Below are 144,179 nucleotides of genomic sequence, written 5' to 3'. Positions count from 1 at the left end.
GGAAGCATTTAAAAGCTAGCAGCGGATAACATAAAAAGGAAAAACGACGGAGGTGCTGAAATATGCAAGCAGCATAGCAAGTACTCCAAAAGAAGTTTGTAAGAGTTTTTGTAGACGTCTAAATGGTGCAGGAGAGGCAAAATAGGACATTGCATCGCTGTACAATGAGTCTGGAGAAGTAGTAAAGGGGAAAAAAAGAACTGGCAGAGGTAACTTTTCATTAGTTTTCACAATGGGGGATTCCAACAACATACCAGAACTTCAAGCAAGCCATGGGGCAGAGAGGAGTGTTAAGGCCATCAGGAAGGAGAAGGTGTTGGGGAAGCTGAAAGATCTGAAGGTGCATAGTTCACCCAGACTGGATGGGCTACACCCCAGAGTTCTGAAGGAGATAGCTGAAGAGATTGTGGCGGTACTGATAGTGATTTTTGAGAAATCACTAGAGTCAGGGAGGGTCCCAGACTGCTGGAAAATGGGTAATTTAACCCACCTGTTTAAGAAGAGAGGGAGGAAGAAGACAAAAACCATAGGCCTGTTAACCTGACCTCAGTCGTTGGTAAGATTTTAGAGGCCATTAGAAATAATGAGATTGAAAAGTACTTAAAAGTGCATGGTAAAATAGTGCAGAGTCAGCACAGCTTCACCAAGTGGAGGTCGTGCCTGATAAATCTGCTAGAATTCTTTAAGGAGGCAGCAAGTAGGTTAGACAAAGGAGAGGCAGTGGATGTAATCCATTTGTTTTGCTAGAGGCTTTTGAGAAGTTGCTGAACAAGAGGCTGTTAAATAGGATAGGAGCCCATGAAGCTAGGGGCAAGGTACTGGCATTGGTAGAGGATTGGCTGATTCACAAAAGACAGACGGAAGGATAAATGAATCATTTTCAGGATAGCAGTGATGAGTGGAGTTCTGTGGGGTTTCCGTGTGAGGACCACAACTATTCACGCTAGACATTAATGATTTCGACGGAGGAACCAAGAGCATTGTTGCTAAATTTGCTGATGAAACAAAGATAGGTGGAGGGGCAGGTAGCGCGAGGAAGGGGGAGGCTGCAAAAGAACGCAGATACGCTCGCCAAGTGGGCAAAGAAGTGACAGATGGAGGGAATTGTGGAAAGTGTGAGCTGTCAGGCAAGTGTCAGGAAAAGTGAATGATTAAATAATTTTCTAAAAGTAAGGAATTCAAGCGCAAAGGAACTTGGGAATTTTACTTCAGGATTCTTTTCAGGTTAACATGCAGCTTCACTTGGCTGTTGGAAGGTAAATGCAATGCTGGAACTCATTTCAAGAGGGCTAGAAAAGAAAGAAGCGAGCTATACTACTGAGGTTCTATAAGGCTCCTGTCAGATCACATTTGAAATACTGTCTGCACATCTGGGCCCTGTATCAATGGAAAGATGAGCTGGAGGTAGGCTTGTAGGGTAGAAATGATGAACAGCAATGATCTCAGTGATGAGGGCCTTATCAAATGAGAAGCGTTTGAGGCTTCCAGGTCTTTACTCAGAGTGTATAAGGATGAGGGAGATCTAATTGAATCATACAGATTCATATGAGGCCTGGAAAAAGAAGACATGGAGAAGATGCTTCCACTCACAGAGGAGGCTGCTAATCCAGGACACAGCCTCAGAGTAACTGAATGAACTTTATAACTAAGATGAGAATGAATTTCTTCAGACAGAGGATAGTGAATCTGTGGAAGTCATCACTGCAGAGGAGTGTGGAGGACAAGTCATTGAGTTTATTTATGACAGAAATAAAAAGGTTCTGGATTGGTAAGGGAATCAAGGTTTATGTGGAGAAGGCAGAAGAATGAAATTGAGAAACACGACAGCCATTAACGAATAGTGGAACAGATTCAATGGGCTCAATGGCATAATTCTGTTCAAAAATCTTGTGGGCTTACAGACAATTCATAATGGTGAATGCGTTGTTGAAATTGAGAAATGTGGATTCATTACAAACGTCTTTAATGTAAGTACTGTCAATGGCAAGGTATAAATGATGGTGATAGTTAAAGCAAATTGGTCAGATTTGTTTAAAAAGCAAGTTTTTAAGAAGCAGTGGCAGGGTTTTTTTATAACACTTTGAGATTCTCTGGCCAGCATTTGCTACTTCTCTCCAGTTGTCCTTGTAAAAGGGGTGTCAACTGCCTTCAAAAATTCATCTAGTCCATTTGCTGTATTTAGACCCAGAATGATTTTGGGCATAAATTCTGAAATTTTACCAAGCAGCAATAGAGGAATTGTTATGTTTCATTGAGTATATTATCTCTCCTCACTTGTGTGATTTTTTTTAAAATTCATTTTTTGGGATGTGGGTGTCACTGGCTGGCCAGCATGTATTGCCCATCTCCAGTTGACTCTGAGAAAGTCATAGTAAGCTGCTTTCTTGAACTGCTGCAGCCCACCAGCTGTGGGTTGACCCCAATGCCATGAGGGAGGGAATTTCAGGAGTTTTGCTCAGTGACAGTTCAGGGACTGCCATATGTTTCCAAGTCAGGATGGTGAGCGGCTTGGAGGAGAGGTTAATGGTGGTGGTGTCCATATATCTACTGGCTCTTCTCTTTATGGGTGGAAGTGGTCATGGGCTTGAAATGTGCTGTGTATGGATCTTTGGTGAAATTTTGCATCGTATCTTATAGATAGTAGACATTGCAGCTACTCAGCATCGGTGGTTGAGGGAGTGAATGCTTGAGAATGCAGTGTCAATTAAGCAGGTTATTTTGTACTGGATGGTGTCAAGCTTCTTGAGTGTTGCTGGAGATGCACTCACCCAGGCAACTGGGGAGCATTCTGTATTCCATTACATTGTGGATGTGTGCCTTGCAGATGGTGTTCAGGTTTTGAAGAGTCGGGAGGTGGGTTACTCACTGCAGCCTCTGACCTGCTCTTGTAGCCACCGTGCTTATGAGGTGCATCCAGTTGAGTTTCTGATCAACGACAACTCCAAAGATGTAGATAGTGAGGGATTCAGTGATGGTAACACCATTGAAAGTTAAGAAATGATGACGAGATTGCCTCTTATTGGTCATGGTCATAGCTTGGCATTTATGTAGCATAATGTTACTTGCTACTTGTTAGCCCAAGCCTGGATATTGTTCAGAGATCATTCCATTTGAACAGGGACTACTTCAGGATCTGAGAAGTTGTGAATATTGTGCAATCATCAGTGAACATCCCCACTTCTGACCTTATGATTGAGGAAAGGTCATTGATGAAGCCGCTGAAGGTGGTTTGCCCTAGGACCCTACTCTCAGGAACTCATGCAGAGATGTCGTGGAGCTGAGATGATTGACCCCTAACAACCATGAACTGCAATCTATGTGTCAGGTAATGACCGGAGAGTGGGCTCTTTGTTACCAACTGTTTCCAGTTTTCATTGGACTCCTTGATGCCACACTTGGTCGAATGTAGCGTTGATATCAATATCAGCCACTCTCACCTCATCTCTGGAGTTCAGGGCTATTATCATGTCTGAACCAAAACTGGGCATCACTAAGCAGGTTATTGCTGAGAGGTGATGCTCAATAGTACTGTTGATGACACCTTTCACCACTTCACTGATAATCGACAGTAGACTGATGGGTTAACAATTGACTGGGTTGGGTTTGTCCTTTTTTATGTACAGGACATACGTGAGCAATTGTCTACATTCTTAGGTAGATGCCGGTGTTACAACAGTGCTGGAACAACATGCTTAGGGAGCAGTAAGTTCTGGAGCACATGTCTTCAGTATTTCCAGAGAGCTGTCAGGGCCTGTAGGCTTTGCAATGTCCAGTCCTTCCAACTGTTTCTTGATATCACCTGAAGCAAATCGAATCAGTTGAAGAATGGTATCAGTAATGTTGGGGGCCACTGGAGGAGGCTGAGATAAATTATCCACGCAGCACTTCTAGCTGAAGGTTGCTGCAAAACCTTCAGCCTTATCTTTTCACAGATGTGCTGGGCTCTTCTATCATTAAGAATGGGGATATTTGTGGAGCCTCCTCCTTCAGTCAGTTGTTGAACCGTCCACCACCATTCACAACTGGATGTAGTAGGCATGCAGAGCTTAGAGCAGATACATTGGTTGTGGGATCACTTTGCTCAATCACTTGTTGCTTATGCTATTTGTTGTGCAAATAGCCCTGTCTGGTAGCTTCATCAGTTTGATACCTGAATTTCAGGCATGCCTGGTGCTTCTCCTGTTTCTCTCCATTGAAACGGAATTGATTACCTGGCTTGGTTGGGGTTAAATGAGGGATATGTCAGACTATGAAGTTGCAGGACGTGCTGGAGTACAATCCTGCTCCTGTTGATGGCCTACAGCTCTTCAAGAATTGAAAGTGTGGTGCTAGAAAAGCACAGCAGGTCAGGGAGCATCCAAGAAGCAAGAGAATTGACGTTTCCGGCACATGCCCTTCAATAGGAATGAGGCTTTATGCCCAAAATGTCAATTCTCCTGCTCCTTAGATGCTGCCTGACCTGCTGTGTTTTTCCAGCACCACACTCTCGACCCTGATCCCCAGCATCTGCAGTCCTCACTTTCTCCTAGCTCTTCAAGGATGTCCAGCCTTGATTTGCTAGATCTGTTTGAAGTATGAGTTGAAGAGTTTGATACTAGAAAAGCATAGACAGAGCCGGAAAATCAACATTTCAGGTGCAAGCTCATTATTAGGAATATGATGTTCTATTTAGCACGGTGATAACACAATGGAAGTTACTGTCATTGTGAAGACGGGACTTTGTCTCCACAAATACTGTGCATTGGTTTCTCTCTTACCATATCATCAGGGACAGGTGCATCAGCAGCTGATAGATTGATTAGGATGAGGTCATGTATGTTTTTCTGTCTTGCTGGTTACCTCACCATCTGTCACACACCCAGTTTAGGAGTTATGTTCTTTCGGACCCCACCAGCTCGATCAGTGGTACTGCTGCTGATCCACCTCAGGAATGAGCATTGAAGTGCCCCACCCAGAGTATATTTTGTGCCCTTACCATCTTCAGTGCTTCTTCTAAATATTGTTCAGCATGGAGGAATATCAATTTTTCTTCTTTTTGTTCATTCACTTGTGAGATAAAAGCATCACTGGCAGGGCCAATATATATTGCCCATTTATACTTGTCCATCGATAAGTTCGTACTGAGATGCATTTTTGAACCAGTGCTGTCCATGAGCTGCAGGTAGACCACAATGCCATTTGGGAGGGAATTTCAGGAATTTGACCCAACAACAATAAAAGAATAATGCAACATTACCAAATCATAATGATGAGCGGCTTGGAGTGACTGTTAGATGTTGCTGTGCCCATGTATTTGCTGCCCTTCTGGATTGAAGTGTTATTTGGTTGGGACTATACAATCTAAGCACCTTTGGCGAATTTCTGTTCATTGCTGCTACTGGAGTATCTGAACTTTTGTAGATGTAGTCCAGTCAGTGAGCTAATTTCTCATTGATGGTGTCAAGCTTCTTCAATGTTGCTGGAGCTGCACATATTCAGGCAAATGGGGATTATTCCATCACACTTTTAATCTCTGCCTTGTCGATGTTAGGCAGAATCTGGGGAGTTAGGAGATAAGTTACTCGTTGCAGCATTCCATCCATTTACACTGTTCTCTTAACCACTGAATTTATATGTCACATCTAGTTCCTAGCCAATGGTAACTCCCTGAATGTTCATGATGAGGAATCGGTGATGGTATTGCCATCGAATGTCAAGGGGTGATGGTTAGCTTGACCCTTGTGTCACAAGTATTACTGGTAATGAAAGGCATCTGGGAAACTACGTGTTCCCTTCTTCCTGGCCCTCCCTGAGTTTCCACCTGTTGCAACAGTTGATCTCACAACTTTATCAAACAACATCTGAGCCCTAGATCCAACCCTTAGTCATGACAAACACTGTTGCTGCACTCTCACCCTGTCAACGACAGGATGATGGAAACCAATAATTGCAACACCTCCTCCCTTCATTAACCAGCACACAATAGTGATGATTGGATAACACATATTCTCTCCAACCCCCAATAACCTCCTTGTTTACAGATAATATATCCAGCTCTGCCTCAATAACATCCAATGAATCTGCATTCAAAACCTTTTTAGACAGAGAATTTCAATAACTCGGTGTTAAATGAACAAACCTTTTGTTTAAACACGTTGGCATTTTTTTTCCATACCAAAATACATTTACCCAGTCAAGCTAGCAAGGGACTTTATCTCTTTCAATAAAGTTGTCTCTTACTCTTCTAAATTGCAAAGGACAAAACCTTGGTTTGTCCAAGCTTTCCTTGTAAGACAACCTGGCCCGTCCATGTACCATGCTGAATAGGCTGGGGCTGTTTTCCTTGTAGCATCGGAGGCTAAGGGGTGAACTTCTAGAGGATTATAAAATCTTGAATACGCAAATAGACAAGGACACTTCCCTGGGGTGGGGTAGTCCAGAACTAGAGGGTATAGGTTTAGAATGAGAGGGGAAAGATTTAAAAGGGACCTTCGGTGCAATTTTATAATATATGCAGAGGTTGGTGCTTCTATGAAATTGAGCATCTAGAGGAAGTTACGGAGGCTGGTACAATTACAACATTTAAAAGGCATTTTGATGGGTTTATGAATAGGAAAGGTTTAGAAGGATATGGGTCAAATGCAGGAAAAAGGGAAGAGATTAATTTAGAATATCTGGTCGGCATGGACAAGTTGGACCAAAGGATCTGTTTTCACGCTGGACATCTCTATGACCCTTTGCTGATAAACTATATATCAACTGCATCAAGTGAACTAAGTTATTCTTAAAGAATATGACCAACACTTCATACCATGCACCACATGATGTGTCAACATTGCCCTTTATAACATCAGCAGAAACCTACACAAAACTCCCAATTTTTTATTCAATTCCTCTTATGATACCCAGTAGCATTCTAATGGATTTCCAAATTGATTTTGACATCTGCACACTACTCTTTTGGGATTATGAATGAACACACTCATACTTGTCTCATAAGAATTTATTTTACTGTTGCACCTGTCATAATAGGTCTTGTGAGGGATTAGCAATCTGTGAGTCCACTCGCAGTAGCTATGTGGTAGGACAGTGAATATATCAGAAGATAAGGATTTCCAGCTCCTCATAGTTAATAATTGGCTCTCGATGGCAATAGGCATTCACTGATGTCATCTCCCGATGTGTTCCTAAAGTGTCAGTTATCAATTATCTCATTTCCTTCAAGAAGTTTTGCTATTCTTAGTTTCCAAAGATAACAGATAATTTGAAATGTTGTTAACATCATTGTTAATGTAAAAGAATGGCATTTGTAATTTGGACTCAAAAATTGATATCCTGGAGCTGATGTCCCAATCTTCACTCCAGTTGTCCAAACTCCCATGAAATCAAGCAGCTGTCTCAGTACAGTATTTCTTTTGCTTTTGGTTCTGCTGTGTTTGAATATTGGAAAACACTTTCAAGTTACACTTTATAATTTAAAGGCAAATGTTTTGCGGAAGATCAAAAAAACTAACTTCAAGAAACTGTTATACAAGGTATGCTAAGTCTAAAGGATTATACAATTGCAAAATAAAGCATTTTGTAACTAAGTTAAACTTAACACAACTGTTGAACTTACTTAAAAAAAGAAAACAAGCTGGTACAAGGATACAGCTGTGATTACGATTTCTTGATGAGGACGAAAAGCTGGGAATCGACTCATTCTGTCTTATCGAAAATTGGAAGCCTGAATCTATGTTACATATAAGCTAAAACTTCACCAGTAACTGTGATTCAATAATATCAGATTAATGTCTTCTTGTTGTTCATAAAGCCATGGTGCATTTCAAAGAAAGCTAAGAACAGTCACATCATCTGATAGTATCAAGATCTGCATTAGTTATAATTAAACCCAAGAATATCAACTTAGCTTGTTCAATGAACATAATTCACGTCTTATAACTAAGCTACATCAATCGTGAAATGCAAGTTTCTCTCATCCACTTGCATGTCAGAGGATTGGGACTGTTTAAGAACTAACAAAAGATGATCAAAGCATAATAAACATAGGTAATACCAACTTTCCAAGTAAACCTGAAATGAATATTAAGAACTAACAAAAGATTATTACAGAAAAATAAATAGGGACAATATAACCTTTTAGAGTAAATCTTAAAGGAATATTAACATGGACAACAAAAGCTTTTTCAACATAAAACAATCAAGAAAGAGGCCAATGTGAACATTGGTCTGTTAGAGTTTTGGGCAGAGGAAAATTACATGAGAAACCAGAAAGTGGCTGGGGAGTTAAATCAATTTTAATTGTTGAAAGTACAGATAACATCCCAAAGTAGCAAAGAATCAAGGGGGAAAAGGTGGAGATTAAACACATGCAATAATTGGTGCAGGAGAATAAATACTATGGAAACTAATGTAGTTAAAAGCTAATCTGTCACACGGACCTGGTAGGATGTATCCCAAAATCGTAAAGAATTAAAGTACAGAGATATTGGATGCAATAGTAGCAATCTTCCAAGACTCCAAATTTTGGAAAAGTACCAGAAGGTTGGAAAACATATTGCCTTTATTCATAAGGGAAGGACACAAAAATAAGTTAACTATATGGTGGGGAAAAAGTTTGAGTGCAATTTAAATATCATCAGAGCACTGAGAAACGCACAGATTAAGCACATTTGGGATGTTTTCATATACAGAAATCATGCCTAACAAATGTATTCTACTTCTTTTAAGCAGTTAATTTAATATCTTTCCGCTTCCAGAGGATATTTGATATTTTTACACACTCCCATGACCAGATTTACTTTCCTCCTGCCGAATTCAATTGTACGTTCCCAATGTTCAACCAGCAATTTCAAACCCTTCCAAAAAGAAGGAGTAAATACTGCAGTGAATATCTTCGACCATACTCTGATAGGAAGTAATCAGCTTTCTTTGTACAAGTCCCTTATAATCGGAAATGTTCTTTCCCAATAGACCTGCAGAAAATAATAAGAAATGTGTGTATGTAACTTTGTCCGTAAGAGTTGCCAGCTGCATGGATCAGGGTCATACACACCCAGGTACTGCCACTTGTGAGAAACTTTGTAAGGGGGGAAAAAAAACGGGTTGTTCAGATTTATCCTCAAGATACAGCTGCAAGGGGTAAAACGCTTGCTTTACCCCTAGTTTCCTTTTCAATATTTGACAGTGGTAGTGACAGGTGATGTCAATGGGCAAGATGAGAATTTCTTTTCCTTCCATGATTAATCGTGAGGTGCTGTGAGCTGTGTGGTGAGTTCTCTCTGAAAGTAGTGTGGAACATGGTTACTTTAGGATTTATCAGCATAGCAAACAAATATTAGAAATATTCTGCAAATGCTTATTCCTACTTTCAATAGACATGGGAGTGTGACTTACTATTACTGTTTTCCTAGCATTCCTTCACTTATATACCACACCTCTGAGTATTTTTAATTGCTTTATTTATTAAGGAATTTGATAAATAACATAACTGGATGTTTCATCATGCTCTTGAATTGTTCTCTGAACTTGGATTGAGTCACCCCATAAATAAATGCGTTTGTGCAGCAATTCAAACTGACCAGCATAATTGCAAATTCAGCTAACATATATAAAGAATCATTGTAATATTCTGGGATAATTCCAATGATGTTGTAAAAGCAGAAGTCTACAATATACACAAGCCACAAAAGAATGAAGCTGCCAGATATGGCAAAGAGTAAAATCATAGACTTCCTTCTGCTCACCAACTCTGGATCATTCTCCCCTTCACAATGAACCCTCAGTCCCTTACGGACCTGGCTGATGACTAAAATATATCTAACCGTCAGAGCATTGAATAACAAAATTAAAATATACGGAAGCAATGGAGTTAATAATTTATCAAACCTGTCAAATGCCATCCAGCCAGGATCAGTGTAGTAGCTTTCTTTCTCATTACAAAACCAGGGAACATTGTTAATTACCTCCCCAGCTTCAAAAGTAAAGTAAAATGGAATGTCCTTTAAACAGATCAAAATGCAAGTTGTTGTTAAAATCACACTTGCGTTTTTCCCAGTACAATATTTTGTTCTCAGCTTCTGACAACAAATGGACACAAATCGATCAAAGGAGAAAGTGACGGTGAACCAGACTGAACATTCTGTGGCTGCATAAAACAGGACAATGATTACACTACAGACAGGAGTGATGTTCAGGAAAGATACTGAGAAATAATAAGAATTAATCCTCCACAATATGATCCCATTGACGATAACCATTAGATCTGCCATTGCCATGGACACCAGATAGCGAATAGTGCAGGTAGAGAGGCCACATCTTCCACTTGAGATGATTACAATTGCCGTTAAGTTAACTGTAAAATACAACGCAAGAGAGCGAGGCGAAAGAGGTATCTTGACGATCAGAAGAAAACTCTCATAAATCAATGCAATAAATGCATCAAAAAAACCTTCACAAATTAACATCTGAAACATGGCAATTGGTGTTGCAACTTAGGAGGACTAAAGATGTGCATATTTACATATAATTTAAATTCTCAAAGTAATTCAGTAACATCATAAAACAATAAACAATACATGGAGAATTATTTGTATAGTAGATGAAATAAACTAAAAATCAGCAATTACAGAAAACTCTTAAAAATCAAACAACACCAGATTTTGTCCAAGAGCTTTATTTGGAAGCACTAGCTTTCAGAACATCCCACCTACATCAGGTGGTGATGAAGGAGTGGTGCTCTGAAAGCTAGTGCTTCCAAATAAACCTGTCAGAGTATAACCTGGTATTGTGTGATTTTTTTTTAACTTTGTCCATCCCAGTCCAAAACCAACCTCTCAAAATCAATAAAGCTCTTTGGAATATAATTAATGAAATTTGCACAATTGTGATCTCCATGTTGATAAATGAGATGTCGAACAACAGAAATGTTGCAACTTTTTTTGCGGGAAAAGGCATAGTTTGAGGCAGATGCAATAAAAGCCTGAAAAAAATCTGAATTGTTTGCTAGGGTGGTCACACATATTTTATTTCCAGTTTTGAAACCTCTACTTGAAGCAGTTATCATCACAATGATGTTAAATAAACATGGTTTACATGAAGGACGAATATCTTTAAGCAGATAATGGTTAACATGTGAAAGACACTTTAACTTGATGCAGTTGTGGTGAATAGCACAGAATTCAATCAGGGAAAAATTGGAAAGGACATGAATTAATTTACAACAGAATATCCTCAACATTTGGCAAAGTAAAGAGGGGTGAGAGAAATCTCATTTGGAATACTAGCACCTACAGCAATTAAGTTACGTGTTCTAATGCTGACTGTTTTATGTCATTCTTAGTAATTTGAATATTAATGCAACATTTTCAGTATCATTTTATCATTTCATTGATCAGATTTTTATTTATTGAATCAATGCACTATTCATTTCATTACTAATGATTTCACAACATTAATATTTGTAGTTCTCAGACTGATTGCTGTGTGTATCAATGGCTGACATATCAATATAATTCAATTGCATGCATCTTGTCATAATGAGAGATAATCAGAAAGCCTGCTATGTGTTCAGCCTCTGAAACAAAAGATAATTACTGGTCCATCAAATATCAGTTAGAGAAGTGGACAATTTAACAATCACAATGGAATGTTCAGTTCTATAATGGGTAGATCATGAATTAGAACAGCAATCACGATACAATAATTCGAGGACTGTTCGAAGAAACTGATCATTTACAACCAAAACAACGAAAGTGTTTGCAGTAACTACTTTCAGGCTAAGAACAAGTCACTGCACAGATGATTTGAATGAAATTAGTCATGCTATGCTGTTATTGCCCTGTTAATAAATAGATACCATCTGTTCCTTTTCGTACAGATCAAGTGAAGGTAAATCAATATTGATCAACTTCACACAACGCGATAATTTCTCTTGGCTATGTATTTCATTGGCCATGTTTTTCCCTTGGCTATCTTTATAAATTCATGAGACCACTCCATGGATTTCAGGAATCTGTCACTGAATGAATCATACGAAAATTGAAGTAACTTGGTCCACTGCAATTAGTAATGCATACTGAGCATTATTCAAAAATGATAGACACACGGTCACTAACGTTGAATCCACAATTCTGGCCACAGACTCAGAATTCTGCACTAAGTTCTTCTCACAATACCATTTTTCTGCACAGTGTTACAAGTCTTGTTCTGCTGTGTACAAACTTTCATTGAAGGTAACACAGTGTTTTAGCTTTTATTAATAGAGGGATCGAGTTCTGGAACCATGAGGTTATGCTACAGCTGTACAAAACTCTGGTGCGGCCACACTTGGAGTATTGGATACAGTTCTGGTCACCGCATTATAAGAAGGATGTGGAAGCTTTGGAAAGGGTGCAGAGGAGATTTACTAGGATATTGCCTGGTATGGAGTGAAGGTCTTATGAGGAAAGGCTGAGGGACTTGAGGCTGTTTTCGTTGGAGAGAAGAAGGTTGAAAGGTGACTTAATAGATACATATAAGATAATCAGAGGGTTAGATAGGGTGGACAGGGAGAGCCTTTTTCCAAGTATGGTGATGGCGAGCAATTGAGCTTTAAATTGAGGTGTGATAGATATAGGACAGATGTCAGAGGTATTTTCTTTACTCTGAGAGTAGTAAGGGTATGGAATGCTTTGCCTGAAAAGGCAGTAGATTCGCCAACTTTAAGTACATTTTAGTCGTCATTGGACAAGCATATGGACGTACATGGAATAGTGTAGGTTAGATTGGCTTCAGGTTGGTATGACAGATCGGTGCAACATTGAGGGCCGAAGGGCCTGTACTGCGCTGTAATGTTCTATGTTCTATGTTATAATGTTACAATCGAGAGATTCATGAGTTACAAACAAGCTTGTTGTTTGTCTCAACAATGGATTGAAAATGCAGATGCAATTCAGAATGCTTCAATGACAATGTGATATCACTGATCAAGTGTCTCCATAATGTATACTACCAAATCATGCAACATTATTAGTCATAGTAAACCAGAATCGAGGCAGATGTTTTTACCAGATTTAAACAATGTCAATGGTCATAATCACTTACCAGGGACACCAATGATAGCAAGAATCGTGTAGTATATTTTCATTATGCTGTGAAATGTTTTCATATTTTTCCAATCCTCACTTGTGAAGTGATTTCACAGGAATCTCTACGAATGAAGTTCTGAGGTAATGCATGCACAGAGCCTTTAATTTATATCCAGTGATATCTCCTTGATGGATTCGAACATCATTAAACTTTGATGCGCATTGAGAAACAGTTGGCAAATATGTTATAACACTTGAGTAAACTCCCTGTTGTAATGGAATACACCTAGTACTGATATTGAATTGTTAAGATATAAGCAGTAATTAATTTTGATCGCCTCAATTCACAAGTGGAAATTGGGATTTTTAGTCTTTCAGTATTGGTTTTGATTATTCGAACAAAACCAAGTCATTCTCTGCATTTCAAACTGTTCCATGGATCACAAAATTCTGTTGTTTTTTTTCAGTCAAATTTTAGAGTGTCCTCCAAGGACTGTTGCACTTCAATCCTGAATGCAATTGTCTTTTTCAATTGTGGTTATTCATTTAATAGATCAAATTTGTAATGTGTATCCTCAAGCGGCTACAGTTCCTCAACCTGATCCTATAATAAGATATCACCATCCATCTAAGGATTCCCCATACTGATGTCTGCTTCAGCTTTGAACAATATTCCAAAATATAATTAGGCCAGTCAGGGAGCCCTCATCCCCACTTATTTTAACATGTCAAACATAAGCAGCTTGGTAATTAATGCAGGACTTGAACCATGAGCAGGGAGGGCAACTCAACATTTCAAGTTACAGGCTTTGTAGGCGAGATATCAAAGATGTTGACATTTGCCCTGCTGGTTAACTAAGCTTTCATAACTGTGAGGTGGGACACGCTTATATAAGGATAATCAAACATGAACATAACTTTGGAAGTAATGACATTAATAGGAGTCCAACTGACACTGTGTTACAGAACCATCTCGAAGCTGGAATGAGAGCGGAGTAGGAAGGTAAGTCTCAAATAAATGCAAAAAAAAAGTCAGGCAACTTGAAATTCCATTAGCCCAAATATTAACTGGGCTAGAAACGATGTTTAAGGAAAAGAATGGGATGAAATCTTGAAACGGACAGAGTAAGATGCCTTTAAGCTATTTCTTTCTAACCCAATAAGAAAGGAGAAAATAAAGGGGTTGTGAATAATTTGGACAGTTTAAAGATCTATAGATGAATCAACTCTTTTTCAAAGTGTTCAAAATTCAAGTAGATGTGGTCTAATTATAGAAAATGACAACTATTTACAATGTGTATAATCTTTTGACGGGGTCAGTTGAGCTGACATTTAATTTAGCTGAAGTGATCTGGAGGAGCGACTTAAAGATTAGATTTGGAAGATCAGATGGCAGCATTGAAAATGTAATGAACTTCTACGTGTATATCTTTTAATGAATGTAGAAATAACAAACTTACAGCCATGTGACAGGCTAGTCACAAGTTAAAACACATGAAAAACACAGGAAAATGGCAAGTTGAATCTTACATTACAGGGTGACGGGAAGTAAAATGCTTGCAAAAGTTAATAAGTGTTCGTTTATAGCGGGAAAGCTATTCGTGAAGAAGTTCTCCAGATTTCGGTACTGAATTCCTTACTCACTAAACAAAATAACTGAATGAACGGGAAATCAGAAACAAAATCATAAATTGCTGGCAAAATTCAGCATGGCTGGCAGAATCTGTGGAGAGAAAGGAGATTTGAGGTTCTGGGTCCATTGACCCTTCTTCGGATATGTATTCGTTCAGGCTGCAGAAGACCTTGGACTCAAGAGGGGAAATGTCCAGTTGTTGTGGTCCACCTGGTGAGGAAAGGTATAGGTGGAAAGAGGAAAGTGGTCCTGCTAAGGGAATATGAGCAACTAGGAGATAAATTTAAAAGCAAAATGGAATACTACCTGAGCCAGGTTTTCATTGGCAAACGCTCAACAAGATTAAAGAGGGAAAGGCTCAGCTCAATGATTGCTTAGGAGAAACGGGCTTGAGTTAATGAGACATTAGCACCAGTAACCTTGAAATACTGAACTGTTCCAGGTATATGGGCTCTGTCAAAATCATTTTCAGTCCAGAGTCCAGATGAATGGCACAATTAGAGATCTTGATAGGGTTTCAACTAAATAGTGGGGATGCAGTGTGGGGGTGTCAGTTTCTGCCTCTTGAAAAACTTGGAAAATTTGAAAGGCAGGCAGGGCTCAACACAGGTTAAAGTCTTCAGAACAAGTGGTAATTCAGAGAGTCTAAAAGAGTCAGAAATCTAAACTTAAGCAGGGCAGATGAGGGAACAACTACAAGAAAGAGGGCAGTCAATGCAGGACTAAGGGTGTTGTACATAAACACAGGCAGTATATGAAGCAAGATAAATGAGCTTGTAATGCAGTTTGAAGTTGGATGGTACAATATTATGGGTATGATAGAGATGTACCTGAAAGGGAAGTGGAAGCTAAGAACTATACAAAGTTACATGTCCTGTTGTAAGGGTAGGTAGATTTCCAGAGGGAGCAGGGATACCTTTTTTGTAAGAAACAAACTTACATTAATAACAAGAAATAGAGTCAGAAGACATAGATTCTTTGTGGGTAGAGTTGAGGAACTGTAAAGGGAAACAGTCCCTGATGGCAAGTTTCTACAAGCCTCCTAGCAGAAGTCAGTATATTCAGAAGAAAATAGATCCAGAGACAAAAAAGGGTGTAAGAAAGGCACTGTTACAATCATCATGTGAGATTCCAATATACAGATGGACAGGGAAAATAGTTTCATAGCCAAGCTCAAGGAAAGAAATTTGTGGAATGTCTACATTTTTTTTCTACATGTGGTAGAACCCATTCAAAGATAGGCAGTTATGGATTTAAAGATGTGTAATGAATCAGACATAATTAGGGAAGTAGGGAGGTGACAGCGAAGGATCTCTTGGGGGCAGTGACCATAAAATGAAAGCATTCACCCTGCAGTTTAAGAGGAAGAAGCCTCATGGAAGATGTAGTGGTGTTACAAGTGACTAAAAATAACTGCAAAGACACGAGCAAGAAGCTGGTCAGAGTTGATTGGAAGGAAAGCCTGGCAGGGAAAATGGTGGAGCAGCAATAGCAGGGGTTTCTAGGGGTAATTCGCAATGTACAGCAAAGATTCATCCCAAGGAAGAAGAAACATATTATTGGGAGGATGAGGCAATCATGGCTGACAGCAGACATCAGGGACAACATTGAAGCAAGATGAAAAGTAGAAGATTAGTTGGAAGCCAGTGGAGTGGAACATTCTTAAAAACCAGCAGAAAATAACTGAAAGAGTAATAAGGAGAGACGAGATGAAACATGCGAGCAAGATAGCAAGTTATATGAAAGATTGTATGAGTCTTTTTTTTTTCAGTTTTCTTATGATTGGTTTTAAGGATGAATTCCATGATTTTAACCAAGCTGTAATAAAGGAATAGTGAAATTTACAGCTCAGGTTGGTGTTTCCATGTGCCTACTGCCCTTGTCCTTCCAGATGGTACTAAACCTGGGATTGAAAGAAGACACTCTAGGAATTTTGGTGAATGTGTTCAGTATATCTTGCAGACTGCTCTGTCTTGGAATGGTGTTAAGTTATTGATTGTTATTTGAGCTGCTTCATGCGAGACAATGAACACTGTACAACCTTCATCAATCCTTCTTGCTACATCTTCAAATTTCAATTAAGCTCATAATGAAGCCATCCAAACTATCCTTGATTGATTTGTGTCTAGTTAATTAACCATTATTCTTATCTCTCAGTATAGATTCCAGTATCTTGGCCACCACGGAGGTCAGACCATCTAACCTTATAATGATACTGCTCCTTTAACAAGGTGATGTTGTCCTTGGCTTTTGTTTTCCAGAGAGATTGTAAAAGACACTCCAAAATGTCGAAGTGTGAAGAGTAAGAGGGCCAATTTGATTATAGCTAACATACTGCCTCATGCAAAAAGATTTCAAGTCTTTTAAAAAAAGACACTTACACAATGAAAGGGGAGTGGTTCAGCTTTTCCCTGGCTTGACCGGTTTGGCACTCTTGCTATTTATTGAAAGCAGTCAGGCAGCTTGAGACTGCTAGTCCAAGAAATAGCTATATGGAAGAGGATGTTCCATGCTGTCATCTCTCTCTCTCTATCTCTCTCTCTCTCTCTCTCTCTCTCTCTCTCTCTCTCTCTATCTCTCTCTCTCTCCTGTAAGACTTTGTGTTTGGTTTTACCTTTTGTGCCAAGGGGTGTTCATGGAGATTGTTGCAAGTATTTGAAACACCATCTTTAATTTGGGATAATCTTTTGGACTTTGGATAGGTTAAGTTATTTGGTATTCTGTCCTCTTTGGTAATCTTGTCATTAAATTCTGTTTTGCTTAGAACTAAGTGCTTGACCAGCTGCATCCCTCCTGGAATATCTGCATTTCACCTTCTTAAAACAATGAGCAAAGTTAGGGTCTAGGCTACTTTATTGAAATGTTTTGCGGGATTCTGGCCTGGTCCAGAACAATCATGGCCTATTTGGCCTATTCATTGCTTTTCCCTGTTTGTTAATGGTAGCAGACTCCAATTCTCCATTATCTTGCCTGTACTTAATGAGAGTTGGAAAATTCCTCAGACCATTGCTGTCAAGTTTCCTCTAACACACTATCTTAAAGTGTATCTGGCCCTAGTGATTTAACCAGCTTCAAGAATTGAAGACCCTCCCTGTCATAATGCCTATTTTGTTTAATACTGCATACTCGTGCTTTTCATTTTGAATATCTGCATTACTCCTCTCCTTTTTGAGGGGGCAGAATACTCATTTAGACTTCTGTCTACATCTTCAGAAAACAGGCACAACTTAGTACATGCATTCCTAATATACTCATCACTATTATTGTTCAGCCACTGATAAAACATTGTTTCATTTTGTTTAATTTTACCTCCCAATGTTTTTTTTAACTTGTTTGTTTTCATAATTTTCTTGTTCACTTCGCCCCCTCCTACTTTCCATACTTCTAAAAGCTTCTAAATACATCATATTTTTGGGATTGTCGTCAACTCTAATTTTCTGCACTCTGCTTCTGGATAACCAGCAAACTCCAGACTTGGCGATACCATGTATTTTATTTTGTAAGGGGGGGTCGGGGTTAAGCCTGCATGACCCTTAGTCTCGAATACTCCCTATAGATTTGCGTTAGCCTTTCCCTTCAGTGATTGTACTTTGTCTACTTTTGCCAGATCATATCTAATCTTCATGAAGTTTGTATTGTCCCAGTTTAAATTTTTACTTTTGTTATATTTTTGTTCTTTTCTGTAATAATGTTAAACCTAATTGAATAATGGTCTTATTTCCAAAATGCTGTCCCACTCTTACTTGATCCCCATTCCCAGCTTCATTTCCTGTGACTAAATCTAGAATTGCAGCCTCTCTTATTGCATTTTATGTGCTGCTAAAAATGTTGTCCTGAATGCAGTACAAGAACTTTGTGTATTCTGCGCCTTTCAAGTTGCTTGTACCTCAGCATTTGGTCAGTTTATACCTTACTATTACCACTCTATTGGTTCTGCATTCAGCTGCTGCCTATATGTTTGCCCGTCTAACACACTTCCGTTATTTGTGGTCCATAGTGGAAAAAAAAATTTCTGAGCTTAACCTGAACGGCATCATTTGATGTTTTATTTTGTATACCACCCAACCTCACTGCTGTGAATGACATTTCTTATAATTTTCAATTCATTGCTGGCTGGGACATCCCTAGTTGCCCTTGAGAAGGTGGTGGTTGTGAAACCACTGCAGTCATTGTGCTGTAGGTTGACCCACAATGCCATTAGGGAAGTAAATACAGAAAGTTAACTCAATGGCAATGAAGAAATGCTGATACATTTGCGCATCAGGATAATGAAAAGCTTGGAGTGACTCAAATGCGTTGTTGTTCCAATGGATTTATGATCCTTGTCTTTCTCAGTTGAATTGGTCATGGGTTCTAGAAATGTGCAACCTAACTATCTCTGGTGACTTTCTGCAATCTCCTGTAACTGGAGTGGCTGACATTTTTTTGTGTGGGTGCAATCAGCAGGCTGCTTTGTTCTGGATGGCGTCAAACTTCTTGAGTATTGTTGGAGCTGCACCCATCCTGGCAAATGGGGTGTATTCCATCACACTGCTAACTTGTGCCTTGCAGCTGATGGACAGGCTTTGGGATGTAGGTAAAAACAATGACTGCAGATGCTGGAAACCAGATTCTGGATTAGTGATGCTGGAAGAGCACAGCAGTTCAGGCAGCATCCAAGGAGATTTGGGATGTCAGGAGGCAAGTTATTTGTTGCAGAATTACTGGTCTCTGACTCGATCTGTTGGCAACCATATGTATGTGACTAATCCTTCTTTCTAGTCAATGGTAACTCCCTGAACGTTAGTAAGTGCCAATGAATGTCAAGAAGCAGTGGTTAAATTGTCTCTCTGGATGATCATCAGTGTCTAGCACTCCTGTGGTGGGAATGATTCTTGTCAGCCCAAACCTGGATATTATCAAAGTTTATTTATTGAAACCTGGAGTGTTTCAGTATCTGAGGAAGAAGTGCAATCATCGGCAAATATCCCCACTTCTGACCTTATGATGGAGGGGATGTCAAATGATGGAGGGGATGTCATTGATGAAGTAGCTGAAGGTGTTTGGCCCAGGAAATTAGCCTGAAGAATTGCAGCAGTGATGTCCCGGAGCTGAGCTTACTGATTACCACCGAATGCAACCATTTTCCTTTTCATCAGGTATGACTCCAACCAGTTATATCACATACAAATACATTTTTTTAAAAAAGTCACTTTTATTTGGCAACAACAAAACTGAAGAGCAAAATACATGAAGAAAATCTCCAGAAAATGGACTTGAAGCATTAACTCTGTTTTTACACCGATGCTGCAAGATCAGCTGAGTTCTTCGAGCAATCTTTGTTTTATTTTTCAAGAAAAGGTCCATTTGCTTCTGAGGACAAACAGGGAACTTTGCCTTAGAGCAGCCACCTTTATACTCAATGAGGGATCATTGCAGCTTCATCATTTCTGGTGGAACTGGATGTCAACTGAACCATGCCTGGCTCATTCTACTTCTGTTCAACGATCCCAACTTTCTCTGCAGAGTATTGCTGCCACTTCCCATTTCTACCGACTGCATCACATCACTGTTTTCTCTGCATCATCTATGCAGAGCAAAGCACAATCTTCAGTGTACAGCAATAGGCCGTCACACATATGCAAATATTATAGATTAATCTTCAACATGCCTATGATCTGCTCCACAATACTTGACTGAAGAAAGCCCTGCTTTGTATCTGTACTCACACTCCATCGGGGTAGCATTATAGAATCATTAGCCATGGCTGCAGAGGATAAACCATGTATCCTCGTATTCATCTTAGAAGCAATCTAGTCATTCTTAGCTTAGTATACTCCTCCATACAGTGAAGTGTAGCGTGCTCTGCCAAGGAAACGTATTGCAATGAATTCATGTAGTACAAATGCCGTTACAGACAGTAAATATGGCATGATTTGAGCCACATGCCTCAGCATCTACATCCTCTGAAAAGCAGGATCAGACAGAGGAGTATCCTCAGGAAAGTGGCCCCAACCTGCAGTATTTGTGGAGTCCATGAGATTGTGGGTTCTCTTTGTGAAATGTCATCTGCAGGTGACAATTTTCAGCTCATCTGCTCTCGCTTCTGCTGCCAAGAGATGACCAACTTCAATGTTTAATGCCCAATGTCGTGATCAAGAATGCTTGTGAAAAGGACATATGCCCCACAGAATGGGATGCCATACATTTTATATTGCAGTTTATGATGAATACAGATTCCTTCAATCTATACAGCATGTAATGTAAAATAAAGCTTCATACATATTTATCTCACTGATTCCAAACTTTTGATACTGAAAGGGTGGGAAAAGAGTTTTGATCAGTGTGTATGAGGGGTTTGTAATTAATGTCAGTTTCTCTCAAGCCATGATATTCACACAAGGAAGTATGACAGGGAGCTCCTTGAGTAATAATGAGTTTTGTTTTCATTGTAAATGTTTTACAATCGAAAAGAATAACCATTCAACTGAAAAAATTGATTTTCTTTTTGTTTGCTTCGGGAAATCCCAATGACTGGAGGGCTTTTTATTTCAATTTGAAGAAAACTTGGTTGGGTTTTGTTACACGAGCAATTTCTCCAGAAGAAATGAGTTTCTTCAGAACAGCTAGAGAATAACTTAAATAAAACAAAAAAATGTGGACACTGGAGATCTGAAAGCAAAACCGAATTTGTTGGCAAATGTGAACAGGTCAAGCAGCGTCGATTTGCCAGATGTGTTCTGATGAAGAATCATTCGCCTCAAAGTGCTATCTCTGATTTCATCCCTTAGATGCAGCTTGATTAATGACTTTCACCAACAACTTCCGTTTCGGTGTAGGAAATAACTCAGTGCAGTGTAAAGGTTTTACTTTGAAAACTCCAGGCCACATTTGTCTCATTGGAACATTGAAGATGGTTTAGGCAGAATTTTCTAAATAGTCAAGGAAAAGACACTTTATCTCTCAAGTCCAAGAAGTGAAAGAAACAGTTAAGTCAAACCTATTGAATGTGATAAGATAGGGAATTCTCTCCAGTATTTGAGTTATCATAAAGTGTTGGTTTCAGGATTAGACAAGATTGTATTTTGCCATATGTTTTGCAACTCCTTAAAAATTATGATTGTATGTCAATAATGTGGTCAGAACAATGTGAGTGTGTCTGAATAATGGAATTGCTACTTGGAAGGCTAAAAATATTCACAAGTAGAACCTGCATAATGAGACAGGAGTAAAGTATTTGACCTTCCCAGTCCAAGAATGGTTACAATTATTTTCCACTTTTGTTGCAAAGTTGCCATTCGTAAAACTTAGATGTTCCATTCTTCCTGACACACCCTAGAGGTCTTTCCTATCAATACTGAGCTTTCAACTGTTCCCATGCATCTATTTCACCTCAGAATGTCATCAAACAAACTAACCATTAAGCCTTAGCCCAATTCTTAGTCATGCAAACTACTATTACTTCACACTCTCCCTGTCAAAGCCAGGGTGGTGGTGAACATCAATAAAAACTGCACACCCTTCCCATCACTAACCTATGGCAACCAGTGATGACCTGAACATGCTATATTCTCTGCTACACCCAATAAACTTTTAACTCTTTGTTTCCAAAGAATAAATCTAGCTCAGCCTTAATAATGTTCAATGAATCTGCATCCAAGAACTTTTGAGACAGAGGGAGATTTTAATTTTCCCAACATTGACTGGGATTCACTTAGTATTAGAGGTTTAGATGGAGCAGAATTTGTCAGGACCATCCAGACGGTCTCATAGAGCATCATGTAATTCGTGCAACTTGTTAGGGGCCATACTGGACCTGGTGCTGGGGGTTGAAGTTTCAGTCGGGGGATTACATTGAGAATAGTGATTACAATTCCGTAAGTTTTAGATTCATGGAAACACAAGAGTGGTCCTAAAGGAAGACTGCTAAATTGGGGAAGGCCAACTATAGCAAATTTTGGCAGGAGCTGGAGAATGTGGATTAGGAGCAGCTGTTTGAGGGTAAATCCACTTTTGATACTGCTTTTAAAGAAAGGTTGCAGGACAGATATGTCCCTGTAAAAATGAGGGATAGAAATGGCAAGATTAGGGACCATGAATGACAGATGAAATTGCGAGACTAGCTAAGAGGAAAAAGTAAAGTCTAGAAGACTGCAAACAGATGATTCTTTGGAAGAATATTGGGAAAGTAGAACCAATATGAAATGAAGAATGAAGAGGGCTGAAAAGGGTCATGAAATATCTTTAGCCAACAGGATTAAAGAAAATCCCAAAGCCTTTTATTCATATATAAGGAGCAAGAGGGTAACGAGAGAAAGAGTTTGTCAACTCAAGGACAGAGGAGGGAAGTTATGTATGGAGACAGAGAAAATAGTGAGACTCTTAATGAGTACTTTATCTTGGTATTCACAGAGGTTATACACATGAACTTCAGTAAGGTGTTTGAAAAGCTTCCCCATGGTAGGCTGATGAAGAAGGTGAAGTCGTAGGGGTTCCCAGCTGTACTAGCTAGATGGATAAAGAGATGGCTGGGCAACAGGAGACAGAGAGTAGTAATAGAAGGGAGTTGCTCAAAATAGAGACCTGTGACCAGTGGTGTTCCACAGGGAACCATGCTGGAACCACTATTGTTTTTGATATACATAAGTGACTTGGAGGAAGGTATAGATGGTCTGAGTGGCAAGTTTCCAGGTGACACTAAGATTGGTGAAATAGCAGATCGTGAAAGGGACTGTCAGAGCACACAGCAAAATATAGATAGATTGGCGAGCTGGCTAGAGAAAAGGCAGATGGAGTTCAATCCAGGCAAATGTGAGGTGATGCATCTTGGAAAATCCAATTCAAGAGCAAACTATACAGTAAATGAAAAAGTCCTGAGGAAAAATTCCGGGGAAAATTAATGTACAGGAAGATCTGGGTGTTCACGTCCATTGTTCCCTGAAGGTAGAAATGCAGGTCAATAGAGTGGTCAAGAAGGCATATGGCATGCTTTCCTTCATCGAAAGGATATTGAGTACAAAAGTCAGCAGGTCATGTTACGGTTGTATAAGACTTTGGTTCAGCCACATTTGGAATACTGCGTACAGTTCTGGTCACCATATTACCAAAAGGATGTGGATGCTTTGGACAGAGTGCAGAGGAGTTTCACCAGGATATTGTCAGGTACAGAGAACGCTAGCAATGAACACAGGTTGAGTAGATTAAGATTATTCTCAGGAGAAGGACAGAGGTTCAAAGGGGACCTGATTGATGTCTACAAAATCATGAGAGGTATCGACAGGGTGGATAGCAAGAAGCTTTTTCATAGCATGAGGGCCTCAATTACTAGGGGTCACGAATTCAAAGTGAAAGGGGAAAAGTTTAGGGGAGATATGCTTGAAATGCTTCCTACGCAGAGTGTGGTGGGTGCCTGGAACACATTGGCAGCGGAGGTAGTAGAGGCGAGCACGATAGCATTATTCAAGATGTACCCAGACAAATATATCAATAGGCATGGAGTAAAGAGATACACACCCTGAAACAATAGATGACAGGTTTAGATAGAGGATTTGGATCAGTGCAGGCTTGGAGAGTCGAAGAACCTGTTTCTGTGCTGTAATTTTCTTTGTTCTTTGGTTGAGGAGAGGGACATCATGGATGCTGAGGTGAGGGGTAAATGTTTGACTACTCTAGGTAAAGTCAGCATACGAAGGGAGGAAGTGTTGAGTATTCTAAAAGGCATTAAAGTGAACAAGTCCCCAAAGGTGGATGTGATCTATCCCAGGTTCCAAGGAAAGCGAGAGAGGAAATAGCTGGAGCCTTAACAGATATCTTTGCGGTATCCTTGAGCACAGGTGATGTCCTGGAGGACTGGAGAATTGATAATATTCTCCCCCTGTTTAAGAAAGGATACTCCAGTTAATTATAGATCAGTGAATTTGATGTCAGTGGTTGGGAATCAGCTGGAGAAGATAAAGAGGGATAGGATTTATTTACGTTTGGAAGAAAATGGTCTTATCACTGGTAGGCAGCATGGATTTGTGCAGAGAAGGTCATATCTTACCAATTTAATTGAATTCTTTCAGGAAGTGACAAAGTTGATTGATGAGTGAAGGGCTGTAGTTTCATATACAATGACTTCAATAAAGCAATAGATCAGGTTCCCTATGATAGGTGAAGGAGAAAGCAACATTGCATGGGATCCAGGGTGTACTAGTTAGATGGCTAGACAACTGACTGGGCAGCAGGAGACAGAGAGCAGTCGTGGAAAGGAGTTTCTCAAAATGGACAACTGTGACCAGTGGTGTTCCACAGGTATCTGTGTTGCGACCAGTGTTGTTTTCATATACATAAGTGATCTAAAGGAAAGTTTAACTGGTCTGATTAGCAAGTTTGCAGATGACACTAAGATTGGTGGACTGGCAGATAGTGAAAGGAACTGTCAAAGAATACAGCAGAATATAGATAGATTAGAGAGTTGGGCAAAGAAATGGCAGATGGAGTTCAAGTGACGCATTTTGGAAGTGACGCAATTCAGGAGCGAACTATATGGTAAATGGAAAGGTCCTAGGGAAAATTAAATGTACACAGAGATCTGAGTGTTCAGGTCAATTGTACCCTGAAGGTGGCAACACAGGTCAAGAAAGCAGACAGTACACTTTCCCTCATCCAATGGGGTCATGAGTACAAGCATAGGCAGATCATGTTCCAATTGGTTTAGCCACATTTGGAATACTATGGACAGTTCTGGTCACCACATTACCAAAAGAATGTGGATGCTTTGGACAGGGTGCAGAGGAGGTTCACCAAGAGGTTGCCTGGTACGGAGGGCACTAGTTTTGAAGAGCGGTTGAGTAGATTCGGATTATTTTCATTGGAAAGACAGAGGTTGAGGGAGAATGTGATTGAGGTCTACAAAATCATGAGAGGTATAGACAGGGTGGATAGCAAGAAGCTTTCTCCCCCAGAGTGTAGGACTCAATTACTTGGGGTCACAAGTTCAAGTAGAGTGGGGAAATGGTTCAGAGAGATATGCATGGAAAGTTCTTTACACAGAGGGTGGAGGGTGCCTGGAACGCATTTTCAACAGAGGTTTTAGAGGCAAGGTCAATAGCATCATTTGAGATGTATCTAGATGGATACATGAAAGGGCAGGGAGCAGAGGGGATACAAATCCTGAGCAAATAGATGACAGGTTTAGATAAAAGATCTGGATAGGCAAAAGCTTGGAGGTCAAAAGGGCCTGTTCCTATGCTTTAGTTTTTTTTTTGTTCTTTGTAAACAAAAGCCCCTCACCCTTGTAGCTATAAATCCATGTATATTAGATTATTGTCATCACTCTGTTCATAAACCCTAGGCGCGTTTCAAATAAAGTTAAACAAAGTCACATGATGTGAAAACACCAAGAAACAATTTGGCTATAATTAAACTAAATAATATAAACTTAGTTTGGTAAATGAATATAAGTCAATCATGAAATGCCAGTTTCTTGACTCCACCAACAAATCTAAGGATTAGGCCTGATTAAGAACTAATAGAGGATTATGAATAAAAATAAACAGTGAATACATAAACTTTCAGAGTAAACTTGAAAGTAATGTCCAGGTGGACGGCAAGAGCTTCTTTCAATCTACAAAAAATTAAGAGAGAGGCTAATGTGAACATAGGCCAGTTAGAGAATTGGGATGGGAAATGAAAATGGGAAACCATGAAGTGGCTGTGGAGATAAATAATACTGTATGTCACTTCATTGCAGGAATTACTAACTACACTCAAAAAATTAAAGACTCACGAGCAAAAGGAAAAGATTAAATACATGTAAAACTTAGCGCTGAAGCATGGGAAATGTGGCCAAAAGCTGATATGTTATATGGTCCTGATAGGAGGAATTCCAGAATGTTAAAGAAATAGTAAAGCGCAGAGGTAGTGCATTCACTGGTAGCAACACACCAAGACTGCAATTTCTGGAAAAGTATCAGAACTTTGCAAAACTAACAATGTATTGCCTTTATTCATTCGAGAAGGATACATGAAGCAGGTTATTACAAGTCACTTAGACTGTGGGGAAATCTTCAGAATCCATTATAAATGATGTAACAGCTCTTCCTAATACATTATAAGATCCAGCAGATTTAGCATATTTTCATAGAGAAAATCATGCCTGACAAATATATTAAATCCTTTGAAGCAATTTGTGTCATTTTTCTATATTTTGAGAAGAGGTTTCATAAGGAATCACTTATTCAACTAATGTTCAATCCCACCTCCCCCACACACACCCCTACCTTTTTGCAGGACCAGTTTTATTTTTCTCCTGTCTGATTTCCCATCCCAGGTTCTCAATGCTCTACCAACTTTCTTAACTGCATTCCCCACACAAAAAAATACAAATAGTAAATGTTGCCGTGCATATCTTTGATGCGACCCTGAGAAGCTGCAAGCAGCTCTCTTGGTACAAGCCCCCACAATCTGAATCCTTCTTTCCTATCTGTTCTTTGGAAAATAATATGCAAATTTAACCTTGTCCCTATGAATTGACAGTAGCATGGGTGCAGCTCATACTACCCCAGGTACAGCTGCTTGTGAGGTGAAAATGAAGATTTAATTTAAGAGAAGAAACATCATATATTCATCAGATTTGACCTCAGGATAATGTTGCAAAGGGTGAAGCTGTTGCTTAGCACCTAGTTTCCTCTTGAGAAGGGGTGGCAGATCTTTTCTGATGTCAATGTCAAGATGGGAATTTATTTTCCTTCCATCACTACCCTCGAGCCGTTGTGTGCCGTGTAGTCATACATCTCCAAAGTTAGTGCCCAGGTGTGGATCATACAAGAAGCAACAGCATTCCAAACAAATGATATAAAAATAATTATTTACTTATTCAAATCTTTAACAGACATGGGAGTGAGAGTTACTATGACTGACTGCACCACTCCACCACCTTTATATCTGACCAGAGTATTTTCAATTGCTTTGTTTATGAATTAATTTGATAAATAACGTAACTGGATGTTTCATCATGCTCTTGAATTGTTCTCTGAACTTGGATTGAGTCACCCCATAAATAAATGCATTTGTGCAGCAATTTAAATTGAGCAGCATGATTGCAAGTTCAGCTAACATGTGTAAAGAATCATTGTAATATTCGGGGATAATTCCAATAATGTTGTAAAAGCAGAAGTGTATAACATACACAAGCCACAAAAGAATGAAGCTACCAGATATGGTGAAAAGTAAAATAATAGAGTTTCTTCTGCTCTCCATCTCCCTGTCATGGTGATTCTCCCCCCTGCTATGACCTCTCAGTCCTTTACGAACTCGGCTGATGACTAAAATGTATCTAACAGTCAGAGCATTGAACAGCAAAATTAAAATATATGGGAGTAATGGGGTTAATACCTTATCAAACCAGTCAAATGCAATCCAGCCAGGATCAGTGTAGTAGCTTTCCTTTTCAGTACAAAACCAGGGAACATTGTTTATTACCTCCCCAGCTTCAAACATGAAGTAGAAGGGAATGTCCTTTAAACAGATCAAAATACAAGTTATTGTTAGAATTACACTTGCATTTTTTCCAGTACAATACTTCATTCTCAGTTTCTGACAACAAATGGACACAAATCGATCAAAGGAGAAAGTGACGGTGAACCAGACTGAACATTCTGTGGCTGCATAAAATAAGACATTGATAACACTACAGACAGGGGTGATGTTCAGGAAAGATACTGAGAAATAATAAGAATTAATTTCCCACAGTATGATGCCATTAATGATAACCATTAGATCTGCCATTGCCATGGACACCAGATAGTAAACAGTGCAGGTAGAGAGGCCACAGCTTCCACAGGACAGGATCACAATTGCCACTATATTAACTGTAAGAGACAATGCGGAAAATTCAAAATTGGAGAGTAAAGTGGAGAGTGATATCTGTGAGGATCAGAACTAAACTCTCAGAAAATAATGCAATTAATGTATCAAAGAGTCTTCACAAATATAAGTATTAAACAGATGATAGTTGGTGTTGCAATTAAGGAAGGGTTACAGGTGTGCAGAGTTACATATTATTTAATGCCCCAAAGTAATTCATCTATATCATTTTTAAAAATCAAGAAAAGCATGGAGATTTATTTGGAGTGGAAATAAAAACAAAATCAGCAATTTCAGTAAACTATCAAGCAATTAATAAAATTTGCACAATTCTGATCTGTGTTGGTAAACACGGTTTTGAACAACAGAAAATATTGCAAAATTCTTTCCACCGAATGATGAAAGTTGAGGATAGACATAATAGAAGTCTGAACAAGTACTGAATGGTTTGTTAGGGTGGTCACAGATAAGATACTTTCACCTGTTGGAACTCTAAACGAAGAGATTGTCATCACAAAACTGTTGTTAAATAAATCTGGTTTACCTAAAGAACAGATCTTTTTAAGAGAATGGTTAGAATGTGAATGTCACTTTCACTTTAAGAGCTTGTGGGGAATAGCACTGAATGAGTAAAGGTAAAATTGGGTAAAGACATAAAGCAGAATGCAATAGAATACTCTCATCAATTGGCTAAGTAAAGAGGGGTGAGAGAAATCTCTTACATAGAATATTAGCACTTATTACATTAGCACAGATTTCATTTCCTCTTTGAATGCTGTGAAATCAATGCCGTTCTTGGTAACTTGAACATTAATGAAACACAGTCATCAGTTCTCTTTTATCATTGCTGCCATTTACATTTTTACTTATTGAAGTAATGCATTTCTCATTTCAGTATGAATGGTGTTAATATTTACAAAGTTGAGACTGACTTCTGACTAAATTAATGACTGGTCTGTATCAATGTAATTCAATAACATGCATCTTGTCTTCATGGGAGATATTACAAAGCTTGCTACAGCTTACATGTGTTCAGCCTCTGAACCATTAGGTAATTACTGCTCCCTCAAATATTAATCAGCTAGAGAAGTCCACAATTCAGCAAACACGGCTGAATGTTCAGTCTCTATAAGGAACAGATCACAAATTAGAACAGTGATCATGATACAATAATTTGAGGACTGTGTTAAAGGAAAATGATCATTTAGAACCACAACATTGAAAGTGTTTGCAGTAACTATACTCAGACTAAGAAAATGTCACTGCTCAGATGATTTGAAATAAATTAGTCATGCTGTGCTGCTATTTCCCTGTTAGTAAACAGTTGCCATCTGTTCCTTTTCATGTAAATCAAATGAAAGTAAGTCAATGTTGATCAATTTCACATGACATGATAATTGTTAACTTGGACATGCATTTCCCTTGGCCATGTTTTATATTTATGAAGTCATGAGATCACTCCATAGATTTCAGGAATCTGTCACTGAATGAATCATATAGAAATGGAAGCAACCTGCTCCACTGCTCATACTGAGCATTATCCAGCAATAGTCACTGTTGTTGAAGGCACAATTCTGGATAGAGACCCAAAGTTCTACACTGAGTTGTTCCCACAATATCTTTTTCTGTGCAGTGTTGTAAGGTCTGTTTTGTTGTAGACAAAATTTCATTCGAGGCAATAAGGTGACAATACAGAGATTCATGAGTTACAACCAAATTTGTTGTGTATCTCAGCAGTAGATTGAAAATGCAGATGCAATTCAGAAGGTTTGAATGACAATGTGAAATCACTGAACAAGTATCTCCATAATAGTTACCTCTAGATCGTGCAACATTACCAGTCACAGTAAAACCAGAAAACGGGCAGATTTAAATAATATCAATGGTCAGAACCACTTACCAGGGACACCAGTGACAGCAAGAATTGTGTAGTATATTTTCTCTATGCTGTGAAATGTTTCCATACTTTTCAAATCCTCACTTGTGAAGTGATGTGTTCTGTAATGCCACAAGCAATCTCTCAGAGCTACGTCCTGAAATGATTCATGCACAGAGCCTTTAATTTATACCCAGTGGTATCTCCTTGAGGAATTATGATTACAGCATTATTCAACTTTGCTTCACATTCAAGAACAAACAGCAAATATGCTGTAACACCTGAGTTAACTCTCCATGTTACAGAATACAGCTGGTATTGAGTTTGGTTGTTAAACTGTAAGCAGTGATTAGTTTTGATCACTAATGGAAATTGGAAATGTTATTATCCCAAATTCAAAGTCAGGTCCATCTCTGTGTCTCACACTGTTTGTTCAGATCACTTTGTTCTGCTGTGTTCATTCAGTGAATGAAGTCAAATTTTGGAGTGTCCTCTGAGGACTGTTCTACTGCAATCCTGAATGTGTTTTTCCATTTCAACTGTGGTTATTTTGTTTAATAATTCCAGTGTTTAATGTGTGTCCTCAAGCTACTACAGTTCCTCCAATTAATTCTATAATGAGATATAGTCCCATTAATACCATCCATCTCAAGATTCCCGTTTTCATGTCTAATTCAGTGTTACACAATATTGACAATATAACGTGTTCATTGGGGTTACCCTGATCTCCAGTTATTTCACATTTTAAGTTTAAGTAGATTCCCTAACTAATGCAGCACTTGCAGGATAATCAGGGGTGGCAATTCAACATTTCAGGTTACAGGATTTGCAGCCAAGATATAAGAGGTGCTGACATTAGCATGCTGATTAACTAAGCACTCATAACTGTGAGATGGGATGCACTAATTTAATGGTAATCAAAGGAGACTATATGGCTGCACCTCAGGACATAAATTCAAAAACTACCTGATCAATAGTGTATTGCAACCAATTAGAAACAGCTAGGAGAGTCAAGTCGGTACGTAAGTTTCCAATAAGTGCAAAAACAATTAGACAGTCTGGGATTTCAATTATCTGAGTATTAACTGGGATAGATATAGTGTGAAAGGTGAAGAAAGAACTGAAAAAAAATGAAAGAACTGGAAATCAGAAATAAAAATAGAAATTGCTGGAAAAAATCAGCACGCGTGACAGCATCTGTATAGAGAAAGCAGAGCTAAGGTTTTGAGTTTAGTGTCCCTTCTTCAGAATTGTTCTCTTCCAGGCTGCAGAGGAGCCTGGTGGGGGACGAAAAAGGTCGAGTTGTTGTGGAGCACGTAGCTGTCCAAACTATAGATAGAAAGAGGAAAGTGATTCTGCGAAGAGAAATTGAGCAGCTTGGGGCTAAGTTAAAAATCAGAACCAAAACGGATTGCTCCCTGAGCCAGGATCAAATTGACAAACAGTCAACATGATGAAAGAAGTAAATGCATGGCTTAAAGATTTGTGCAGGAGAAATAGGATGAATTCATGGGACAATGACACCAGGATTGGGAAAGGAGTGGGCTGTTCAGATGAAATGGGCTATATCTAAATCCTACTGGGCCCAGACTCCTGGTGAATGACATAACTATGTCGGATGATAGGGCTTTAAACTAAATAGTAGACATGGCAGGCATTAGTCACATGGAATATTGTGGAAAATGTTTAAGGGTTGGCCCAGCGAAGGGTAAATTTTCCAAATCAAATAGTAGGACAGGGAGTATGGAAAGAGTCAGGAATCTAACTACAAGCACAGTGGATGAGGGGACAACTATGAGAGAGAAGGGATTCAATGCAGGACTGAGGGTGTTGTACGTAAATACACACAATATACAAAACAAGATACTTGTAGCATAGATTGAAATTGGCGGGTACAATATTGTGGGTATCATAGAGACATGGATGCAAGGGAATCAGTGCTGGAAACTACCCAAAGGTACATATCCTACTGAAAGGACAGACAGAAGCACAGAGTGGGGTGTGCGTATCTTGTTAGTAGGAAATGAAAAGTCAATAACAAGATTAGAGTTGGAAGGCCGAGAATCTATGTGTGTAGAGTTGAGGAACTGCAAAGGAAAACAGACCCTGATGGGAATTGTGCACAGACTGCCTAGTAGTAGTCAGAACGTGGGGAAGAAAATAAATCAGGATATAGAAAAGTCAATGTAAGAAAGACACTGTTCCAATAACCATGTGGGACTTCAATATGCAGGTGGACTGGGAAAGTTAGGCAATGGATCTCAAGAAAAGAAACCTTTGGAATGTCTACAAGTTTTTGGGGGGGAACAATTTGTGATAGAGCCCATTGGGGAACAGGCAGTTATGGATTTACTGATGTGTATTGAGGCAAACTTGATTATGGGGCTTAAGGTAAAGGAACCCCTCTGGGGTACTGACCATTATATGTGAGCATTCACCCTGCAGTTTGAGGAGAAGCTGGAATCAGTTGTAACAGTATTACAACTGAGTAAACCACAAAGACATGATGGATGTGATGACCAGAGTTGACTGGAATGGGAGCCTAGCAGGGAATATCGTGGAATAACAAAGTAATGAGTTTCTAGGGGTACATTGGGAAATACAACTGAAATTCATCCCAAGGAAGAAGAAATATATTATGGAGAGAATGAGGCAAATGTAGCTGACAGGGGATTTCAACGACATTGCTCAAGCAAAAGCAAAAGCACTTGGTCTGGTGAAGATTACTGGAATGTCAAAAGTTTGGAAGCCTTTAAAAACCAGAAGATGATAACTAAGAAAGCAATAAGTGGGGAGAAGATGAAATATGAGAGTAAGAGAACAAGTAATATAAAAGAAAATAGCAAGAGTAGATTTTTTTTCAGACATCTCAAAGGTAAGAGACAGGCAATAGTGGACATTGCACCACTGTAGAATGAGGCTGGCGAAGTGGTAATGGTGAACAGAGAAATGTCAGCACGTACTTAGCATCAGTTTTCATTTTGGAAGACACCAGCATCATACCAAAACTTCAAGATTGTCAGCGGCAGAGATGAATGTAGTGGGAGTCACTAAGGAGAAGTTGCCAGGGAAGCTGAAAGGTCTGCAGATAAATGAATCATCCGGACTGGATTGGCTCCACCTCACAGTTCTGAAAGAGATAGCTGAAGAGATTGTGGGCCATTGGTGGTGATTTTTCAGAAATAACTGGAGACAGGGAAGGTGGCAGAGAATTGCAAAGTAGCTGATATAACCCCCATGTTTAAAAATGTGGAAGGCGGGAGGCAGAGGATAGAAAACTAAAGGCCAGTTAGCTTGATCTTGGTTGTTAATAAAATATTAGAATTCATTATTAAGCATGAGACTGCAAATATTTAAAAGTGCATGGTAAAATAAGATGGAGTTGGCACAGCTTTGTCAAGGGGGGGGGGGTGAATACCCAACAAATCTGTTAGAATTCTTTGAGCAGGTAATGAATAGGGGAGACAAAAGAGTGGATCCATTTGGATTTCCAGAAGGCATTTGATAAGTTGCCGCACAGGAGGCTGCTAAACAAGAAAAGAGTCCATGGTGTTAGGGGCAAGGTACCGGCACGGATAGAGGATTGGCTGACTGTCAGAAAGCAAAGAGGGGGGATAATGTGATCTTTTTCAGAATGGCATTCGGTGACCAATGGGGATCAGTGTGTGGACCACAACTATTCATGTTGTACATTCATGATCTGGATGAAGGAACTGAGGGCATTATTTCCAAGTTTGAAGATGATAAAAAGATAGATGGAGGGACAGGTAATGCTGACAGAGCAGGGAGACAGCAGAAGCACTTGGACATAATAAGCAAGTGAACAAAGAAGTGGCAGATAGAATCTTTGACCCTATAAGTCCACACCGACTCTCCGAAGTATAACCCACTTCAGACCCATTCCCCTACTCTAAGTTTACCCCTGACCAATGCACCTTCCCTACACATCCCTGAACACTGGGCAATTTCGCACGGTCAACTCACCTAACCTGCACATCTTTGGAAAAAACTGAGAAGAAACCGGAGGACCTGAAGGAACCCCACACAGACACGGGGAGAATGTGCAAACTCCACACAGGCAGTCACCCGAGGTTGGAATCAAATCTGGGTCTCTGGCACTGTGAGACAACATGCTAACCACTGAGCTATAATGCCATCCCATTATGGGGTACAATGTGAGAAAGTGTGAAGTTATGCACTTCTGTGGGAAGAATAAAGGTATGGGGAAAAGCTTCGGAAATCTGAAGTGCAAAGGGGCGTGGATGTTCTGGATTCTCTTAAGATTAGCATGCATGTTCAGTTGGCAGTTAGGAAAAAAGACAATATTACCATTCATTTCAAGAGAGCTGAAAAATTAATGCAGAGATGTCCTGCTGAGATCATATAAGGCTCTGGTCAGATCGCATTTTGGAATATTGTGAGCAGTTTTGGGCCTCATTGCGAAGAAAAGATGTGCTGGAGTTGTGGGGGAGGTGTTTGGAATAGAGAACGTTTACTAGAATGAAACTGGGAATGAACGGTTTCTCATATGAGGAGTGTTTGAGGACTCTGAATCTGTACTCAGAGTTTATAAGGATGAGGGGGAATCTGATTAAAACTTACAGAATACTGAGAGGCTGGGACACAGGAGACATGGAGAAGACATTTCTACCTTTAGGAGAGATTAGGATCACGGAGCACAGCATCAGAGTGAAGGGACAACCAATTACAAATAAGATGAGGAGGAAGTTCTTCAGCCAGAGGGTGATGAATCTGTGGAACTCATTTTTGCAGAGGACTGTGGAGGCCAAGTCATTGACATATGTTTAAGATAGAGATGGATAAGTTCTTGATTAGTAAGGAGATTATAGGTTATGTGATATCAGCAGGAGAATGAGGTTGAGAAATGTATCAGCTATGATCGAATAGCAGAGAAGATTTGATGGGCTGAATGGACCACTTGTGTTCCTATATCTTATGGTCTTATAGACATTCATATGGTGAACTTCATGTTGAAATTGAGAAATGTGGATTCATTATTATTCTCTTCAATTTCAGTTATGGCAATTACAAGGGTATAATGACAATGTTGGTTAAGTAATCTGATTAAATATGTTAATAAGGAGTTGATTGAGAAGCAATCACAGGCATTTTTAAAATTGGTTTGCAGATTCTCTAGCTGGGCCTGAATTTACCACTTTCCACAGATGCCCTTGAAAAGATGATGTTGAACTGTTTTCTATAATTGCTTGAGTCAATTTGCTGCATTTAGCTGCACAATGATTTTAAGGATGAATTCCATGATTTTAAGCTGGCAGCAATCCAGGCATGGTGCAGTTTACAAATCAGGTTGGTGTTTCTCATATGCCCACTGCCCTTGTCCTTCCAGATGGTACAAAATGTGGGATTGAAAACTGATGCTTAAGGAGCCTTGGTGATTGTGTGCACTATATTTTGCAGCTGCATGTCTTGGATGATGTCAAATGTCTTGAGAATTGTTTGAGCTATATTCATCTTGCTTGACAATGATTACTGCACTACCATCATCAATCCTCCTTCTTACTTCCGCAGTTATGTGAGTAATATATGACCATTCCTTAATGAAGCAATGCTAACTATTCCTACTTAATGTGTGACTATTTATTTCTGTTTCTCAATATACATTCCAGTATCTGGGCCACCACTGAGGTTTGATTAACCAAATATTTGGCCTATCTCTTGCTTCACCCCATTTGGATAATGGTAGCAGGCCTCAACCCTCTGGTACCTTGCCTGTATCTAATGAGAATCGGAAAATATTCCATACACCCTTCCTCCTTGGTTTCCTTTAATTCACCATGACACAAAATATCTGATCCTGGTGATTTATCCAGCTTCAAGGATTTCGATCCCTCCAGTACTTCCTTTCTCAAAATACATATTTTATTTAATACTGCAAACTCGCCCTTTTTAATTTCAATGTCTGCATTACCTCTCTCTCTCTCAATGAGGCAAAATACTCGTTTAGAACTCTATCCACATCTTCCACAATCAAGCGCAAATTAGCATGTGCATTAATAATCAACCACTGAAAATACATCTTTGATTTTTGCTTAATTTTACCTGTTTTTTTTCATATCATCTGTTTGCTTTCAGAATTTTCCTCTTCACTGCATCTGCCTGTACATTCCATTCTTCTCTAAGCTCCCAAATGGATCACATTTTAAGATTGCAATTGACTCAATTTTTCAGCTTTATGCTTCTGGATAACCAGGGAACTCCACATTTAGTTGTAAGACCCATTTTCTTTTTATTTTGTCGAGAGGGTGTTATTTGTACACTGTACCTGGAGAATTTCATTGTTAAATGCCTCGTTCAGATTTGCCATTGTCTTTCCCTTCAGTCGCCGTCCCTAGTCTACTATTGCCAGATTATATCTCAGCTTCATAAAATTTCTCTTCCCCCAATGTTACTTCTGCTATTTCCTTGTTCCTTTCATGTTGATGTTAAATCTAGCTGAGTCATGATCATCTTTTCCAAAATGGTCACCACTGCTAATTTATCACCATTCTCAGAATCATTTCCTGTGACTCAATCTAAAATTGCAGCCTTTCTTACTGGGTTTTTATGCACTGGCTTAAAATGTTGTCCTGAACACTGTTCAAAAACCTTACACCCTCTGTGTCTCTCAAGCTGTTTGTATCTCAGTATTTGGGCAGTTTATCCTTATCTATTACTGCCCTACTGGTTTAGGACTCAGAAGGTTGCCTATATGTTCTGACCACCTCCCATTATTTGAGATATATAGTGAAAAAAACATCTGGTTTTTGAGTGTAATCTGAAGAGAATCTTTTGATGTTTCATTTAGTATATCATTCCTCCTCACTGTTTTAATTGACATTTCCGTTTTTTTTAATTCACTCATAAGATATAAGCATTGCTGGCTGGGAAAGAATTTATGGACTGCCTCTAGTTGCCCCTCAAGAATATTGTGGGGAGCTGCCTACTTGAACCACTGCAGTCCACAGGTAGCTGTATTCACAATGCTGTTTGGCCAGGGAAGTGACCCAACAGTGGTGAAGGAATGGTGAGATATATGAAAGTCAGGATGATGAGTGGCTTGAAGTGACGTATCGGTGCTGCTGTTCTCATGTATCTGCTATCCTTGTCCATCTTGATTGAAGTGGCCAAGGGTTTTGGAAAATGCAGTCTAAGTATCTTTGGTGAATTTTTGCACTCCACTGCTGTGACTGGAGTGGCTGAAATTTTTATGGATGCTGTGCAATTGGTGGGCTGTTTTGACATGAATGGTGTCAAATTTCTTGAGTATTGTTGGAGCTGTACCCATTCAGGCAAGTGGGGAGTATTCCATCACACTCATGACCTGTGCCTTGTGGACAGGTAAGTCATGAAGTAAGTTCTAGATGCAGAGTTCCTAGACTTTGGCATGTTCTTTTAGACACTATATTTACATGGCGAGTCCAAATGCTAGTCAATGGTAACTCCCTGGATGTTGATAGTGAGGAATCACTAATGGTAATGCCATTGAATGTCGAAGGGCATTGTTTAAATTGTCTCTATTGAAGATAGTCATTGCCTAGCATTTGTATGGTGCACATGTTACTTGTCACTTTTCACCCCAAATCTAGCTATTGTCTAAGTCTGTGCACTTGAACATGAACTATTTCAGTACCTGAGGAGTGAGGAATGGTGCTGAACTTTGTGCAATCAGTGGTTCGCACTGCTGCCTCACAGCGCCAGAGACGCGGGTTCAATTCCCACCTCAGGTGACTGACTGTGTGGAGTTTACACGTTCTCCCCGTGTCTGCGTGGGTTTCCTCCGGGTGCTTCGGTTTCCTCCCACAGTCCAAAGATGTGCAGGACAGGTGAATTGGCCATGCTAAATTGTCCGTAGTGTTAGGTAAGGAGTAAATGTAGGGGTATGGGTGGGTTGTGCTTCGGCGGGTCGGTGTGGACTTGTTGGGCCGAAGGGCCTGTTTCCACACTGTAATGTAATCTAATCTAATCTAATTGGTGAGCATCCCCACTTCTAACTTTCTGATGGACAGACAGTCGTTCTTTTCTTGTCTAATCTAAGAGGTGATTGGTCAGGCAGTAATTGTAAGGGATAGATTTTGAAGTTGAGTTCATAAAAGTTAAAACAAAAACAGAAACTGCTTGAGAAACTCAGCAGGTCTGGCAGCATTTGTGGAGAGAAAAAGCAGAATTAATGATTCAGGTCAAATGACTTTTCTTCAGAAAGTGTAAAAGTTGTTGAAATGGTCTGAATTTTTAACAAATCTACATCTATATCAGGGATTGTTATTCATTTTAAGGCAAATTGGTTAATTATTGCTTTAAAAGGTGTTTTGTATTTACAGAAGTCATAGAGTCATAGAGTCATAGAGATGTACAGCATGGAAACAGACCCTTCGGTCCAACCTGTTCATGCCGGCCAGATATCCCAACCCAATCTAGTCCCACCTGCCAGCACCCAGCCCATATCCCTTCAAACCTTTCCTATTCATATACCCATCCAAATGCCTCTGGCAGTTCATTCCATACCCATACCACCCTCTTTGTGAAAAAGTTGCCCCTTAGGTCTCTTTTATATCTTTCCTGTGGAAGCCTGGTTCACAGTAATTTTTAATGCATGATGGCAAGTTGACACTTGAAAGTAGAGCTCAGCAATTAGTTTAGGTTATCTACAGTGTGGAAACAGGCCATTCAACCAAACAAGTCCACATCAACACTCCAAAGAGTAACCCACCCAAACACATTTCCCTCTGACTAATGCACTTAACACTACGGGCAATTTATCATGGCCAATTCACCTGCACATCTTTGGATAGTTGGGGAAAACCAGAGCACCCAAAGGACACCTGCACAGACATGGAGAGAATGTGCTAACTTCATACGGACAGTCACTCAAGGTGGGCATTGAATACAGGTCCCTAGTGCTGTGAGGCAGCAGTGCTAACCACTGAGCCACATTGCCACCAGTTACTTCAAACAAAATTTGAAAAACGTTTTGGAGAAGGGTCATTGGGCTCAAAACTTCTATTCGATTTTCTCTCCACACATGCAAACAGATCTGTTGAGATTCAGCAATAGTTTTTGGTTTTGTTTCAGATTTCCAAAACGTGAAGTTCTTTGTTTTATTTTGTCAGAAAGTGCGGAAATATATTGGAAGCATTTAGTAAATGGTTTGCTGGCCAACTAAGATTGAGCTGGAAGCTGAAGCTATGTTTCACTTTGAACAGTTTTTAATGGAATCCTTTAAGTATGGGAACAGTTACCCTGAGACTGGTTTGCAGCAATTTTCCTCAGCTTTCAAACTTCAATGATTGTTGTCACATTGTGTTTATTTATGACATGTGGCAGATTCAATGATCATCAAAGGACGATCTGATAGATTGCATGCACGGAAGGTCAATTATGCACCTCAAAGTATGCATGGACAGAAGGTTTACAAAATGATATCTGAGGGGCTGGATATGAGGGGATTGTGCTGCAACAAAGATTGGAACAGATGCCACTGTGAGACGTTGAATAAATGCCTGGCACTGAACCCAAAATGTCGCTCTGCCTTATCAGTGTACATGAAAGTCACTACACTGCTGAATAATTTTGCAAGTGGGTCATTTCAACCTAGAACTGGTTGCATGTGCAACATTTCGCAGTTCCCTACAAGGTCGCACGTTCACCAGTTAATTGAGGCAATTTCTGGTGAGGGCTTGGAATTCATTGACATGTCTCCAGTGAGACTGAAGGAGATGGCTTGTACTATCACAGGTTTGCTGGTTTCCTGAAGATTTGTGGCGCTATTGATGGAAGACATTTCTCTGTGAAGGCACTGCAACTCTTCAGTTTATCAACACCAAGTGTTTGGATGCCGTCATGGTGTATGGCACATTTCTGTGATTACAGATAACCAGGAAAATATAGAAAATAGGAGCCATGCGGGCCTTCAGGTGTGCTCTGCCCTTCATTATGATCATAGCTGACCATCCAACTGAATGTCCTGTTCCTGATTGCTTTGCTATCCTTTGGTTCCCTTAGCTGCATCCAATGCCTTCTTGAAATCATACAATATTTTAGCTTTGACTGGTTTCTGTAGCAGAGAATACCACAAAGTGAAAAAAGGTACTTTCTAGGTGAAAAAAAAGAGTATCCTCATCTCAGTCCTCAGGAAGTGCACATAATTAATTTGTACTGGCAAATGCAACCTTACAGCAGGCCATAATTGTTACACTGGGAGTTGAAGGATGTTTGGAAGAATTAAAGTTTGTTGGAGGAGTGAAATAAAAACCTCACTAAATCATCTAAATGCCACCCATTTGGAATAAGTATAATAGCTGTGCTTGAAGTTACAGAACCAGGGAACATTGTCAATAATCTCTCCATATAAAATAGAAGGGAACAGAATAGAACATTACTCTTTTAGCAGAATGTTGTCTGTAACAAGAATCATTGCCATTGATTTCTCATTGTAATTTTTGATTTCAGTTTTGCCCACACATGACTACAAATTGACCAAAGCTGAAACAGAATATGATATATATTCTTTAATAATGTTGATTAAATATTATGGGGGAAAAGGTTGTAATATGGTCACAGACAAACCATGAAATGAATGACTAAGAAGAACAAGCTCAAAAGGCTGTATGACCTCCTTGTGTTCCTCTGTTCACTGTTCCTGGAGTCCTATGTTAGGAGAACTCTGAGAAATAGGCACCACATCTTAGGAAGTATATATTGGCCTTGGAGGGAGTACAACTTGATTTGATACCTGGACTTCAGCAGTTAGGTTATGAAGAGAGGTTATATAAATGAGGCCTTTTTAATTCTACTGATCAAAGTCTTCATATTAACAGGAAAAGACAGTGAAGATAAATATGAACTATTTCCACTATTTGGGGATTCTAGAATTCCAAAGATGTGCAGGTCAGGTGAATTGGCCAGTGTTAGGTGTATTAGTCAGAGGGAAATGGGTCTGGGTGGGTTACACTTCAGAGGGTCAGTGTGGACTTGTTGGGCTGAAGGGCCTGTTTCCACACTGTAGGGAATCTAATCTAATCTAATCTAATCTAATCTAGAACTGGGCACTATGGGCTGAGAATCAGGGCCAGACCATTTAGGAGAAATGTTAGAGAAAAACTTCTACACATAAGCGGCAGTAGACATTTGGAACTTTCTTCCACAAGTGGCAGTGGATGCTTGATCAGATGTTAATTTTAAATTTGAAATAGATACTTTTTAGTTCAGCAAAGGTACTATGGAATATAGGCCAATGGTCACAGATCAGCTATGATCTCATTGAATGGCAGAGCAAGCTGAATGATCTACTCCTGTTCCTGTATCCTGTGGCCATGTGCCACAATGTCCTTGAAAATTACTCTGCTCACTGCCCCATATTGCATTCTTCCACTAGGCAGCTCTTCTGCTTTCAAATGTGAAATATATTAATGCAAGTTTATTCATCCAGTCATGTAAAATGTGCCCATTTCAATCAAGTGATTAACAGATTTATATACTTCATAACACATGCCCTAGCTGTTTGGAAATAATAGTGGAAGATTATTTGAAAGTGGATGCATCACTGCACTTCCACAACATCACAAATATGAAGCCTGTTGGGGAAGAAAGTTTTAAAGTATTGGAGACGTGATTACTGAAATGTCTAAACAGGACTGAGAAATAATTCAAAGAGAGAATTAGACCCATACGCGGGCTTTAGTTTATCATTGGCCTACTAGGGAAAAAAATAATCAGTCCCTGAGTCACTTCAATTGGGCACGTCCTGCAAGGATGTGATTGCTTCATTTAGAATATTGTTCAATGTGCTTCAGCAAGATCGCAGAGTGGGCTGGTTTAATTTAGATTTGCTATGGGCCATTGAATTTGAATTTCATCAAACCAAGAGACCATGTACATTGAAATGAAATGTCACTTGCCCTGTTCTGAGTGCCTTTAAATTAACTGAAAACATTTAGGGACTAAGTTCTGATATTTGGGGAGATCATTCCATTATCACTAAAACAGTCTTTCAGTCTCATTGAGTGGAAAGGGACATTTCATTGCAGAGGACGACTCTTATCCAAACTTATTCTGGGGCCAGAAAGGTTCTTGCTGTGTATCATACAAGTTCAACATAACCTTCTTGCTCTTATGCTTAAACCTGGTTTACCAGCTTCAATAATTTTTGCACCTACACAGCCACACCACTCTCCTCCTGCATACAATTTAAAGCAGTGTCCTTCATTTCATATTGTCATGTCACTTTCTTGTTTCAAACTAATCACTAAAAGGGTGGAGTAATGTGTACTATTGACAAGCTGCATTACATTAACTCTCAGACTCCTCTGACAGGAACTTGCAAACATAAGGCCTCTATCAACTACATAGACAAGGGCAACAAATGCATGGGAACACCACCGTCTGCATATACCTTTGTAAGCCACACCCCCTCCCTGTTGGAGCTATATGCCTTCACAGGTTCTAGTTCATTCACCATTGCTTGGTTAAAATCCTAGAATTTCCTTCCCAGAAGCATACCTAACACCCCAAGAATTCATGAAGGCAGCTCACTGTCACCATCTCCAGAGTATTTAGAGTTGGGCAAGCAATAATATTCACATACACTGAAAAAATGAAGTGGAAACACACGTTGGACTGGAACCGTATCTGATGGCGATGACACATAAATCAAATGGGGAGGGAAGAGGAGAGGGGAGAGGTTAGATCTTGAAGGACAGACCAAGCTGCTTAACTTAAACCATCCATCGGGAAGAATCCACTCGTTTTGAATTTGCAGGGAAGTAGCAACTGCTTATTTATTACTGTCTTATTTTAATACAGAACATTTGAAAGTAGGTTCAATAAATTAGTGTTGTTGATAAAGTCACTGCGAAAATAATATCAGAAAGCTAAAGAGGGTGTCAGGCAGCCAAGGTGAAAATAAAAACAATGAACTTGGGTTGATATAGCACAGATGTGAACTTAGACCATTGTTGTTTAACTGCCTGTCGACAAAGTAGTGTCACTATTGTATAAATAGATGTGAAGCAGCCAATTTGTTCATAGAGAATTCCCATAAACAGCAAAGACGGAGAGAAACGAGTTTTAAATGATGGTGGAAGGAAAATATTGTACTCAAGACAGAGGTTGCCACCCCAATTGCCCACTCTCACTAATGCACTGGCTCTTCCTCAAAATTGTAGGCGTGGGATGCAGAGAACTCCACTCATCCAGTTTAACAACACATCCCAAAGTCAGCATCTGCAGCTGTACGGCACTCCCTCAGCGCTTTCTCAGTAGACGCTTCGGCCAAACCTCTGCAATACAGTGTGCGAGCAGCGGGTTTTAATCCCACAACCTCTGACTCTCAGGCAGGAGTGTTACCCACTGGTCCAGAATAGACAGCCAAGTATCAAATCCAATGTTTGAGAAGGGTCAAAGCCAACAAGGCAAACAAATTAAAGGTTATGTAAAGTAGGTGTGAATGTGAATTTTGAAACGCAAAGGTCAACCACGATCATAGGGAATGGCAGAGACAGGTTGAGGGGTAGAATGGTCTAACTCTGCTCCTAATTTGTATGAACAAGCAAAGCAGATCCTTTTAATGTTTACTTTGGTATTCACCTCCCTGTGGGAAATAAAGTCAAAACTGATAATAAAAGAAGAGATAGTCAGGGTAGTGTTGGCAATTTATGATCTATTGAAAAATTCGCTCCACTCAGAGACAGTACAGTACAGCTGATGACCTACCACATAACGCCTATAGTTAATCTCTCAGACCAAAAGAAATGTGATGAAAGCAACAACAAAAAAAGCGTCAGAGTGAAAGCGCAGTAAGCTTTGTGCCCTGCTGAAACTGGGAGCTGTAACTGTGGAGAGGAGGTGGGGGTGTTGGCTGCTGTGGCAAAGGGTATAAAAATGCAAGGTGGGGAAAAAAGCGAGAGAGAGAGAGAGAGAGAGAGAGAGAGAGAGAGGGAGAGAGAGCGGAAGGGAAAAGGTGGCATTGGGACAAAGGGAGAGCATGGGTTAGTGAGCATGTTTGGAAGAGTATAGCATGGGATGAGAGAGAGGGTGAAAAGTGGAATTTTTTTTTAAAACCACACGTCAGACACCTTCAGGGGTTTCTATACAGAAAATTAACACAACAAGCAGCAATTTATAGATATATTTTACATTAGAAATAAAAAATACTTACAAACATATAACACTCTGAGCACCTTTTCTTTTTTAAAAAAGGAGAGTAAATACAATTTTGGAGCACCATATTTACTAGTAAAGCTTCACAGACTTAAATTCATCATTTCTTTACTGTTTGGTTCAATTTATGGAAGATTTGCGAATTTAAATAATATTGTCTCTCTCTCTCTCTGTTGTGGTTTTCTTTTATATTACAATCTATGGAGAACACATTTTTTAATTAAAAAAAACAGAAGAAACACATTTCTCATCTCGCCGGTCTTCTTTGATAAAATAATCCCGCCTCATACCAGTGCACTACCACCAAAGGGATATTGGTCTTAAAGGGCCAGTACAGTGGAGGGAAATGGGAGACAATTTAACGTATATGTTTCTATATTCTTGTTGACACACACATAACTGTTCTCTGAAGATCTTCAGCCAGGAGAACACGATCATCGGGGGCAAATCGCAGGCTGCAATTTTCTCTTTTCTCCCCAAGGTGGTATTGTTCGCAGGACTGTTTGACATAGGGCTGGACGAGGAAGGGTCAGTGGTGGTGATAGTGACACTAGTCGTGGTGGGGTGGGATGTGTGTGTGTTTTTTTTTTATTCTAATCATCGTTTTATCCCTGGAAGCAGACGGGTCCCACGTCAAATCCAAACTTCTGGTTGGGTTCGGTGAAATCCGTGAACAGCACATCGACGAAAGGCATCTGCTCAACCTGTGGAGTATGGATCTCTAGGACTGTCTTGCCATTCCCTTTCCTCAGCTGGGATAGGACATGAAAGAGAAAGTGTTAGCAGGAGTTCATCCCAACTGGAGCAAATCTCATCCCACATCAACCCCATTCAAAACCTTGTATAGACTGTCTCCATCTAGTAGCTTTTACCTGTGGTTTTGCCCTCCCATTTACTCTCCCAGGATGGATCTTTAACTTTTGACCAGCTTTTCTCTCTTTCCCAGGTGAAGTCTTTCGTTTCACCCAATCCCTTTCCTCCTGTCTGGGTATAATCTCTTGTTTTCCCCCAATTTTACGTAGATTGTATCCAGAATAAACTCTCTCTACACCTGTCCCACTTCCAGGACAGGTACAGCATATGGGGATAAATAGAAAATAAAGCTTCCTGTGTTCTCTTCAATTGAAAGTAAAGCTCTCTTCAAACTGTCCCCATCAAACACTGCCAGTATAGAGACAGCACAGGGTTAGATGAGAGTAAAGCTTCTTCAACTCTTAAATTGAAAACAGACTGAAGGTAAACTTCTCTTGACACTATCCAATCAAAGACTCCCAGTAGAAGGACAGCACGGGATTAGATACACAGTAAAGCTCTCTCTACACTGTTCCTATCATTATCCAATTCCTTTCACTTTAGTAACTTGACCTCCCAGGGAAATGGAGAACACATGTCAGGTTGTAACAGCTGAGACTGACCGCACAGCCATCCACGATGGCTTTGATGTAGGGGCTGTTATCGAATGACATCTCCTCATCATTGGATCCCAGAAAACGCATGGCTTTGTCGTAATTATCGGTTGCCAGGTGGTGCCAGGCTACCGAGCGATGGCAGTGATAGGTGAAGTTCTGGCGAGCTGACACACTCAGCAATCTTAGGAATGTCATCTGGACGACACCAACTGGGTTACTGTCGGAGTCCACATAGGAAAGCTGTCGGGGAGGTTAATGAAGAAAGCAATTATCACACTTCTTTAATATTCAGAATGCCCAGAGCTCTTCACAGAGAAAGAATTATTAGCTCACTGCTGTAGGTAACACAACATTCAAGTGTGCACAGAAAGATTCCGCAAAAAGCACCGTGATAAATGCTCAATTCAACTGTTTGATGATACTGATTTTAGGAATATAACATTGTCCCAGAAGCAGTGACAATCTCTTCTTCGAAACAGTGACTGAAGGATACTTTACAATGACCTCTAAAGGCTGACAGTTCCTCTGTTTAACAGCTCACATGAAACATGCATCCTCTATCTCTCCAACAGTACAGCACTCCCTCAGTACTGGCCCTTCAAGAGTGCAGCACTCCTCGGTACCAACCCGCTGACAAAGACAGAGATACAAGCACAGACGTGGAGACAGATAGACACAGGAAGAGAGACAGGTAGGCACACATGCAGATACAACACAACCATTGTGTGCCATGACAACCACACATCAGCAAATACTGACCACAAACGGTGATATGGTGCCCAGAACTGCATAGATGGGCGCACGTATGCCTGAGTGTAGAGGCGTGTGTGTGTGTGTATGAGAGAGAGAGAGAGAGAGAGAGAGAGAGAGAGAGAGAGAGAGAGAGACATTTTCAAATATTTGTTCAAGGTCTCCTGTTTCCTCTGATAAAAATCAGCAGTTACATAACAGTAACAAACTCCCTCCGTCCCCATCCCCGCTGTCACTAATCCAGTAGACACTGCCGTGTTTACCACAGCTGAAGTCTGGTACTGTAGAGGTGAGAAGAACAAAGTCTGTCACAGATAGACAGTGCGCAGTTGAGCACAAACTTTTCCTATGTGGGTCTGTGTTCTGGCTCCTCCTCTCCCCCACACCCTCCACCTTCTTGCACAGAGCTCATGGTTCTTACCTGGGCTCCCCGTTTGAACTCACTGAACCAGGCTCCTGGATACTCATTGTTCCAAGACGACATCTTCACCTGAAGGACAACAACAGGACACAGTCTGTACCAGCTTGTATAGTATTCACTATAGTCAGAACCAATAAAGGCATGAAGAAATCCTTAGCCTATCTTCCCTGCTCCAGAAAATAATCCTCAATTCTCCAGCTAAAATTCCCCACCCTATGGCCAATATTTCACAAACCCAAAGAAAATCTTTACCTTTTGACCAAATTACCCAAAACTCTGGTCAATAGTCACCATCATTCCAGTCAACATTCCCCATCACTCCAGTCTATAATTCCCCACTCTCCAGTTAACAACCCCTAGACCACACACTCTGGTTAACAGCAAACCCAAAACCTCCTGTCTTTCATCCCCACTCCCCGGTTAATAGCCTCTAAACCTCCAGTCTGTAATTCCCACTCTCTAGTTAATCACCCCCAAACTTCCAGTCTATAATCCCCATTCTCCAGTTAATTGTTCCCAAACCTATAATCCCTACTCTCCAGTTAATCACCCCCAAACCTCCAGTCTAGAATCCTCATCCTCTAGTTGAAAATTCAGTTATAGGAAAGAAGAGCGAGGGCAAAGGGAGGGATAGGGTTAGAGGGGTAAAGAGGAGAAAGATAAGAAGCAGGAGAAAAAGAGTGAGAAGTGGTAAGAGTGAGGGGGAGAGAGGAGTGAGGGAAAAAGTGAAATAGTGGAAGAGGGTTTTAAGAGAGGAATAGGAGTGTGTGGAGGGGTAAGAAAGATTGTGGAGAGAGAGGAAAGGGGATAAGAGGAATAGGAGAGACAGGAGTTTAAAGGGCAAAAGGGGAAAAAAGTGGTAAGAGAGATGAGTGAGTGGGAGAAGAGAGAGTGGAAGAGAGGTATAATGGGGAAAGGAAATAGAGGGAAAGCAGGTTGGAGGAGAAAAGGACAAGATTGGGAGAGGGAAGAGGGAGTGTAGGAAAAAGGAGTAAGGAAGGAAGTAAAATTGAGGGAAAGGTAAGTACAGGAGAAAATCGAGAGAGAGCGAGAGCGAGAGACAGAGAGAGCGCAACAACGACAGACAGAGTTGGGAAGAGGAAGCGAGGATGAAGAAAAGGAGGAAAGGAAAATGGAGAAAAGGAGGAAAGGAAAATGGAGAAAAAGAGGTGAAGATTGAGGGGAAAAGAGGGAGAGAGTGGTGGTGGGGAAAGAAAGTCTCAGCGGGAGAGGTAAGGAGGAAAAGGAATTAGAGGAAAGGAGGGTTAGTGGGAACAGTGGGAGAGCATGGGAGGAGAAGGAAAGAGTTGGGGAAATGGGTAAAGAGTGAGAGAGAGGAAGAGACAGAAGGGGTGGGATAGAGACAATCGGTGTGTACACGAGGGTAATGTGAGAAATCAAGTTAGGGCTGAGAGGGAAGTCTTGAAGTTTGCTCCAACAATTGTAAAGTCTCCACTCACCCCTTCAGATTTCTTATCTGGGAAAATACAGGTCTCTCCGCCTGCAGTGAAGTTACAGTACACCTTGAAGGAATCCGCTGCACAGCCCTGATTTGGATCAATCCAGTATTCACCTGAGGGCATACAGGGTAAAGTATGTAGACAGATTAGAAAGCAAAAAACCACTCACAAAAGGTTAGACAAACAATCAACAAGTCCTTGGGAATGGAAATCCAGTTGCAGTGGACAGGCCTGGATACAGTTTCATACATAGCAAGACCCCAAGTGATCAACAGGAGGAATCAATAATCAGTTAATGAATTAAAGGTGCTCTGCGGGTTGAGGGGGGAATGCTGGCCAGGATGCATTCTTGTTCTCCAGGCCTCTGCAATCAGGATCCTTCTATGCGAGAATTTAAATCTCACTGCATCAGCTGTCGTTGATTAATGGCTTTTCCTGAAAACATCCAGCTTGCTGAGGTCTGAGGAAGATCAGCTGTTTGGGGAGTAGCAAGAGGCACAGAGGGTCAGGGAGTAGGTGAGTTTGGAGGAGCATTCTGGGACAGGCAGTCAGGATTAGAATGCCAGCTTGAAGTCTCCCTATCAAACCCTGACAGAAGCGTGGTCCAGGGAGGATGAGGCAACTAGGGAAGTCAGGGATAGTGTTTTGTAAAAACAAAAGAGAAAGCATACAATGTGGAAAAGGGCAGTGAGAAACGAGAAGATTAGGAAACTTACAAAGACCAACAGAGAGCAACAAGAAAAGAAATAAGGAGGGAGAAGATTAAATAGGACGATAAGCTAGCCAATAATATAAAGGAGGAGTTTCTTTAGTTATATAAAGGGCAAAAGAGAGGCAAACATGGAAATTAGGCCACTGGAAAATGACGCTGGATAGAGAATAATGGGGAACAAAGAAATGGCTGAGGAACTGAATAATTACTTCACATTAGTCTTCACAGTGGAAGACACAAGTAATATACCAAAAATTCAAGACAGCGAGGGGGCAGAGCCTAGTATGGTGGCCATCACCAAGGAGAAGGTGTTAGAAAAACTGAATGGCCTGAACATGGATAGATCACCTAAGCCAGATGAACTACACCCCATAGTTCGAAGGGAGATAGCTCAAGAGAAAGTGGAGGCATTAGTGATGAATTTTCGGGAATCGCTAGAATCGCGCAGGTCCCAGAGGGAGTAAGGCAAAAGACGGAAATTACAGCCCAATTAGCCTAACCTTGGTTGTGGGTAAGATTCTGGAATCCATTGTGAAGGATGACATTTATGAATAATTGGAACTGTATGGTAAAATAGGGCAAAGTCAGCATGGTTTCATCAAGGGAAGGTCATGCCTGACAAATCTGCTCAAAATCTTTGAGGAATTAACAAGCAGGTTAGACCAAGAAGAGCCAATGGGTATTATCTACCTGAACTTCAAGAAGGCCTTTGACAAGATGACACACAGGAGGCTACTGAGTAAGATAAGGGCCCATGGTATTACAGGCAATGTGTTAGCATGGCTGTTTGGCAGAAAGTAGAGAGTGAGGATAAAAAGATCCTTCTCAGGATGGTAATTGGTGACAAATGGTGTTCCGCAAGGCTCAGTGTTGGGACCACAACTTTTATACATTAACGATCTAGATGAAAGAACTGAGGGCATTCTGGTTAATTTTGCAGGTGATACAAAAATAGATAGAGGGACAGGCAGCATTGAGGAGGTGGGGAGGGTGAAGCAGGATTTGGACAGGTTAGAAGATGAGGCAAAGAAATGGCATATGGAATATAACGTGGGAAAGTTTGAGGTCATGTATTTTGGTAGGAAGAATAGAGGCAAGGTCTATTTTCTAAATGGGGAGAAACTTCAGAAGTCCGAAGTACAAATGGACTTGAGATCTCTAGTCCAGGATTCTCTCAAGGTAAATTTGCAGTTTGAGTCAATAGTCAGGAAGGAAATGTAATGACGGAATTTATTTTGACAGGACTTGAATACAAAAGTGGGGATGTAATTCTGCAGCTCTATAAGGCTTTGGTCAGGCCACATTTGGAATATTGTGTAGAGTTTTGGGCTTCATTTCTCAGGAAGGATGTACTGGCCCTGGAGCAGGTTCAGAGAAGGTTCACAAGAATGGTCCCAGGAATGAAAATCTTAACAAAAGAACAAAGAAAATTTACAGCCCTGGAACAGGCCCTTTGGTCCTCCAAGCCTGAGCCGATCCAAATCTACTGTCTAAACCTGTCACCTAATTCCTAAGCATCTGTATCCCTCTGCTCCCCACCTACCCATGCATCTGTCCAGACGCATCTTAAATGAATCTACCGTGCCTGTCTCTACCACCTCTGCTGGCAATGTTCCAGACACTTACCACCCTCTGTGTAAAGTACTTGCCGCGTGTATCCCCCCTTTCACCTCTCACCTTGAAAGCATGACTCTTGTTATTGAATACTTCACCCTTGGAAAAAGCTTATCTCTATCTACCCTGTCTATGCCCTTCATGATGTTGTAAACCTCAATCAAGTCCCTTCTCAATCTCCTTTTCTCTAATAAAAACAAACCTAACTTACTCAACCTCTCATCATAGCTAGCACCTTCCATACCAGGCAACATCCTCGTAAACCCTCTCTGCACCCTCTCCAAAGCATCCACATCTTTTTGGTAATGTGGCAACCAGAACTGTACACAGTATTCTAAATACAGTCGAACCAATGTCCTGTACAATGTTAACATGACCCGCCAGCTCTTATACTCAATACCCCGTCCAATGAAGGCAAGCATACCATATGCCTTGTTGACCACTCTATCCACCTTCAGGGTGCAATGGATCTGCACTCCCAGATCTCTCTGCCCATCAACTTTTCCCAAGGCTCTTCCATTCATTGTATAATTTGCTCTTGAATTAGTCTTGCCTAAATGCATCACCTCACATTTATCTGGATTGAACTTCATCTGCTACTTCTCCACCCAACTCTCCAGTCTATCTATATCCTCCTGTATTCTCTGACAGTCCCTTATGCTTTCTGCTACTCCACCAGTCTTCATGTCATCTGCAAACTTGCTGATCATACCAACAGTGTCCTCTTCCAGATCATTTATGTATATTACAAACAACAATGGCCTCAACACTGACCCCTGTGGAACACCACTGGTCATCTTTCTCCATTTTGAGAAACTCCCTTCAACTACTAGTCTCTGTCTCCTGTTGCTCAATCAGTCCTTTATCCACCTAGCTAGAACACCCTGCACACCATGTGACTTCACTTTCTCCATTAGTTTACCACGGGGGACTTTATCAAACTCCTTACTAAAGTCCATGTATATGACATCAACAGCCCTTCCTTCATCTATCAACTTGGTCACTTCCTCAAAGAACTCTAAGTTGGTAAGGCACAATCTCCCCTGCACAAAATCATGTCGCCTATCACTGATAAGCCCATTCTTTTCTAAGTATAAATAGATCCTATCCCTCCGTACCTTCTCCAGCAACTTTCCCACCACTGACATCAGGCTCACTGGTCTGTAGTTACCTGGAATATTCCTACTACCCTTCTTTTAAAGGGGGACAACATGAGCAACCTTCCAGTCCTCTGGCACATCACCTATGTTTAAAGATGCCACAAAGATATCTGTCAGGGACCCAGCTATTTCCTCTCTCGCCTCCCTCAGCAACCTGGGATAGATCCCATCCGGTCCTGGGATTTGTCCACCTTAATAACCTCTAGCCTACCCAACACATCTTCCCTACTTATGTCAACATGATCCAGACTAATCAAACTTCTATCTCTCATCTCAACATTCATCATGTTCCTCTCCTCAGTGAACACTGATGCAAAGTAATCATTCAGAATCTCATTCAGTTTCTCAGGTTCGACACACAGCCTTCCTTCATTATCCTTTAGTGGACCAATCCCTTCTCTAGTTACCTGCTTGCTTCTTGTCGAAGAATAAAATGCTTTGGGATACTCCTTAATTCTGCTCGCTAAAGCTATTTCATGACTCCTTTTAGCTCGCTTGATTCCTCATTTAAGACTGGTCCTACTCTTCCGATATTCATCCATGGCCCATTCTGTTCTTAGCTGCCTGTACCTTATGTACGGTTCCCTTTTTCTCTGCGCTAGTCGTACGATTTCTCCTGTTATCCACAGTTCACGAATCTTGCTTTTCCTATCCTTTGCCTTCAACGGGACATGCCTATCCTGCACTATCTTTGAAAGCCTCCCACATATCAAATGTGGACTTCCCTTCAAATAGCTGTGTCCAATCCACATTTCCCAGCTCCTACCTAATTTTGATATAATTGGCCTTGGCCCAGTTTAGTACTCTTCCCTGAGGACCACTCCCATCTTTATCTATGAGTATTCTAAAACTTAGAGAATTGAGGTCACTGTTCCCAAAGAAATCCCCCACAGTAACTTCTACCACCTATCCTAGCCCGTTCCCCAACACCAGGTCCAATATGGCTCCTTCTCTCGTCAGGCTATTTTCTGGATTAGAGTAGTACTGGAAAAGCACAGCAGTTCAGGGCAGCATCCGAGGAGCAGGAAAATCAACATTTCGGGCAAAAGCCCTCCATCAGGAATGAAGTGCTTTTGCCCAAAACGTCGATTTTCCTGCTCCTCGGACGCTGCCTGAACTGCTGTGTTTTTCCAGTACCACTCTAATCTAGAATCTGGTTTCCAGCATCTGCAGTCCTTGTTTTTACCTCGTCAGGCTATTGACATACTGCTCTGGAAAACTCTCCTGGACGCTTCTTACAAATTCTACCCCATCCAGATCTCTGATGCTATGTCTATCCCAGACAGTGTTGGGAAAATTAAAATCTCCCATCACCACTACCCTATTGCCTTTACATCTTTTCATAATCTGTTTACCTATTTGTTCTTCTACCTCACGCTCACTGTTGGGAGGCCGGTAATACAGGACCAACAATGTAATTGTACCCTTCTTATTTCTTAGCTCCACCCATAATGCCTCACTACCCAAACCCTCCATATTGACCTCCTTTAGCACAGTCGTGAAATCATCCCTGACCAACAATGCAACTCCACCCCACCTTTTACTTCCCTCCCTGTTCTGTTTGAAGCGTCTATATCCTATATCCTAGAACACTTAGTTGCCAATCATGTCCTTCCTTCAACCAAGTCTCTGTGATTACAATAACGTCATAATCCCAGGCACCAATCCAAGCCCTAAGTTCATCTGCCTTACATAGCGTACTCCTTGCATTAAAGTAGGTGCATTTCAGGCCACCAGTTCTTTTGCATTCATCTACTCTCTGCTACTCTTCCCCTTACTAATGCTATCTTCATGATTCTTACAGTGTCCAGTTTCCACCTCGCTGTCTATTTGCCTTTTCTTCTGGTTCCCAGCCCCTTGACACATTAGTTTAAAACCTCCCCAACAGCAGTAGCAAAAACTCCCCAAGGACCTTGGAGGAACGTTTGAGGACTCTGGGTCTATACTCAATGGCGTTTAGAACGATGAGAGCAGTTCTAATTTAAACTTGCAGAATGGTCTGGACAGAGTACATGTTGGGAAGATGTTTCCATTGGTGGGAGAGACTAAGACCCGAGGGCACAGCCTTACAGTATAAGGAAGATCTTCTAGAATGGAGGGAGGGAGAATTTTTTCAGCCAGAGAGTGGTGAATCTATGTAATTCACTGCCACAGAATGCTGTGGAGGACAGGTCATTGAGTGTATTTAAGACTGAGACAGATTGGTTTTTGACTGTCAAGGGAATCAAGGGTTACAGAGAGAAAGTACGAGAGAAACTTATCAGCCATGATTGAATTGTGGAGCAGACTCAATGGGCTGAAATGCTTAACTTCTGCTCCTATGTCTTATGGTCTTATGAGGGAGCAGAGTATCGATCCTGGGCTACATCCTCTCAGAGCTGCAGAGGTTCAACTGCATGGCAAGAATCCCCATCGACTTGCAATTCAAAGTATTCTAAAACGTTAGCTAATGAATCAGCTTTCCTACGTATCAACATGCATGGGTCACCTTGGCTCACTACGCAGACAACATACCTCTGAGAACCAATAAACTCCCAGACACTTGGGGTCAAACGGCCATTGAAAGAAGCACCTCAATTTTGGAGCAGCAGTAAGGAGGGAGCCTTGCATGTCAGAGGGTCTGTACTGAGGGAGTCCCACATATCAGAGGATCAGTACTGAAACAGTGCTGTGCTGTCAGGTGGTCACTATTGAGGGAGTGCTGCACTGTCAGAGGGTCAGTACTGAAGCAGTTGCCGTGCAGTCAAGTAGTCAGTACTGAGGGAGCATTGCACTGTCCAAGAACCAATCCCATAATGGTCATAAGGTTTAAGGTACCACAGGGACATACCATCCTGGTAGTCTTCATGACAGAGCTGCAGATCCCTGCAGGTGCGTGCTGGATTTTCCTTTGTGCCAATGGGGTGTCTCATCTGTTCAATCTCCACCTTTAGCGAGTTCAATGATCCAAAGATTTCCTCCATGCCATCAGCATAGTCCAGGATTTCATCTCCCATCACCTGATCATCTTGCTCCATCTTGCTGCCATCGACGGACACTGAGCGTTTGCTCTTCTTGCGCCTCTGGATAGGTAGCGGTTGAATTACTTCACCTGGTGGGCCCTAGGTTTCAATGGAGAAACAAGGATTGAGCTGTGCTGGCTGGACCTTTCCCTCTAAAGCTCAGAGTATCCAAACTCAAAACAACTGAGCCTGACTCCATAATGTTAAAAGGTTTAATCAGCTTCCATGCTCCTCCCAGCAATGCTCCCACTCTGAGGCAGTTGCTGCCTTCCAGAACGAATATTATTAGCAGTGCCCATAACATGGTGATGAAAACTGATTCGGCCTTCCCTGCATTGTCCCATTAAACTCTTTTCATGGCAGGTACAGCACAGGGTTAGATAGAGTTAAGCTCCTTTTATACTGTCCCATCAAACACTCCCGGGGAGATACAACACGTATTAGCTATGACCATTATCTCCCTCTACTCTTTTAACAGAAAATAAAGCTTCTTCAACACTGACCTCAAACACTCCTGGGACAGGAACAACACAGTGTTAGATACATGGTAAAGCTCCATCTAATCTTTTAAAATGAAAGTAAATTGAAAGTAAAGCTTTTTAACCGAATGTAAATTTCCCTCCACTCCTTTACACTGGAAACAAAGCTTCCTCTCCTCTTTTAGACCAAAAGTAAAGTTCTAAACTGTGAAGGACAGGAACAGCTTGGGTTAGATATAAGACAAAGCTCCTCCTACACTAGCAGTTTTCAAATAGCCAGGCCATGGTCAGCATCAGATTAAATACATTTGGTTAGATACTGTTTAAATCACCCTCTTCTATTTTAAACTGAAAGTAAATCTCCCACTATTCTTTTAAACTGAAATTAAAGCTCCATCGATACTGTCCCCATGAAACACTGGTACAGGTACAGGTACAACACATGGTTATATACAAATTAAAGCTCATTCTATGCTGTCTCCATCACACATTCGCAGGACAGGGAAGGACAGCATTTGGTACAATAAATACTGAAGGACAAGTACAGTATGGGATGAGATATGGAATAAAGCTCCATTCTACTGTCCCCCATTAAACATTGCAAGGCCAGGTACTGCATGGAGTTAAATACAGAATAAAATTGCACTGTTCCAACCAAATGTGGTAGGACAAGTACAGCACCTGGTTAAATACAGAAAAAATCTTCCTCCAACACTAGCCCTTTTTCAAATTCTCAGGCAATGTTTAGCAGGGGTTAAATATTCATTAAATAATCACCTACATTGTTACCATAAAGCACTCCCAACATATACACCGTTCCCATCGAACAATCTCAGGACAGTACAGCATGGTAAGGTGAAGAGTAAAGCTACCACTACTTTTTGAACTGAAAGTAAACTGTAAGTAAAGTTCCCCAATACTGTCCACATCAAACACTCCCAGGACAGGAACAGCACCAGTTAGATTTTTGAGTCAAGCTCTTTACATTTTTAAAAATAAAGTCACAGACGACACTGCTGTCATCAAACAGGTACAGTACAGGGTTAGATACACCATAAAGGTCTCTCTGCTCTTTTCAACTGAAAGTAGAACCGTCCCCATTGAAGACTTCCAGGAAAGGTATAGCACTATGTTAGATACTGAGTCGAACTCCTTCTATGCTGTCCTCATCAAACGCTCCCAGAACAGGTATAGCATGGGGTTAGATACTGAACAAAATGCCATCCACCCATTTAAACTCTAAGTAATGATCCTTTAATCTTTTAAACTAAAAGTAAACAGAAAGGAAAGCCCCTGAGACACTGTCCTATCAAACATATCCAAGACAGGGAACACTCAGGATTAAATGAAGTAAAACCTACTCTGAACTTACCCTATCAAATATGCACAGAAAAAATACAGCATGGGGTTAGGTAGAGAGCAAAGTTCCCTCTACACTCTTCCACAGAATCTGTGGAATATTTTTAACTACATCAGAATATTGTATATCCATATGACATGCCCTATTCACAACCTGCCTAATTGAAGCAGCCAATCTACACTGAGCTCGAAGTGATGCCTGGTCTTTGTAAAGAGATTCCGATCAGATCGGTCTCGGTTGAATTACAGCAGAAGAATGTGAACTGATTTGATGCCATTTTCATGCTGTACCAGCCAGCTCCACCTCAAAAACGCTCCGTGAATACTCCAGACTTCTGTTCTCTGGAAGTTGATGGAGCCCCAGTTGAGTGTACAGACAAGTGGTAAGTGCAACACATCAGTTGGCCAAGCAAAGCCTGGAACACGCTCTCCAACCTTCCTCAGCTGGAGTCTGAGGCTAACTCAACACTATTCACTGTGGCAAAACGTGCAAAAGCCATCAATCGATTCAACTTACAGGAACACCAGGAGGACCAGTAACACCTCGCTGCCCTTTAGGACCTGCAGTACCCTGCAAGAATCAGAGGAGAAAGAGAGAGAGGGGACATGGTCAAATACAACACATGTATTTATACAGCACCTTTAACATAGTCAAACATCACAAAGTATTTCACAGAAGCATTGTCAGCCAAAGCATGACACCAAATTGCTTAAGAGGACACGGCATGAAAGGGACAGGTTTTAACAGGAATCTTAAAGGGGAAGCAGAGAAGTATGGGGACAGAATTCTGGGCCTTAAGGGCCCAGGCCGCTGACAGCACACTACCAATAGTGTAGCAATCAAAATCAGGGATGCTGAGGAAACTAGACGGGGACGACAATGATGGCAGAATATACACAGGCAAGGGAGAGTGCGGGGTTGAAAGAGGGGGTCAGAGTTGAACTACTGCCCGGTCAACGGATGACCACTGATAATACAGTTCTACACGTCAGTCTCCGAGGTTTGCATTGTCACTTCCATGGTTTGTTTTAGAAAACCCAGCATAACAGGCTTCACACAGGTGTTACATGTATTACTCAGCCTGGATAGTAACAGCCCCCCAAAAACAAGACTGCTATCAGTACTTACCGCTAGGGAAGCTCCCAGTATTACTCCATTGAAGGCCAGTGAAATCAGTGAGAGATTAGAGGAAGGCCCTGCAGGAACTGCTGTTAATGCCACTGAAATCATCAGTCCTAGCACCGAGATTCCTTTGGCAACCTGCCTGGCAAACTCAACTCTACCCACTGCAAGCAGTTCAAGGGTCATATCGATCGTCCCATCCCAAACTCACCCACAGCCACACAGAGGACAAGGCTGCAGTCAGCATCAGCACTGCTCTATGAGCACAATGCAGGGCGTTGATGTGACAGGTGACTGAGGAACCTGGATGGGCAGATTCTGCTCAGTATCCCAAGTACCCAGGTGAGGGAGACCTCAGTCCATCCCTTACCTCCAGCCCACCAAAGACTGGCCTTGCACACACACCTTGGCTGCATGTACTGCTGTACAACTCTGGCCCCACCTCAGAATCACAGGATTGTATTGTTGTAGAAGGAGACTATTCAGCCCACTGTATCTGCACCATTTCGATATCCTCCTGACGATCCCTTGCCTTTACCCTGTATCCCTGCACACCATCTGTATCAAAACAACTATCTAATGCCCCTCTTGAATGCCTCAATTTAACTTGTCCCAACCTCACTGCCTGGCAATGAATTCCATTCTGTAACTACTCACTGTGTAAAAAGATTGATTTCACATCACCCTTACTTGTTTGCACATCATTATAAAATCAATGCCCTCTTGACCATTTCTGTTTTATGAGCCAAAACAGCTTCTTCCTATCTGTTCTATCCAGCCTGCTCATGATTTTGAAAACCTTTATCGAATCCCCTCTTAGCCTTCTTCTGTCCAAGGAAAACAATTGCAACTTCTTCAATCTACCCTCGTCACTAAAGTTTGCATCTCAAGCTACAATTCTAGTCTCAGAGGACATTCAAACTTTGAGCTGTCTGCTGGACGTGAGGGAGAAGTGAACATTCAAGGTCTAGTGAATTGCTGGATGATGGACGTATTTGATGCATCTCTTTGGAAAGAAGTATGAAGGAGCAATGGAGCAGTCATCTGGTATGTTCAACAGTTTGGTTCCAATCATGTGCCTGTTTCAGATTCTAACCCAACATCAGGCACAACGGGTGAAGATTGATCAAATTCTGGGGTAACACTCTCAATATTCAAAGTTGTTACCCTGTCAAGTTTCAATCTGCAGATGCCTTCCCTCCCACCCCAACCCCACAAAAGTGAGCTTTAGGGGTCATGAAAATTACTTAATTTTGGGCCTTTCCAATTTCAGGACCTCTCCAAAGTACTTTACTGCTAAAGCATTGTTGTGAATTTTGGTCATTGTTACAATGCGAGAATCACTGCAGCCAAACTACACAACAACCCAGGTCATCTGTTTCAATGGTACAGGTTGAGGGATACATATTGGCCTGTCTTACTAGGAAGAACTCACCTTCTCTTTTAAATTGTGCTGTGGGGTCACTTATGGAATTTCTTACTCACAGCTCTCCCTTTACAACGAGCTTCTTTGCAGCTACAGTGATAAAGTGGTTCTCTGAAGAATCTAGCATTCCAGAGGCGATCAACATTTAATCCCAGAGTCAAGGTAAGCGCTCTCTGTCTAGGTTCTCTAAAAGACTATGGCTGCAATGTTACCCTCACTCTAGGGCATATGTTGTGAATAGAGTTGACTCACCTGAGAACCTTTTGACCCTTTAGGACCAGGCGGACCCTGGAAGACAAGAATGGAACCAGAAACACATTAGAAAGACAGCAGTGAAGGCATCTCCAACACAGTAATGTCATATACCTCAAAGTAGACAGCAGCCAGAGCAGCAGCAGAATTGGCTGAAGGAGTCCAGCATCAAGCAAGGTGTCCCCATAATCATCAAATGAGTCAAAATACTGTGGGCATTGGAAATCTGAAACAGACACAGAATGCTGGAGGTCTTACAGCATCTGTGGAGACAGAAGCACAGTTAACATAGTCCAGGATGACTCTTCATAAAGAGTCATATTGGACTTGGTTAAAAATCACACAACACGAGGTTATAGTCCAACAGGTTTAATTGGAAGCACTTGCTTTCAGAGCGCCAATCTTTCAACAGGTGGTTCATCAGCAATGCTCTGAAAGCTAGTGCTTCCAAATAAACCTGTTGGGCTATAACCTGATGTGTGATTTTCAACTTTGTACACCCCAGTCCAACACCAGCACCTCCAAATCACTTTGGACTTGAAATGTTAATTGTTTTTCTCTTCACTGATGCGGAGTTTCTCTAGCATTGTTTTTATTTCAGATTTCCATCATCCATAGTATTTTGCTTTTATTCCAATGTCCAGAGTCAACCTCTTGCCTCAGCACATTAAACTGCAATGAAGAAAAACACCCAAAGCAAGTGTTTTACCAGTAATCTATATATCTAAACTGTAATATTAACTCTTTTGAGTACTGATTATCTTTTAGAACTTACACATTTGTTAGCTGCCATAAAAATTGTGAAAAACCACCCTTGTCCATTTTGTGCTTCTCCAAGTAAGATTGTTCATGAAGAGGGCTCTTTCTTGAGCTGGGTCCTCCTATTCCTCCAGACAGACTCTGGGTCACTATCCAGGTCAAATTATTCCACTTGATTCACAACATATTCACCATTGTCAGCACTGACTCTGTCCATCACCCACAAAGAGTGGCAGCAATGAGCACCATCATCAAAATAAATTTCAACAATTCACCTTCCAAACCTGGGGCCTCCACCACCTAGGAGGACAAGGGCAGTAGATGCATGGAGATGCCACCTGCGGCAGGACCCCCTCCAAATCTCACACCACCCTGGCTCGCAACCATAGCTCTGTTCCAATACTGTCGCTAGGTCAAAAGCCTTTGAAACTCACTTCAATCAATGTCGGTGTAATGTAAACAGAAGATGCTGGAGAAACTCAGCAAATCTAGCAGCATCTGAGGAAACAGAAGTAGAGTTAATGTTTTGAGGCCAGTTAACTGCACACTGAATAGTTATACTGGACTCAAAACGTTAACTCTCTTTGTCTCCACAGATGCTGTTAGACCTGCAGAATTTCTCCAGCAATTGCTGTTTTACTTCAGGTTTCCAGCATCTGGAGGACCTTGCTTTATAACAATGTGGTGTATCTTGAGTCCAACCAAGGACTGCAGCAGTTCAAGCAAGCAGCTCACAGCTTCTTCTCTAAGGCAGTTAGGGATGGGCAATAAATACCTTGACAGTGATATGCATAAATTCGGCATGAAAGAAAACTGGCCACAGCAAAGTTTGGTGTATGGGATACTAACAGAACAAACTCAGTTTCAGTATCTACAGGAATGAGGTAATTTCTTGGATGTACACCAAGGTTGCCAGCTGATGAACAATCAACCAGTGCTCCCATCTCCTCTGAAGTCTGCCAGGGAGATACAGTCACTGTGTAAAACTGAACTGAAGTGTGGCAGAAAATCTTTGGGACTATTGTCTTTGGAATGCATCGCTGACTGGTGTGGAGGGTGCTGATCTGTTTCAAAAGAGAATGGAATCACACCTTGGAGAAGCCAATGACCTTTCTAGACAGCAATTGGTATCATGCGATCCTACTGCAGCTTTTGATGACTTCCACAGGGGAATTTCCTGGAGCAGTATTTTCTCCCATTATTCTAGGTTTCTCAGTTAGCTTGTCCCTCTGGAGATGGCTTGGTGATGAGAGTTGCTTAGGTGGGGATGGAGAGGAAGTTGATTAAAGGATTCAGTCAGTCACAATGAACTGGTCATCATGGGTTTGGATGAGGACTGATGGAACAATGGTCTTATCCTACATAGTACAGGTCATTCTGGCATAATGGCTATAACACGATCGATGTGAACATTCTACTTAGCAGCTATAGCAATTTCCTTTGGCGATCTCGTACAGCGTGATTTTTGAGAGCAGTTTTCGATTGTGCAATTTTCTATAGTGCAGAGTTGCAGAGAAATGTAACCATTGAATTATAGCAGAACGACTTGTATTTCTTCAGGTTCATCAACAGCCACCCCAAATCTGGAATTTGTATAGGAAGCAATATCTGCATGGTTGTAGCCACCATAAATCAAGACTCCCCCTGCAAAGCTGAAGGTGAGCAGGTGTTGACCTTTTAGTCCCTCTAACCCACTCTGCTGTTGAATAAAATCATGGCTGATCTTTGTCATCAACTCCACTTCCCTGTTTCACACCTTGCAACAAAGAGCTTGTAATCTCAGCCTTGAAAAGTTAGTCACAAGACAGGAATATTCAGTCTAGGGTGGACAACAGAGTTTGGAAAGGGGGACGGGTGGTGCAAAATACAGAGGCGATGAAGCTTTGGATCGCTGAGGTGTGAAAGTATTAACATGGACAGATTGTCATGGGCCGAGAGCTTTTTGAAGATGTGCTCCCTCTCCTTCTTCCCTAATGCCCTTTCTTCAAATGCATGTTTCTCGGAAAGCAGAAACTTCATTAAAGCTGGTGGCACTATTGTAAATCCATTGGTTCCCCCTTTTTCCCATGTCCCCTGCTGTAACACCCCACTACCATCAAACTGAGCAACTGGGTCGAAAAATACCCAAGCTGGCTTCAGGTTGTTGCTGCATTCAATGCCCAAATACCATGGTCTTCAAGCTAGGAGTGAACCTTACCGGTAATCCAGGAGGACCAGGAGGACCGACGGGTCCCGTTCCACCAGAAATACCCTGGAACCAAAGAAAAGATGAGGTGAAAATTAAATACAAGCTCATACTGAGGAAATTTGAACTTTTTCCTATCTCTTTCTCTCCCTCTTTGCTGTCTCACTGAGTGTGTCTGGTGCATTTTAATCCCCCGACCTGCCTCCATGTGGCACTTATTTTTGTTCTGATTAAGGCGCTCTCTGTTTACCGAACTTCTCTCCCATGCCCAGCCAACTTGTCTAACACTAATTCTCACCATAGCTGCCTGACACTGTAACAAACCAAGCACTGCAATAAGCTAATGCTGCAGTGCAATGTTGTAACGTTTATACAGGATTGCACAGAGCATAAGGCACAGAAACAAGCCCATTCTCCTGACCAGTCCAAGCTGGTGTTTCAGTTCCTCTCGAGTTAAACCTTCCTTTTACAAAATTTTTCTTTTATGTGATTGATTCAGTTTCTTCTTAAATGCATCTAAACCCACTCACTCTCCAGGTCAATGAGTCCCACAATCTCACCACTTTCTCAGGTGAGAGATTGGATTGCTCAGTGACTACCTTACGGCCTATAGTTACTCTCTTCTTCACAAAATAATATTCCCCCAGGATCCCCGCTCTTAAAATTTTGCTTAATGTTAGAGACTTGGATGAGGTTTGATTGTCACATTAAAAAAAATTAACATTTTTAATCAGTGAGTCTCAACCACCACCTGTGAACAACATGATTTTAAATTCAAATGCCTTTAGAAGCTTTGTGGCATTGTTGTCCTAGTAAACTGAAATTATACATACCGTATTCAGAAGATTTTGACAGTTAGGATAACATTTGAACAAATATCTCCAAGTGACCAGAAATACGCACAATGAATGGAATCGGATCACAGTAACTAATTTTCGCTGGTTTGGGGTTGTGTCCTATAAACAGTGACTCGGGCCAGCTTTCAGTGTGCATTCTTTAAACTGACCCAAAATACGACGTAAACTCATGTTGCAGAATTTGTGCCAAACATTCTGTAACCCCTTGCGTATTAGTTCGTTTGATTTTTATTGGTAAGGGCTTCGGGCCTGGGGAAGCAGGTTGTATTCGGCTGAAACCTCCAATAGGATTAAATGGTAACTTATCTTGACGTTACCCCTGTCAGATTTCTACAGTCATATGCAAAACACCAAATGTATCATAGAATCCTGAAAATGGGGAAATAGACCATTTGGTCCAACTGGTCCACACCGTCCTCAGAAGAGTAACCCACCCAGATCCATCCCATTCCCTATATTTATCCCAAAGAATGACCAAACTTACACATTCTTGAACACTGTGGGCAATTTAGCATGGCCAATTCACCTGAGCAGCACATCTTTGGATTGTGGGAGGAAACCGGAGCACCTGGAAGAAATGCACGCAAACATGGGGAGAAAGTGCACAGTTGTGCCCAGAACAGACAGCTGTCCAAGGCTGGAATCAAACCCGGATCCCTGGCACTGTGAGGCAGTTGTGCTAACCACTGAGCCAGCGTGCCACCCCATTGACCCACTGTGTCATAGAGTTGAATACAAATGATTGTTGTTAACAGTTTATAGTTACAGTGTTGGGCAGTCAACATTACAATGTTGAAATGTTCACTTGTCAGCATCTTATGGAGTATTAGGTGCAGTTCTGGTTACCATGTTTCTGAAGGACAAAAATGCTAGAGAAGATACAATGACAACCTACAGGGGTGATAACAGAAATGCATGGGTAAACTTTTCAGAAAAGAATTGACAGATTACATCTCTTCTCTCTTGAAAAATAAAGGCCAAGGAGTCAGAAAATTCAAATTGTGAATGGCTTTGAAAGACTAGAGACAGTATGCATCCTCTGTTTCTGTCACACATAAACAGCACCTGGTTGCTGTTCTTACATCAATGAAGGAATCTTACCTTCAAAGAAATAACAGTCCAAAAACATTGTACCATAAGAGCAGGTCTAAGTCATTTAACCCCTTCAGCCTGCTACACCATTCAACTGGATCACAGGTGATCATCACGTTCCGACATTATCCCCAAATGACTCAGTCTCTTCAATTATCCTCCATACGCAAGATGCTGGCACATTTTACAACTGGTAATGTAGAAGTGAGTGAAAACTTTTGTGGTGAGAAAAAGTCTCTGAAAGCAGGGCTGTGGGGGTGGCAAGTTTGGTTTATGCCTGGATTTGTCGTAGCACCAAAACCTGGAGACTGTGCCAGTAACTACTGAATGCTAACAGACAAACAAGGACCTTGTGACAGGCTGTGTGACAACAGTGCGCAAGAGTACATTGCTAACAAGAGCACTGCACAATGACAAAATGCAATTGCGTCATAACACTGGGAATTTGAAACTGCACTGACCTTGAGTTAAGGGGAAGAAACAGGAGGTTGGGCACTAAGTCAAACTGCTCAGAGTCAGAGGAGGCACAACAGACTGAACAGTCGCCTTCTGCACCACAGCAGTTCAATGATTTTGGGAAAACACTTTAGGCCCAAGGACTGGTTAGAAATAACATGGCCATGATGTGCCAATGACTCTTTGCACCTGTTTTGACATGGCTGAATGGATCAGCTCCCTCACAGGTTAAGACCACAAATGAACAAACAGTCACTTGGGTCCTTAACACCATAGTTGGAGAGAGTTGAATGACTGTATAGGTAAGCTCAGTATCAAAGAGATGGATCTGAGAGCCCAGTCAGATCACTCCTCTCCCTAGCCCAGCAGTACTGAGGCGAAGTGGCTGACACCCATTTACACAGCAGAGATTAGACTTGGGTCTTTGTGGGAGCTGTAAAGACTTATTACCACAACACAAGTACCATGGGACTATGTTAAACAGCAATACTGAAATACTGCACAAAATTGGTGTTCATTTTAAACATGAAGGTTGAAAGTAATTACAGTGTCTCCTTTAAGTCCTTCTTTTCCCGGTGGACCAGGCAGGCCACGATCACCCTTCTCCCCTTGCTCTCCTGGTGGTCCAATCAACCCAATCAGGCCAGGGTGACCCTGAAAGACAAATGCAATGGTAAATAGGTATGAAATTTAAACAGGGCAAGCACAGAATCCCAAGAGAGTCAATGCAGAAAGACACGTGGACCCAAAACTCTGCTACCCACCTCTTAATTCACAGCAAGGACTTTTGTTCGTCCATTCACATTGGCTTGTGGTCAAGCATTACCTTCATTTTTAAAAAATTCCACATTTGTTTTCAGCTGCCTCCAATAGCTCGCCATTTCTCTGCACCTGTATTCTACTCATGCATATCTGAGTCCCTCTAATTCTGGACTTGTGTGCAAACAACCCCCGAGAGGTCCTTTGACAGGACCTTCCAAACCCACGAGCTCCACTGCCTCGAGGGCCCAGGACAACTGATGTATGGGCACACTGCCACTTGCAAGTTCTCCACCAGGTGACTCTCCACCCAGGCTTGGAAATATCACTGTTGCTTCACAGCACGGCATGTGCACCAGTTGACCTGCATCATATCAAGAATGCAGCTGACCAGCACCACCTCCAGGGCGGTTAGCCATGTGGAATAAATGCTGACCCACCCAGCAATACCCTCATCTTGTGAGTCAGTAAAATGTCCCAGAACTTAACCACTCAACCATTTGGCAACTGTGCATTCAGCTGCCTGCTATTTCTTCTCTCAGCCTCTCTACATCTCTTGCCTCCTTTAAAACACTACTTAAACCTATCTTCTAACGAAGATCATGAGCATTAATTTGAGTATCGCCTCCTTTCTCTGATAATGCTCCTGCCAAGAACCTCAATCTGTCTTTCTACAATCAAGGCACTAATATAAACAAGAACTGTTGGGAGAGATGTGGAATTTGTGGAGATGGTTCAATGAGAGTGACTGCCCTCTAGCCGTGGTTTAATAGAGGGGCAATGCATTTGATTTCTGAACTTTAATCCAAGTCCTCAGGGTAATCCTAGCAAATCTACTGAAAAATGAAACAGAATTTACTGCACGTGAAGGGCAGTCAGTCTATCATGTGCATATCTACATTGTTACTTGACTTCCCTGGGAGTTGATGGTCCTGCTTCATCCATGCTCTTAGGGAAGGTGCTTCACAGGTGCTAAAGTGAGAGCCCTATTGTTCTGGCCCTCAGTATTAAAACTGAGATGTCTGACATAGACACACACACAAAACTTATTGTGACTAGTGGGTCTTACCTTCTCTCCCTTAGGGCCACCATCTCCCTTCAAGCCAGGTAATCCAGGGGGGCCCTAAGAGGAATTAGAGTGAAAAAGTGTCAATATCACATGACTACAAAATCTTACATATCACATATAACACAGATAGGTCAAGTTACCAGATGTCTAGACAGAGCCAGATATGACAGACCTGGCATCAGTGAGTTCCAGAAACCCGGATACTGGGATACAGAGAGATACTGGAGACAAAGATATCTCAACGTACCATTTTCCAAAAAGGTGAGATACCAGAGAGCCATTCACTCAGCCTAGATATTAGGATACCCAGACACAACCGCTCTCCTTGGACACCACCCAGATATACCATTCACCCCCTCACTCACACAGTGGCAAAGATGCATGAAGCTTAGTGCTATTATAGGAGCTTAACCGCTCCCTTGTGTTGACACTCTCTCTCCACTCCTTTTCAATCAAGATGTTCTCTCTGCTCGAATTGGAGATAAATTGAAAGGCTGCAATCTTTACCTACCATTGGACCAGGAGGACCTGTCTGTCCTGGGGATCCAGGAGTTCCTTGTTCACCCTGTCAAGAGGAAGCAAGATGTCAGTAACAGTGTTGAGGTAAGACAGCAAGACAATGCAGAGGGGGATGGAGTGTGGCAGTGAGAGGCAGAGGAGTAGAGAGGAATGGAGGAAAGCAGGCAGAGCAGGGCAGGAAGCTGAAGGATAGAAAAGCTGAGGGAGGGAGGTAAGAGCTGGTGACACATCTGTCACCTTGTGTCACTGGGTGAGACTCACAGCCCAGCTGTCTGGTGCAGTGGCTCTAGACATCCAGTGGTCAGTACCCAAGGAGTGGTTAAAAATCTCCTATCCTGGCATGCAGGTTGCACTCCAATGCAAACCAGCATGGTTCATTCCCACCCTCCAGCATGTGTGTTGATGGTGTTTGTGAACTGCTGTGCAATTCTCTGGATCTTGTGGGTTTCTGTGCACTTGCACCACCCAGAACCTTCAGGAATTAGATCACCCCTACCACTAGTTTGTGCAGCACACTGAATATTGCTCCCCAGGAGATAGTCAGCCAGTGCTAAATGGCCCCATTCCTGGACTCGGATGGGAAAAGGGGTGAAGAACCACAATAAATGTGGAGATGCTGGAGTCTGGGGTTGTTCTGCTTAAAACAGTGAAGGCTGAGAGGGATCTTAATGGAGGTATACATCTTAAGAAAGGTGACTTGAGAGTCAGTAATTGGGGAACACAGTTTGTGGAAGAGGAGAGATGGGGAGAACTGTTTTTACTCTGTGTATACTGTGATTTGGATCAGGCTGCCTGACAGGGCAGAGGTAGCAGATTCCATAGCAAAGTTTAAAAGGAAACAGCATAAGCATTTGAAGAGTATTAACCAGTAATGCAACAGTAAGGGGAACAACAGAGCAGTGGGATTATTTGGATAGCACCTTCAAAGATCCAGCACATGCACCAGGGGCCATCTATGCAGCCTGATTTGAAAACACCAGCACCCTTAACCACTGAATGCTCAGAAAAGTGAAAGCAGAACTTTTTTTTTGGTGTGTAGCCTTTGAACTGAAAACAGGGAGAAAAGCTCTTCAACGTTCATCCCGTTAGGGCTCGAGTCCCACTGGACCATGCCAGACAGTGTCACTGTCAAACACAACGATGATACTGCTTGAGGAACAACTTTAAAAAAGGCGTGAGAGATTTCCCATTAAACACTATGATCAGGAGAACCAGTTTCTGCAATGCCCTCTCACCTCCCATTGATACCATGGAACTTACCACAGAACCAGGAATTCCTCGGAGACCGTCAGGACCACGTTTCCCCGGGGTGCCCTGCGGTCCAATAGGACCAGTTTTCCCAGGAGGTCCCTTGGCTCCTGATTCACCCTGAAAGTTACAAAAACAAAAGCAACAAATGAATGGACTTGTTCACACAAGAGGGGCAGTCAGTGTTTGAGTTTGGAGATGCTGTGCCCCATCAACTGGCCTGGTCAGAAAGCACCTCTTCCTTTCTGTTTTCTAACCACACAGTTACCTTCAAGGTCATCTGCACCTCACGCTCCCCCCCCCTCTCCCAACCACACACCCAACACATCTCTCAAGCCCCCTTCCTTACAGGAAGCTGTGCCCAAGCTAGTAACTACTTTGATTCCAATAGCCAGTGACCTTTGTATATGCTGTGGCAAAGGACATTCCAGGAGCCCTCACCAACCTTCAAGTGTGACCACAACTACACTCTCCAGTCAACCATGAGCACAACCTTCCAATAAGCCCCAAATGGTGCAGTCTATCCCATCCTCAGCAATGCTCATATGTTTCAAGAAATGGGCAACAGTTTGAGAGTGCAGTCCCAGATTAATTCAAATTCCTTCTTTATCTGGACATGTTAACAACTTACCCAACTGAGGTGACACCGAACTTACCCAACTGAGGTGTCATTTGTGTCACCAATGTACCAGGTAATGACCATCTCCATTGACAGATGCCTCAAAATCCAAGAACTATTACACTCAAGAGCCTTGACACCAGGCATATACCACATTCATCATTCACCTCCTTTACCACTGACACATGGGGGCAAGCAGTGTGTACCATCTAATGGCTGTTAAGTCATTAATCAATTTGAACAGGGATGCAGGTTTCGACTGATTAATATGTAAATCCCAGAATTTCTTTCAAGTTACAACCCTGAGATAACTTAAGGTTTTATCAGTATTAAAAAAAACAGTGACATCTCAGCTCAGACAATGCATTAAAGGTATGGTGTAGAGTCTGTCTGTATCCCAACCTTGAGTCAGACTGGTTCTATTTCCAAAATAGGAATTTGTAAAATATTACATGGACTGACTGCCTACAGGTTGTGTGCTTTTTGAACAAAACACCCCATAGACTTAAATGTGTGTGCGTGCATGGGGGGGGGAAAGGAGAGAGAGAGATAGAGAATGTGTGCGCGAGCACAGGTTTGCTGGAGTATATGCCTGTGAGAGGGTGTGCATGCGTGTGTATGCACATGCGTAAGAGAGAGATAGAGACACACACACACACAGTGAGAGAGAGAAAATATGTATGAGAGGGGGTCTGTGGAGTGTCAAGAGTGTGTGAGAGTATGTCTGTACGTCTGAGAAAGTGAGTGACAGTGAATGTGTGAGTGTGAGTGAGAGTGAGAGTGAGTGTTATAAGTGTAGTGGGGTCACCCATAGTGTGTCACACTACAGATGGTTGAATTTGCATTTGCAGATACATTCCATTTTGTTCAAAAAGCACAATTAGTCATACAGTCAGAGATATGCAGTACAAAAACAGACCCTTTGGTCCAAATTGCCCATATGGCTCAGATATCCCATTTGCAAGCACTTGATCCATACTCCTCTGAACCCTTCTTATTCAAATACCCATCCAGATGCCTGTTAAATCTTGTAATTGTACCAGCCTCTACCACTTCCTCTGGCAGCTCATTCCATACACGCACCACCCGCTGTGTGAAAACGTTTCCCCTCAGGTCCCTTTTATATCTTTCCATCTCTCTTCCTAAACCTATGCCCTCTAGTTCTGGACCCCAGGTAAAAGACCTTGGCTTTTAACACTATCCATGCCCCTCATGATTTCATAAACCTTTGTAAGGTTACCCCTCAGCCTCCGACACCCCAGGGAATACAGCTTCTCCCTATAGCTCAAACCCTCCAACCCTGGCAACATCTTTGTAAATCTTTTCTGAACCCTTTCAAGTTTCACAACATCCTTCCAATAGGAAGGAGACCAGAATTACATGCAATATTCCAAAAGTGGCCTAACCAATGTCCTGTACAGCCACAGCATGACCTCCAAACTCCTGTACTCAATACTTTGACCAATAAAGGAAAGCATACTAAACAACTTCTTCACTATCCTATATATATGTGGCTCTACTTTAAAAGGAGCTATGAACCTGCACTTCAAGGTCTTTTTGGTCAGTAACACTCCCTAGGTCCTTACCATTAAGTGTACAGGTCCTCCTCTGATTTGCTTTCCCAAAATTCAGTACCTCACATTTATCTAATTAAACTTCATCTACCACTCCTCAGCCTAACGGCTCATCTGATCAAGATCTCATTGTAATCTGAGGTAACCTTCTTCGCTGTCCACTATACCTCCAATTTTGGTGTCGTTTGCAAACTTACTAATTATACCTATGTTCACATCCAAATAATTTACATAAATGATGAAAAGTAGCGGACCTAGCACCGATCCTTGTGGCACACCACTGGTCACAGGCCTCCAATCTGAAAAACAACCCGCCACCACCACCACCCTCCGTCTTCTACATTCAAACCAGTTCTGTATCCAAATGGCTAGTTCTCCCTGCATTCCACGCGATCTAACCTTGCTAACCGGTTTCCCATTGGGAACCTTGTTGAGTGCTTTACTGAAGTCCATACAGATTACATTCACCATTCTGCCCTCGTCAATCCTCTTTGTTACTTCTTCAAAAAACTCAATTAAGTTCATGAGACATGATTCCCCATGCACATAGCTATGTTGACTATCCCTAACCAGCCCGTGCCTTTCCAAAGTGATAAATTCCTATTGTGGGAATAGAAGCAGTCTGACTCAAGGCTGGAGTACAGATAGACTCTAACTCATACATTTAATGCATTGTCTGAGCTGAGATATCACCTTTTTTCTAAAAACACGAATAAAACCTTAAGTTATTTCAGGACTGTGACTTGAAAGTAGTTCTAGGATTTACAATTAATCAATTGAAATCTGCATCCCTATTCAAAGTGATTAAAGACTTAACAGAAATCTAGATTTGTTCTACACATTGCATCAGTTGTACCACACTTTGATCTTTAACTATAAATTCTGTGCCCTATGATCTTGCCCCACTACATGACGGAGGTGCAGCACTCTGAAAACTTGCACTTTTAAATAAACGTGTTGGACTATAACTTGGTATTGTGTGATTTTTAACTTTGTACACCTTAGTCCAACACTGACACCTCCACATTAAGATTGCTGAAAACAGAGACATGCTGCTAAAGCTTCTGGTTTTGCAAAGATCAGGGCACGCGCAAGAGTGCCAAGTTTCAACTAATCAGAACAATTTACACTGCATATGAAAAGGGTACTGATTGCTTGGGAACTCATCTCTGATTGGCCAAGATATTGCCATGAAGACAAAAACTGGGAACGAAAGGCTTTCCAAACTCGAAACGAGACGTTCATTCCAAAACAGAAACTGGACTAACAATCAACTTAGAATAATCTGTCAAGCTGAAAACATTGTTCACTAACACTTTCGAGAAACAACATACATTCATATGTGGCATGTGGTGTGTGGTGTCAAGGAGCTCCAGCAAAACTGGAATCAATGGGTATCAGGAAGCATATAGGAAGATGGTGGTGCTTGTTAGAGATCTCAGGTCCAGGACATTTCTACAGAAGTTCCTCAGGGCAGTGTCCTCGACCCAACCATCTTCAGCTGCTTCATCAATAACCTTCCCTCCATCATAAAAGTTAGAAGTGAGGACGTTCGCCAATGATTGCACAATGCTCAGCACCATTCACTACTCCTCAGATACTAAAGCAGTTCATGTTCAAATGCAACAAGATCTGGACAATATCTAGGCTTGGGCTGACTAACAGCAAATAATATTTGCATCACACAAATGTCAGGCTATGACCATCTCCAATAAGAGTCAATTTAACCACCAACCCTTGACATTCAATGGTATTACTATCACTGAATCCCTCACTTTCAACATTCTGGGGGTTAGCATTGACCTGAAACTCAACTGGACTCGCCACATAAACGGTGGCTACAAGAGCAGGTCAGGGGCTGAGTAACTCACCTCCTGACTCCACAAAGTCTGTCCACCATCTAGGAGGTACTAGTCATGAATGTGATGGGTGGGTGCAGCTCCAACAACAATCAAGAGGCTTGACACCATTTAGGACAAGGCAGCCTGCTTGATTGGCACCACATCCACAAGCATCCATCACTGACACGCAGTTGCAGCAGTGTGTACTGTCTACAAGACGCACTGCAGAGATTCATCAAAGATCCTCAGACAGCACTTTATAAACCCATGACCACTTTCATCTAGAAGGACAAGGACAGCAGTTGAAGTTGGTGGGAACACCACCAACTTCAACTCTCCTGCGGGCCATACCACCAGCACTTCATCCGGTCGCTCACTGATGATGTTACCGAGTATGGTGGCGAAACATCTGAAAATGAACCTTCCAGCTCAACGAGCAAACCTACATCCTCAACTCCCCTGGAAACTACTCACTGTCACTGGGTCAAAATCCTGGAATTCCCTCTTTAATGATATTGGAGGTCAACTTATTGAAGATGGCCTGCAGCAGTTCAAGAAGGCAGCTCACTACCACCTTCTCAAGGGCAACCAGGGCCATGTAATAAATGCTGGCCCAGCCAGTGGCACTCACATCTCACAAATGAATTTTAAAAAATACAGAGACCGATTCTCTGTATGTTAAAGCTTGCATATTTATTATATCATCAGAGAGCTCAGGGAACCTGTAGTTCCTCATTGCCTTCCCCGTGGCAATATATACTTTAAATAAGAGTCAACTAGCAAACCAATCAGCACCCTTTTCCCTAGATTTTTTTTGAAATTTGGAATTTTTACATCAGTCCTGAAAAATATAAAATGAAAAGCTTCAGCAATATATCCCCTCTCTCCAGCAATTTTCCACTTCCAAAATACCTAATACAGAGTCATAGAGATGTCCATCATGGAAACAGATCCTTCGGTCTAAATTGTCCATGCCGACCAGATACCTTAACTCAATCTAGTCCCACCTGATAGCATGAGGCCCATATCCCTCTAAACCCTCCCTATTTAAATACCCATCCGGATGCCTTTTAAATGCTGCAATTGTACCAGCCTCCACCACTTCCTCTGGCAGTTCATTCCATACACACATCACCCTCTGCGTGAAAAAGTTGCCCCTTAGGTCCTTTTTAAATCTTTCCCTTCTCACTCTAAATTATGTCCTCTAGTTCTGGACTCCCCCACTCAGGGAAGAGACTTTGTCTATTTATCCTATCCATGCCCCTCATGGTTTTATAAACCTCTATAAAAGGTCACCCCCACAGCCTCTGATGCTCCAGGGAAAACAGACCCAGCCTATTCAACCACTCCCTATAGCTCAAATCCTCTAACCTTGGCAACATCCTTGTAAGTCTTTTCTGAAACCTTTCAAGTTTCACAACATCTTTCCAATAGATGAGACCAAAACTGAATGCAATATTGCAAAAGTGGCCTAACCAACGTGCTGCTTACTACTGCTGACATGGAGTCTGTACAGAGCTGCTCCCTCTCTCTCATTCTCTCTCCTGTGCTTCCTCTCATCACATCATGCCTCCAACCTCAATCGAAATTCAAATTATGAAAAGTTCAGAATTGGGCAAAAACTCAAAGAATTTTTTTTAGATTAGATTCCCTACAGTATGTGTACAGACCCATCGGCCCAACAAGTCCACACAGACCCTCCAAAGAACAACCCACCCAGACCCATTCCCATGCCGTACATTTACCCCTGACCCAATGCACCTAACACTATGGGCAATTTAGCATGGCCAATTCACCTGACCTGCACATCTTTGGACTGTGGGAGGAAACCATAGCACCCGGAGGAAACCCACGCAGACGGAAACCCATGCAGACACGGGGAGAATGTGCAAACTCAACACAGTTGCCCGAGGCTGGAATCGAAACCAGGTCCCTGGCACTGTGAGGCAACAGTGCTAACCACTGACCCACCGTGCCACCCCAATTTTATTATTGTTTGATCAGAGATCTTCGCAGGATGCAATTGTTCGTGTTGGCTTCAGCTGCTGAAACTTTCGGAAGTTTAAAGATGATTTTGTATGAGTAACAAAGCATCATGCACCCAATCAAATAATCCAAGCCATTGGCAACCCTCTCCAAATACCTGAAACGCCATGGTACCCTGAGCATATATAAATTCTGCACAGTAAGGCAGGCTTGAGCATGCAGTCCACCTCCCTCAAATCACGTCATCCCTGTTAATCACTTCACTGACATACACAAATCCTCACCACTTCCAGGAAATATGGTAAAGCGAGTAGATTCTCTAAATCCATTACCTTGCTTCCTTTCTCGCCCTCTCTTCCCTCTGGACCAGGAGCTCCAGCTGGACCCTTTAAGAAAAATGAGAAAGCGAGAAGACAAAAATAAATGTTAAACCCATCTAGACATCCAAAATCTGGGTTAGAAGGATGGTAAATGAAAAAGTTGTCTTTGTGACTACGAAGTAGTCCAACGCTGATACATCAATCCAATGCCAATATGCCTCCTGAAGAGAATCTTCTGTTAACTTTTAAACAGTTCCTTCCACTGGAACTCATGGTATTCTCTTCCAAAAATCCTCAAATCCTAGATACAGGCCGCAGACCCAGATAAAAGGCTCACTCACACGTGCACACCGCAGAACCAGATAAACATCTCACTCACGTGTTCACATCGCAGAACCCAATAAAGATCACATACACACACCCCAGACCCAGATAAACATCTCACTCACACATACACCACAGACCCAGGGAAGGACCGCACTCACATGTACACATCGCAGGTCCTGGTAACAATCGCAATCCCAGGTGGCAGGGACACATACACACCCCAATAAGAATATTTTGCAGCAGTATTTACTGTGGAGGAACACATGGAGGCTAGGGAAATCAGGGAAATAAATAGTGATGGCTTGAAAGGAGTCCGCATTACAGAAGAGGCGAGCTGAAGGTCTTAAAATGCATAAAGCCCTGGGATCTGATTAAGTCTACCCCAGATATTGCGAGAAGCTAAGGGATAATTGTGAAAGATATGTGTATCATCAACATAATGGGTCAGGTGTCGGAAGACTGGTGGATAACTAATGTTGTGCCATTATTTCAGAAGGACTGCAAAGAAAAGCCAGCAAACTACAGACTGCTAAGCACTATGTCCGTGGCAAGTAAGCTGTTGGAGGGGTTTCTGAGAGACAGGATCTACATGCATTTGAAAAGGCAAGGAATGATTTGGGATAGTCAGCACAGCTTTGTTCATGGAAATCATGCATCATAACTTGATTGAGTTCTTTTGAAGAAATGACCAAGAGAATTGACGAAGACACAGCGGTAGATGATGTCAGCATAGATTTTAGCAAGACCTTCGACAAGGTTCCACGTGGTAGACTGTTTAGTGAGGTTAAATCACATAAGGTTCAGGGAGACCTAACCATCTGGTTGCAAAATGGCTTGATATTAGAAGACATAGGGTGGTGGTAGAGATTGTTCTTCAAACTGGAGGCCTGTGACCAGCAGTGGGTCACAGGATCACTGCTGGGTCCACTATTATTTGTCATATATAAACAATTTGGATGAAAATATAGAAGACATGATTAGTAAGTTTGTAGATGACGCCAAAATTGGAAGTATAATGGACAGGGAAGAAGGCTATTTAAGAGTACAAGACGATCTTGATCAACTGGGGTAGTGGGCTGAGGAATGGCAGATATAGTTTAATTCAGGTGAATACGTGGTGCTACCTTATGGTAAGACAAACAAGGTCAGGATTTACCCAGTTAATGGTAAGGGTCAGAGGACTGTTATCGAATAGAGACTCCTAAGGATGCAGGTACATAGTTCCTTGAGAGTGGCATTAGAGGTAGACAGGGTGGTGAAGTTTGGCAAGTTTGCCTTCATCAGTCACAGCATTAAATACAGAAGTTAGGACGTCATGTCACAGCTGTACTAGACACTGGTCAGGCCACATTTTGAGTACTGCGTACAATTCTGGTTGCCCTGCTATGGGAGGGATGTTATTAAACCGGAAAAGGTACAAAATAGTTTTACAAGGACGTTACGCAGACTGGAAGGTTCGAGTAAAAGAGGAGGCTGGATAAGCTGGGAATTTTTCTCTGAAGCATAGGAGGCCAAGGGGTGTCCTAATAGAGGCTTATAAAATCATGAGGGGCACAGGATAGTCAAGATATTTTCCTCAGGGTGGAGTTTAAAACTAGACAGCATAGGATTAAGGTGAGAGGGGAAAGACTTAAAAAAAAAACCAAAGGACAGGATCTTGACCAGATGGGCCAATGGGCTGAGAAGTGGCAGATGGAGTTTAATTCAGATAAACGCGAGGTGCTGCATTTTGGGAAAGCAAATCTTAGCAGGACTTACACACTTGATGGTAAGGTCCTAGGGAGTGTTGCTGAACAAAGAGACCTTGGAGTGCAGGTTCATAGCTCCTTGAAAGTGGAGTCGCAGGTCGATAGGATAGTGAAGGAGGCATTAGGTATGCTTTCCTTTGTTGGTCGGAGTATTGAGTACAGGAGTTGGGAGGTCATGTTGCGGCTGTACAGGGCATTAGTTAGGCCACTGTTGGAATATTGCATGCAATTCTGGTCTCCTTCCTATTGGAAAGATGTTGTGAAACTTGAAAGAGTACAGAGAAGATTTCCAAGGATGTTGCCAGGGTTGGACGATTTGAGCTAAAGGGAGAGGCTGAACAGGCTGGGGCTGTTTTCCCTGGAGCGGAGACTGAGGGGTGACCTTATAGAGGTTTACAAAATTATGAGGGGCATGGATAAGTAAATAGGCAAAGTCTTTTCCCTGGGGTCAGGAGATCCAGACCTAGAGGGCATAGGTTTAGGGTGAGAGGGGAAAGACATAAAAGAGACCTAAGGGGCAACCTTTTCACAATGAGGGTGTTACATGTATGGAATGAGCTGCCAGAAGAAGTGGTGGAGACTGGTACAATTGCAACATTTAAGAGGCATTTGGATGGGTATATGAATAGGAAGGGTTTGGAGGGATATGGGCCAGGTGTTGGCAGGTGGGACTCGATTGGGTTGGTATATCTGGTCAGCATGGATGGGTTGGACCAAAGGGTCTGTTTCCATGCTGTACATCTCTATGACTCTATGACAGCTTTTTCGTACAGAGGATGATGTGTATATGGAATGAGCTGCCAGAGGAAATATTAAAGGTGGGTAAAGCTGGATAAAGTTACAAGATTTAAAAGATATTTGGACAGGTACATGGATAGGAAAGATTTAGAGGGATATGGCCCAAACATAGGCAAATGGGACTAGATTAGTGTAGGAAATCTGGTCGACATGGATGAGCTGGGCCAGAAGGTGTCTTTCGATGTGTATTATAGACACACATGCACACACGCGCGCACACACACACACACACACCTCCCAGGTATCAAGTAGAAGTCTCGCACAGCTGCCCCAGACTCAGCTACAGGCCATGCACAGCTGCCCCAGACCCAGCTACAGATCTCAACACAACTGCTATGGCATCATCACATTATATGTCTCAAGCACGTGATGTGTAAATCCTCTCTGAATGGTTAACACTCTTTAAAATATTTGCTTACTCTCTTTCCTGTTGGACCTGGTGGTCCTACTTCACCAGTTGGACCAGGAGACCCCTGTGAAAGAAGGAAAGATAGAGAGTTTCAGATGTCAATCAATATACAGAATAATCAGGAACATTGCAGACTCAGAAATCCCTCCATCACTACTTACAGCTTGACCTTGCTCACCAGTCTCTCCCCTTTCACCCTTTGCACCATCCTGACCCTAAATTGAGAAAAAAAAACAGCATAAGAATGACTACAAAACAATCAGTTGTGAACACAAAGGTGCACCTCTATTTTCAGGATGTTAACTGCTGGGTTAACATCTGCTGTTCCCCAAGATGGAGACACACATGCCAATAGTACACTTTGTCACCTCAAGAAGAAACTAGCAGTAGATTGCACAACTACAATATGCTCAAGTGGAGAGAGAAAACAGACTCAGTCTATTCCCTGGCATCTTTTGATCCAGAACTGACAGGTCATATAAAAAAAAAGGTGTTTTGAGTAAGGTCCAGCAGAAAAGCATGGGAATACAGAGAGGTGAAACGGCATGGAAGGGGCAGATTTAGGATCACAGAGAAAATCAACATAAACAAATTAGCATACCAGTGGGGATAAGATAGCATGAAACACAATTCCCTTTTTGCAGACGAAGTGTTTCTGGCAATTTTCCCACAGGTTGTGAGAAGCTGTCCACATACAAGGACAATGTTCAGACAAAGAATATTCTGTCAACTGATAGGGACAGCATTCACTTCTGGAACAGTTTGCCTCTATACACACGGATCGTGCTCAGATACGGAGCAGCCTGTTGAGAAATAGTGGCTGAATTCACATTGAAACAAAATTGTTCGTGCATAGGATCAGTACTCACATCTTGAGTTCTTTGTCCATAGATTGGAACAGTATTGACTACAAAAGGCTGTCTGTATACAGAGGTAGAATTGAAGTGACCCTTTGTCAGCCAATCTAGAATAGTCCTTTTGGCAAGTTGCAGTACATTTCACCAACTTCCAACTCTGCTCACAAAAAAGTGGCACTGTTCAACCATAGAATTGCCTATCCTTGGATAGAGGCAGTGAATTAGAAGTACCTGTCCTTGTATATGATAGCAATATTCATACCGAGAACAGCCTGTTTTTTGATAAAAGCTGTGTTCACATCTAAGTCAGTGTATTTCTAAAAACAGAAGCTGTGTTCACATTTAGTGCATTTGATCTCCATCCATAGGGGTAATTTTCTCATTTGGAACAACTTCTCCACATAGAGGGTGAGTTTTTCATATCTAGAACAGCTGTCTCTATATGTAAAGAGGAATGTTCACATTTACAAAATTCTGCATTGGTTAATTGTTTCAACTGAAGAGCCTAGGATGGAGAACATGGGGAAGATTCTTTGGATTGAGGATCCCAAAGCACATGACATGGCGCTTGATTACAGTAGAAGGTAGCAACAGGCCACACAGGAAGTAATGAATAGGATTTCTATTTGAAAATGGGCTGAAGTCTAATGAGAGTGAGCAACATTTGGACAGACTGCTGCAGATTTATTATTCGACAGTCCACTCACACCAATTGTATGATCTTTTGATCTCTGCCTTTGATTTCTCTGTGCATAAATTCTGTGTTGTGTGTGCTTCCTCTCACCTCACCTCACCTCATGAAGGGGCTATGAACCAAAAGCTTGTGGTTTCAAATAAACCTGTTGGTCTATAACCTGGTGTCATATCATTTCTGACCATCATTAGGACCAGCCACAATCAGTCCTACATGGCAGGGTAGGGCCAGTCACGCTCACTCGAATATTGAGTCATAATTCTGAGCCCAAGCTCCAGCCTCAACGCCCAATAGGTTTCAAACCGTGCACCTTCTGATATGGAGCTGACTGGGAGCGTATCCCAAGTGGGCTAATTGCCTGATAATAAGCTTTTATTTCAAAGGCCAGTAGATTGTACAGAAAGGGATGCTTAAAGGAGACCCAAGTTCCAAATCAACTGGCAGTATAGATTCTGGAGCAAAAGGCAACGTAAGCAGTTCTGACTCAATACAGAAAGAAAAGAGAAAGACGTGATAGACATGGTATGATTCTAATCTCAAATAGAACAAATGTGAAACAAGATTTTACATGCTTTTGATTAAATTAGATTCCCTATAGCATGGAAACAGGCCAATGGGCCCAACAAGTCCACACGGACCCTCCGAAGAGTAACTCATCCAGATATATTCCCCTACCTTATATTATTTACCCCTGACTAATGCACCTAACACTATGGGCAATTTAGCATGGCCAATTCACCTGAGCAACACAACTTTGGATTGTGGGAGGAAACCGGAGCACCTGGAGGAAACACAAGCAGACATGGGGAGAATATGCAAACTCCATACACACAGTTGCCTGAGGCAGGAATCGAACCCGGGTCCCAGGCGCAGTGAGGCAACAGTGCCAAACACTGAGCCACCATGTCGCCCTCAAACTCAATAGTATCCAGGACAAAGAAACCCAATCAATTTACACCTCATCCACTGCCTTAAAACATTCACTCCCACCACTAATGATGCATAAAGGCAGCAGTGTGTGCCATATACAAGGTTCACTGAAGCAACTCAACAAGGCTCCTCCAACAGCACACTCCAAATCCACAACCTCTACCATCTGTAAGGGTTGGGCAGCAGATATATGGGAACACCCCCCTCACCTACAAGCGCTCCTCCAGGCCACTCACCATCCCAATTGGGATCTATGTTGAGTTCATTCACTGTTGCTGGGTCAAAATCTCAGAAGTCCTTTCCCACCAGCACATTGGGTGTACATGCATACACCCCTCTTACACCCACCCTATGGACTGCAGCAGATTAAAAAAAAGATAAATAGCCGCCAAAGTTATCAAGAACAAATAGTGATGGCAGCAGTGGTGCCCTCAAGGGAATCAGAGATAGAAGGAATGAGAGGGCAAAGTTCAGTCAAACATCATTACTGGTCCTCAGACCCTGTTCACACTTACACGTGGTCCAGGCTCACCACCAGGGCCGGGGTCACCAGGGAAGCCAACAGGACCCTATAGTAAGAGAGAAGAGATGAAATAAAATGGAGGTCAAAAGGCTTGTAGCAGCTACCAGTCTTGCAACCTGTTGGAAAGGTGTACATCAATGTTAGCATTGAAAAGATGATGAGTTGGATCAACATGAAAGCCACCTTTTAAAATTTTTTTCATTCATTCACAGGATGAGGGTGTCACTGGCACAGCAGTTATTGCCCATCTCTAATTTCCCAGAGGGTAGTTAAGTTGCTGTGAGTTTGGAGCACATGTAAGCCAGATCAGGTAAGGATAGTAGATTTCCTTCCCTGAAGCACACTGGTGAACCAGATAGGTTTTTTTTTAATTTAACAACAGCCTTTCTGTCAGTCTGTACACAGGTAAGCTTTTTACAAATTCCAAAAGAGGATCATGCCCTTGAAACACTAACTCCCATTTCATTATCTCTGCAGAATCTGCCTGATCAGCTGAGTACTTTTAACATGCCTGCTTTTTAAATACAGTTCAAAGAAGGTCATGCCTTTGCCTCAGGCTCATACATAGAACTCTGAACAGCATATAACCTTTTTCCCGTGGTAATAAAGGAGCTAAGCCCCTCAATTCCTTGAATACCAAAGACTATAGGAATAAAGAATGCAGCCATCAGGCAGATTTGCAGTCAACTTACAGGATTGCCCTTGGGTCCATCGTCGCCAGTGGGCCCTTTAGTACCTGGAGGCCCAGCTTCACCAGGTTGGCCAGTTTCTCCTCTTTCTCCTCTCTCACCTTTTGGACCCTGCATTTAAAAAAACAATGTGAGAAAGGACCAGTTATTAGCTTCCTATTAAATTGATGTTCACATTTTACTTCACTCAATTTGCCTCCCCCTTACATGCCCAGTGAAACATCATCTGTCGCTGGCTTATATTGTCTTAAGACATGGGACCAGAGTTCAGTCATTTGTACAAGACACCTTTCTTGGGCATGCCCAGCAGACAGCCCAGACTGTACCAGCCTCACCCACCTTCCATTCCCATGACACGATGCCCTCATCCAACTTAAGTTGAGTTGGAAAAAAACAACAAATCTGGGTGGAGGGAAAAAAAATTAACAAGTTCCACATAATGCCTCAGAGGTGCTGCTGGACAAAGAAGGGACACCAAGCAAAGGAACTGTGACTCACATGGAAACTTGATCAAAGAGGTAGGCTTTTGGAAAGAAAGGGAGTGGAATGGGAAGGGAATTCCAGAGCAGCAAGGCTGCCAGTAGTGAAGCAGGGATGGAGCCAAAGAGAATGGCTTTACATCTAGAAGTGGACATGTGTTAGCTCAGGATGAGCCAGGAGGCATAGTGCATTCACTGTGAATAGGAAGTTCCAAACATACACAATATTAAGGTGGGGGGAATTCCTCCCCTCCACATCACCACATGATTGAATCACAAAACCAGCTGAATTGTGCAAGGCAAGACATCACTGTGCGATAATTATCAAAAAATCTATTTGATGCCATTAAATGAGGGATAAATACTAGTTAAAACACCCAAGAAATAACTCCTGCACTTCTTCCAGGAATGCCATGGGATCTTCGCACACACTTGAGAGGGTAGGCAAGCCTTGTTTGACTTTCCGATTTGATCTGGGTGCCAGATTATTGCACCTCCCTTCCCATTCCACCTAGCTACAGATCATTCTGACTCGCTGTTAGCTGGCCATGCTCTAGCTCTACATCCTCGGCTTCCCAATGTGTTGAAGCCAAAACATTTCCACACCTTGAAAGTGCAGGAAGCAATACTGACCTTTCGCCCAGGAAGGCCTTGGATTCCAGGAGCGCCGGATTCTCCAGCTTCACCCTAAAGGGGAGTTAGCATTCATCGTCAGCAACTGAGTGAACAGCAATTGCAGCAGTTCAAGAAATATTCATGATCCCTCTGGTTTGACTTACAACCCTGTTATATTTCACAAAGTCAGATGGTGTAGGATACAAATGGAATCAACCTTTACAAACTTTTACAAAAGTTTACTTACAGCTGCACATTCAAGCATGCATCTCCTAATACATACCTGACACATTCTGTTTGCAGGGGTTCAAGTGAATCCCCAGTGAATGTGCATCAGCCCATACAATTAGTTACAATTGACATACAATTAATATATAAAATACAACAGTGATTATCAAAATTATCAAAATATACATTCCAATTGAAGTGTGATTTCTTTGCCATTATGTTTCTATGATTTTAACTGTATCTATAGTAATCATTTTTAGTCTCTTTGGTTTGCTGTTTAACTCATTGTATACAGCCCAAATCACATTGTAATATCTCTCATTTATAGCAACTCCAAGGATCTTTAAACCATGTCTTTTCTCACCTCACCTAATGTGTAGTCTTTAAAAGTCCAAGATCTGCACTATCTGACCATCACATCTTGAGTGTGCTTTTGGTTTGTTTCTATTATTGCCCCTTCACATTCCCCAATACAAGACAATGAGTGACTTCAGGTGCCTTTCTTAGTGCTTATTAACTGCCAAAATGACTCCATGACCCAGTATTGCTGTCAACTAAGTTAGCCAGATCTAACTGGGTGCATCAATTACACTGTTGAAAATGTGTTGCTGGAAAAGCGCAGCAGGTCAGGCACCATCCAAGGAGCAGGAGAATCGATGTTTCGGGCACGAGCCCTTCTTCAGCATCAATTACACTGTCTACAAGCCACTTAGTCCAATTGACGTAGGCTGGTGCTTACGGTGCCTGCAAGCCTCCTTTCATCCATTGCATCTCAGTCTATCAGAGAATCTGTCTTCCCTCGGATTTCCCTTAAGTGTATCAGTCCCATTTACCTCAGTTTCCATCTGACATTCTAAACAATTGCTGCATAAAGAAGCTTCTGCAGAACTCCCCCTTGAGGGTCACATATGTACGAGTTCTATTGTTGATCTCCCACACAAGTGAAAACTCCCGCACATCTGCTCTACAGTTACCTCATCAAAACACTGAACAATTTTAAAAAGAGCAGAACAAATAACAGGAGTATGTTTTTCATCCCCTGAAACCACTTTGCCAGTCCAGATGACCATGACTGATTTGCAGCACTAAATTTACTTGACATCAGCTCCCCAATTCCTTTGGACACAAAGCATCTATCAATTTCACTCTTAAGTACATTCACTGACTGAGTCTTCATAATCCTGTTGGCTAGTGATCTCTAAATATTCACAACCCTTGGAATGAAGGGTTCTTTCATCACAGTTCTCAGTGGTTGACCCCTTATTCGGAGACTGTGACACCCTGGCCAACTCACCAGCTAGGCAAAACTTAATCTCTACCCTGTTGAACCCCTTAAGAACTTACTAAGTTTTAATGAGATGACCTCCCAGTCTTTTAAACTCTAGACTGCACCAGGATATTCTCCTCAATCTGCCTTCAGATATAAAAGGCAGGAGGATAACACCAAGTCATGATACACATTTGGAAATGTAATGGGCTGAATGGCTTCCTTCTGTGCTCTAGCAGTTCTGTGACTAGTAGGACAACTTTTTGATCTCAGCAACAAATCTAGCAAATCTTCACTGAGCCCCATCGAAACGGATATCGCTCTTGTGACAAGGAGATCAAAACTGCTCACACCATTCCAGGTGCGATCCCACCTTTGCACAACTTTGGAGATATTTCACTTGATTAATTCCTGAGATAAAGGTGTTATTCTATGAGGTAAGGTCAGACAGATTGAACCTATATCCAATGGCATTTAGAAGCAGGAGAACTTCTGTAAGATCCTGAAGGGACTACAGGCTGGATACTCAAAGGATATTTCCTCTAGTTTGGAAATTGAGCTGTAGACGGGGGAGCTTGTGGTGCAGTGGTAGCATTCTTAAGCTTCAAGTCCCATCTGCTCAAGAGGTTTGCAATAACATTACAGATTAGAAAATATATGTAGGGCTCTTGCAGTGCAGTGGTAGTATCCCTACCACTGAGCCAGGGAGCCCAGGTTCAAGTCGCACCTCTCCAGAGGTATATACTAACATCGCGGTATCAGCTGATTAGAAAATATCTCAAAATATGAAATAATAAGATGCCTCCTGTGAAGACAGAGGAGGAGAATGTTTTTCTCCAGATGTGTTGTTAGTCTGTGGAATTCACTTCCCTAGAAAGACGTGGTGGGTGGGTCATTGAATATACTGAAGGCAGAGCTACATTGATTTTTGACAGACAGGGGAGATAGCGGTTATGGGAATCAAGCAGGAAAAGTGGAGTTTAGACCAGAATCAAATCAATCATGATCACATTGAGTGGTGAAACTGACCTGAAAGGCTAAATGGCTTAATCTTCCTGATAAGTCCCATGTTCCAATACAATCGCAACAAGGCTTATTTATTCTCATACTCCAAACCTTTTGTAATAAACATTAACCTCTACTTTGCCATATTGTTGTCTATAGCTGTACGTTACTCATCTGCAATTGGTCTGCAAGGTCACCCAGATTACCCTGAACTGTAACTGTCAAATTTGAAAAATATTCCTTTGTAACAAAATGAATCTATCCATTCTTCTTTGGATTATCTAGCCCCTGGCATCTTCTTGCTCACTTCCCTTATCTGCCCTTTGCACCCACTCACATCCTAATTTGCCACCTACATTTGTAAGTCAACAAATTCAGATAATTTGCACTCAATCTCTTCATCTAAGTCAATGATGCAGATTGCAAATAGCCAGAAACTTAGGAATGTGGGACTAGAGCAAGTCATAGTGCAATTTTGTCAGCACAGACTTGATGAGCCAAGTGTGATTCTATGAGGATTCAGAGCTAATATTTGTGAAGTTCTGCTAAGTGCCAGGTAAAACATGACGACTACATTCATGCTCTCAGCTTTCTGGCTTTGAACTGATCCTCAGTATTGTGCTGATGCATGCGTGTACACGTGTGTCTCTCTCCCTCTGTGTCTGTGTTAGAATATACAATCCTACTGAATTGCCACAGGCAGGGACAGAAGGTTTTTGAAAAGGCCTAAAGGTGCCCTCTCACTGTTTGAGCTTGGCCTCCAGCTGGAGATGCGAGAGATGATTAACACAACCAGGTGTCTTCTGTCTCCAGTTTGGAATATCTTGGGCAACAGATTCCTGCAAGTTAGTGGGAATACTGTATTTGTCCGAGGGGAGCTTTGCGCACGAGCGAGAAATGTTTTTTTGGCCCTGCTCCGCCCACGACCCCGGTAATTACATGCCAAGTTGAAGCTCTGAATGAAGAACCCATTATTGTGTCTTGTGTCAAATGCATGAACAATATGGGCCACCCAGAGCAGCTGATTAAATATGAACTGTGTCCCAATCCACGCCAACCTCATGTGTTCTCACTCCCTGTATGTGGGCACCTCTTACTCATGTGCAAACCCACAATGTGTCTCCTGCCTCCTCCAAGTTGGGTTTTCTGACATCTTACCTTTTCTCCAATGGACCCTGGGTTGCCAATGCCTCCAGGGGGACCTTGAGGACCCTGTGGGTGATGGGACAGAAAATAGGATGTGAGCATGTATTCAGGGATGAGCATCACCATGGGTCATTCAACAATGTACTCAAGGAGAGAAATGAAGCTAGCACTTACATCAGCTCCATTTGGACCGGCAGGGCCGGTAGGGCCAGGAGGGCCAGGTGGACCCTGTGAGAGAAAAGACAAGGAGAGTCATAAGGGATACACATACAGGGTGTTTCAGGAGTGGTTCATAACACTGTCAGAGAGAGAGAGAGATCAGGACAGAAACTCACCATGGGACCAACATCACCAGTCTCACCCTTGGTTCCTGAAGGCCCAGGCATTCCCTACAAAATGAAACAAGACAAATTAGCTCCTCACCATGGAGTCACAGCCAGACATCGCACGGTATTTATTCAAACACTCTGTGGGGTAAAGGGTTGCTGTGTCAGGGAGAGAATCAAGTATGTGGGGAGATCTTAGGGGAGGAAAGTGTGGGTAGGAAATCATAAAGGAGGAGTGTGTGGGGGAGGAATTGTTAGGGAAGATGATTTTTTGGGGATGATTGTTAAGGAGGACTGAATCGGGGGAGATGGTTGGGGAGGAGTGTGTGGGGAAGGTCATTAGGGACGGGTATGTGGGGACCACAGAGTTGTTGGGGTGTGGAGATCATTAGAGAGGACTGTGTGTGGGGCTTGGAGATCATTCGGGAGGAGAGATTGTTAGGGAGGAGTTTGTGGTTGGGAGAAGAGATAATTTGGGAGCAGATTATAGGCCGGAGTGTTCGTTAAGGAGGAACATGTTGGTGGTGTGGAGATCATTAAGGAGGAGCGTGTTAGGGACGAGATCGTTAGAAAGGAGGTATGGTGGGGAAGATTATTAGGGAAGACTTCGGAGGAGGAAGGAGAGATTGTTAGGGAAGACTGTGTTGGGGGCATCATGCATGAGGAGTGTGCATGAGTGAGGGAACCTTCGGCAGAAGCATGTTGGAGGAAGATAGATCGTTTGGGAGGAGTGTGTGGGAGGAAGGAGTGATTGTTAGCGAGGAGTTTGTGGAAGTCATTCAGTAGAGGAGTGTGTGTGTTGGTGGGGGAGTCATTAGGGAGGAGAGTGGGGTTGAGAATATAGGAAGAGAATCAGATGTGATCAGTGTGTTGCTCAGATGATCAGAAAAGGGCATAGAGAGGTGTAGATGGTAGTGGGAGAGGGTTGTGAGTGAAGACAGAGAAAACAGTAACGGCATTGAGAGTGAAAGAGATGGTAAAGGCATGGAGAATGAAGGAGACAGTAAAAGCATGGAGATAAAGGAGATGACAAAGAGCAGATTATATTATAGGAAATGAAATCAGGGTGAAGAGTTAAGGAGGAGATGGAAAAGGAATCTTTATTTTTATTCACTCATGTGGCATATGCATTGTTGGCTTGCCCATCATTTATTGCCCGAGAAAAGGTGGTGGTGAACTACCTTCCTGAACTGCTGTAGTCCTTTATTGCATTTATACGGCTAGTCCAGTTAAGGTTCTGGTCAACATGATTTCTCCAGGTTTTTAATAGTGAGTATTGACATTGACTGTTTGGTGATAGTTAGATTCTTTGTTTGGGATAATCATTCCCTGGAACTTGCGTGACATGAATAGTACTCGTCACCAATCAGCCAACTTGGATGTTTCTACATATGGACACGGACTGCCTCAGCACCTGAGGAGCTGGGAATAGCACAATCGTCACTGAGCATCCCACTGCTGATCTTATGATAGAGGGAAGGACATTGATGACACAGCCAAGGACACCATCCTGAGAAACTCCTGCAGAAATGTCCTGGAGCTGAGATGACTGACCTCCAATGACTTTCTTCCTGTGTGCCAGGTATGACTCCAACCAGTGAAGAGTTGCCCCCGAAACCCATCAATTCCAATTTTGCGAGGGATCTTGATACCACAATCAGTTGAATACTGCCTTGATGTCAACGGTTGTCACTCTCACCTCACCTCTGTAATTCAGCTCTTTCGTTCATGTTTGAACCAAGGCTGAGTGGACCTAGCAGAACCTAAACGAGACATCTAAACTAAACTAAATACACACATGCTGCTTGTTAGCACTATTGACAACACCTTTCAGAGAGTGGATTGGTGATAATTGGTTGGGTTGGACCAGACTTCCTTTTTCAGCGCAGAACATATCTGGGCAATTTCCCACATTGTCGAGAAGATTCCAGAGTTGGAGCTGTACTAGAACAGTTTGGCTAAGGGTGTGGCAATTTCTGGAGCAGAAGTCTTCAGTGCCATTGCTGGAATGGAGTCAGGGACTTTGCAGGATCCTGTGCCTCCAAACATTTCACGATATCACATGAAATAAGCTGTTTCTGTTAATGACTGGTCCATGATACTGGGGACCTCAGGATGTACTTGAAATGGATCACCCACTCGGAATTTCTGGCTGAAGATTGCTGCGAATGCTTTAGCCTCAGCTCTTGCACCGATATGCTGGGATCCCCCAGCATTGAGGATGGGGATATTTATGAAGCCTACTTCTCCTCCAATGAGTTTTTTTTTTTAAACTGTCCACCACGATTCACAACTGGACATGGAATCAATTTCTGTTGGTACAGGATCACTTATTACTATCATATTATTCGGCATGCAAGTAAACCAGTTTTTTTTTCCCTGAGTTTGAATAGCCTCATCCAGTGTGTACTCCCCATCCCAGTTAATCCCAACTCCCAGTGTATTCCCACCCGCCCATCTCATGTGTTCCCACTCTCCTCAATTTGAATACCTCCCTAGTGTGCACACCCACAGGGATCAGCATCCCTCTGGAGTTTTCCTGTTCTCCTGTGGCTCCAACCCCCACTACATTCGATCCCTGAATGCCACCAGCTGATGTGTACCTCCAGTGTTCCCATTCCCCTGTGTGTATCACCCCTACTGTGTAAACCTCCCCACAGTGTGTTTCCCCTGTTGCCTTCATGTGATCTCCATCACCTCAGTGTAACTCCCTCACCTAGTGTGTTCCCCTCACACTGTATGTCAAAACCTCCCTCTCCCAGTGTTCCCCCACCTCTCAGAATGTCACCCGTTCTCTCCGTCCCCCCACCCCACCCTGTCACTGACACAGGGATGAACAGGACCCATCCCTTCTTCCCGTCAAACCACCTGGAGACCAGTCCAGTTAACTAACCTGCAGGCCAATTGGACCTGGTGATCCAGGGAAGCCTCTGGGACCATCATCACCCTTCTGTCCAAAATGTCCCTGCTGACCTCTCGGTCCAGGCTCTCCATCAGCACCCTGCAGGAGGAAAGAGGGGTGGCACATTGTCAGATTTGGAGTCAAGCTACCTTTCGGACCCTTCTTATGCAAGCCTCTTGAGATCTCTCGAGTCAGACTAAATTCTATTTGTAGGTCTCAATCAAGTGACCTTTCCCTCCAACTCCATTCATCTCCCTCCCTTGTCGCAGGTACTCAACACCACATACTCATGCATATGGCAGTGAAGCAACGCTGCACTGCAGTGGTGACTGAAAATGTCCCAATTGGGAATTCTAGGCTGGAGCTTCAGACCTGCAATGGAGGGGCCCCTTTAAGAGGGCTGCCATTCTTCGAGACAGTCTGGACCTCCAGAGGTGAGACCAGACACTGGGCAGAAAATTTCCCATAGTGCCTCATGCTGGCAATTCATCATCCTTGCTGCACCACAAGTATTACTGGGCCTTTTACCAATCCCTCACTCAGGTTTCTGAGATGCACAATCTGTGCTCTGGAAATGGATTATGTTACAGATTCTCTTAATCCCACAAATCAACAATGATACTGAGTTTACGTCCTGCCTGATAGTGGACATTTTAGCAGAGGTTAGAATCGGAGGTTGATAATACCAGTGTTACATTGGAAACAGAGAAACAGGAGCAGGAATAGGTAATATAGCCCGTTGAGTCTACTCCACCATTTAACTCTATGATAGTTAACTTTGCACATCAAGGTCACTTTGTTGCACTGTCCCCATATCCCTTGATATAAGACCACAAGATGTAGGAGCAGAAGTAGCCCATTCAGCCTATTGATTTTGCTCTGTCATTCAATAAGATCATAGCTGATCTGATTATCTGAAACTCTACTTTCCTGCCTTTTCCCAAAACCCCAGCTTCCTCTTATTGATTAAAAAGCTGTTTGTCTCAGCCTTGGCTAAACTTAAAGGCCCAGCCTCAACAGCCCTCTATGCTAAACAATTCAACAGAATCACAACCCGGTGAAAACAAATTTCTCCTTATTTCTGTCTTAAATGGGTGACTTAACGATCTTAGCCTTGAACAAACTTGACTGAGCTACCACCTGGATTGGAGAATTCCAAAGGTTCAAACTCTGTGTGAAGAACATCCTCTTCAGCTCAGCCCTAAATGGCCTGCCCCTTATTCAGAACCCTGTCCCCTCGATTATAGACTGCCCAGTCCCGTTGCCATCAGCTTCCCCTACTCACCCTAGTCCCATCCTGTAGGATCCCTCACGGACTGTTTAGGTTAAAATTGACCCTCTCAGTGTTCATGTTTTTCTTAAAATCTGAATTGATCAGGTTTTATGTCTGTGTCTGATTATTTGCTCCCTCCCATCCACAAGGTTTTACATAAACGATACACGGCACATAAACAGGCCATTCATCCCAAAGTTTATTCTCCACCCGAACCTAGTCTTGTTTCTCACCTAAATCTAACATCTGAACCGCCAATTTTCATCTCCCACAAATATCTTTATCCCTTTGTTAAAGCCAGAAATATGTCTGAAGCTTTTAAAATTGTCAATGAATAAGTGGTGTCAATAACCAGTACTGATCTGAAATGACAGCGGAAGTAGTAGGTGTTTAGCAAATCTCCGCAGGAACTGGGGGAATGATACTCATTAGAAGCACAGAAAATAACGGCAGCAGTAAGCAATTTCACCTTTCAAGCCTGCTCTGCTTTTCAATGTCTGATCATCCACACCCTGTCCCATTTTCTTCCCATAGCCTTTCAGCCCTTAGAATTAAATCTAATTTCTTCTCGAAAACATTAAATGTTTTGGCCTCAGCCACTTTCTGGTGATACAGAATTCCACAGGCTCACCGTTCTGTGGATGCAGTTCAAATTGTCTATCTTTAGACGGTGATTCCTGTTACTGGGTCCCTGGTCATTGAGAACATGTTTCCTGCATTTACCCTGTCTAGTGGTTTCCAATTTTATACATTTACTAAATATGATCTCAGAACTTTATGAAATACAGAGTTTCATAATGCACTCCCAACTGCTCTCCCATATTGTACCCTCACTAATCTTGGAATCACCCAATACATTGCTGCAAGAGTCCTAACTCAGAGTGTGTTCTGCTCTTCCAGCTCGTCCTGTGCTCAATAACCAACATCAACTCTAAAATTCAGCTGTTGCTTGATTTGAAGTTTTCATCCTTGAGCCCAAATCTCTCTATGGCCTTGCTCCCTCCCTATCACTGCAATCTCCTCCAGCCCAACAACCCTCGGAGATCTCTGTGCTCTTCCAATTCTGGCCTTATGAGCAGACCCCACTTTTAAACGCCAACACTACCTGTGGCTGTGCCTTCAACTGCATGATCCCCAAAGTCAGGAACTCTCTCTCTCTAAACCTCCCCGACTCTCCTCTTTTAAAATTCTATTTAAAACCAAACAAGTTCAGTCAAGCTTTTGGTCACCTTCCCTAATACTGCCATACATGGTTTCTAATACTCCTTTGAAGTATCAATAAAGGCACGAAATAAATGTAAATAATTACTGTTTGCGTAATCAGTTAAATCCGTATGGCAGATGGATTCTTGATTATCAAGGGGATGAAAAATTATTAAGAATGTGCAGGAATACAGAGTTGAATTTAAAATTTGATTAGCCAAGTTCTAATTGAATAGACAAGCAGGCTCAAAGGGCTGAGTGGCCTACTAATCCTTGTACAAAACTATTATTAAGTGTGGATTAGTGTCTTGGGATATCCCAAGGAACGTCAGCTATGTTATGCACAATGTAGTCTCACAAACAGCAGTGTAACAATGGTGAGTTAATGTTTTTGGTGATCCTAGTCTAGGGCTAAATATTAAGCCAGGGGCCACAAGGGAGAATTCCCTTGCTCTCTTTCAAAAACAGCCACACAGGATCTTTTACATCCACACTTAGATTTTTACTGGTTCATCTGCGAAGACTGTACCTCACCTCCTCAGTGCCCCACTTTTCACCAGGATGTTACCCAGGATGGAGCATTTCAGCTATAACGACAGGCTGAATAAACTCGGGTTGTTTTCTTTTGGGCAGAGAAAGTTGAAAGGGGACCTAATATTATGAGGGACATTAACAGGGAATAGAAATCAGCTATTTTCCTTGGTCAAGGTGTCAATATCTAAGGGGCACGATTTTCAAGTGAAAGGCAGAGGGCATTAGAGGGAATTTGAGTCAAATCTTTTTCAACCAGCAGGCAGTGGGGGTCTGGAATGCATAGGCTTGGGATGGTAATTGACGTGGTAAACCTCACAACCTTCAAAAGTACTCAGATGAGTACTTGAAGTACTGTAACATTCAAGGCTTAGTGCAGGAAAAAGTGAGACTAGTGTATGCAGTCGTGTATTTTTGGCAATACAGTCTCAATGGGCTGAAGAAAGTCTTCTGTATTTTCTTTTGCTTTTTTTAAAGTGCATTCACAATTAGGTATCGCTGGCACGGCCAGCATTTGTTATCCATCTCTAATTGCCCATAGAGCAGATAAGGACTGGTGTGTGTCTGGAGTCACATGCTCACCAGACCAGATAAATACAACAGTAAACCTTCTTTAAAAGGACATTAGTGAAATACATGGGTTTTTTCCAGCGATCACAAAAGTTTGATGGTCATCATTAGATTCTTAACTCCAATTGTTTTTATTTTATTCAAGTTCCATCATCTGCTATGGTGAGATTTGAATGCGGGTCCCAAGAATGTTACTTGCGTCATTTTTTTTAAAAAAGCAGTCCAGCAATAATACCATTAGGCTATTGCTTCCCCCTGCTATGAGCGCTGTACGATTCTATGGGAACGGATTTTGTGCTCCAACTCAAACTTCACAACCCGTAAGCCCAAAGGCAAGAGCAAGTCCACACAGTCAATGCTTGTCTTTGTGGCAGATTAGGTCCGGAGAAATTGTTCGCTCCCAGTAACAGCGAGTACTTACTGCAGGACCTGGTTGACCAACGGGACCGATTGGACCTGGAGGACCGGGTGGACCCTGAAACAAATTTAAAAACACACACACACACACAAGATGTCATAAATCCCATAGACAAAAATCATAGATTGGCAATCATATTAAGAATTATGTTCGACTGTGAGATAACAACAAACATTTTGAACATGTTTATCTATATTTTAACTAAAAAGACCCTAATAGTTTTATTAATACCGTTGATTTAACTGAATTGACAGGTTTGTTGAAAGCTCTAAATTGTCATGGAGCTAGAGGAGGAGAGGAGGCCATGAATTATATTTATTGGATTTTCGTATTAATTTAGTATTGACCTTCAGATTATGTCTTGTTATTCACCATCTGACCTGTTCTGCAGAAGGGACAGACCCATCACTCCACAAGACTCACTGATGACAGCTATCCTCTTGTATCTTCCCAACCTTCATGTGGGCCTTGAATGATTTAGAAATTCTACACAACCCATACACAACCCATCAATGCCAAGGAATCCCATACAGCAACAAGGCCTAGAAATTCCATGAAGCCTAGACAACAAGGCCCATAAATTTCACAAAGTCAAGTCAAAAAGGGCAATAAATTCCATGCAGCCTTGACAACAAGGCCCAGAAATTCAGCCTGGATAACAAGACACATAAATTTCATGTAACCTACGCTCAGAGGTATAGAAATTCCACAAAGTGTAGACAACCAGGCTCAGAGATTCTATGACACCTAGACAACAGGCCCATAAATTTCATGAGGTCTAGATAATAAGGGCCATAAATTTCACAGGTCATGGAAATTCCAGAGCCTAGACAACAAGGCCCAGCAATGAAACCTAGCTACCATAAATTTCAAGGAGGCTGGACAAAGGTTTCAGGATTTCACAGGCTAAGACACCAAAGGGCCGACTTAAGTAGTTCACTTTGGGCATGGACACAGATACATTGAAGACAATATCAATTTAGTTACACCACCCTTTGCAACGCAAATGTTCACTCTGCTATGATGTGAAGCTTCACACCAAAAGACCCCCAAACGCAATTCCCCTCCTGACCTGGGGTCAGCTTGGACTGAAGAGGAACAGAACTGAAAGTTGTACTCACATGTTCACCTTTGTTGCCCTTCCTCCCTTTGTGTCCAGGTTCACCCACTTCACCCTGGAGAGCAAGGAAAAAGAAATGAAGAATACGTCCCACTCACACAACTGACGCCAAGAACCTGGATCATTTTGTTCTGTTCAACAGTAGATTCCTTTGATCTGATGCTGACCACTGCTAACTTTCATGTTCATGTGAAGCTTACAACACAACTATTTTCCACTGGAAGGACAGGCTAGCCTTAGGTATTGTCCAAGGCACTGTGTTGACCTATTTCCCAGTGATGGGACAGCACAGAAGCTCTCCACTCCCCCCACCCAACATCACCACCCACCACCCCCTACTCCACCTCGTGCCTCTCAATTCCCATGGTTCTTCACAAACAACTACACCTCTTTGTAGCAAAATCCAATTCTCCCACCACACTTGTTATGCAATAGAGGGGGCTCCGGCAGGAGTAGGAGAGGGAATTTGCAGGTAATATGAATCTAACTGAAATCACAGGCAAAGATTGCACAGCCCGGGGTTGTTTCCTTTGGAAAGCAAGAGGCTGAGGGGAGACCAAAGCATGTGTGTGTACCTGTAGACAAAGGGAGTCAACAATCAGGGGAAGCAGATTGTTGACTCCTGAAGAAGGGCTCATGCCCAAAACGTCGATTCTCCTGCTCCTTGGATGCTGCCTGACCTGCTGCGCTTTTCCCGCAACACATTTTTCAGCTATAATCTGGTGTTATGTGATTTGTGACTTTGTCCATCCCAGTCCAACACCAGTTCCTCCAATTCAAGTAGACGCCTTCTCATGTGTGGCACCTGCTGCCTCCTGCCAGAGTTTTGTGGAAAACCAAGAATAGGACCATCCTCCCACCCTCCCCAAGGAGACGCTCTGAGCCCTGCAAAACCCTCACCCAGAGAAGTCTTACCTTGTCACCATCCTCACCAGGACCTCCAGGTGTGCCCGCGGGCCCTGGAAGTCCGACAGGGCCTTGGACACCATCTCGGCCAGCAGGACCAATCGGGCCTTTACCACCCTGCAAGTCAGAGAGAGAGGGGGGGAAACAGAGAGTTGGCAAGTAAGAAGCCATGGGCACTTCTCCGCCTCTGCAGGCGTTTAAGCCCTTAAATCAAGGGATGGTTTATTCCACATACCATCCTACCCACCTCCCTCAAAGTTCCAATAGCACCCTGTCCCTATAAACAACTGGCAATTTGACAGACCACCATTCTCCCCCCATCCTGCCCCAATCCACAGAAAAGAAGAAGGAGTGAAAAAACAAACAAAAGTAACACTTGGAGTGATGGTCATTTTTGACTGGCACACACTCGATGGGCTGAAGGGTCTTTTTCAGTGCTAACTCTATGATTATACAGTTGCTCTGAGGTACACTAGTCAGAGCAGTGTGCATCGTTTGAAATTGCACTGGTGTACTCTTCCCTTCTGGAGCCCAAAGACATAATCTGACCCACATGCCTTACCCCAAAACACTTGGCATACTTAATGCCCAAAACCAACTCTTTAGCCATCCCACTCCTCGGCACTGAACAGTCCAACTATCTCTTCCCCACTCCTCACCATCCAAAAGACAACAGCTGGTACCCACAGCCCTTGAACAGCAAGAATGATTTAACCAATGAGTAGAGAACCAAGGGGTGCAGTACAGCAACCTGCTCCCTTGGCGCACTGCCTTCTCAAGAAGCCAAGGGACAGACTTACCGGCACTCCTTTCTCCCCTGCGGGGCCAGGTGGTCCCTGAGGTCCTGGACGTCCTGGGAGACCGATGGGACCTCCAGGTCCTGCTTTGCCTCTCACTCCAGGGGAGCCCTAAAAGAGAAGATTGGTGGGCAGGGGTGGGATAGGGAAGAGAATGAGGGCAGGGCGAAAAGGGTCAAAGAGGAAACAAAGACAATTTCACCAGAGGCAGGGGAGAAAGAAAACTTTCTGGGTAACTGCCAGCACAGTGATACTCAGACAATGGGCTCAAACTTGGGACAAATGAGTCATCACCGGACTTGAATGCTTAAATACGTTCCCTCGCCCCATTGCCATCGTCCGCGGTGGGTTACACAGCATATCACAGACCCCTCCCTGCAAACATATAAATGAATGAGGAATGCTCCCTGCCCCAATGATGTGGAGGTGCCAGTGTTGGACAAGGTCAAAGGTCACAGGACACCGTATAGTCCAACAGGTTTGTTTGAAAACACTAGCTTTCGGAGCACTGCTCCCTCACCGGTGTCTGTCCCAAAGATATTCTTTAAAGAAAGGAAAACTGCTGTCCATACCTGGTCTGGCATATATGTGGCTCCAGACCTGCAGCAATATGGTTGACTCAGCAATTAGAGATGGGCAACAAATGCTAGGCTCAGCCAGCAATGCCCACATTTCACAAAGAAATTTTTTAAAAACCCAAGGCCACATGGTCATCTGCTTGGCTACTCTAAAGCATTCAAGTCTCCTCTGTTGTCAAGACCAAAGTGAGGAAATCGATGGAAAATGATTGGGCACTAGGCAACGTCTCATTCCTAAATGTCTCCACTGCATCCCCAACCCGGTCATAGACCCTTTTGTTGAGTCTGGATATTTAAGGAGGTCTTTTGGCTCACTCGGTACCCTCGTTGTCTTTGAGGTGGAAGATCTGGGTTTGAGTCCCAGTGAAGCTCAAGGTGCTCGTTACACAGCCAAATACAGTCATCACAAGCGGGCACGTCAATGGCAATTGGGAGGGGCTCCTGGTCAGACATGTCATAAAAAGAAAGTTGGAGTCTCTGTTATCCACATCTTTAGCCTGAACTGACAACATGGAGATCTGCAATATTATTGACCCAGCAATACTGGGTCTCTGAGTGAACTACAACACAGAAGCAGTAGGGGCTATGTCAGGTACAGATCCAACATGGACAGATAGAGCTAAAAATGGATCTGCCATAATAATCGAGCTGAATGACAGAATAGGATGTGAGGGTTTAACAGACTCCCATTTCAATGGAGGATCAGGACACAGTTTCAGTCTGCTTCCCATCAAATGTAGCTGATCCGTTGTCGACTTGACAGAGATTATTAATGGATAATTCTTGGACCTGTTTTTGTGTCTTCTTACAGTCTCATCCTCGGTTACAGTTAACCTGTACCTTACAGGGGGATGTTGGCCAGGGAGACGATGAGCGAAGAGGTTGGATTCCTCCTTAGGAGCGCACAATAATCAACTTCTAATCTAAAGTCTGCTGACACCACCAAACCAATCAGGATCAGGGCGGAATCTCTCACACTCCTCAGGAGGGAATGATACAGCAAAATCAGTGAAGGACAGTCTCACTGAAATTATATGAGTAAAATTGATTTCAGTCATGTCCATGTGCAAATAACACGGACGGAATTTGTTGAGGATGGCATCAGTGGTTGGAAATAAAGCAATCCATGTACAGTCTAATTAGGAATAGTGGTGTCATACACTCACCCATTCTCTGAAGGGAGCAGAGATCAGGAATGACAAGCCCCTAAAGCTGCCTCGATTAGCAATGCAGGCTACTTTCTCCCCTTTCCCACTGAGGTACGGTTAGCAAACAACCCGTCCCAGTGCAAAGTGATCAGGTACTTACCGCTGGTCCAGGTGGTCCCGGGGGACCCTGACTACCTTTCAATCCTGGTCCACCCTGTGAAAGAAAGAATTACAACTCATTATCGATCACAAGCCACACATCAGGTTGACCCAGCATTTAGAGATACTATGCTCGATTTGCAGCGTAGGACATTGGGCAATCGGGGTATATAGCAATGTTAATTCCATCCACAAGCAATTAAGGAAGCAAGTGATATAAGTGGCAGGGAAATTCTAACACAATTGTATATGATACTGGCAACCCATACCCGGATATCATGGTGAGTAATGTTTATTTACCTAAGGAAGGACATGATCACCTGAAGTACAACTAATGTTCACTAGATTATTTGTGAACTGAGGGAACTGTCTTCTGGGAAAAGATTGAATAGATTAAACCCATAGTCCCTGGGATTCAGAAGATGTAATGGTGATCTCATAGAAATCTACAAAATTCTAAAAGGGGCTTGACAGGTGAAGCCAGCTGGACAGAGGTTGTTTCCTCCTGGGTGGGGAATTTGGAACATAAGAGGTCACAGTGTCAAGACAAAGGGGCCGGTCATTTAGGAGCACGATAAGGAGAAATACTTTTGCTCAGAGTTGTGAATTGTTGGAATTCACTGCCACCTTGGGCTACAGATACTAAGCCATCGAGTATAAGCATGGTGGAGTTCAATAGACTTTGGAGTATTGAGGGAATTAAAAGGAGAGGGGAGCACATGGAAATGGAGTTGGTTGAAAGGACCAAATTGGTTCTTATGTTCTATGTGAAGCAGTCTACAACATTGTTGTATATCCCTATTGTCTCTTATAGGCTACTATAGGATACAGTCATATCTCTATTTTCCATTTGATGGGGCATTGTAAAATACAGTCATACACCCTTGTGGCCCTGCTTAGGGTATTACAGATTATTATCAAATATTCCTATTACCCGTGTCCTTATTGGCTGTCTGTGGAGAATTATAGGATATTGCCATACGATGTCTGCAGCTTTATATGGCAAGATGTCTCTAAGAGGTAGGGTGATTAGGGGAGAGAGACAGACAGAGAAGGAGTTGGGGGTGGAGGATTGTGAGAAAGACAGTGAGAAAGTGAAAGTGGAAGGCTAGCAGAAATGGGAGGGTGAGGACATAGAGAGACACAGACAGACAGAGACACAGACAGACAGAGACACAGACAGACAGAGAGGCAGAGAGGCAGAGAGGCAGAGAGGCAGAGAGGCAGAGAGGCAGGCAGGCAGCCAGAGGGGGAGAGACAGAGGGGGAGAGACAGAGGGGGAGAGACAGAGGGGGAGAGACAGAGAGACACAGACACAGAGACAGTCACAGAGAGACAGAGTGACAAAGACAGAGAGAGACAGAGAGAGAGAGAGAGAGAGAGAGAGACAGAGAGAGAGAGACACAGAGAGATACAGTGAGACAGAGACAGAATCACAATGAGACAGAGAGAGACACAGAGAGAGGCTCAGACAGATGGAGAGACAGAGAGAGACAGAGAGAGAGACAGTGGCACACAGACAGAGAGACACAGAGAGAGAAAAAAAGAGAAAGAGAAAAAAGAGAGAGAGAGAGAGAGAGAGAGAGAGAGAAAGAAAGAGAGAGAGAGAGAACAAAAGAGAAAAAAAGAGAGAGAGAAAAAGAGAGACACAGAGATAGCCCAACTCACTTGATTTTTTCTCGTAACTTCAAATCCTGACACCCAGAATCACTGCAGACTCATACAGTTTAGTGTAAAAAAGCTGCTGCTTCCCACCCAGTCTAACACACGGCTCCTAAGTCATTTAGATTATCAGTGTTGTGCTTGAATTCTCCATTTACTCACCGGAGTTCCAGGCAATCCAGTCTCACCAGGGAAGCCTCTCAAGCCTGGCGGCCCATTCTTACCCAGGGGTCCAGGTGGCCCAGGGTCACCCTGTGGAAGAGACAACAGGGATAATGACTTAACTACAGTTCAACAGGAGGAGGGTCATTTCAGATGGATTTCAAACCTACTCAGTCAGTCAGAATAAACCTTTTGATTTATTTTTCCAGAAACAGCTCTCTCACTTAAGGTATAAATATCGAGGTCAAAATGAAGGAGCCAAATTGCAATGCTTACTTGAAGGAAACAGAGAAATGTTTTTACCTACTAATAGGAGAAAAATAAATGTGATATCAGACACACAGACACGTGATAAGTCAAAAAAGTAGACAGTATCAGATGTAGACAAAACAAATGACTCAGCCTGTGTGAGGTTTTAGGGTTTTAAACCTGAAACTAATTCTTTCACTGTTCAGTCTATCCCACTGCCGGCTGTTTTGAGTTCTCGGTGAATGGTTATTCTCGGTAAGTTGCTCAGCAGGAACTTGTTTTGAGAGTAGCGGTGGCTTACTGTTATCCTATTTTTCCCTTTTTGTTTGAAATGGTGAGGGTTCATTTCCCAGGTCAACATGATACAGCAATACAAAATCTCAGACGACAATACATACAAAATGTGTACGCACTCTTTTCATCCTAACACAGACTCAAAATTTGCTTTGGGTTTGGATTTGATCTCTGAACTATGCTACATTCCCAAGGCTTTACCTTTCACTGCCCAGTTCCATAATCCGTCCACTTGATTCTGTCTGTTTTATTAATTCGATTGCTAGAGGTTTGGTTGTTTGTAACCTCAGGTTTGCTTCCTGTAGGGTGCCTGGTAGATTGCATTACGTACCTCACTTTCAGTTAACTTTACATCAACCTGATGTTAATGGGTCATGGTTTGAGATGTAGTTCTGTTCTTCAGTTCTCCCAGCAGATAATTTATTTAATTCAGTGATCTGCCCTGGTGGTCTCCATCAATGATGTCTGTGAGTATGTCACCTTCCCTTTTCCCAAACAGTGTTTGTTTTCCCCAACCTCATCCACTTTCTGTCACAAACAGCTGCCATCAGATGTTTGTTCAGCTGCAGATGTACACCCTGAAGCTCTTCCACTAAGTGAGGCTTCACCTACAGTTCCTTCGAGCTTTTTTCCTTTTATGGATATGGCCTAGCTCCAGCCCTTTTAAGTGCTCCAGTCCTCACTGACCCCTCTGACTGGACATCAGACCTGTTTAAATTGAGGGAACCAAATCTCTGCTCCACACTGTGGGGCTTCTGAACACCTCTCAGGTTCTGGCGTCTTTGCTACTTTCAACTTATTCTATTCTGTCATGATGATTAATTTCCCCCCTATATCCATAAATAGTTTCATTCAGCAATTCCAATTCTGTTGGTTTGGGGGAGGGGGGGGGGGATGAGAAAGAAAGAAAGAAAGAAAGAAAGAAAGAAAGAAAGAGAGAAAGAGAGAAAGAGAGAAAGAGAGAAAGAGAGAAAGAGAGAAAGAAAGACAGACAGACAGACAGACAGAAAGACAGAAAGAAAGACAGAAAGACAGAAAGAAAGAAAGAAAGAAACAGACAGACAGACATGCACAGAGACAGAGACAGAGACATGCACAGAGACAGAGACAGAGACATGCACAGAGACAGAGAGACAGAGACAGAGAGACAGAGACAGAAAGAGACAGACAGAAAGAGAGAGACAGAAAGAGAGAGACAGAAAGAGAGAGACAGAAAGAGAGAGACAGAAAGAGAGAGAGACAGAGACAGACAGAGACAGAAAGAGAGAGAGACAGACAGAGACAGAAAGAGAGAGAGACAGACAGAGACAGAAAGAGAGAGAGACAGACAGAGACAGACAGACAGACAGACAGACAGACAGACAGACAGACAGACAGACAGACAGACAGAGAGAGAGAGAGAGAGAGAGAGAGAGAGAGACTAAAAAAAGCAGAAAGCAAAACTTGCCAGCTATCACAAAAGAACTCAGAAAACTCCATCTAAAACACTCACCCACACAGACTATATGTGTTTGGTCACACTTGCTACTGCCTCACATTGTGTCTGGGTTGAAGACAGACACTTACAAAAACTGTGCTGTTGAAAAGCTGAGAGTCAAGAGCAGTTATCATACAGTATCAGGCTCAGATTCTGCACAGTTACAGGCACAAACCTGTACAGTTGCAAGTCTGGATTTCCTGCACAGTATAAAGCCTGGGCCCTTCACAGTTAACTGTATTAGAAAATTTTTTTAAAAGTAACACTTGGAAATGAACGTACTGATTGTACTGGAGCATGATAAGACCATAAGACATAGGAGTGGAAGTAAGGCCATTCGGCCCATCGAGTCCACTCCGCCATTCAATCATGGCTGATGCGCATTTCAGCTAAGGTTACTGAGGTTTCTAAAACTAGTCAGACCAGTATGCATTTTCCCCAGGTTAAACTATTTTTTTTTCCATGCTTTAACAAACCTGGAGGTGGACTGGCCTTTGCACAGCACCAGACTCATTTTACACAGGCTGAGAGCAGAAAGGCTGAAGTAGATAAACAATCAGACATGCTGACATATGTAGTGCAAAACAAACAGACAGACCCAGGTCACAAAAACAGGCAGAGAACTGTAGTTTCTCAAACAGAAGGCCCACCACCTCACACAGTCACACAGGAGAACAGACAGATCAGCAAAACTGGTAAAAATCCCAACACATCAATACCAAGAGAGGAGAAGTTTGTTGATGGTCAAAACTACTCATTCCCTCACCTTGGTGCCTTCTTTCCCAGACTGACCAGATAAACCTTGCTCCCCAGGTGGCCCAGGAGGTCCTGGATGTCCCCTCTCACCCATTGGTCCTGTTTCACCACTAGCGCCCTGCAGTCAAACAGCAGCGTCAACATCACCATCCAAAAAGAGGAAATGCTAAAACCATGAGAAGCAGCGGTATCTAAAACATTTATCCTCACCGGAGGTCCAACTACACCTGGTGGTCCTGGAGGGCCAGTCTTGCCTTGGAATCCCTGTCAACAGGAATTGTCATATTAGTGAACCCTTGGAGGCACAAGGAAGGGAGAAAAATGAGGCTTGGCAAAAGGCTGGCAAAAAAATAAACACAATCCTCCCAATCTTAGTCACCTTTCAAAGCCCACCTCTGATGCATTATCCCTCCCAATGAAACCCATTCACAGGCACAGTAACCCTCTCAGTGCTCTGAGATATCTTGTGTCATGGAAGACCATGCACAAGAGCAATTTTTTTCATCCCATCGAATTCAGAAAGACATACTCACCACCTCTCCTCTCTGTCCAGGGTGTCCTGGAAGCCCGTCCTTTCCTGGTGGTCCCTAGCCACAGAAAACCACAGTGTTAGCCTCAACCTTCTCATTTCTGCAGCTCTTTAATGGCTGTGAACATTAGCAGCTGTTAATTTCACTTGAAAGGGTATGGGGTATTGGGAAGTTGGAGGGGAGGAGTCAGTTTAGGGTTGAATCTGTGGCATCTGATATCTGAAGATTTCAAGGCTGATATGCAATGCAGCTGTTCAGTTTTCCAACGTTTGTCTGGACACTAGCCCTGTGCATTACAGGTATCACACTGCAAACTAAACCCCAGTGTGACAAATATTATACAGAAAATTTTACCACAGTGTATATTGCAGTTATCTTTACATTCTTGATAATGCATCTGCAATTACATTATCCTTTGCAATGATGTGAATTTATGACATTGAAGTAATAAACACCACCAATATAATCTCACATTGAACTTTAACTTTTTCAACAAAAGCCAAGGGATTATAGACATGTTCCTTTGTGATTGTTATGATATACGAACTTCAAACCATTCAAGAGCCAGTAACAATCCCCAGAGTGTCCTTTGCCACTGTACATTACTTCTTCAGATACCACTTTAATTTCTTAGAGAATACCCTACGGACTTCTCCATTCCTGATTCACTATTTTGCAATATTATTGTAACCACCTCCAAGTCACTAGCATCATTTGCCCTTTCACAAGGTTACTAGCTCACTCATTAGGATTGCATTCAGCTTTTTAATCACTGCTTGGAACTTTATTGACCATATTATCTTTGCCTCTGTCTGCAATAACCTGTTTGTTGACTAGGTTCAATCAAATAATTTTCTAGCATATACTGAATCTTCTTTTCTGCCTGAGCTTGTTTCTTGGGGCTTAAAAGATGTAGATATTGTTCTAATCAGTTCTGATTCTTCATCATCCACATCATGTCTGGCTAACATAGTACCTTTGGGTGTTAGCAAGCTTTGAGAAGATTTGTAGCTCAGGTTAAGGTTTTGGATGTAGGTTTGCTCACTTAGCTGGAAGGTTCATCTCCAGATGTTTCCTACTAGGTAACATCTTCAATAGGCTTCATGCGAAGCACTGCTGATAATTCCTGCTTTCTATTTATATGTTTGGGTTTCTTTGGGTTGGTGATGTCATTTCCTGTGATGAAGTCACTTCCTGTTCCTTTTCTCAGGGGGTGGTAGATGGGGTCTAACTTGATGTGTTTGTTGATGGAGTTCTGATTAGAATGCCATGCTTCTAGGAATTCTCGTGCGTGTCTTTGTTTGGCTTGTCCTAGGATGGATGTGTTGTTCCAGTCAAAGTGGTGTCCTTCCTCATCTGTATATAAGGATACTAGTGAGAGAGGGTCATGTCTTTTTGTGGCTAGTTGGTGTTCATGTATCCTGGTGGCTAGTTTTCTGCCGGTTTGTCCAATGTAGTGGTTGTTACAGTCCTTGCATGGTATTTTGTAAATGACATTAGTTTTGCTTGTTGTCTGTATAGGGTCTTTCAAGTTCATTAGGTGCTGTTTTAGTGTGTTGGTGGGTTTGTGGGCTACCATGATGCCAAGGGGTCTGAGTAGTCTGGCAGTCATTTCCAAAATGTCTTTGACATAGGGGAGAGTGGCTAGGGTTTCTGGACGTGTTTTGTCTGCTTGTTTGGGTTTGTTGCTGAGAAATCGGCAAACTGTGTTCATTGGGTGCCCATTCATTTTTAATACATGGTATAGGTGATTTTCCTCTGCTCTGCAGCATGTGTTGGCTCGTTGAAATAATGTTCTGATGCAGCTTCGTTTGTGGGTGTTGGGATGATTGCTTCTGTAGTTCAACATTTGGGCCGTATGTGTTGTTTTCCTGTAGACGCTGGTTTGAAGTTCCCCATTGGCTGTTTGCTGTCTACTGTGACATCTAAGAATGGCAGTTTGTTGTTGTTGTCCTCCTCTTTAGTGGATTTTATGCCAGTGAGGGTATTATTGATCGTCTTGAAGGTTTCCTCTAATTTGTTTTGTTTAGTGATGACAAAGGTGTCATCCACCTGGCGGACCCAAAGTTTGGGTTGGATGGTTGACAGAGCTGTTTGTTCAAGTCCCTGCATTACTGCCTCTGCTAAGAACCCTGATATTGGAGATCCCATGGGTGTTCTTTTGTTGTTGAAGGTGAAGTGTGTGGTAAGGCGTAGGTCCACTAGCTTGATGATACTGTCCTTGTTGAAGAAGTAAATGGTGTTTGGTATATGTGTCTTTGGGTCTTCTAATAGTGTAGTCAGTGTTTTACAGATTTCCCAAATAACATAGTTAGAGCTTCCCATTGTCCTTTCTCGAGGTACAAGAATACGATGTCAGTATTCTGTAGAAATTAACTGAATTATAGAAGATTTTCTTTGTGAACTACCTACTTTTCCTTATATCTCACTTTTACTGTACGCACAGTTCTTTTTCTTCAGTATCATAGTCCATAGAAACATCTTCATCAACAACATGCAGATTTAAATTATATCCCTTTTATGTCCAATGTATAAAGTCCATGTGTTCTACCCGTCAACCTAATCCTTAAGAGCAATGTTCAATTTTCCTTTGGCCATTTAATTGATTTTGCTTCCTGTTCTAATATAGTAAAGATTGACTCTATATCTTTTTCATCAAATTTTGGTACGGTCTCTCATTCTTCTAAATTCCAGTGAATAGAGTCCTAAGCTGTCTGACCTTTGCTCATAACACAATCCATCATACCAAGGATCATCCCAGTGAATCTTCTCTGAAATGCCTCCAATTAAACAATATCTTTCTTCAGATAAGGAGACCAAAACTGCTTATAGTACTCCTGATGTAGGCTCACTTGTACAGTTCTCGGCTTGATTTAGAAGTTTTCATTCTTTTGCAAAGTCTATACGTGTTGTGCCTTTTTCAAATAAAAATAGAGATTTTGGTTGCTGAAGGCATTTGGAAGGTCTGTGTTATAACCTTCTCCTGAGTTCAGTTTATACCCCATCCAAATCTTGTTGTTGGTCAATTACTTCCAAAGTCACCAGGACAGGAATGTCCCACAAAAGGATCAAAATCCAACTTCTTCAAGAGACCTTTCATCTTTATATAATCAATAAATGAACACACAGTGCCACTTTCCAAGTCATTAAAAAAAATTCAACAATTCATTCTCTTCAAAAATGAAAGCCAAATTTTGAATTTTCAAAATGTATATATTCAAATGAACTACCTGGAGTCCTGACACTATCTATTTTCATTCTTTCTGCAAAAGCAAACCACATTTTTCCTAACATTATATACCATCTGCCAGACTTTTGCTCACTCTTGCAACGTATCTCTATACATCTGAAACCTCCTTCACAACCTACTATGCTATCTGCCTTTATGACATCTGTTAATGTGCATAGCATTCCTTTACTCTAAGTCATTAGTATCAACCAGAAAAAGCTGAGGCTCCAAGACAGATCCGAGCATGTCATGCCAATCAGACAAAGACCCATTTATGCATATTGTGTTTTCTGCAGGTAATCTTCCATCACGTTAGTATGTTAATCACAATGCCAAGAGTTCATATTTTGTGCAATAGTCTTTTACATAACACCTCATCAAATGCCTTCTAAAAATCCAAACATACGTATGTATAGGCTCCCCTTTACCCACATATCATGCTATCCCTTCAAAGAACTTCAATAAATTGGTTAAACATTTCCCTTACACAAAACTATTTTGATTTGTTCCAATTACTTGGTTCCCAGCTCTAATCTCGTTAATAATCAATTCTAATACCATACCTACAGCAGGCATCAAGTTAACAGGCCTATAGTTTCCTGTTTTCTACCACTCTCCCTTTGTGAATAGAGGAGTCACAGTTGCTACTTACTGGTCTGATGGAACCTTTCCAGAACAGAGGAACAAGAGTAAGTCAGTCATTCAGCCCCTCTAGCCTGTACATTATTCAATGAGATCATGGCTTATCTATGGCCTAACTCCACATACCTGCCTTTGGTCCAGATCCCTTAAAACCTTTGCTTCACAATACTTTATCATTTCAAATGTAACACCTGATCTAGCATCAACTGCTGTTTATGGGAGAAGCTTACAAATTTTGGAAAATTAACAGGGATGATTCTACTCAGTCATTTCCTATCTCTTATGACCCTAGAGGTGTTGCCCATTAAAAATGGGGACTTGTCAGCACACATCCATCATTATCAGTTACATCAGTGATTGGAATTTCAACAAGTTCCATTCTCCCTTGCACCTCCTGATTGAAGCTTTTATCTGAATTTTTTTTGTATCCTCTATAACATAGACATAAGTAAAATATTTGCTCATTTCATTTGCCATTTCTTATTATCTAACTCTCATTCTCAGTCACTAAAGCTCAACATTCTATTTGGTCTTTTCCTCTAATTTCCTCTTATTATTCATTCATGGGATGAGGGTGTCACTGTCTGGACCAGCACTTAATGCCCAGAGGGCAGTCAGGAGTCAACCACGCTGTTGTGGGTCTGGAGTCAAATTTAGACCACAACAGGTAAGGATGCCAATTTCCCTCCCTAAAGGACATCAGTGAACCAGATGGGTTTTTCCAACAAACAATGGATTCATGGTCATCATTAGACTCTTAATTCTAAATTTCTTTTATTGAATTCAAATTCCACCTGGGATTCGAACCCAGGTTGCAAGAACACTATCTGGGTCTCTGAATTAACAGTCCAGCAATTACCTGTAGAAACACTTGGAATATGCTTTAACATTCATTTCTACTTCCTCTCATAATATAGCTTCTTTCTCCTGGTTAATCTTTTAGTCATCATTTGTCATGCTTTATATTCTGCCCAGTTATTTGACCTGGCTCACACTTTTGTTTACTTCTATGCTTTTTCTCCTTAAGTTTATGACTTCCCATAACTTTGGTAGTTAAGCTCAGGTGTTGTGTCCCTCCTTTACAGTTTTCTTTCGCATGTGGCAACACTTATTGTAAGCACTGTAAAGTATCCCCATATATGTCTGTCATTGCTTCTCTGTTGAGTTTTCCCTGAGACAAACACCCCATTTCACATTAACGAGCAGGAGTGTCTGTGTGCATGTGCATGTGTGTAATGAAAGAAACCATTCAAATTCACTTACAGGTGGTCCCTTTGGTCCTGCAAAGCCAGTTGATCCTTGAGGCCCTGGAAGACCCTGGAAGAGTTATAAAGAGAAGTATATTATTTAATAAAAACAATATACAGTCTCAAAGTGATCAAAGCAAACCCATTTGCTCACCTCTGCACGGCAATGTTCAACAGCAGGGGCACAATCTCGGTACATAGAACAATACAGCGCAGAACAGATGCTTCGGCTCTCAATGTTGCGCCGACCTGTGAACTGTACTCAGCACATCCCCCTACACCATCCCTCCACAACTATCTAAAAGTCAGTTCAAGAGCCGGAACTAAGCTTTACGTGTTATACACTTCAGTTCTAAACCCCGACTCAAACACCATGGACCAGATCAGCACTGATGTCACAGCATTCAGACAAGGGTCACTCAATCTCATAGAGAACATTCACAGAGAGTGCATTTATGGGCTCAGATGTCAAGGACAATTGACTCGTAAATGGCTGAACCAGGTCAACGCAGCAGTGAGTAGGGTCTGAATTGAGAGCAGACTGACATGTCCCTCCTTCCCACATCCCGGCGTCCTACCACATGGACCGCACTGAGTCCTTTTCAACTGCTGCCATTTTGGACAGGCAGTTTGCAGTCAGGGCAACGGTTAGTCAGAGGTCAGCCTTGACATGTCTTTGACCAGCTCCACTGATGACATGAGGCTGACCATTTCTGAACAGATCTGATGTGGGACTGCTCATCCCCATTAACTGCGACCATCATCCCGATGCGCCAGGCTTTATTGACAAAGTAGGGTGGGTGTGGTGAGCAGCACAAATTGAGAGTGTGCCCATGCCACGTGTAGTAGATTGGATTGACAGCAGGTTGGCGTAGTGATGGGAGTTACATTGCCCTCCTCCACGGTTAAAGGAATCCGTGCACTTTCTGAAGACTATAAAAGTCCTCAACGAAGAAGAAAGGCCTGTTAACACAGTGGGCCAGTTTCCAAGGTAACCACACCCTCTAGAATTAGAATTCCCTTAGAAAATGCCAGTCTACGCAACATCCTTCGACACAATTGTTCACTGTGATGAGGAGACTGAAAATGTAGCACTTGATCATTAGAAGTAAGAAGTCAGGTCATGCACAACTCTATCAACTCTCACACTTATAAATTTATCTCTCAAGGAAAATCTTAAATATCTCTAGGGAAGGACAATGAACAGGACTCACAACTAAGGTGCAAATGAGTTTGTAAAATAGGATGAAATAAGCATCCAAGAGTTCAAAATGAAATTGACTTATTAGTGAAAACAGATCTTTGCCTATCCTGAAAGCATCATTTGTTCTGCGGTACACTGGATACACTTACCCGTTCTCCAGGAGGACCCGGAGGCCCATCAGTTCCCGAGCTTCCCTGTTAAAAACAGCAAAAGAACAAAGTAAATTGCAACATTCATGACACAGAATGAACCGGCCTTCCAAGACACGGTTCGCTCAAACCGTTCAGCATTCTCACATGCATGCTGGTACAGCTACCTGTCACACACTTTCCTCCCATTGTAAAACTCTCAAGTAAAACAATATGTTACACATATTCAAATCAAACTCTTAATTGTGACACACTGTCAGTTATATATTTAGTATGAGTCTCTCACATAACATGCTCAGTCTTACGTCTCTCAGTTAAGAACTGTCTGTTATATATACACGCTCGGCATAAAACTGTCATACATCACACTAACTGTCACACAGATACCTTTAATGTAAAATTTTAAATCTCTCTCCGTTACACACTGCACCCTCAGGAGTAAACATTCGCAGTGTAAAGCTCTCACTTAACACTCTCTCTCTCTTTGTTACATACATGTCTTCGGTTTACTGTTCTGCTAGTCGATCATACCCAGGATAATGAAACCTGCCTCTAATGATTCTCTAACATCCACCTCACACTGAATATGATCTCCACCATTGTCCAAGCACTCACCTTTGCCCCTGGTTTTCCAGTTGCTCCTCTTGGTCCTCGTTGACCACGTGGACCCTTGGAGAGAAAGCCAAAATTAGTCATCAGTCAGATATTGTCTAAATCCGAGCCACTTGTAGTCCGATGTGGGAGTGGAGTTAAAGCATCTGCACCTGCTCTAAATCACCTTCCTAATGTCCTTTCGCTTTTCCACTTTAAGACCCAACAATATGACACTCTGTTCAGACTATGTTTCGATAAGTACTAGGAAAGATTCCCATTCAAACTCTTACTGATCGGTAAAGATAATGACATACCGTAGGTCCACGCTGTCCTCGTTGACCCAACTTGCCTTGCAAGCCCTGGGAGTGTAGGAGGAAGAACAAGTTTGAGATATCGAGCCAAAAGATACAGAAATAAAAAGAAGAGAAACAAGTGCAAGACAGAGAGGGAGGAAAAAGATAGGAGGCAAAACAGGAGGACAGCAGGAAGGACACAAATTGAGGGCAAAAATAATTAGGAAAGAGACAAGAGAGTACGACAAGGATGAGTTTGAAAAGAGAGGATAAAGAGTTCAATGGCAGGGATAGTTTACAGGGCGAAAGAAACATACGACATGTGAGGGAGTCAGACAGAGAAGAAAAAGAATGTGACGGGAGAAAGATGCCAAGAAAGGACAGAAGAGTCAGGAATAGAAAGGAAAGGACAGGGAAAAAGATGAAGGGAGAAACAGAGGAGGTACAGCAGAAGAAACAGAGAGAGTGAAAAAGCAAGACAGAGTGTGGTGAAAGCATGAGATGGCGAAACAGGAAACAAAGATAGGAGACCAAGTGAGACGGGAGAGACAGAGTGGAGGGAGTGGTCGAAGGAAAGGTCAAGAAGGATGGGGGGAGACAAAGAAAGGGCAGTGAAAGAAGGGAGAGACAGATGGAGGAGTGAGGGAGGGAGAGAGAAGGATTTTTTGGAGACAAAGTGCAGAGTCAGCAAGACAACAAAGAGAGAGAAAGGGGAGTGGGCACAGAAACATACAGCAACACAGACAGAGTAGATAATAAGAACAAAACAAATCGAGATTAAGTGAAGGACAAAAGGCACAAAAGCGAGGGAAGGGTGAGAAACAGTAAGTGTGAGTGAGAGAGAGAGAGAGAGAGAGAGAGAGAGAATGGGAGAGAAGAGAAACATATGATGAGTCATTAATTGCTTATCATGACTTTCCTTATTAAAACTCAGACATTCAGGAGTATATCGCTGTGTTTTCAATGGTCAAAGATTTCATCTGGGACTTACCCTAGCACCTTTCTCTCCGTTAGCTCCTGGGAATCCGGGGAAACCAAGAGAACCCTGGAGAAAGGAAACAGATATTTAGACAAAACTTGAGCGAGAACCAACATCAACCACCACCCACTATTCCCCAACATGAAATACAGAACAAACAAACAAGCAAACTAAGGGGATTGCAGTGCCTCAAGGTGAGGCAGCTCTGGGAAGATGCATGAAATTACTGGAATTAGTTTAGATAGAATTGCCAACTGATTCTGTGGTTGTGGGTTGGCAGAGGAGGGTAAAACGTAGAACATCTTCGCCCCATCTCCCCCACTGCACTTCAATTCCACCCCCTCAACTCCCCTGCAGGAGCTCCCCCTCCAAGAACATGTAAGCTTCACTCACAGTGTGGGGCCACCCCTCAATCAAGTAAGATCCGGGAGACAGCTGTTCCAGTCCATTCATCACAGCTTCTGTGCGTTTCCTAAGATTCCACCTGCTGTGCTAATATGGTCCAGGCTGAGTGAACCTAACTACACAACTGCAGGTCCAAACAACTGGGCACGGGTCCAGAAATGGAACAAAGGCACATCCACAGGTGAAGGTGGGCACACTTTCTTTTACACAGATACAAATGGTCAGCATGGTGATCAGTGGCTAGTATTGCTGCCTCTCAACGCCAGGGACCCGGGTTCAATACCAGCCTCGGGCACCTGTCTGTGTGGAGTTGCACATTTGCCCTGTATCTGCACGAGTTTCCTTCAGGTGTTCCAGTGTCCTACCATGGTCCAAAGATGTGCAGGCTAAGTGGGTTAGCCATGGGAAATGTAGGGATAGGGTAGGCAGTGGCACCTCAGAGGATCAGTGTGGACTTGATGGGCCAAATCACCTGCTTCCACATTGTAGGGATTCTACAAAATGCACACACATATAGACAAATGCATAAACAAACATATGCATGCACACTTTCACACAGACAAATACACACACACCGACATATAGATGGAATACAATAAACAAGCATCCTGGAAGTATCTGAAATAAAGGTGCACTTATATAGAACCTCTCACAACCTCAAGATGTTCCAAAATACACAAAGTCCTCAAAATGTACTCTCTTTTGTCGGAAATATGACAGCCAACTCACACACGTTTGTGATGGTGCGTGAATGATAAATATAGGTCAGGACACTGGATGGCACACCTCTTCCTTCTTTGAAACTCTGGCTATGGGAGTTTGCATGTTGCCCTGAGAGGCTGCTGGGGTACCAGTTTCACATCTTGTCCAGAAGATGGAATTTCCAAGAGTGCAGCGCGCTCTCAGTGATGTATCAGGAGTATCAGCCTGGATCACATCTATGCCGTGAGCTTCAATCCCACAAGTAAATGACTCCCAGGCCAGACTACTGACATGTGCATACATAAGTAGACACACACACACACACACACACACAGAAACACAAACAGTGGTACTTATGTACGTATACATGCACTGGAAATAAAGTGTTTCTGAAGATGTAAATGAAATATCAAATAATTTGCTGATTATAAAATGCTGTGTAACTCTGCCACATTTGACAGCTTTCGCTTCAGTCTTCTTACCTTAGGTCCCTGGCGTCCAGGGTAACCAGGGAGACCGGGCACTCCGAGTTTACCCTAAAAACAGTGAAACAGAGGTAATGAAACAGGGGTGATTACAATGCACAGAGTATCTATTTAACATGTAAATTTATTGACAATTGACAACAAACTTCTTTTATAGCAAACATGGCCCTTCATTGGAAATTTATCAGTTGAACTTTGACACAAAGTTACAGGAGGGAAGGCAGCTATCAGATCTGACAACCAACGGTTTGGTTACAGAGATTGATTTTTAAGTACTTGACTTAAAAGGATGAGGGGCATATTGAGACACAAAGGTTTTGGAAGGAAATCTCAGAGGCCAGGGTCTAGACAGCTCAGGGCACTGTCTCCAGTGGTGGGCCACAGCAAGAAATCCTACAGAAAAGCTGAGTCAGATGAACATTGAGCTCATGGGGGTTTGCAGGGCTGGTGGCAATGATGGGAGAATGCGAGGTGCCAAACCAATGAGGAACTGAAATACAAAGATGAGATTTGGAGTACTGCTGTGAAGAGAGATATCCTGCTGAAGTTTTCAATCCCGCGGTTTATCAGGAAACATGTAAGAGTGCCAAATTTTAAATTATCACAAGTTATATGAGCAGAAAAGGGCACTGAGTACTGAAGGGGTGCTTCAAGACACCCTCTTAGAGTTACGTGGATGTTAGTGGAGCCTCCAGCTCGCTGTTACTTTCTTCACAGTGATGCTGCAATCAGCATTCACTTATCGACCAATCAGCATCCTTTTTCCCATGTAGTGTAAATTGTTGTGATCGTCTGAAAATTGGCATTCTTGCATGTGTCCAGATGAGTGCAGAATGTATGTGTCTCCAGTTTTTAACAATATCTGAGGCTTTGAGGTGAGGATCTTTGTCAGGATATGTGTGTGTGTGTGTGTGCGCGGTTTTACTAGTGGGTGTGTATGACTTGATACAGGATTGGAGATAAAGACGACATGGGTGTTGGAGAAGGGGAACCTCATGGCAACAAAGGGTATGGGTTAAGGTTCCAACAGCAGATACACTGAGCCACAGGGAAGGAAGGAGGAAGCAACAGTGTGCACAGTAGATCAATCCACATGGTGCCAGGGATATAAGACCAAAAGCTTAGAGGGGAACAGTGAACCAACTCCCATTCCAATTCATATGTTAAACTTTGACAGAACTGACTTCATTCTCAACAAGGTGGACCAGGGAAGGGGAGAACAGGAACAGGAGAATTTTTTAAAAACCACAGGAAGACACAAAGGTTTGGGTGGGGGTGGGGGGTGGTAAGGCGTTCAAGCGTAGGGAGAAATGGTGGCAGGTGAGGAAAGGAGTCAGAATAGGATGTGAGGAAGGTAGAGAATGGCAAGAGGACAGAGTTGAAGGGTGGGAGTTAAGAGAACAGGCAAAGTGAGGTAAGGAAGGATCTAGGAGAGTGAGAGACAGACAGAAAGAGATGGAGATGGAGACAGAGAGAAAACAGATAAGTCTCAAAGGGAACATATCCCTGTCACCCGACATGGGCTGGAAGAAAAGTTGAGATGGGGACTGTCAGACCACAATGTCTCTCACCTTCTCACCTGGTGCACCCAAGGGACCAGGGTCACCTGGAGGTCCTACACGACCTTTGGGACCTTCGGGTCCATCCTCCCCTCGAGGACCGGTTGGCCCAACCTCTCCCTGATAGAAGAAGGGAAAAGGACAATTAATATTTTTTAAAATTTCAAGTGTCACAAATCTTTCCAGATGAGCAGAATTGCAAAGACAATGGAGTACACCCAAATTTGACAGAGAGAGAGAGAGAGAGAGAGAGGTGGGGGGGAGAGAGAGAGGTGGGGGGGAGAGAGAGAGGGGGGGAGAGAGAGAGAGGGGTGGGGAGAGAGAGAGAGAGAGAGGGGTAGGGAGAGAGAGAGAGAGAGAAAAAAAACAGAGACAGGGACAGACATAAAAAATGAGAGCGAGAGAGACAGACAGACAGACACACACACACACACACACAATGAGAGAGAGAGATAATGAGAATGAGAGAGAGAATGAGAAAGAGAGTGAGAGAGAGAGAATGTGTGAGACAGAAAATGTGAGAGAGAGAGAGAGAATGTGAGAGAGAGAGAGAGAGAGAGAGACGAGATATTATGGTTAATGCATTGTCAGGCAGGCGCATGAACACACGCCTCCAAAGTACACTTACTCAGAAGACAGTGAAAACCCACCTTCATGATTCAAAGTATGTTGTCTTTAATCATTCTTTTCCATACCACAATTGAAACAGATATCTCTTTCAGAACCTTTCTGGAGAATTTCTATCTCAGCACCCTCAACGATTCAAAGGTGCAGATAAGGATGCTCGTTGATGTTTGCATACTGTTGAACACCATTTGCAACTCCACAGAAACTGTCAAAATTTCAGCAAAACTTGGACAATGTCCAGACTTGGGTGGAGGTGTGGCAAGTAACATTTCCACCTCACAATGTCAGGTAATCCAAGCATCATCCCTTGACATTCAATAACATCTCCAAGTAAATTGCCATCTAGTAATATCCTGGATGTTAGTACTGATCAGAAACCAAACTAGACAAATCAAATAAATACTGCATCTATAGACCGAGTCAGAGGCAAGAAATTCTGCGGTGTGTAATTGATCTCCTAGTTCACCAAATCCTCTGGCTCATCTACAAGGCATAAGTCAGGAGTATGATGGAACACTTCTCACTTGCTTGGATGTGTGCAGCTCCAACAGCACTCAAGAAGCTTGACACAAACCCGGACAAACAGCATGCTTGACCGGCACCCATTAATTATTCACTGTCTTGCTGTCACTGAGAGCTCATATCGATTGTGTACACAATGCGCTGGGAATTCACCAAGACTCCATCAACAGCACGTTCCAAACCCATGACCTCTACCAGCTAGAAGGGCAAGTGCAGCACATGCATGGGAACACCCTCAACACCTACAGGTTCTCCTCCAAGCAACTCACCATCCTGACCTGCAACTATACATTGTGATTCTTCAGTGCCATTGTTCAAACTCTAGGACTCCATCCCTTACAGCACTGTGAGCATATTTACTCCCACAGTCTTGAGCAGCTGAAGAAAGTAGCTCACCATCTTTTCCAGAGAAATCAGGGATGGACTCTAAATACTGGTATTTCCAGAGCCAGTTACAGTACATCAAATGAATTAAAAAGTCCATTCCTACTATCTAATCAAGCACAGTGGCAACAAATACAGTGCAAGTTACAGGTACTGTGTAATTCCTTCATTAGTGCCATCAGAATTAGTTTTAGTTTAACTGTCTTTATTATTTTGAATCCAAAATGCTGACGATGGAAGAATAAATACTCAAAAAAGTGCACAATGCACATAATGCCAGGATGATGCCTAATCCTCTTCACAGAATCACAGAGGTCTTACGGCATGGAGGGAGACCATCCAACCCATCATGCCTACACTGGCTCTTCAAATGAGCATCACTAACTACTATTGATCCCCAACTCTGTCGAAATATCCTTGCGCATTATTTTTATCCAAATAACCATCCACACACACAGTTTCCACTGCTGCGCCTTCAATCAGTCCCACATTCTCCTATCTAGCAGCTACAGGCATTTGGGGGGCATTGGCATTTCACACCTCAACTGCTTGTTGTCTGAAGGCTTGAGAGTGTCTACAGATTGAACAGATGACATAAGACACTTACCTGTGAATTCAGTGAGTCATCTGTCTTTACAGCCTATGGCCCAATCCAATCAGCCACAATCTTATTGATTAGTGGACCAAGCTTGAGGAGTCAAATTGCCACTCCAGATCCTATTTTCTTATCCTAATGCAATGACACACATGAAAGTGTAGACTTATAAGCCTGTCAAGCCTGCTCTGCCACTGAATTAGATCATGGCAGAGCAACGTCCTGTTCCTACATTATCCCATATCTCTCAATGTCATTAGCGTCTAGAAAACTCATCTTCTGTCTTGGATGTGCTCAATGACTGAGCTTCCCCAACACTCTGAGGTGCAGAATTCTAAAAATTCACCATCATCTGAGGGGAGAAATTCCTCCACCTCCTCCTAAGTCTTAAATCACACACACTGTCTTCAAAGGCCATGCTCCCTAGGTCTAGAGTCTAGAAGCCATTATAAAACCAGCATCCTTACTCGTTCGCCTTTGAGGCCCATGTCTCCCTTGAAGCCTGAGAACCCATCTTCACCCTAGGAGAAAGCAATAGACAACAAATGAATTGTAGCAAATCAGAGTGACACAGAAATAAACCCACTATTTCTACTCATCAATCTATTGCTAATTAAACAATTCACAGGACACTCTAGAGCACTTGTCCTCAACTGCAGTATTTGTTGAAGTGTCAGTGTTGTTCTATCATAGGAAACAGGACAGCCAGTTTATTCACATCAGTATTATTAGACAATGCTGTGATAGTGACTCAATTTTCACACTGTGATGCTGTGCGGGATAAACTTTGTCAATAGGACACTGTGGAGACCATTTTCAAACATAGGTAAGGGTATCTTTCACACCTGAGGTGAAGTCCTAAGTTTGACATTCCATATGAAAGACAGCATCTCTGACAGTGCAGCGGTCCCTCAGTACCATGCTGGATTTATTCGCCTGGATTGTTGGCAAACTTCCAGAGTTGGACTTGAACCCCTCCACCTGGTTTTACTCCGAGATGATTGTACTACCGTCTGAGCCTTAATACAGACCTGTTGAAATTACTGGAATAAGTAACATCAAAGATAATAAGAGAGGGCCCAATGATTCTCTGCTCAGGACATTCTCAACAGTCTGGGCTTAAACAGGCAATTCTAACAATTGCTAACATTCGGAATCAGCAACTAAAAATTAGAAGGTGCCTCTAAGATAATGAAACATCTCAAAGTGCTTTACAGAAGCATTATAAAACAAAATATAACATTAAGCCACATAGTACTTATTTTATTATTCGTTCATGGAATGTGGGCATTGCTGGCAAGGTCAACATTTATTGCTGATCCCTTATTGGCCAGAGGGCAGTTCAAAGTCATTGCTTTGGGTCTAGAGCCACATGGATATCAGACCAGGTTAGAGTGACAGATTTCCATCCTTAAAAGGATTAGTGAATCAGATCAGTTTTTAACAAGAATGGACACATGGCTAATGGTCACCATTAGGCCAGGTTTTCAATTCCAGGCTTTTATTGAATTCAGATACCATGATGGGATTCAGACTCATGTTTTCAGAACATCTGCACGGTGTTCTGGATTGCTAGTACAGTAATACTCTTATTGCACCACCACTTCACCTACTGGACCATTTGGCTACAAGTTTGGTCAATGAGTTAGGCTTTAAATCACATTTGCTGGGAAGAAAGTGCAGATGGGGTCCTGGAGATGTTTACAGAGTGGATGCCGAGGCTTAGGACTCAGACAGCTGACAGTGGAGCCACCAATGGTACGGGAGATCAAAACCAGGAGACACTCAGGATACCAAGATTGCGAAAGTGCAGAACACAGATGGTTGTGGGGCTGGAGTAGATAATGGAGAATGAACAGAGAGCAAGCAGAAGTGGGTTCTGCAGATGCTGGAGATTAGAGTCAATATTAGAGTGGTGCTGGGAAAGTACAGCAGGCCAGGCAGCAGGAGGAGCAGGAAAATCAACATTTCAGGCAAAAGCCCTTCATCATGAGTGAGGCTGGGAGCCTCGGGGGTGGAGAGATAAATGGGAGGGGGGGGAATGGGACTGGGGAGAAGGTAGCTTAGGTGGGTGGAGGTGGGAGTGAAGGTGATAGGAAGGAGAGGAGGGTGGAGCAGATAGGTAGGAAGGAAGATTGACAGGTGGGACAGGTCATGAGGACAGTGCTGAGATGGAAGGTCGGAACTGGGGTAAAGTGGAGGGGAGCGGAAGTGAGGAAACTGGTGAGTCCACTTTGATGCCCTGGGGTTGCAGGGTCCTGAGGGCAGAAGATGATGCATTCTTCCTCCAGTTGAGGACCGGGGGTGTGGGGGGCACGGTTCTGTTGCGGTTTATACAGAGGTTGGTGGGGTGGAAGGTGAGGACCGGGGTGGCGGGGGGGTCATTTTCCTGCTCCTCAGATGCTGCCGGACCTGCTGTACATTTCCAGTTCCATTCTAATCATGAACAGAGAGCAGTCTGAGAAGGTAAGAGATTCTGATTTGATATGATTTCAATTGAGAAACTGAAAAGTGATGTCACAGGAGGGCTCTAATTTGATTGGCTCATAATGGGTCTGTAAAATTCAAATCTGTGCTAAATTGAATCTTGTTAATTTATTGATTACAACTTGCATAAGCAGAGATACAAAAAGTTTAAAAATTTAAAAACAAATTCAAAACTAATAAAATGAAGTATGGATGGAGGGTCAGAGGATGTGTTGTTTCTGCATGATGTAGGAGCTGGTGGATCCCATTGTGGTTCCCAGTGACCATGTCTGTAGTAAATGTTGGTTGCTGGAAGAACTCTGGCTCAGAGTTGATGAGCTGGAGTCTAAGCTTCAAACATTCTGACACATCAGGAAGGGGGAAGAGGGTTACCTGAATGCTATTTTTCACGAGACAGTCACACTCCTTAGACGAACTAACTTGATTTCAGCCAGTGGGGATGGGACCATGAGTGAGGAAGGTAGAGTTGCAAGAGCCTCAGTCCCTGTGCTGTTCAAACGTTTTGCTCCCTGTGTGGACAGGAATGGGCAGTGCAGGGAGGAGGAACCAACTGACTGCAGCATCATGGTGCAGGAAGCCATTCAAGTGGGGGATAGAGAAGAGAAATGCTTTTGTAATTGTGAGTAGTGTAGTTGGAGGTATAGACCATGTTCTCTATGACTAGGGTCGAGAGTCTCGAAGGTTGTGTTGTCTGCCTGGTGCCCGGGTTTGAGATATCTCATCAGGGCTGTAGAGGAACTTGGAGTGGGAGGGTAAAGATCCAGTGGTCGTGGTCCATGTAGGTACTAACAACATAGATAAAACTAGGGCAGTGGTTCTACTAAGGGATGGTGAACAGCTAGGAGCTAAATTAGAAAGCAGAACCAGAAAGATAATTTCTGGATTACAACCTGAGCCACGAGCTAATTGGCATAGGGTCAATAAGATTAGGCAGATAAATGTATGGCTCAAGATTGGTATGGGAGAAATGGGTTTGAATTCATTGGATATTGGCACTAGTTCAAGAGAAGAAGGGACCTGTTCCGATGAGATGGTCTTCATTTGAACCATGCTGGGAGCAGAGTCCTAGCGAATCACATAGCTAGGGTTGTAGACAGGGCTTTAAACTAAATGGGGGATGGTGGGGGAGGGCTCAGTTATAGAGGAAATTAAAAAACCCAAATTAAAGGAGGAGGTAAGAGTGCAGAACTCAGGAGAGGTTATTAAAGTCTCTAGCACAGACACAAATAGGACAGAGTGTACAGAAAGGGTTAGCAATCGAATGATAATGAGAAGGGGGGACGATTAATATAGAACTGAAGGTATTATATCTGAATGCACACAGTATAAGAAATAAGGGAAATGAGCATGTGGAACAGAGTGACATTGGCAGGTATGATGTAGTGAGCATCCCTGAGACATGGCTACAAAGAGATCAGGATTGGGAGCTGAATATTCAAGGATATACATCCTATCGAAAAAGATAGGCAGGTAGGCAGAGGGGGTGGGGTTGCCTTATGAGTAAGAAATGAAATATTAAATCAATAGTGAGAAACGAAGTAGAGGCAGATGGTGTAGAATCTGTGTGGGTAGAATTCAGGAACCGCAAAAGGAAAAAAAACGCCATAGTTGGAGCTATGCACAGGCCCCAAATAGTGGAACGTAAGATGCACCAGGAGATAGAAAGGATGTGTAGGAAAGGCAAAGTTACAGTGGGTCATGGGGGATTTCAACATGCAGGTGGACTAGGAAAATCAGGTTGGTAGTGGATTGCAAGAAAAAGGAATTTATGGAATGTCTACGAGTTGGCTTTTTGGTGCAGCTTGTGGTGGAGCCCTCTAGGGAACAGGCAGCACTGGATTTAGCGTTGTGCAATGAGGCAGAATTGATGAGGGAGCTTCAAGGTGAAGGAACGCTTAGGAGGCAGTGATCATAACTTGATTGAATTTACTCTGTAATTTGAGAAGATGAAGATAGAATTAGAGATAATGGTATTACAGCTGAATAAAGGCAAGTACAGAGGTATGAGGGAGGAGCTGTGTAGAATTGACTGGGCGAGGAGCCAAGCAGGAAAGACAGTGGAACAGCAATGGCAGGAGTTTCTGGAAATAATTTAGGAGACATGTCAGAGACTCATCCTGGGGAAAAAGCAGCATGGTACAGGGAGGATGGGGCAACCATGGCTGACTAAGGAAGTCAGGGATCGCATAAAAGCAAAAGAGAAAGCATATAATATAGCGAAGGACAGTGGGAAACCAGAGGATTGGGAAGCTTACAAAGACTAACAGAGGGCAACAAGAAAAGAAATATGGAGAGAGAAGATTAAATATAAGGGTAAGGTAGCCAATAATATAGAAGGAAGACTGTAAAAGTCTCTTTAGATTTCTAAACAACAAAAGAGAGGCAAAAGTCGAAATTAGGCTGCTGGAAAAAGATGCTGAACAGATAGTAGTGAGTAACAAGGAAATGGCTGAGGAGCTGAATAATTACTTTGTTTCAGTCACCACAGTGGAAGACATGAGTAATATCCCAAAAGTTCAAGAGAGTGAGAGGACAGAGCTCAGTATGGTAGCCATCACCAAGGGGAAGGTGCGAGAAATACCAAGTTCCCTGAAGCTGGATAAATCACCTGAACCAGATGAGCTATACACCAGAGTTATAAAGGAGATAGCTGAAGAGATAGTGGAGGTGAGAGTGGTGTTTTTCAGGAATCACTAGAATGAGGGAGGGAGCCAAAGGACTTGAAAATCACTAACGTGACACTCCTGTTTAAGAAGGGAATAAGGCAAAAGACAGGAAATTTCAGACTGATTAGCCTAACCTCAGTCATGACTAAGATCTTGAAATCAATTGTGAAGAATGAGATTTCTGAATACTTGGGAGTGTATGGCATAATACGGCAAAGACAACATGGTTTCATCAAGGGGAGGTCATGCCTGACAAATCTGCTCTAATTCCTTGAGGAAGTAACGAGCAGGTTAAACCAAGGCAAGCCAATGGATGTTATCTGCCTGAACTTCAAAAAGGCCTTTGACAAGGTGCTGCACAAGAGGTTACTGAGTAACACAAAGGCCCATGGCATTACAGGCAAGGTATTAACATGGATAGAAGCTTGGCTACTGGCAGAAAGCAGAGAGTGCGGATAAAAGGGTCCTTCCCAGGATGGCAGCCAGTGACTGGTGGTATTTCGCAAGAATCACTGTCGGGACCACAATTTTTCACTTTATACATTAACGATGATGGAACGGAAAGGATTCTGACTAAGTTTGCAGATGATACAAATATAGAAAGAGGGACAAGTAGCATTGAGGAGGTGGGGAGGCTGCAGAAAGATTTGAACAGGTGAGGAGAGGGGACAAAGAAGTGGCAGATGGAGTGCAACGTGGGAAAGTGTGAGGTCATGCACTTTGGTCAGAAGAATAGATGCATGGACTATTTTCTAAATCGGCAGAAAATTCAGAAGTCTGAATTGCAAAGAGACTTGGGCGTTCTCATTCAGGATTCTCTCAAGGCAAACTTGCAGGATGAGTCAGTAGTTAGAAAGGCAAATGCAATGAGGGTACTTATTTTGAGAGGACTTGAAAATAAAAGCAGGGATGTACTTCAGAGGTTCTATAAGGCTCTGATGTATTGTGTGCAGTTTGGGCCCCATACCTCAGGAAGGATGGACTGGCTCTGCAGAAAGTGTTCAAAGGAGGTTCACAGAATGGTCCCACACATGAAAAGCTTAATGTAGGAGGAACATTTGAGGACTCTGAGTTTATACACGATGGAGTTTAGAAGGATGAGGGGGATCTAATTGAAACATATGGAATACTGAATGGCCTGGACAGAGTAGATGTTGGGAAAATGTTTCCACTGGTAGGAGAGACTAGAACCTGAGGGCATAGCCTTAAAGGAAAGATTTTTTAGAATAGAGATAAGAAGAAACTTCTTCAGCCAGAGTGGTGAATCTATGCAATTCATTGCCACTGAAGCCAGGAGACCAGGTCATTGAGTATATTTAAGACTGAGATAGATAGGTTCTTGAGTATCAAAGAGATCAAGGGTTACGGGGAGAAAGCGAAAGAATGGGGTTGAGAAACTTACCAGCAATGTTTGAATGGCTGAGCAGACTTGATGGGCTGAATGGTCTAATTTCTGCTCCTCTGTCTTATGGCCTTATGGTCTAATAGAACTGGTGGAGGAGTGTGTCGAGTGAAGAGGACAAGGAAGGGTTTGAAAAGGACAACAAGAGATTTGAAATCAAGATATTGCTGAACCTGGAGCCTGTGTAAATCAGTGAGCAGAGTGGGATCAGGAGAGGTGGGACCTGACATGGGAAGGATTGCAGGCAAGAGTGGTTTAGATGGACTCCAGGTTAGGGAGGATACTGTGTGGCAAGCAGCAAGGGTGTATTGGAACAGTCACACATACTTGGCTCTGACTAGCAGAGCTAATGTCCAAACTCACTGTCTCCATTAGTGCAGAAACTATAGCCATCTCAATAGAGTTTGGTTGGCATGATTGGAAACTATAAGCTTCCAGCAGAACCAATGCATGCTCCATCGCTGAGATCAGTACACATAGAGAAACACAACGTTCAGGTGAACTATCTGTATGTGTACTATGGTTATGACACAAAGTAGCAGCTCTTGAGAGCAGCAACAGGCTGAAGAACAATGGTGTTGATTTGGCACTAACTGGCATCTGATCAAAGAGTGCCCTTAAATAGTGCAAGTGTCAGTGGAGAGTACCAAGTACTACTCTTTTAGTAACTGCCTAGATTGACTAGCTCCTGTGTAAGAGCAGATCAAGTGTCAACGGCCACAGGGGAACACAGAAAACACGGAGAACGGACCCACATACTCCAGCTGAAAGCAGGGTCAGAGCGAAGGAGAGTAATTTATTAGCTTGATTGGTCAAAGTTAAAATCTGAGCCTGTGAATGGTCAGAAGGAAGCAACAAGAAGGGAGAAGGGGAGTTCCACACTGTGGATGTAATGGAAAAGGCAGGTTGGGTTGGAGCAGGGGCCAGGCAAACAAGAGCCAGAAGAGAAGGGAAGAATGCGCAGCCAGGTCTTCAGGAGAAATGGGAGACACTGATTGAGAGTAGCAACGGCCATAGTTCTCGTGGTAAGCTAGACAGAGAGACAGAAACAAAGACGGAGGAAGGAATTGGAGATGAAGGCCAAGGAAAGGACGGCTAATTGGCTAAATCAGCACAGTGTTCAAAACAGAAACACAAAAGACTGAACAAAACCATCTTACCTTTTCACCTTTGTGTCCCTTCAACCCTCGGATTCCTTCAGATCCCTGAAACAAAGCAAATGGATAATTCGGTTTCAATGTGGGGGGAATTTGTTGCAGGTGGCATCTAGTGTGGGGGTCACATTGGTCATCGTCTCGATTACTCGAAGGAGGGAGTGGGGGCCAATGCAGCTGCTGGTGTTAATACTCACCTTCACACCACGTGGGCCAGGATAGCCAATAGGACCTTGTGGACCAGACTGACCCTGCGCAGGAGCAAAAGTGGGGAAAAAAAAGAATGAGATGTCACCATATACCAATCATCGATCATCCCGAGTAAGTTCAATACAATTGCATGCAAGGTGGCCTCACCTTCCCACCACCGTCACCACATGCACTTGGCAGGCCCCACTCAATAGCAATCCTTCCATAGCAATCCATCCCATACCATTCTTTTCATTTGGAACACTCTCACTAGAGCTCACTTATAAACTGGGATGACATTCATTTCCAATCACCATTTTCAGGGACAAAAATTAAAATTTAAAATTACACCAATAATCTGGCATTGGTAGATTTGGATCTCACTGCAAGAAGTTGGCTAAGGGGTAAATAAATATTGGGCAGGATACAATCCATATTCTTCTCCAAAACAGTGCAATGAGATCTTTTAACAAATAAATGGTGAAAGACCCAATCATGGAGCACTATTGCAATAACATCAGCTGATTACTCACCCAAACCTGTAACAATTGGATATGACTGTAACGAGTCAAAACTGGAGTTCCATTTTAAGGTGGACGAGACCATTTTCAATATGCCACTCACTTCCAAGTTTTACTGGTTATTTTCCCTAGCAAGCAATTTGACCTTATAATCGTTGATTAATTTTATTTTGACTCATGTCATGCCTCAATTCTTTAACAAGATGACCAATAACTCTTAGCCCAAAACAAGTGTTGACGATATCCGTACCTGGTTACCCTTTGGACCCACTGCACCTTCTTTACCTGGGTGGCCCTGAAAAGAAGGTAAACAAAAGTTAGAGGTTAAGTAATATGAATAGAGTAAATTTGGAGCCTGATGGTGTTCAAGTGTTGTCAATGAGAGGAAAAGAAACAGAAGCAAAGTATGAAGATGAAGATCAAAAGTCAGGGAGCACCAAGAGAGGAATCCAAAACGTACCGTACTAATAAAGGCTAGGTGACGCCAACAAGCACATTTTAAAAGAAGTAATAATTGCTGCAATTAATTCAACACTATAACTCTGAGGTGGTGTTGAATTGAAGAATCTGTTAAAAAATATTTCCAAAACCCTGCACTTTGTAGCCATACTTATTTCAGAATGAGCACATGTTAATAGGGCTGTTTATTACTTTCCATTGAATCATCCAAAGCTCATAATATTACCAATGTTACCCCTGTCACCAATCGTAGCTTTAACATTGCACCATCAGTGCTCCCTGTAGTATGGCAGTGGGTGACTACATAACTTGTGTCCATAAGGGCTCCAAGTTTTACTTGACTGACTGAGTGGTGGAGGCGTCATGGAATTTCAAAACGTTGATTGAATTAAGTAAAACAAAAACAGTTCAAAATGAAAACAAGCCCATACCCCATTGCCTAGATGGCAATCAAGAGTCTTTACTGTGGGTATGCAGTCACATTAAGACAAGATCCCTTTCTCTGAAGGGCATTAGTAAAGCAGACGGGATTTTACAACATGACCACGGACCCTATTGCCAGCTTTTAATGCCAGGTAATTATTGCATTCAAATTTCATTATCTGCCATAGTGAGGTTCAAATGCATACCCTCAGGCGATTAGTCTGGTTTTCTCAGTTATTAATCAGGCCAAATGGTAATGTAGCATCTCCCTGCTGCCCCCAAACTCAGCCATTTCAGAGGGCAGCTAAGCTGCTGTAAATTCACTTGCAGGCCAGGCTAGGAAAGGACAAAGGATTTCCTTCCCTGGAGAACTTTAGGGTGAGTCTTTACCACCACCACTTTTAATTCCAGATTTATTAATTCAAGTTAAATTTCACTCAGCTGTTGAGGCAGAATTTGAACCCATGATCCTAGAACATTAATTACAAAATTTGGAATACTAGCTTAGTGACATTACCATTAGGCCAGCACCTCCCTTTCAGGATTCTGTGATTCACCACTAATGGTTAACTGGATATACATGTCTCAATGTTCACTGTCTTACTGTAGCCCTCGTTTGCTGATCCATCAGCAACATATAACCAGACGCCCAAACTGAGTGTTTTACAGGGTATTCAGCCCATGAGATAGTTCTGTATTTTATTTGCTTCACTTGAACTATTTAGATTTGTCACAGTAATGATTAGTATTGTATCGCGAAATTCCTCTTCAAAAGACAGACTGTTTGAAGCAGCTTCGTTTCGTCTTGCATTCATGAAACACTGCCTCAAAAACAAAGTCCTGAGTTCAAGGGAAACATTTCGCATTCCATCAACAGGGACCGAACCTTTTTGGAATTGAAAGGCTGCAAAGCTGTAGTCAAAGGGTATGGCAGTGGGACCGATTAGATTGCTTTTGCAGAGGTTGGAAGTGGAGACAATAGGCTGAACGGTGTCCTTTGGTACTGCATGCAGCTATGATCCTGTGTGGAATGAGGGATAAGACGGACCTTATGGAAATCTATCCTACATTAAACTGTGCAAGACAGAATTCACAGTATCATGAACTCAAGGGTGTAGGGGTGTGGGTGGGATGGGTGGTGTGGGGGAATGGGTGGGTTGAAGGCAGGTGTGTTGATGGCTCAGGACCCCATGGGGAACTAGTCACCTAGAGCTGACCTGCTATTCCTGATCACTGAAACCTTTACAGTCCAGTCCTAGCAGCCACCTAAGGGTAAATGGACAGAGCATTTGGTAACTCAGAAAGGAACTAGCGTCCTTGTTCTAAAAATCCTACCCATGCTGCCGCCACCACCACCAACCTCCGAGACCCACCGTCCCCAACCCCACCATGGTAGAGTTAGAGTTAAAGTAAACCAGAACGTTTACGGCAAAGAACCCACAGAAATACCTACAGGAGGACCATCAGCTCCAGGAATTCCAGGAAGTCCAGGTTTTCCAGTTGGGCCCTGCAGGAAGAAAAATTAGGAAGGAACATTAGACCGATGGCCAACATCTTGATGTCGACCAGCAACAATAGCTATTAGAGGCTGGAAAACCATCCAGAGACACAGAGGCTATTATTTGATGCCAAGCTACATAAGGAACGGTTACAGGGCAGATTGCCAAAAGCTTGGTCAAAATAGGTACTGCTACATGGATCAGTGCTGGAACCACAATTGCTTTCAAGGTATTTTAATAACTTGGAGATAGAAAGTGAATGTACTGTAAACAAGTTCATAAATGAAGCAAAATTAGTTGGAAAGGCAAGTGGTGAGGATGACACAAAGTGGGATCTGCACAGGGATACAGATAGATAAAGTGACTGTGCAAAAACTTGGTAAATAGAACATTGTGCTGGGAATTGTGAGCTTATGCGTAAATGAATAGAGAGCCAGAAATACTGCAGAAAGTGATATAACAGAAGAATTTGGGAGGCCTCATTCACAAATCACAAAAAATGTAGCATACACATTCAGCACAGAAAAGGGAAGGCAATTAGCCTTTATTTCAAAGGGAGTGGAGTATAAAAATAGGAAGGTTTTGCTAAGAGAATATAAGGCACGAGCCAGACCATAGCAGGAATACTATGAACTGGTTTGGGCCTCTTATTTTAGGAAAGGTATCCTGGCATTGGAGACAATACAGAGATGATATCAGGTATGGAGGGACTGCCTTATGAGGACAGGTTGAGTAGATTGAACATGGGATGAGATTGGGATTTAAAAGAATGAGAGATGACTTTATTGAAATATCCAAGATTCTAGAGTAATTGACAGGGTTGGTGCATAAAACTGGACTCCCCTTGCAAGAGTCTCAGGCAAGAGAACATAATCTAAGAATGAGGGGTCACCAATTAGGACAGAGATGGAGGAAATTCAGCTGTCAGAGAGTAGTGAATCTGTGGAATTCTTTACTGGAAGAGCTGTCAAGGCTGGGGTCATTAGGTACTCTCAGACAGAGATTTTTAATCTGTAAGGGGATTAAGGGTTGTAGGGAAGAGGCAGAAAAGGGGAAGTGAGGATTTGCAGATCAGCCATGATCTCATTGAACGATGAAACAGGTTTGATGGGCTGAATGGGTCTACTTGTGCTCCCAAGGTCTGATGGTCTTATGGAATTGAGGGAAGGAGGGAAAGAGGGCAAAGAGTTAAATTGTTGGGGGGGTGCGGAGGGAAGAATACAGGGTGAGTGGGTGGGTTGGAGTGATTCCAGAGACTGGGATCCCAGAAATTGAAGGCACAACCATCAGTGCAGGCATTTAAAATGAGGATGGTCAAGAAGCTGAGATTTGAGAAGCGCAGGGAACTCTAAGAGCTGTGGAACTGCAGATTACAGAGATGTGGAGGGGGACATTAAATGCAGCACAGAACTAGAGAATTGTGAACTGCCCATCCATTCTGGATGGCTGGCATGAATTTCCTGCCTTATGCCAATGAGGGTTGATCCTCACCAAAGAACATAGAACATTATAGCGCAGTATAGGCCCTTTGGCCTTCAGTGTTGCGCCAACCTGGGAAACCAATATGAAGCCCATCTAACCTACACTACTCCATCATAATCCATATGTTTACCCAATAACCATTTAAATGTCCTTAATGTTGGTAAGTCTACTACTGTTGCAGGCAGGGCATTCCATGCCCATACTACTCTGAGTAGAGAATCTACCTTCACATCTGTCCTATACCTATCACCCCTCAATTTAAAGCTATGATCTTCATGCTAGCCATCACCATTTGAGGAAAAAGGCTCTGTGTCTACCCTATCTAATCCTCTGATCATCTTGTACGTCTCGATTCAGTCACCTCTCAACCTTCTCTCTAATGAAAACAGCCTCAAGTCCCTCAGCCTTTCCTCATAAGGCCTTCTCTCCATACCAGGCAACATCCTGGTAAATCTCCTCTGCACCCTGTCCAAAGCTTCCACATTCTTCCTACTGAGGCTACTGATGGTGTTGCCTTATGGGGTTAAGTATTATGTGGAGGTGCTGGTGCTGGACTTGGGTGGACAAAGTCAGAAGTCACATGTTACCAAGTTACAATTCAACAAGTTTATTTGAAATCACAAGCTTTCGGAGTGCTGCTCCTGCATTGAGTGAAGTTTATGCTCTAGATTTAAAATAAACCTGTTGGACCAAAACTTGCAGTTAAGTAGGTTAAGGCTTATCCCCATAGCAGTTAACAAGAATGTTTATGGCTCTCTGCGTTGTGACTTACCTTGTGGCCCGGAGGACCCATGGCTCCCTGAGGACCAGGTATACCCTGCAGGAGAGAAGGGAGAAGGATGGAAGAATTAATTGGAAACTGAGTCAGGCAATAACAGGCTCAGTATCAACACATCTGGTACATACTCCTCAAGCCCAATAGACCAAGGCCTCATCACAACTCCACCAAAGAGCAAACAAAACTGATTAAGCACCAGCTTGTGTATTCTCAACTCAATCTCGGATTGTGCCACTTGAGAGAAAAACCGACAAAATCAAGATTATAACAGGAAAAAAAGTAAAATTTACCAGGCCCGTATTCAGTCATAAATATTTGTTTTTTTACAGTTCAGGTCTGTGTCTGATAGTGAAGGGTTAGTTTTTATAAACTACTATATCTGTCAGTGAGGAAATGGTGTTTATAGACTACCTGCATCTGACAATTAAAGGACAGTGTTGGCAGACCAGATGTGCAGTGCATAGTGAAGGAGTGAAGCTTATAGATTGGGTTTGTAAAAGAAAATGTCCCATCACTGTCATGCAAAGACTGGGGTCTAAGCAATAGTGAAGAGGCAATGATTACAGACTGGGTTTGCATGTGATAGTAAAGGAGTGGTGATTATAGACTGGAATTGTACGTGGTAGTTATACACTAAGTTTGTATGTAGTCGTGAAGGGGTGATGATTATAGGCTGGTTTGTATTTAATAGTGATGGGGTGGTGATTATGGGTTGGTTTGTATTTAATAGTGAAGGGGTAGTAATTATAGGCTGGTTTGTATTTAATAGGGAAGGGGTAGTAATTATAGGCTGGTTTGTATTTAATAGTGAAGGGATGGTGATTATGGGCTGGTTTGTATTTAATAGTGAAGGGATGGTGATTATGGGCTGGTTTGTATTTAATAGTGAAGGGATGGTGATTATGGGCTGGTTTGTATTTAATAGTGAAGGGATGGTGATTATGGGCTGGTTTGTATTTAATAGTGAAGGGATGGTGATTATGGGCTGGTTTGTATTTAATAGTGAAGGGATGGTGATTATGGGCTGGTTTGTATTTAATAGTGAAGGGTTGGTGAATACGGGCTGGTTTTGTTTGCGATATTGACAGGATGATGATTATAGACTGACTTTGTACATGGTAGTGTTGGGGTGGTTATTCTAGACTGGGTTTGCATGTAGTACTGATGAGGTGGCATTAGACACTTTGTATATAGTAGTGAAGGAGTGGTGATGATAGACTGCTTTATAATGAGGCAACGTGTAGATGGTGATTACAGACTACGATAGTACACAGTAGTGAAGGGATGGTGATTGTCGACTGTGTTTCAATGCAGTAGTGAAAGAATGGCGATTATAGAGTGGGTTTGTACACAGTAGTGACGGGGTGTGATTGTAGACTGGATTTGCATGTAGTAGTGACGGGATGGTGATTCTAGACTGGCTTTTTACTTGGTAATGATGGGATGGTAATTCCAGACTGGATTTGTATGCAGTAGCGTAGTGGTGATTTTGCTAGAATGGATTTGTATGCAGTAGAAGAGGTGATGATTCTAAACTGGTTTTGTTTGCAGTATTGACAGGGTAGTGACTATAGATTGGATTTGTATGTGGGGGTGAAGGGGTGGCGATTATAGACTGGGTTTATGCAATAGTGTCGTTTGGTGTTTACAGGAAAGAGTATTGCCTTAAGATGATAATGTGTTACCTGAGCTCCGGGGATCCCTTGTTGTCCAGGAGGTCCTGGTTCTCCTTGTGGTCCCTGTTTCAGATCAAACATTCAGTACAATAAATTTCCAAACTCTCAGGCATTGCAAAATTGAAGAATTTAAAAAGGTAATAAAAGAGAGATCCTACACACCAGGCTTCCTTTTGGACCGTGGGGGCCATCTGATCCTCGCACACCCTGAAACACAGAGAGGTGTATTAAATATCTCAATGACTGGAAATGCATTGAAGTGACTTGACATTTTTGCAATCAGGGTAGATCACCAAAGAATCCCTATGGTGTGGAAACTGGCCTTTCAGCCCAACAAGTCCACACCGACCCTCCAAAGAGTATCCCATCCAAACCCATTACCCCTACCCTATTGCTCTACATGTCCCCTGATTCATGCACCTAGCCTACACATCCCTGAACAGTATGGGCAATTTACCATAACCAATCCATCCTAACCTTCACATCTTTGGACTGTGGGAGGAAACCGGAGCACCCGAAGGAAACCTATGCAGAAACGGGGAGAATGTAGAAACTCCACACAGATAGTCACCCAAGGCTGGAATCAAACCTGGGTCCCTGGCGCTGTGAGGCAACAGTGCTAACCATTGAGCCACCGTGCCACATAGGCTCAGGAACATTGGCATTTCCTTTCCAATCTCCTTTTATGTAATTTTGAAGAAATTTGGGTATATAGACAATTTTACATGGCAAAATATAAATGATGAGTATCCTAAAATTGCCAATTTGAACACTAGCATAGTTCCAATAGTTGAGGAGTATCACCTCTCCTGGCTCTTCAGTCACTGCTCTAGGTTTATCATCATATGCCAACAAACCAGCATCAAAATTACTCGTTCCTAAACCAGCAGTTATTCTGGTCTTTATGAAGACCAATGTGAATCAGTAACACCTTCATGTTTACCTTCAGGATCCACATTCACTGTAATTCGCATTTTGAGGAAATCACTTCCATCAAATACAAGTCATGTATTAGAAACAGCTTTGACGGGGACACTGGGGGAGTGGGAATCACTGGATGGGTGACAAGGGGAGGTACATGCAATTTTAGATAGGTCTCTCTGTTCAGATAAATTCACATCGGAAATTATTTCATTCAACACACTTCATAACAACCTCCACACGATAGTTTAGCAGCAGGCACCTCTGTCAAGACCTGCTGCTTCTTACAGAATTTCTACTGCCTCTACTGAAGTCACAGTTACAATCTAGCATACACGTTCATGAATATCCCATTTCCACACATGCTTTGTCAGAGAAAAAGTTCTCAGTTAAATGGTGAATATTATTTTCAGCCAACCAAACAATTTCAAATTTTGCAGAAAACAAATGATCTGTGCCCCTGTATTAACTCACAGGTGGTCCTTGCAGTCCAGGGGGTCCTTTGGGTCCAAGGAGTCCTCTTGGTCCCTTGATAAAAGAGAGAGAGAGAGAGACAGAGAGAGAGAGAGAGAGAGAGAGAGAGATAAATAAAACAAACATTTCAAGGTAAAACCTGGTATACAACATCACACAATCGATTTTACAAAATGGCACATTGGTTCAAATTAATTGAACCTTAAGGTGTTTAGTCCTTCTGCTTTTAACCTTTGCTCTTCTTCATCTCCAAGGTCAATGGCATTGTCCTGAGTCTTGAAAATTATGCCTATTGGTGGGATAGTTAATATTTGGGACAATCTTGCAACGGCCGCTTTGATGGATGGCCACAGCTTCTGGGATTCTAGAGTGAAATCTGGAGATTCTCAAAGCTCTGCCTGAGGGAGTGAGGTAATGCAGCTTTAGAGATGGAGCAATGTAAAGCAGAAATAAACAGAAGAGCAAGTTAAAGGGGTAATGGGAAAATGGGAGTGAAGTGAAGGGGTACTGGGGAGAGGGAGTGAAGTAAAGGTGTATTAAAGAAAGGACAAAATATGAAGAGGTAATAAAGAGAAGAAATGACATCTAGAATTTTCGAAAGAGGGAGTGAGGTGAAGGATATTAAAGAGAATAAGCAGCTTGATGACAGACGGGTTAATGAGAAGGAATTTTGGGGAAAGGGGGAGGTGAAGGGGTATGAAAGTGAGGTAGCAATGTGTGGGGATATTAAAGAACGTGGGGTTGATGTGAAGCATAATTAGAGAGAAGGAGTAATGAGGAGTATTGGAAAAATGAGGTATGAGATATTGATGTATTCCCCAGGTCTGCATTGACTGTTTGAGTTGATGAGAGATTGACTGGAAATTGTCATTCAATATTTGCTCTTAGGACAGTTTGGGGCAGACAGTTTTATTCTGTCACAAAAGCATCCCACTGAGATTTTCCTGCATGAAGGTGATGACCATATCCTGGACTCTCTTCATGAGAATAGGAGCCAAGTTCTCACACCAAGATGTACTTACAGACTCCCCTGGCAACCCTCTTGGTCCAGCTTCACCATCATCTCCCTGCAAACAAAAGATGAACATTAGATTGCAAACAATGACAACCTCAGATCTAAGATGGACTTACAACTGCTGGAACTGGTGTGGAGTCAAAGCTACGTCTGTCAAGTCATATTCGGAAACCACTCAGCAACACGTCTATGGATTGTTTAGAACCAACTTTCTGATGAAATATTTCTTACCATTTATTGAATTAGCTAAGGTAAGATAAAAGTCGCCATAGTCACAGAGGACCACAGGGCTTTTCTCTTGTTGGACAGAAATAATTGATGGTGATTTAATATGAGGGTCACTATACTTCAGGTGAGGGGCAAGACTGAGAAGTAGAGTCTTTTTTGGTAACTTCAGGCAGTGCAGGAATTAAACTCATGCTGTGAGCATCACTCTGCATTGGAAACCAGCCATCCACCACTTCGTCAAGTTAATTATAGATTCAAGATTATCTTACTCAATGTGAGAACATTGCACCCACTTAACAGAGGGCCACAGGAATTGGAGCGAGGTTCTGGAGAGTGACACAAATGAACATTTCAACCACTCTGACACATCGTAAGTCCAAAGCAAGACTTTGAACTAGGACAGGTAAAAAAGGGGAAGCTGTATCCATCCCAAATTGTCCTCAGGAAGTGGTGATGAGCTACCTTCTTGAATTGCTGAAGTTGTAGACGATGAAAGTACTCTTCAGTATTTGGCTCCTCGGGTTGGGACAGCTGAATGTGTCACATGGTCATTTCAGAGGACCTTTACAATCGCTGTGGGTCTGGCCTCATTAGGTAGGCCAGAATGGTCAAGACAGCAGACCTCCTTTCTCTCAAGATTATTAATTCTTAGGTTTGTACATTCAGTTGATGAAATTTTGCAACAATTCAATTGTATTATAATGGTGATTAATGAGTTAAATTTATATTTCAAGCATTTTGGTTAATGAAATTTAAATTCTTTTAGCTGCCAATGTGGAACTCGAACGCACATCTTCAAGGTATCAGTTCCAGGACTGTGGATTTCTAATCTATGGTGTTCCACTGTGTTAGCATTCCCCAAGTTCATAGTCCACTGAGTCAGTCGCTCTCTCCTGTAACCTGTTACTGGCATTGGTCCTATCCAACAGACTAAAAATTCCAGTTACTCCATAATCATGACTGATGGAGTCAATAGTGGGGAAGGAGGTGGTTGAGGTAGAGGGGAGTGGTTTAGAGGGAAACAAGGCAAACACTCACCCTCTCTCCATCTTCCCCTTGTTTTCCCATCGGCCCTTGCGCACCAGGATCCCCCTGGAACAACAGAACAAACAGCAGTGTTAAGCTTCTGATGTATCATCAAAGAGTCTCCGACACCACGCTCAGCTACGCAGTTCCTCCGACTGGGAATAAGGCACACAGAGTATAGCATAAGCTTCCGTACGCTGTCTACTAAGCCATCACACTAGTGGACATGAAACCGGGGCGAATCTTTGTCTCTGGTGCAAATGGACAATTAATATTCTTCTGAGTGTCTCTCTTTCTCTGTACCAACCACCTCCCCACCTTCTTGACAGGCACTGGGAGAGTGCACAGGTAAGGTCCTGAAGAATGGTTCTGGGAATGAGGGACTTCAAATCATCTTTGTCAGAGTGGAGAAGATGGGACTGTCTTCCTTGGAGAAGAGAAGATGGAAAGGATATTTGATTCAGGTATTCAAAAATCACGAGAGAGTTGTACAAAGTCAAAAGGGAGAAAGTGTTCCTATCCATGAAAGGATCGAGAATGAAAGGGTGCTGATTTAAGCTCAGTGGCAAAGGAAGAAATGGAGACTTGAGGAGAAACATTTTCACAGAGAATGCACTGCCAGAGAGCGTGGTGGAGGCAGGTTCAATCGAGCCACTCAAGAGGGAGTTGGATTATAATCCCAATATGAATAATGTGCGGGCGACAGGAAGAAGGTGGCAGAATGACACTTGGTAATCTGCTCCTTTGCAGAGCAGGCACAGAGACAATAGGCAGAATGGCCTCTTTCTGTGCTGCCATCATTCTGTAATAAAGCATGCCTCACTGTAACTGTTCTAGAGAGAATTGAGAGCACAACTGAGTGGCACACAAAACCTCCAAGGTTAAGTTGGGTTAAAATTCCACTCTATACATATGCCTAACATTGGCTGTTTTACCTCTCTCCTTCTCATGAAGCAACAAAGGGCGAAATGTATTTCTTGTCCCCAGACATTTCCTGTACTCTACTTCAGCATATCTTGTAATCCGGCTCTAGTAAATGATAGAATGGGTGATTTGCTTGCTGGAATCTGAGCTCCTCTGTCCACGTGCAAGCTAACCCATGTCATTCCACCATTCATGTTGCATGAAGGATCACAACACCAAACTACATCATCTGTCCTGGTGGAATTCAAACCCATGACTGCAGAACATTAGCCTGGGACTCTAGAATATTTGTTCAGTGACATTACTATTTTGCCACTATCTCTTTGGAGTAAAAACATAGAACTTTCAGATTTTCAAATGTCTGGGAACTGAAGGGAACCGAATCCCATAACATAGCATATCATGTGCCTATCATCTGCTGATCTGTGCTCAACCATGGGCAATCATCTTGGTATGTCGAAAGAATCAGACACATCTGGAGCATGAGGATCAGTGCACTCAACCCCATTTGTACTCACCCGGTTCCCCTTCTCTCCAGGCAAGCCAGGCAGTCCATCAAATCCTCGGTCACCCTGCGCAACAGAGGCATGACATCAGCAGGTAGATGGACATTACAGCTCAGCAGGAGCTCAGAGTCTGTCGCATACACACACAGAATGCATAACAAGGACTGACACACACAGAACATCACAGAGACTGACATCCACAGAGAAAATATGACACATAGACACACATACACACAGTGATTCAGACACGCGCTAACACACACACACAGATCACTGTATGTATTAATGATAGTGAAGGAGTTAATATAAGAGGCTGCATTAAGCTCCACCTAATCTGATGATGCCACATAGTCTTTGGGGAGAGAAGAAATAGTCTAGCTCAAAAACTGATAAACATCATTAACTAGCTCCTGACAGTCTTTGTAATTAGGTCTAAGTGGTTAACATAGGTTGCAGACATTGCTATCACAAATTAAACAATATTTGATTGTGCAAGAGATGTAGCAGCAATATGTACTAACTACAAGAAGCGCTGCAGAAATTTGGTGAAGATCCTGATACAGCACCTTCCGAACCCACAACCACTTCCAGCTAGAAGTACAAAGGCAGCAGATACATTGGACCATCACCACCTATAAATTCCTCTCCAAGCCACTCACCATCCTGACTTAGACAGTTCCTTGACTATCACTGGGTCAAAATGCTGGAATTCCCTCCGTAAGAGAAGTGTGAGTCAACCCACAGCACAAGAAGGGATCTCACCACCACTTTTCAAGGGTAACTAGGAACAGGCAACAAACCCTGGCCAGCCAGCAACATCCATATTCCATGAATAAATTCCTTTCTCATTCAAAAAGGATCCAAACAAAAAGAAGAAATTACCTCATCTGAAAGACTAATTTATTGATATAGTTGGTTAGTTCACCGAGCAGTTGAATTATCGTGCAGATGTTTCATTACCATACCTTTTATAAAAACCAAGCTGGACAGAACAACAGCACTTCAAGAAAGTCACACTGATGTTACCCAGTATGGCAATGTCTTGCACAATAACCCAACAGCTCGGCGAGCTAACCAACTGCTTCATCCACAACCTAAGTTACAGATCTTTGCAGAAACCTTAAAAATCTAACTATTGCAAGGAAGAAAGTATTTGTTCTAACAGAGCAGCCAGCCTCCATGATGGACATTCACGAGATTAAAAGATCCTCAAGCTAATATTATGGGACAACTACTGAGATAGTAGGGAAGTTTTCTGCTATAGAATATTCAGGAAATTATAGGCCCCCACTTAAGTTCATAGACCAATAAGGAACAATGTCCTCTGTAAAGGATACCTGAGAGATAAAAAATCCTCCAATGGAGGAATAACATACAGTCAACTGAAATCAAAGTCAGCAGTTCTCAGGTCAACTACCAATTTTTGAATCCTGAAGAAAATGCTTTTCAGAATAATTGTAAAACCTCAGGACTGCTTGCTGTTGTAAAGTCAGAGACTTGAGGGGAGAGGAGATAAAAGTAAATGTTGTTACACTTGTACATGTAAATGCTAACTATTAAAAGTAAACGCAGTGGGAGATGTTGAATCAGCTAACGGTTCTGAAAGAGTTAATGTTGAAGTTGCAGTCAGTTCCACCCAATCAGATGTTGCCTTTGGGTGAAAAAAAATGTCTAGCATGAGATTCTGATAGAAACTGACATGCCACGTCTGGCTCCTGATAATCTCAGTAACTATGCCCAACCAGTCAAATGTAATTTGTACCTACAGGGAGAGAAACAGAGTTAAGGATTTCCAGCATCTGCTGTATTTTGCTTTTATAAATTGCACCCATTGGTATTATGTAATAACCAAACATTGTTGAGTAAGACAAATGCCTCTTGTTAACTCAATAATGGTTTACCCTCCACCACTAATTAGAAACCTCGTTAGACATTTTTGTTTAAGTGGAAGCACTCTACTCCATCACAGGACACAACGGTTAGTCGTGTAATACAAGACAAACACACAGGGACTGACACACACACACACACACACACACACACACACACAATCACAATAAAAGAGGGACTAATACAAACAAATAGGAAAAGAGTAAGTAAAGTGAGTGCTGGTCTTCTAGAGTGCCGTGAAGGGGAATTAAGAATTGATAATAAGGAATTGGCAAAGGAAATGAATGGCTATTTTGCATGTCCGTCTAAAAGGGAGAAAAGAACTTAGTGAAATTACAATCAAAAGTGACGTGGTACTGAGCAAAACGATGGGGCCTTGAGCTGACGAGTCTTCACATCAAGATGGATTTAATCTTAAAGCCTTAAAAGAGGTTGCTGATGAGGTAGTAGATGAATTGATGTTAATTTTCCAAATTTCATCAGATTCAGGAAAGGTCGCATTAACCTGGAAAATAGCAAGTATAACTCCTCTATTTAAGATCAGAGAGAGAATAGTAAACAAGAAATGATAGGCTAGTTAGCTTCATGTCCATGTTAGAATTAATCAATGAAGAGATTATAGCTGCATACTTAGAAAACTTGAGGTAACGGGGGGCGAATCAGCATGCTTTTCTGAAACAGTATGCAGTTTTGATCTCCTTACTTAGGGAAGGATGTAAATGTATCAGAGAACTCAAAGGTTTACTACACAGTCATATCACAGGGATTCCTGTACACTGTCAAAGAGCCTGACATACCCACAAACAAATACAACACCACAGGGACACACACACACAGAAAATAGCATTGAGCATATAGTTCTGATACAGCATCAAAGGGACTGAGACATATGCAAATACTACAACATGGGAAGTCTCTCACAGGCAGACACAACACCTCAAGGACTAAGATACATTCAAACACATCACTGCATGGATGCTCTCTCACACACGCAGCACCATGGGGACTCACACATAGAGCACTAAGGGACTGGCACACAATAATCGCACACAGATACATACATACATACTGATCATCTGAGAGTGACTGACACACATACACATGGCCATAGACATAAACACAAACTGGGACACACAGACAAAAAGAGACATACACAAATACAGAAGACAACAGATATAGACATACAGGAGCTGACTGTTAAAAAGACGAATAAAAATATAACTTGTATTTTCACATATTGAAGTGGGTTATTTGATATGCAGCACTACATATGAACAGTAGATGGTGTTTAAGAGCACATTAATACCCAGTTATCTTTTATTTAAATTCTGTGTTCCACAGATGTGAAAGACAATGTTCAGACAGCATTCATTTTCATTCTAATACCAAGGACAAAAATAGCTGAACTCAGAAGCCTTCCTGCGCAGTAACAATCTTCCCTGATGAATTTAGTTTGGGCACTCTATTTTACTCATCCATATTTACCCTATCCAGTCTTGCCCACGTACAAACTTACACTGCCTCAACCTCACTCCCTCTTACCATCATACCCAATCCCTTTAACAACACTCCCCCGGCAGCCTCTTATACCCTTTCTACACTGAAACACGGCGCCCTTCTCTTAACCCCTTGAGTGGACCACCCCCCCTCCTTTAATCTGTCATGGTCGCTTAGCTCCTCTTTCAATCAAAGGTCAACCTGTGATCCTGAACAGAGCCACACTCTTGTGACTGCCTGTTTTACAAGCTACACAGCTTCATATGCACACAATCATACACAAAGAACACACACAAATGTCCCTTCCATACCTTAATTCCAGACTCGCCTGGCATTCCTCGTGCCCCATCAGCTCCTGAGCGACCCTGTAACACAAGCCACGTTTCTTACTCCAAAGCTGCAATGCTATATCATCGATTGTTTAAAAGATGTGAGATACAGAGAAATGTTCACTCACCCTCCGTCCAGATCGGCCTGGTGCACCCGGCGCGCCTCGGGGGCCACGGGGACCCTGTTTAACACAAGGATATATTAGTCACTCTGCGTCCTTTGTTACTCATCGCACAGGCCCACTGTAACATTATGTACTCCATCTCCACACCATAACATACTGGAATGCCCCCACAGTTTCATGCACTGAAACGTCCCACACACACTTGCTCTGAGCTACATCGGATGCCTACCTGAGGCCCAATATCTCCTCGTTCTCCCTTCAATCCTGGCTCTCCAGGACTCCCCTAGAAAACAAAAATAATGTATTTAATCAGCAGGTGGGAGAAGGTATTAGGAAATATTCCATCTGAACAACAGATTTGACACTGGGAGTCTGTCACTGTACTTCAGTGGTTCTATATTGACTGTTCTTGACACAAATTCTAACCCGCCTCAGTTGCACTGACCTTACGGAGCAGAGAAGAGCCATCCCCTCACACTCAGACACTCTCTCCACCGTATATGTTTAATGTGTGCAGTTTATCTCAGTGCTTACATGTAGCACGTGCTGTAGGACTGTGACTTGCTCCCTCACCTGCTCATATTCTGACTCTAAAATCAGTATCTTCCCCTAATCAACCTGATGAGTCAATATTCCTATGTCTACTTTCTTTCAATGGCACTTGGATCAAATTAGCTCATTGAACATCCCCGCCACCCACCCACCCCCCCCATTTCGAAGTGCCTTGTTTTAAAAATGATTTAAATTTGAAGTAATCTTTGACCCCAAACACCTCCCACTCCAATTTAATCTTTAACCGCTACTTCAACGCAGTTTGCCCCAAAGAGTTTGCTGACTGGTGAACCCAATGGAGAGAAATAAAACTTACCAAGGGTCCAGGTCGCCCTGTGAACCCCATGGGTCCTGATGATCCTCTTAACGCCAACTGGAAGTGGAAGAGAAAGGTCAATCGAGACTCTGTGTTGAGGGTAAATTACACCATCAAAGGAAATCCACAACATACCACCTCACAACTACCACTGGCAGCATGTTCTATGTTCTACATTCTATGTGCTGGAAAGATGAGGATGGTTTGGCCGTTTGACAGGCTCACCATCCTTTGCCAACAATTCATTAAGTGGAACTTGAACCCAGAGCCTCGGCTGGGGGGTAGGGAGGAGGAGTAGAGAGGGGGAGGCTACCTACTGCCACAAGCAAGCCGGCAAAGGTCTGAATGGCTCAGAGGCAACATCTCTGGTACAAGGATTTGCACCAAATTCTTAGGTGTTGGCCTGAACTTCCTACAGTACTTGATAGGGTCGAGGTGGAAAAGTTGCTTTTGCCGTTGTGAGAGAATGGAAGACGAGAGGACATAATCTCAGAGTAAGGGGATTGCCCTGTTGAGACAGAGAAGGAATTTCTTCTTTCAAATTCTTTAATGCAGAGAACTGTTGAGGCTGAGAGAGGCAGATTCTTAATCAGCAAGGGTGACAGGGGGAAAGCAGGAAAGTGGAGGTTGAGGATTATCAGACTATCCATGATAGGAACATACGAATCTCTTGAGCCTGCTCCGCTATTTAACATGATCATGGGCTGTTCTTAACCTGGTCTCAACCCACTCTCCTGCATGCACCACACAACCCTTTACTCTGCTTTTCATCAGAAACAAATCTATTTCATTCTTGAATCCAGTGATTAATTCCGTCCTCCACTGCACTCCAGGACAGTGAAGTTCCATGGATATCTCATTAAATGAGAGAGCAGACATGATGACCGAATGGCCTAATTCTGCTCCTACGTCTTAGGGTCCAAGTTGGCACAGGGGTGTGCCAACTCACTTGAATCTCCCTTCAAACGGCCATACCTACGATCCTGTACCACTCTGCTACATGGGAAGGTGGCCGATCCAGTTCTTGTGTTCTTCTGGTAGGCACCTCTGCGTTTTATTTAGTTCTTGAACTGATGGCGCCTATCCTGTTGGTTCTTGAACCACCACCATCACCCCGAACCCCATACCTTGCAGGATACAGTAGCTACTCTTTGGAAATAAATGAGAGAGGGAAACTTGGAGCATGGGCCTGACTGTGAAGCGTTAGGATTATGTCTGACTAGCAGAGCAATTTGGAGGTGAGGATGGGAAGCTGATCCCTGAGGTTTGCTCTGAAAGTAATGCCAAACTGTGCCTTTTCTTTCATTCCACAGCTGGTGCCTGCTTGTTTCTTTCCAGCACTTTGCGTTGTTTTTGTTTTCATCATCTGCAGGATTATTGGGAGTTTTTTGTTGTTGCTGTTGCTTAATTGTCTGACCAGCATCATGCAGACCCTCTGACAAAGTTAAGACGGAGAGGTGAAGGCAGAGGAGGGGTGTGGAGAAGAGACTCTCGGGGATTCAAAGTAAGCTGCACCAGGAATGTCCGAGAAGAGACTAGGCATTTAAATCAAACTCAAACTCCCCAAGGAATGTTCTAGAAGAGGGAGTGAAGGAGAGACTCAGGATTCAAATCAAACTCCCTCTGGAATGTTCTAGGAGAGGAAGGGAAGGAGCGACTCTGGATTCAAATCAAACTCCTCTGGAATGTCTAGGAGAGGAAGGGAAGGAACGACTCCTGATTCAAATCAAACTCCCTCTGGAATGTTCTACAAGAGGGAGGGAAGGAGAGACCCTTGATTCAAATCAAACTCCCTCGGAAAGTCCTAGAAGAGGGAAGAAAGGAGAGACTCCGAATTCAAATTGAATTCCTCTGGAAATGTTCCAGAAGAGGAAGGGATTCAAATGGAATTCCCCCAGGAATGTTACAAAAATGGAAAGGGGGGGGGGGGGGGGAAGGAGAGAATCCGGATTCAATCGAACTCCTTCCTGGATGTTTGAGAAGAGGGAGGGAGGAGGAGAGAGGGAGAGGGTGGGTAGGGGAGGGGAGGGGAGGGGAGATGAGGGTCGGGGGGAGGGGAGGGGAGGGGAGAGATGAGGGTCGGGGGAGGGGAGGGGAGATGAGGGTCGGGGAAGGGGGAGGGGAGGGGTCGGGGGAAGGGGAGGGGAGGGTCGGGGGAGGGTCGGGGAAGGGGAGGGTCGGGGAAGGGGGAGGGGGAGGGTCGGGGAAGGGGAGGGGAGGGTCGGGGGAGGGGTCGGGGA

The 144,179-nt window shown here is 42.5% G+C and overlaps 1 protein-coding gene across 1 annotated transcript; it reads right to left on the bottom strand.

Moving 5' to 3' along the window:
* Nucleotides 1–44,040: 44,040 nt before the first annotated feature.
* Nucleotides 44,041–141,992, bottom strand: LOC140455425 (uncharacterized). Its single transcript, XM_072550287.1, has 54 exons — nucleotides 141,940–141,992; nucleotides 141,301–141,354; nucleotides 141,075–141,128; nucleotides 140,929–140,982; nucleotides 137,243–137,296; nucleotides 135,813–135,866; nucleotides 134,554–134,598; nucleotides 133,532–133,585; nucleotides 132,299–132,343; nucleotides 132,146–132,199; nucleotides 130,455–130,499; nucleotides 128,155–128,208; nucleotides 126,070–126,114; nucleotides 125,307–125,360; nucleotides 125,116–125,160; nucleotides 117,868–117,921; nucleotides 115,285–115,392; nucleotides 113,711–113,764; nucleotides 112,134–112,187; nucleotides 111,164–111,208; nucleotides 110,871–110,924; nucleotides 110,256–110,300; nucleotides 108,919–108,972; nucleotides 103,788–103,841; nucleotides 103,465–103,518; nucleotides 103,265–103,372; nucleotides 100,479–100,568; nucleotides 98,656–98,709; nucleotides 96,773–96,880; nucleotides 95,982–96,089; nucleotides 95,068–95,121; nucleotides 93,950–94,003; nucleotides 89,943–90,050; nucleotides 87,059–87,112; nucleotides 86,898–86,951; nucleotides 86,736–86,789; nucleotides 83,096–83,149; nucleotides 81,987–82,094; nucleotides 81,287–81,340; nucleotides 78,452–78,505; nucleotides 78,301–78,354; nucleotides 75,021–75,074; nucleotides 68,681–68,788; nucleotides 67,413–67,466; nucleotides 66,902–66,955; nucleotides 65,620–65,727; nucleotides 62,681–62,734; nucleotides 59,725–59,760; nucleotides 57,441–57,494; nucleotides 54,914–55,184; nucleotides 48,598–48,710; nucleotides 47,138–47,206; nucleotides 45,973–46,206; nucleotides 44,041–45,309 (listed from the first exon to the last, which is right to left on the bottom strand). The coding sequence occupies exons 1-54, from the start codon at nucleotides 141,967–141,969 to the stop codon at nucleotides 45,163–45,165; spliced, it is 3,843 nt and encodes a 1,280-aa protein (XP_072406388.1). The 5' UTR covers nucleotides 141,970–141,992; the 3' UTR covers nucleotides 44,041–45,162.
* Nucleotides 141,993–144,179: the final 2,187 nt, after the last annotated feature.

The sequence above is a fragment of the Chiloscyllium punctatum genome, chromosome 30 (genome assembly GCF_047496795.1).
Source record: "Chiloscyllium punctatum isolate Juve2018m chromosome 30, sChiPun1.3, whole genome shotgun sequence".
NCBI lineage: Eukaryota > Metazoa > Chordata > Chondrichthyes > Orectolobiformes > Hemiscylliidae > Chiloscyllium > Chiloscyllium punctatum.
Note: the sequence above shows the minus strand (reverse complement) of the source record. Positions and strands in the feature narration are given on the sequence as shown.

Bases quoted from the DNA above. Each gene is read 5' to 3' on its own strand.
- LOC140455425 (XM_072550287.1), bottom strand. From the start codon at position 141,969: ATGGGGTTCACAGGGCGACCTGGACCCTTG. The intron at 110,301-110,870 runs GTGAGTGCTTGG...TGTTTTTAACAG, and splicing joins CTGGAAAACCAGGGGCAAAG to GGAAGCTCGGGAACTGATGG. The intron at 67,467-68,680 runs GTAAGTTCCATG...TCCTCTTGACAG, and splicing joins GAGGAATTCCTGGTTCTGTG to GGTGAACAAGGAACTCCTGG.